A 144,179-nucleotide genomic window follows, 5' to 3' on the forward strand; every position below is an offset into this window, starting at 1 on the left:
GGGATCTACGAAAAGGTAAGTGTAGATCTGGATGTTGGTCGTTCGGATGATGGGATTTATCTTGATTCTGATCCTCTACCACATAAAAGCCTTATACTGAAGCTAGAGAACCAAGAACTGGAGGAAATCCTATGCAGATGGGTAAGGAATTGGCTAAATGACAGAAAAAAAAAGAGTCGTCATAAATGGTACGTTGTCCAAATGGGATATAAACAGCAGTGGAGACCACAGGTGTCTGTACCAGGAACAGTGGGGACCGCGGGGATCTGTACTGGGAGCAGTGGGGACCGCGGGGATCTATACTGGGAGCAGTGAGAAATGCAGGTATCTGTTCTGGGAGCAGCGGGGAACGCAACGATCTGTACCGGGAGAAGCGGGGGTCGCAGGGATCTGTACTGGGAGCAGTGAGGACCGCAGGGATCTGTACTGGGAGCAGTGGGGACCGCAGGGATCTGTACTGGGAGCAGTGGGGACCGCAGGGATCTGTACTGGGAGCAGTGGGGACCGCAGGGATCTGTACTGGGAGCAGTGGGGACCGCAGGGATCTGTACTGGGAGCAGTGGGGACCGCAGGGATCTGTACTGGGAGCAGTGGGGACCGCAGGGATCTGTACTGGGAGCAGTGGGGACCGCAGGGATCTGTACTGGGAGCAGTGGGGACCACAGGGATCTGTACTGGGAGCAGTGGGGACCACAGGGATCTGTACCAGGAACAGTGGGGACCGCGGGGATCTGTACCAGGAACAGTGGGGACCGCGGGGATCTGTACTGGGAGCAGTGGGGACCACAGGGATCTGTACCGGGAGCAGTGGAGACCACAGGTATCTGTACCGGGAACAGTGGGGACCGCAGGGATCTGTACTGGGAGCAGTGGGGACCGCAGGGATCTGTACTGGGAGCAGTGGAGACCACAGGTATCTGTACCAGGAACAGTGGGGACCGCGGGGATCTGTACTGGGAGCAGTGGGGACCGCGGGGATCTATACTGGGAGCAGTGAGAAATGCAGGTATCTGTTCTGGGAGCAGCGGGGAACGCAACGATCTGTACCGGGAGAAGCGGGGGTCGCAGGGATTTGTACTGGAAGCAGTGGGGACCGCAGGGATCTGTACTGGGAGCAGTGGGGACCACAGGGATCTGTACTGGGAGCAGTGGGGACCGCAGGGATCTGTACTGGGAGCAGTGGGGACCGCAGGGATCTGTACTGGGAGCAGCGGGGAACGCAACGATCTGTACCGGGAGAAGCGGGGACCGCAGGGATCTGTACTGGGAGCAGTGGGGACCGCAGGGATCTGTACTGGGAGCAGTGGGGACCGCAGGGATCTATACTGGGAGCAGTGGGGACCGCAGGGATCTGTTCTGGGAGCAGCGGGGAACGCAACGATCTGTACCGGGAGAAGCGGGGGTCGCAGGGATCTGTACTGGGAGCAGTGAGGACCGCAGGAATCTGTACTGGGAGCAGTGGAGACCACAGGGATCTGTACTGGGAGCAGTGGGGACCGCAGGGATCTGTACTGGGAGCAGTGAGGACCGCAGGAATCTGTACTGGGAGCAGTGGAGACCACAGGGATCTGTACTGGGAGCAGTGGAGACCGCAGGGATCTGTACTGGGAGCAGTGAGGAACGCTGATATCTGTACCGGGAGCAGTGGGGACCGCAGGAATCTGTACTGGGAGCAGTGGGGACCGCAGGGATCTGTACTGGGAGCAGCGGGGAACGCAACGATCTGTACCGGGAGAAGCGGGGACCGCAGGGATCTGTACTGGGAGCAGTGGGGACCACAGGGATCTGTACTGGGAGCAGTGGGGACCGCAGGGATCTATACTGGGAGCAGTGGGGACCGCAGGGATCTGTTCTGGGAGCAGCGGGGAACGCAACGATCTGTACCGGGAGAAGCGGGGGTCGCAGGGATCTGTACTGGGAGCAGTGAGGACCGCAGGAATCTGTACTGGGAGCAGTGGGGACCGCAGGAATCTGTACTGGGAGCAGTGGGGACCGCAGGGATCTGTACCGGGAGCAGTGGGGACCGCAGGGATCTGTACTGGGAGCAGTGGGGACCGCAGGGATCTGTACTGGGAGCAGTGAGGACCGCAGGAATCTGTACTGGGAGCAGTGGGGACCGCAGGGATCTGTACTGGGAGCAGTGGGGACCGCAGGGATCTATACTGGGAGCAGTGGGGACCGCAGGGATCTGTTCTGGGAGCAGCGGGGAACGCAACGATCTGTACCGGGAGAAGCGGGGGTCGCAGGGATCTGTACTGGGAGCAGTGAGGACCGCAGGAATCTGTACTGGGAGCAGTGGGGACCGCAGGAATCTGTACTGGGAGCAGTGGGGACCGCAGGGATCTGTACCGGGAGCAGTGGGGACCGCAGGGATCTGTACTGGGAGCAGTGGGGACCGCAGGGATCTGTACTGGGAGCAGTGAGGACCGCAGGAATCTGTACTGGGAGCAGTGGGGACCGCAGGGATCTGTACTGGGAGCAGTGGGGACCGCAGGGATCTGTACTGGGAGCAGTGAGGACCGCAGGAATCTGTACTGGGAGCAGTGGGGACCGCAGGGATCTGTACTGGGAGCAGTGGGGACCGCAGGAATCTGTACTGGGAGCAGTGGGGACCGCAGGAATCTGTACCGGGAGCAGTGGGGACCGCAGGAATCTGTACCGGGAGCAGTGGGGACCGCAGGGATCTGTACTGGGAGCAGTGGGGACCGCAGGGATCTGTACCGGGAGCAGTGGGGACCGCAGGAATCTGTACTGGGAGCAGTGGGGACCGCAGGAATCTCTACTGGGAGCAGTAAGAAATGCAGGTATCTGTATTGGTAGCAGTGGGGAACGCAACGATCCGTACTGGGAGAAGCGGGGGCCGCAGGGATCTGCACTGGGAGCAGTGAGGACCGCAGGAATCTGTACTGGGAGCAGTGAGGAACGCTGATATCTGTACTGGGAGAAGCGGGGAACGCAAGGATCTGTACCGGGAGCAGCCAGGGTCGCAGGGATCTGTACCAGGAGCAGCTGTGAGTGTGGGGGTCTTTACCGGGAGCAGTGGAGATCTGTACCGTGAGCAGCAGGGATCTTTACTGGAAGCAGCGGGGACTGCGGGGATCTGTACCGGGAGCAGTGGAGACCATGGGGTTTTGTACCAGGAGCAGTGGGGACCTGTATCGGGAGCAGCGGGGACCATGGGGATTTGTATCGGGAGCAGCGGGGACCTCAGGATCTGTACTGGGATCTGTGCCGGGAGCAGCAAGGGCCACAGGAAACTGTACTGGTAGCAGAGTGGGCCATGGGGATCTGTAGAGGGGGCTGCAGGCATCTGTACCCTGAGCAACCGGGATCTGTACTGGGAGCAGAGTGGGTCGCAGGGATTTGTACCAGGAGCAACGGGGATCTATACCAGGAGCAGCAGGGACCACAGGAATCTGTACCGGGAGCAGTGGAGCTCTGTATCAGGAGCAGCAGGGATCTGTACGGAGATCAGGGGGGACCGCAGGACCTGTACTAGGAGAAGTGGGGACCATGGTTATCTGTACCGAGAGCAGCAGGGATCTATACCGGGAGCAGCAGCGATCTGTACCAGGAGCAGAAGGGACCACGGGGATATGTACCAGGAGCAGCGGGGAACTGTACCGAGAGCAGCGGGGATCTGTACCGGGAGCAGTGGGACCACGGAGATCTGTACCAGGAGCAGCGGGGATCTGTACCAGGAGCAGTGGGGATCTGTATTGGGAGCAGCGAGGATAGAAGGGATGTCTACTGGGAGCACTGGGGACCACAAGGTCTTCTTTCTTCCAAGGACCATACTAAGGACTAGGGAGCACTCATTACTGGTGGAAGAAAAGCAATTTCGGCAGCTGAACAGGAAAGGGCTCTTTACAGTTAGAGCAGTCAGACTGTAGCATGCCGACCACAGGAGGTAGTAATGGCCGACACTAGACCAGCTCTTATACAAGAGGTCAGATGATTCCTCGATATACAGAACATTGTGGGTTATAGTTAAATCAGGGACATAATGTACAGTGGGTACGGAAAGTATTCAGACCCCTTTTACATTTTTTACTCTTTGTTTCATTGCAGCCATTTGGCAAATTCAAATTTTTTCTCATTAATGTACACTCTGCACCCCATCTTGACTGAAAAAAACAAATGTAGAAAATTTTTGCAAATTTATTAAAAAAGAAAAACTGAAATATCACATGGTCATAATTCTTCAGCCCCTTTGCTCAGTATTGAGGAGAAGCCCCCTTTGAGCTAGTACGGCCATGAGTCTTCTTGGGAATGATACAAGAAGTTTTTCTGCCCTGGATTTGGGGATCCTCGGCCATTCTTCCTTGCAGATCCTCTCCAGTTCCGTCAGGGTAGATGGTGATCGTTGGTGGACACCATTTTCAGGTCTCCACAGATGCTCCATTGGGTTTAGGTCAGGGCTCTGGCTGGGCCGGTCAGGAATGGTCACAGAGTTGTCCTGAAGCCGCTCCTTTGTTATTTTAGCTGTGTCCTTAGGATCATTGTCTTGTTGGTAGGTGAACCTTCGGCCAAGTCTGAGGGCCAAGGCACTCTGGAAGAGGTTTTCATCCAGGATATCTCTGTACTTGGCCACATTCATGTTTCCTTCAATGACAATCAGTCGTCCTGTCCCTGCAGCTGAAAAACACCCCCATAGCATAATGCTGCCACCACCATGCTTCACTGTTGGGATTGTATTGGGGTGGTGATGAGCAGTGCCTGGTTTTCTCCACACATACCACTTAGAATTATCAACAATAAGGTCTATCTTCATCTCATCAGACCAGAAAATCTTATTTCTCATAGTCTGGGGGTCCTTCATGTGTATTTTAGTAAACTCTATGCGGGCTTTCATATGTCTTGCACTGCGGAGAGGCTTCTGTCGGGCCACTCTGTCATAAAGGCCCGACTGGTGGAGGCTGCAGTGATAGGTGACTTTGTGGAACTTTCTCCCATCTTCCTTTTGCATCTCTGGAGCTCAGCCACAGTGATCTTGGGGTTCTTCTTCACCTCTCTCACCAAGGCTCTTTTCCCACAATTGCTCAGTTTGGCTGGACGGCCAGGTCTAGGAAGACTTCTGGTGTTCCCAAACTTCTTCCATTTAAGGATTATGGAGGCCACTGTGCTCTTAGGATCCTTGAGTACTGCAGAAATTTTGTTGTAACCTTGGCTAGAACTTTTTTGAATTTACCAAATGGCTGCAATGAAACAAAGAGTGAAAAATTTAAAGGGGTCTAAACCTCACTCATACAATTGGACCTTGAACGACTGTCTGCTCTCCTACCCTGACATCGCTCTAAAATTAAAGGGTCACCTCAAAGAGTATATTTCTTTAAATCTTCAATCAGCTTCTTCTCCAATTTCGTTGTGGGAAGGTCATAAGGCAGTGTTGAGAGGCCTCTGTATTCAAGTGTCCTCCCGCAGGAAAAAAAGAGAGATGTGCAAAGGTGGCTGAATTGGAGGACAGGGTATCAGTGCTTGAGACTCAATTGAAGAATTCGCCTTCCCCTGATATATACAAAGACCTCACTCACGCTCGAACTGAACTTGACCTCTGTCTATCTGAAAATGCTGACCGACCCATACGCTGGTCCCAACAATGGTTTTATGCCCTTAATAATAAAAACAATTTTAATTTAGCACGACAGTTAAAATGCCTACCCCAACCCCGCCCCCCAGTAAGATTACATACGCCTTCAGGAATCACGTCCAACCCGCTAAAGATTACTCAATTGTTTCAACAGAAATTAAAACAATTATATAGCGCCACTTCAGCTGTTGATTCAAAGGAGCTATAAGCTTTTTTAGACTCCGTCCCACTCCCGGCTCTCGGTCCAAGTTAGGTTGGTTCAGCGATTCAATCAATTTCCTCTAACGACATAGAGTTAGCTATCCAGCAATTGAAAGTCAATAAAAAGCCTGGCCCGGACAGTTTTACAGCCTTATATTACAAAAAATATGCCCCACTCCTGATACCCCATCTTTCCTATTACTTTAACTCCTTGAGAGACGGTAATAAACCTGGAGAGGCATCATTGATAGCAGCTGTGTCTATGATACCAAAGCCTAACTCTGATCAGTTAGCATGGTCCAATTATAGACCAATATCCCTAATTAACATAGACCTTAAAATATTAGCCAAGATTCTATCTCAACGCCTAAACTCGGGTCTGGGAACCTTAATACAAATACATAGAGACCAGGTGGGTTTCGTTCCCAAAAGACAAGCATCAGATAATATAAGAAGGGTCTCTCACCTGTTGCACCATTGCAGACAGCGTAATATACCAAGCATGTTATTGTCGCTTGACATAAAAAAGCCTTTGACTCTATTTCTTGGTCTTATCTGTTTGCGGTCTTGCGGAAATGGGGTCTCCCTACTTATTTTCTCACATTAATTCAGGCCCTCTATAGCTCCCCTTCAGCATATGTACGATACAATGGCTCCTCAAGCTTCCCTATTCATAGAGGCACTCGCCAAGGCTGCCCCTTATCACCCATATTATTTCTTTTAGCATTTGAGCCTTTGGCGATACACCTTCGTCTCAATCTATCCATCCAGGGAGTTACCATAGCATCAGTTCCCCATAAACTTTTCTTTGCTGACGATATGCTGCTCCTCCTAACATCTCCTCGATCATCCCTCCCAGCCCTACTTCAAACTCTTAACAACTTTGAACACATTTCAGGTTTACAAATTAATCCCTCTAAATCCTATGCTATGAATATAACTCTCCCTCCCTCCACTATCACATTACTAAAACAAGATTTCCCGTTTCAGTGGACCTCCAATCATTTGGACTACTTAGGAGTGAAACTTACTTCAGAGTACAGTTCATTATACGCAGCTAATTATCCTCATATGCTCCGTAAAATTCGATTAATACTCCAGTCATGAGGCAAACTTCATCTTTCCTGGCTCGGCAGAGTGCGCGCATTAAAGATGACTATTCTCCCTAAACTACTTTACCTATTTCGGGTCCTGCCAGTCTCGGTCCCCACACAATACCTTAAAGTAGTCCAGCGAGCGATTAATTCCTTTGTTTGGAAGGGCGGTCTCCCTAGGGTTAATGGAGCCACTCTTTACCGTCATCGTCACACTTAATATCACCATTTCTACCCTTGGCCCCCCCGTGGGGTAATACCCAGTTCCCCCCGGGCGTGGATTCCCTTAGGGACTTCCGACTATGAGTGGCAGCGGGAATAACGAGAGTTCATCATCTCTTCTACGTGGATGGGATTATCCCATTCTCTGCTTTGAGTGAAAAACACCATCTCCCACCGAGAGAAATATTTCGATACTTGCAACTTAAAAATTTTGTTCAATCTTTACTAAGAAACTCTGCCCCCCCTTATTCCTTCACCCCCTTTGAACAGAGATGCCGCCAAAACCCACATTCTCAAGGTATCATATCTCTTCTCTATTCACACATTAACTCACCAACCCACAGGCGGTGCCTGGGCTACACCTCTCGCTGGGAGTCTGATATTGGTTCAACCCTGACGGACTCGGAATTGACCCAGATTTGGTCTTCCTCCACTGGAGGTATGCTAAACACCCTCATGTTAGAAACTAATTATAAAGTGCTAACTAGATGGTACCTGACCCCAGCCAGGGTAGCAAAGGCAGTCGCCAACTACTCCCCAAACTGTTTTTTAGGATGTAACTCTATAGGAGATATGCTTCATATCTGGTGGCTATGCCCAACAGTTCGAAGGTTTTGGACAAGAGTATACTTCTTGATTCTCTGAATAACGAATATCAATCTTAGGAAAAACCCCTGGGAAGCTCTACTAAATAAGCGTATCCCCAATATTCCCAGATATTCCCGAGCCCTTATCACATTTATATTTTTAGCAGCTAAACAATAGCCTTGGCTTGGAAAAAAAAAACAAACTTGGACCTATCGGGAGTTAAATCTCGTCTATCATGGTACATGGTAAACAAAAAACTATCAGCTATACTCACCGACAAAGTAGATAGATTTGAACTTATTTGGCTCCCTTGGGCAGACTATGCAAGCCATACCCCCTTCGCTATACCGGTATCTCGATTATCTAACCTTAGTCCTCAGGCTTCTGATTAAACTACCCAACTGGGAATGGATTTATTATCTCTTCTCGGTTCTCCCCTCCCTTCCCCCTCCCCTAACCCTCGTCCCCCATTTTGATTTTGTTGCTGTATTTGTCCTTTGTTTTGACTCGTGTTAAGTTTATTGCTAGTTTATCGGAACATAAATGAAGGACAGTTACCACTTCTGTATGGTGTAATGCACTATAGTATAATATCAATGTTCCTTCTTTTCCTGTACCATATTTGCAAACTTCAATAAAAATTCATTGTTTAAAAAAAAAAAGAAAAAAATTTAAAGGGGTCTGAATACTTTCCGTACCCACTCTATAATTGGTGGAGAAAGGTTGAACTTGATGGACCGGGGTACAACTTATGTAACTATGTGTGTTACGTGCTGCCCATGTGGAGGAGCCCCCTGGGCCGGGGCTTTGTGGTAACTTTTCACTTCCCGCAGGTTTGGTGTGGCATTCAGCTATTACGGCATCCGTTTTCACATCAACGGATTCAACCTCAGTCCGTTTCTCACACATTTCATATTTGGCGCCATAGAGATACCAACGAAGGTCGGCGTATGCCTCCTGCTCAACTGATCGGGCGCAAGTGCTGCCAAGGAGGGTCCCTGATAATCACTGTTACCTGCATAGGACTCACGTGCACCATGCTTCAAGGTAGCCAACCACAACGCGTACCCTGACAAATCTCAGTGCACTCACCGGTGTCCCTCCATATGCCTCCACATGTCTCCTGTAACCCCACCGCTGTCACCCCGTATACCCCTGCAGTCTCCTGTATTCTCTCAGCTGTCACCCCGTATACCCTCACACGTCTCCTGTAGCCTCACCGCTGTCACCCCTTATACCCCCATACGTCTCCTGTAACCTCACCGCTGTCCCCATATACCCCAACATGTCTCCTGTAACCTCACCGCTGTCCCCGTATACCCCCACACGTCTCCTGTATCCTCTCAGCTGTCACACCATATACCCTCACGTCTCCTGTAGCCTCACCGCTGTCACGCCGTATACCCCCCCGCGTCTCCTGTAACCTCACCGCTGTCACACCATATTCTCCCATGTCTCCTGTAACCCCCACACCTCTCTGTTAACCCCTGCTGTTGTTGCTCCCAGGTCCTTGGTACTGTCACGCTGTGACTGTCCTGGTGTGACACGACCTGGTGGGTGGTCGGTCACAAAATGACGAAACACACAAGGGTACGCCGGGGACACTTTAACAACGGTGGGCCCTGTCGGTAGGGAACGGGGAATGGGCACCTCCTGAACTCATCTGAGGATGTGCCCTGATCTTGCTACCGTCCCTATACGGGTTCTTTCAACCCGTCGCCGACCAGGATACCTAGTCCCTCACTTGCCCTGCTCTAATCCCTATATAAGGAACTGGCAGGTGAGAGCACTGGTCCCACCGCTGCACTAATACAACACTGGGAAAGTTACAAACAACAAAGGGACAAAGAAACAATAACACCACACTTAGCTTTCTCTGCTGCAATGCACCGCAGAGTAAGGCACCAGGAATAAGTATTCAGCTGTAGAACAACAGCACTCAGCAAGCTCCTATTCCGGCAAGGTTGGTATCCAAAGGACCTGTATAACCAACAGTCAGCTGATGCACCAGGTGACCTTTTAAAGGAAGGTGGGATTGGTCACCACCCACAACAGCAGAACAAGCTGCAATGCAATTACACCAGCGGCCACCGGGGAAAAACTGCATTAACCCCCGATGATGTGAAAGGAAAAAACGGTTTTAATCTGAAAGAAACCAGATCTTCCACAGATCCAAACATGGATCGTGACAGTTACTCCCTAGTAGCCATCATGGGGAAAGGTTTCTCAGAAGCGGCATTTAATACAGCTTTCCTCTTTGCAGCAGAGCTGTATCCAACCGTCCTCAGGTGCGTGATTACCATGTCTCGATTACGGGGCTGTGGAGTCTCAGTTCTCTGGCGTCAGAAAATTGTCAGCGGCTTTGTGGTAATGGCACAACATGCGATGAACATGGCTGCCACCTGATTGTCTCCATTTCGCTGCTATTCCAGAATCAGTTCACACCGCATTACCAGCGGCAACCATATCCATGTTGGGGTGCTGTGGAAACAGCCGTTTCCTAATCAGTTACTTCCCTTTTACGTGCTTCTTCCAGTATAACACACTGTACTGCGAACCGCCATTAGCAGGGGCTCTTGTGGGGGTTGTGTATTGTCTTGTAGATCGTCCGCCATTAACACTTTTTCTCTGATACCGCAGGCAGACGGGCCTGGGCTCCTGCTTCTTCATGACCCGACTGGGCAGTTCGGTGGCCCCTCAGGTCATCTTGCTGGAAGATTTCTGGGCACCACTGCCCCCATTGATGTGTACATACTCCATGTCCCTGATGTCTGGAGCGCCCGTTTTTTTTTACTGAGACATGTAATATCCAACTACAAGAGACCATCCAGGAGGTGGAGGTGACTCGGTAGCAAATCCACTGGGTCCACCAACAGTGGGAGGCAGCAGCCCTGTCTGGACCTTGTAGACCACTAACAAATTACAGCTGCACTCTGAGACGCCGTAATATGGAAACATGGAATATATAACACTGGAACGGCATTACTGCTGGTGAGACTTAGGGCATAAATTGACCAATTCATGTGAGCCCAACAGTCACAACAAGGCGCACCTCTTTGTTGGGACCCTAACCCTAACATGAAGCCTCTGTACAATTATATGGACAGGTGGGATCAAGCTCTATTTAAAACCGTAATAAGATGCTGGGTGGGGCGCTCGGTCAGAAGGCGTATGGCAGTTGTAAATAGAGCTTGATCCTTCATGTCCATATAATTGCTTTTAGAAAGGGAGAGGCATGATGTAAGGTTTAGGGTCCCAACAAAGAGGTCGCCTTGTGGTGGCTGTTGGGCTCATGTGAATTGGCCAATTTATGCCCTAAGTACCTTCATTTTTTCACTTGTTTTCTACAGCAGTAATGCCGTTCCAAGTTCCAATGTCATATATTCTGTGTTTCCATATTATAGTGTCTGAGTGTAGCTGTAATTTAATTAGTTACATATGGAGAAGGCGCTCTCAGCTTGCACCTGTTCACATTTGTCTGTTTGGAAGTGACAGTCAATCTTTTGATATGGACGTTATAGATGTCACACAGGGTGCTCGGCTCTGGATCCCCCTCTGAGCCAGGCTCTCTTGCCATAAAAGTCAGTGGGTGATTCCTTTGTCCGCCATATTTTCTCATCGCCTCTTCAGGACTTTTTTTACAGGACACAGATTTTTAGGCTACGGCCCATTCAGGCCGTCGTTGTTTCCATATAGTAACATAGTTAGTAAGGCCGAAAAAAGACATTTGTCCATCCAGTTCAGCCTATATTCCATCATAATAAATCCCCAGATCTACGTCCTTCTACAGAACCTAATTGTATGATACAATATTGTTCTGCTCCAGGAAGACATCCAGGCCTCTCTTGAACCCCTCGACTGAGTTCGCCATCACCACCTCCTCAGGCAAGCAATTCCAGATTCTCACTGCCCTAACAGTAAAGAATCCTCTTCTGTGTGTAATGATGGGACGACTGGAGGAGCCATATCCACTCTGTACAGGGATCTGTTGCACACTTTTCTATTGGGGTTTCCAATAATGGCAAGAGCTAAATGGGAAAGGGATTTGGGCCCAATAGATAACGAGACTTGGGAGTCGGTGTTGGAATGGATCCCAAGACTGTCGCTGAGTGAACCGTATAGGCTGTCACAGCTCTATGTGATACACAGGGTTTATAGGTCTCCGATGGTGCTATATAAGGCAGGATTGCGTAATGACTCTGAATGTCCGAGGTGTAAGTCTACGGATGCAGACATTTTCCATATGATGTGGACATGTCCGAGGTTGGCTGCCTTCTGGGTGGTAGTTTTGAGTCGTATGGAAGGTGCGTATGGATGCACGGTGCCAAGGGATCCAGTTGTCTGCTTGTTGGGATGCGTGGATGAGATTGGAGTGGATAAACACCTAAAGATAGCTATAGCCAGATTGTTGTACATGGCTAGGAAGGTAATAGCTCGAAACTGGATTAGGGAAGAGCCGCCGTCAAGAGGAGAATTCGTCCAGTATGTGAAACAGGGCCTGACACTAGAAAAAGGGATTTATAAGAAGAAAGGGAAAACTGAAACGTTCAGTAAAATGTGGTCTCCATGGATTGCTATGGGATAGTAATGTGAAGTGTGGCTTATACGAGTGGTTGAGGGATTAGATACTCTATTGTTTTAATGATCGTAGTAATTAACAAGATGAGCTGCTTTGTGGGGTGGGGGTGGGGGGCTTTGGGATCGAGGGGGGGGGAAATACTCTATATTGAAAATGTAAATGTAACATGTTAATTGCCTTGTTATTCTTAATAAAAATTTATTTGAATTAAAAAAAAAAGAATCCTCTTCTATGTTGGTGGAAAAACCTTCTCTCCTCCAGACGCAAAGAATGCCCCCTTGTGCCCGTCACCTTCCTTGGTATAAACAGATCCTCAGCGAGATATTTGTATTGTCCCCTTAATATACTTATACATGGTTATTAGATCGCCCCTCAGTCGTCTTTTTTCTAGACTAAATAATCCTAATTTCGCTAATCTATCTGGGTATTGTAGTTCTCCCATCCCCTTTATTAATTTTGTTGCCCTCCTTTGTACTCTCTCTAGTTCCATTATATCCTTCCTGAGCACCGGTGCCCAAAACTGGACACAGTACTCCATGTGCGGTCTAACTAGGGATTTGTACAGAGGCAGTATAATGCTCTCATCATGTGTATCCAGACCTCTTTTAATGCACCCCATGATCCTGTTTGCCTTGGCAGCTGCTGCCTGGCACTGGCTGCTCCAGGTAAGTTTATCATTAACTAGGATCCCCAAGTCCTTCTCCCTGTCAGATTTACCCAGTGGTTTCCCGTTCAGTGTGTAATGGTGACATTGATTCCCTCTTCCCATGTGTATAACCTTACATTTATCATTGTTAAACCTCATCTGCCACCTTTCAGCCCAAGTTTCCAACTTATCCAGATCCATCTGTAGCAGAATACTATCTTCTCTTGTATTAACTGCTTTACATAGTTTTGTATCATCTGCAAATATCGATATTTTACTGTGTAAACCTTCTACCAGATCATTAATGAATATGTTGAAGAGAACAGGTCCCAATACTGACCCCTGCGGTACCCCACTGGTCACAGCGACCCAGTTAGAGACTATACCATTTATAACCACCCTCTGCTTTCTATCACTAAGCCAGTTACTAACCCATTTACACACATTTTCCCCCAGACCAAGCATTCTCCTTTTGTGTACCAACCTCTTGTGCGGCACGGTATCAAACGCTTTGGAAAAATCGAGATATACCACGTCCAATGACTCACCGTGGTCCAGCCTATAGCTTACCTCTTCATAAAAACTGATTAGATTGGTTTGACAGGAGCGATTTCTCATAAACCCATGCTGATATGGAGTTAAACAGTTATTCTCATTGAGATAATCCAGAATAACATCCCTCAGAAACCCTTCAAATATTTTACCAACAATAGAGGTTAGACTTACTGGCCTATAATTTCCAGGTTCACTTTTAGAGCCCTTTTTGAATATTGGCACCACATTTGCTATGCGCCAGTCCTGCGGAACAGACCCTGTCGCTATAGAGTCACTAAAAATAAGAAATAATGGTTTATCTATTACATTACTTAGTTCTCTTAGTACTCGTGGGTGTATGCCATCCGGACCCGGAGATTTATCTATTTTAATCTTATTTAGCCGGTTTCGCACCTCTTCTTGGGTTAGATTGGTGACCCTTAATATAGGGTTTTCATTGTTTCTTGGGATTTCACCTAGCATTTCATTTTCCACCGTGAATACCGTGGAGAAGAAGGTGTTTAATATGTTAGCTTTTTCCTCGTCATCTACAACCATTCTTTCCTACACGTTCACTTATGATTCTTTCACTATTGATATAGTGGAAGAACAGTTTGCGATTAGTTTTACTCTTAGCAATGTGCTTCTCTGTTTCCTTTAATTAGTTTTTTAGATAAAGTATTTTTCTCCCTATAGTTTTTTAGAGCTTCAATGGTGCCATCCTGCTTTAGTAGTGCAAATGCTTTCTTTTTACTGTTAATTGCCTGTCTTACTTCTTTGTTTAGCCACATTGGGTTTTTCCTATTTCTAGTCCTTTTATTCCCACAAGGTATAAACCGCTTACACTGCCTATTTAGGATGTTCTTAAACATTTCCCATTTATTATCTGTATTCTTATTCCTGAGGATATTGTCCCAGTCTACCAGATTAAGGGCATCTCTATGATACCATGTTCTGACTGGCTGCCCATAACAACCAATCTCAGCTCAACTCTCTTATCAGCAGTGTTGTTTTATAAATAAAAGCTGATCTCTGATTGGTTGTTATGGGCAACAAAGACACCATCTGATGCTCATAGTCAGCCATTACTACCTCCAAGGCTCGGACTGTCCATAGTGTGACTGCTGTAACCGTAAAGAACCCTTACCTACACCAACATCTACTCCACAGGTAATGGATGCCCCTGGTCTTTTACACAATCCTTGGAGGGAATAAGTCCTTTGCCAGATCTGTACTGACTGCACATGGATGATCACAGCGGAGGGTTCTCTTCTTCACCTTGAACAAGCCTCTATCTCATAAAACCAGACACCTCCCATCACACATAATAGTCAACACTTCTGTACCACTGGCTCTCTCGCATCCTCTACCCAATAGCAGCTGCTGCAAATGTAACATGGTCCATCTCGAGTTCTGCAATCCGTAGTCAATGCTGGGGGCCATCTGGCCACTCCTGATTATGTTCTGCATGTGACCACAATGTTCCATTTTCTTCATGTGTCCAGTCTGTGGGATTGGGGAGAAGATGGAAGTCTTTTCTTTCAAAGAAAAACATCTGGCCCAGCGATGTCTGCCAGAAGTATGTGGAAAATGAGTTGGGTGTGATGAGACCAAGGGGTAGCTTTTGATCATATGTAGAAAAAAAATCCAGCGATTAAGAGCAAAATTAGAATTACACTTCACATTTATTAGAAGTATTAAAAGAACTTCATAATATTGAGCATGTCTACACTACTAAAACAGAGGATCCTTTCTGGTCATAGCTCCAAAAGGTACAGTCAACACTTAAAACATCTAGCAGGTAACCATTCCCACAGTGAGACATGGTGGAAGCAGCACTGTGCTCTGGGGCTGGGGCTTTAGTCAAGGGTGATGGAATTATGAACAGCCAAGTTATCAGTCAATTTTGTAACAAAACCTTCAGTCTTCTGCTAAAATGCTGAAGATGAATTTCACTTTACAGATCATTGTGGTTTCTATTGCTCCTGGTACAGATCATGGTGGTCTCAACTGCTACCAGTACAGATCATTGTGGTCTCCACTGATCCATGTAGAGATCTGTGGGGTCATCTCTGCTCCCTATACAGATTGTGGTGATCCACCTGAAGGGAAGACTCAGGTCCCTTGCTGTGGGCCGGAACTGACTTCTCTTCATTTGAAACCCCTATCTAAATGGTAAGCAGACGTGTGTGTCGTGCTGTGGGATTGGTTCTGTACTCACTTGTCGTTCAGGAGTCCTTGTTACTTCCCCATCCTTCGGACCGGATACAGCTGCACATATATTAGGATGCATTTCATACAGTTCAGTTGCAGCATACAGAATGAAAGAGTCCCCTATGGTTGGTGTTCCCTTTGCCCAGCACGCTATCAGTTCTTGCCTCCATTCTGCCTGAACTACCCCATCTCAATAGCTCCTGTTGGTACCAGCCAGGGACTACATACAGTATCCGGCACTACAGCTTCTCTGAGGCCCACATCTTGCCCTCTCTCCATGACCCAACCAGCCTCTTCACTCAGGGAAGACAGAGCCATAGTATCCGATGCTTCTTCTGGGCCCTAGGCCCAAGACATCCCCGTGATCTGCGTAAAACTTCAGATGTGTCTAGATACTGTTTGGAGACTTGACACTAACAGAACCCTTCGCCACTTATGTATCCACTGACCCTGAACCTCCCACTCACTGTCGCTGTCTGAGACTTCCTCCAATAAGGAAGGTTCACATTGTGTTAACAGCAGCCGATTCAACACATGCGTTAACGGGCTGCTGAAAACGCAAGTGCCGATATGTCTTCGCGCTAGTGCAGATAGAGCTAGCAGATGCTCTATCTGTACTAGCAGTGACGGACCGGAAACGCTGCAGCCCGCGTCCCAGGGTCCGTCAGTCAATGACAGCACATCGCTAGTGCACGCCCATTGCGGATGTCACGGTGGCTGCGACCCTGTCCGTGGCCCTGGGCGCTCACTTAAAAGGAGGAACATTTTTAAAGGGAATTTGGTAATAAAGTCTATTCGTGACGCCACCTGTGGTTCTAGGTCAGAGTAGACCGACGCTGCTTAAAGGGGTCCTCTGGGGTGATGTTGTTGCAGCAAGATGGTGACGCTTCCCACAGGTGAATCTGGGTCCCCAGGGCTCCCAAGGTGTATGGGCAAGGATAGAGTGTGCAGGCAAATAAGTGGAGGACTCAAAGTTGTAAAGTCTTTACCTGGTTTACTGTGTCATGATTCCAATGGCAGGGAATCACAAAAGGACAAGCACCAACGAGCTCTAGGGTGATGGAACCTGAGCTGACCGCGACCCTAAACCTGAACACACAAATAACAATAGCCGGGGAACGTGCCTACGTTGATCCTAGACATCTCGCACCAGCCGAAGATCTAACTTCCCCTATTAGAAGAAACACAGACCTCTCTTGCCTCCAGAGAAATACCCCACAGAAATAGCAGCCCCCCACATATAATGACGGTGAAATGAGAGGAAGGCACATACATAGTATGAAAACAGATTCAGCAAAATGAGGCCCGCTAAAACTAGATAGCAGAGGATACAAAAGTAAACTGCGCGGTCAGCAAAAAACCCTTAAAAAAACCATCCTGTAATTACTTGAACTCATGTTCCAACTCATGGAACATGAGGAGCAATTACAGCCCACTAAAGCAACCAGCAGCAAAGAGACAATTATATGCAAGCTGGACAAGACAAAAATAAAGCAAAACGTGGAACAAGAAAATCAAAACTTAGCTTGTCCTGAAGATTACTGAAGCCAGAAGCTGAGGTAACAAAACACTCTGATAACCTTGATAGCCGGTGGGGAAATGACAAGAAAGCCCGGTTAAATAGGAAACTCCCAAATCCTAATAGAACAGGTGGACACCAGAGACAGCAGAACACAAATCCCCCAGTACCATCAGTAACCACCAGAGGGAGCCCAAAAACAGAACTCACAACAGTACCCCCCCCTTGAGGAGGGGTCACCGAACCCTCACGAGAACCACCAGGGCGACCAGGATGAGCCCTATGAAAAGCGCAGACCAAATCATCAGCATGAACATCAGAGGCAACCACCCAAGAATTATCCTCCTGACCATAACCCTTCCACTTGACCAAATATTGGAGTTTCCGTCTGGAAACACGAGAATCCAAGATCTTCTCCACAACATACTCCAATTCTCCCTCCACCAGCACCGGAGCAGGAGGCTCAAGCGAAGGAACAACAGGTACCTCATACCTCCGCAACAACGACCGATGGAACACATTATGAATAGCAAACGATGCCGGGAGATCCAAACGAAACGACACAGGGTTAAGAATTTCCAAGATCCTATAAGGACCGATGAACCGAGGCTTGAACTTAGGAGAAGAGACCTTCATAGGAACAAAACGAGAAGACAACCACACCAAGTCCCCAACACGAAGTCGAGGACCCACGCGGCGACGGCGATTAGCAAACTGCTGAGCCTTCTCCTGGGACAACTTCAAATTGTCCACCACATGACTCCAAATCCGATGCAACCCATCCACCACCATGTCCACTCCAGGATAATCAGAAGGCTCCACCTGACCAGAGGAAAAACGAGGATGAAACCCCGAATTACAAAAGAAAGGAGAAACCAAGGTAGCAGAACTAGCCCGATTATTAAGGGCAAACTCGGCCAGCGGCAAAAAGGTAACCCAGTCATCCTGATCAGCAGAAACAAAACACCTCAAATAAGTTTCCAAGGTCTGATTAGTTCGCTCCGTCTGGCCATTCGTCTGAGGATGGAATGCAGACGAAAAGGACAAATCAATGCCCATCTTAGCACAGAACGTCCGCCAAAATCTAGACACAAACTGGGATCCCCTGTCAGAAACGATGTTCTCCGGAATCCCATGCAAACGAACCACGTTCTGGAAAAACAGAGGGACCAACTCAGAGGAGGAAGGCAACTTAGGCAAGGGTACAAGATGAACCATTTTAGAAAAGCGGTCACACACAACCCAGATGACAGACATTTTTTGAGAGACAGGGAGATCCGAAATAAAGTCCATGGAAATGTGCGTCCAAGGCCTCTTCGGGATAGGCAAAGGTGACAACAATCCACTGGCTCGAGAACAGCAAGGCTTAGCCCGAGCACAAACCTCACAAGACTGCACAAAAGAACGCACATCCCTCAACAAGGAAGGCCACCAAAAAGACCTGGCCACCAAGTCTCTAGTACCAAATATTCCAGGATGACCTGCCAACGCAGAAGAATGGACCTCGGAGATGACTCTACTGGTCCAACTATCCGGAACAAACAGTCTCTCAGGCGGACAACGATCAGGTCTACCCGCCTGAAACTCCTGCAAAGCACGTCGCAAGTCTGGGAAGACGGCCGACAAAATCACCCCATCCCTAAGGATACCAGTGGGCTCAGAATTTCCAGGGGAGTCAGGCACAAAACTCCTAGAAAGAGCATCCGCCTTCACATTCTTTGAACCATTCTTCTCCGCTAGATTTCTGAAACTTAACATGGACAAAACAGAATTCATCATCTTTCCCCCATCTCACGCGACCCCCCCAACGAACCTATCCATTTCAGTAAATGGCTGCCCACTCTCCCCAGTCCCACAAGCTCGCTGCCTCGGGGTAATCCTTGACGCTGATCTCTCCTTCAAACCACATATCCAAGTGCTTTCCACTTCCTGCCGACTTCAACTCAAAAATATTTCACAAATCCGTTCATTCCTCAACCATGAATCTGCAAAAACCCTAGTCCATGCCCTCATCATCTCTCGCCTTGACTACTGCAACCTCCTGCTCTGTGGCCTCCCCTCTAACACTCTCGCACCCCTCCAATCTATTCTAAACTCTGCTGCCCGACTAATCCACCTGTTCCCCGGCCTCTCCCCTCTGTCAATCCCTTCACTGGCTCCCCATTGCCCAGAGAATCCACTACAAAAACCTAACCATGACGTACAAAGCCATCCACAACCTGTCTCCTCCATACATCTGTGACCTCTTCTCCCGGTACTTACCTACCCGCAACCTCCGATCCTCACAAGATCTCCTACTCTACTCCCCTCTTATCTCCTCTTCCCACAATCGTATACAAGATTTCTCTCGCGTATCACCCCTACTCTGGAACCCTCTACCACAACACATCAGACTCTCGCCTACCATCGAAACCTTCAAAAAGAACCTGAAGACCCACCTCTTCAGACAAGCCTACAACCTGCAGTTACCACCGATCGACCAAACCGCTGCATGACCATCTCTACCCTCACCTACTGTATTCTCACCCATCCCTTGTAGATTGTGAGCCTTCGCGGGCAGGGTCCTCATTCCTCCTGTACCAGTTATGACTTGTATTGTTTAAGATTATTGTACTTGTTTTCATTATGTATACCCCTCCTCACATGTAAAGCGCCATGGAACAAATGGCGCTATAACAATAAATAATAATAATAATAATAACCTGGCAGGTATGAAACCACAAAATTGAAACGAGAGAAAAACAGTGACCAACGAGCCTGTCTAGGATTCAGACGCCTTGCAGACTCAAGGTAAATCAGATTTTTGTGATCAGTCAAGACCACCACACGATGTCTAGCACCCTCCAGCCAATGACGCCACTCCTCAAATGCCCACTTCATGGCCAAAAGTTCCCGATTACCCACATCATAATTCCGCTCAGCGGGCGAAAATTTTCTAGAAAAGAACGCACATGGCTTCATCACCGAGCAATCGGAGCTTCTCTGTGACAAAACCGCCCCCGCTCCAATCTCGGAAGCATCAACCTCAACTTGGAAAGGAAGCGAAACATCAGGCTGACGCAACACAGGAGCAGAAGAAAACCGGCGTTTAAGTTCCCGAAAGGCCTCCACAGCCGCAGGAGACCAATCAGCAACATCAGCACCCTTCTTAGTCATATCCGTCAAAGGCTTAACAACACTAGAAAAATTAGTTATAAAACGACGATAGAAATTAGCAAAGCCTAAGAACTTCTGCAGACTCTTAAGAGATGCAGGCTGCGTCCAGTCACAAATAGCCCGAACCTTGACGGGATCCATCTCAATAGTAGAAGGGGAAAAAATATACCCCAAGAAAGAAATCTTCTGGACTCCAAAGAGACACTTTGAGCCCATTACAAACAAGGAATTGGCCCGCAGGACCTGAAACACCTTCCTGACCTGCTGAACATGAGACTCCCAGTCATCAGAAAAAAAACAAAATATCATCCAAATACACAATCATAAATTTATCCAGATATTCACGGAAAATATCGTGCATAAAGGACTGGAAGACTGAAGGAGCATTAGAAAGTCCGAAAGGCATCACCAAATACTCAAAATGGCCCTCAGGCGTATTAAATGCGGTTTTCCACTCATCACCTTGCTTTATTCGTATAAGATTATACGCACCCCGAAGATCAATCTTAGTGAACCATTTAGCCCCCTTAATGCGAGCAAACAAATCAGTCAACAAAGGCAAAGGATACTGATATTTTACGGTAATCTTATTCAAAAGACGATAATCTATACAAGGCCTCAAGGACCCATCTTTTTTGGCCACAAAAAAAAAACCTGCTCCCAAAGGGGACGAAGATGGACGGATATGTCCCTTTTCCAAGGACTCCTTAACATAATCCCGCATAGCAGTATGCTCTGGCACTGACAGATTGAACAAACGACCTTTAGGAAATTTACTACCAGGAATTAAATCTATAGCACAATCGCAATCCCTGTGAGGAGGAAGCGAACTGAGCTTAGGCTCCTCAAAAACATCCCGATAATCAGACAAAAATACAGGAACCTCAGAAGGAGTAGATGAAGCGACGGAAATCGGAGGTGCATCATCATGAACCCCCTGACATCCCCAGCTTAACACAGACATTGTTTTCCAGTCAAGGACTGGATTATGAGTTTGTAACCATGGCAGACCAAGTACTAGAACATCATTTAAATTATACAATACCAGGAAGCGAATCACCTCCTGATGAACGGGAGTCATACGCATGGTCACTTGTGTCCAGTACTGAGGTTTATTCATAGCTAAAGGTGTAGAGTCAATTCCCTTCAAAGGAATAGGGACTTCCAGAGGCTCCAGACTAAACCCACAGCGATTGGCAAATGACCAATCCATAAGACTCAGGGCAGCACCTGAATCTACATAGGCATCGACGGAAATGGATGATAATGAGCAAATCAGAGTCACAGACAGAATGAACTTAGACTGTAACGTACTAATGGCAACAGACTTATCAACCTTTTTTGTGCGTTTAGAGCATGCTGATATAACATGAGCTGAATCACCACAATAAAAGCACAACCCATTTTTCCGCCTATAGTTTTGCCGTTCACTTCTAGACTGAACTCTATCACATTGCATTGTCTCAAGTGCCTGTTCAGAAGACACCGCCAAATGGTGCACAGGTTTGCGCTCCCGTAAACGCCGATCAATCTGAATAGCCATAGTCATAGACTCATTCAGACCCGTAGGCGCAGGGAACCCCACCATAACATCTTTAATGGCCTCAGAAAGGCCATCTCTGAACTTTGCAGCCAGGGCGCACTCATTCCACTGAGTAAGCACTGACCATTTCTGACCATTACTGAGTGTGACGGTACCTTTAGATTATAGGTAGTGTTGAGCATTCCAATACTGCAAATATCGGGTATCGGCCGATATTTGTGGTATCGGAATTCCGATACCAAGTTCCGATACTTTCAGTATATCGGATACCAGAATCGGAAGTTCCCATAATTCTAACAGCCAGAATTCAGCCAATGAGGAATGATTAGAAGTGTGGGCACATCTTGTTATGCATGTTAGCCATGTAACTACTGGCATAGTTACATAGTTATTAAGGTTGAAGGAACACTTTAAGTCCATCTAGTTCAACCCATAGCCTAACCTAACATGCCCTAACATGTTGATCCAGAGGAAGGCAAAAAAAAAAACCATGGCTGTGATTGGCTGCTGAAATGATGTCATGATGCCCTATAAAAGTCGCCGCCGCTATTTTGGGTTCACTCTGCTGTGAATTTAGTTAGGGTCAGGACGCTGTGTTCTGAATGAGGGCCAGTTTAGAGATAGCGATTTGCTTCATTGTGCTTTACCAAGGCTACTGTAGCAACCGCTGTGTGGAACCAATTTTTTGCCTTGCCGCGCTGTTCACAGGTGTCTGCACAGTCTCTGTGTGAGAGCAGCTCACTCTGTAGTCTGGTCTGCAGCCACCGCTGGTTGTAGTCAGCTCAGGGTGCGTCACTGCCTCATAACCGTTCCATTGTCCGTTTTTCAATTAGTGCAGGCTGCTGCACATTTGTTCAAATTTATCCTATTAGTGGCTTCCTATCCGTATAGAGCTAGATTGTGGAAAAACACTATAGGATTGCATAGGGGAGCTTGGGCTAAACCTCTATGCCTTTAATGTCTCCTCCACCTCCCCCAATACATCCTACATTATTCTTAGTTGTTTTCCTTCATGTAGAATTAACCTACAAGGAAAGAAAGGTATTTTTTTGAATATCGGCCGATACAATCCGATACCGATACTTATGGATATCGGAAGGTATCGCTCAACACTATTTATTGGCCATTTTTTGGGTGACAGATTCCCTTTAAAGCCAGGGAAGCTCCTCTGAATTCAGGTCCCCCTTCTGACCTGGATTCAGAATGTGTTGAATGTGGGTGCGTTACCTGATAAAGGGAATCCTCCTTGCCTCCAAGTATGACACCACCCTCCCCGAAAGGAAGGCTACATCACTGTAACAAATGGTTACCTGGGGTGTTACATATACATTCCATTGGCTCTCCTATGGACAGCCCTCCCCAATCCCCAGAGACAGCCTTGTGGTAAGTATAGATTCTTGCGCTCTCCTGTGTTTCCAGTACAAATTCTTATGGTCTTCTGTGCTCCCCGAACAGAACCTAGCTGTTCCCAATGTTCTCGGTACAGATCCTCACATTCCCCAATGTTCTCGGTACAGATCCTCACATTCCCCAATGCTCTCGGTACAGATCTTCAAATTCCCCAATGTTCTTCTCGGTGCAGATCCTCACATTCCCCAATGTTCTCGGTACAGATCCTCACATTCCCCACTGCTCTCCGTACAGATCTTCACATTCCCCAATGTTCTCGGTACAGATCCTCACATTCCCCAATGCTCTCGGTACAGATCCTCACATTCCCCAATGTTCTCGGTACAGATCCTCACATTCCCCACTGCTCTCGGTACAGATCCTCACATTCCCCAATGTTCGCGGTACAGATCCTCACATTCCCCACTACTCTCCGTACAGATCCTCACATTCCCCAATGTTCGCGGTACAGATCCTCACATTCCCCAATGCTCTCCGTACAGATCCTCACATTCCCCAAAGTTCTTGGTACAGATCCTCACATTCCCCACTGCTCTCCGTACAGATCCTCACATTCCCCAAAGTTCTCGGTACAGATCCTCACATTCCCCACTACTCTCCGTACAGATCCTCACATTCCCGACAGCTCTCCGTACAGATCTTCACATTCCCCAAAGTTCTCGGTACAGATCCTCACATTCCCCACTGCTCTCCGTACAGATCCTCACATTCCCCAATGTTCTCCGTACAGATCCTCACATTCCCCAATGCTCTCCGTACAGATCCTCACATTCCCCAAAGTTCTCGGTACAGATCCTCACATTCCCCAAAGTTCTCGGTACAGATCCTCACATTCCCCAATGCTCTCCGTACAGATCCTCACATTCCCCACTGCTCTCTGTACAGATCCTCACATTCCCCAATGTTCTCAGTACAGATCCTCACATTCCCCAATGCTCTCCGTACAGATCCTCACATTCCCCACTGCTCTCCGTACAGATCCTCACATTCCCCAATGTTCTCGGTACAGATCCTCACATTCCCCAAAGCTCTCCGTACAGATCCTCACATTCCCCAATGTTCTCCGTACAGATCCTCACATTCCCCACTGCTCTCGGTACAGATCCTCACATTCCCCAATGCTCTCTGTACAGATCCTTTTGTTCTCTGCTGGCTTCATATAGTGTTAGCTTATGACAGGTTGTCTATATCAGTGTTATGCCACATTCACACATCAATGTATCATGGCCCGAGATGCACATACTGTGTGCAGGTCTCTTAACCTGAACCTGACAGCCTTATATACTATATGCCTATGAAGCTGTCAACTTTGGGTCAAGAAATCTGCCTCGAGTCAGTGCAACTCGGTTTGTAGCTGAACCATCGTGACTCTGGGCAGGCAGGGTAGGTCATTAATCTCCTCTCAATTTTGCAGTTAGTTTTCTGTCACTTTATGGCTGCTGGAAACTTTGTGTTGTTTACAATTTTTCTACTCTTGCAGGGATGTGATTGTCCAAAGGGAGACTTGAGACTATATCTCTATTCTTCGGAATGGTCAAGCCCAACCAAATCAAGAGTCCATGCCAAACCCTGCGGATGAACCTGTGCTTATTCAAGAACACATCCCTCTACCTCACTGATGCCCTCCACAGTGTGCGGCTCATTGCATAGCGTGAACCCAAAAAAAAGTCTGACATGAAATGTCTATTGTCTTTACAAACCACTGTGAAATCCCACCATCACTTCCTCCTGGGACCCCACAAAATATTGCCACTGGTGATGGACCTTAGTCATTGACAATAATGCCCTGGTACCAGCTGCTATAGTCCTGTACAGTACATGAAGACTGTGTGGGCTCAGTCACCTGTTCTACTGCCATACATACTGCGTCCTGAGGAGCTTGTACAGCAGAACAGAGGGTGTAAAATGCTATATACTGGTCCACTGTGTGAATGAGCCATAATACACATCCTGTGATCCACACATGTCCACACTGCGTCTTGATGTCCCTTCCATGTCTGGGGAACATTGGCTGGAAACACATCTCCTCTGTCCTGACTCCAGATTGGTGAGATCAAACCAGTGAGCACCATGACTCATGTCCTTGTTCTGCTTGAAGACCCAATAATATGGGAATTTCACAGTATAATTTGTGGTTCCTGTCATGTCCAGAGTCTGCTGAGCAGATACGTAATCTTAGACAAGTACAGGAATGCAGACAAATCCCAAATAGAAAGATGCAGAAATAAACAAAAACACAAAAAAAGAAAGAAAAGATGCCGGGTTTTATAGCTGTCTGGGTTCCAAAAAAGAGCAGCTGATGTAGATAATGTCGGTGCTGAGGAGATGATGTAGATAATGTCGGTGCTGAGGAGATGATGTAGATAATGTCGGTGCTGATGAGATGATGTAAATAATGTCGATGCGGAGGAGATGATGTAGATAATGTCGGTGCTGAGGAACTGATGTAGATAATGTCGGTGCTGAGGAGATGATGTAGATAATGTCGGTGCTGAGGAGATGATGTAGATAATGTCGGTGCTGAGGAGATGATGTAGATAATGTCGGTGCTGAGGAGATGATGTAGATAATGTCGGTGCTGAGGAGATGATGTAGATAATGTCGGTGCTGAGGAGCTGATGTAGATAATGTCGGTGCTGAGGAGATGATGTAGATAATGTCGGTGCTGAGGAGATGATGTAGATAATGTCGGTGCTGAGGAAATGATGTAGATAATGTCGGTGCTGAGGAGATGATGTAGATAATGTCGGTGCTGAGGAAATGATGTAGATAATGTCGGTGCTGATGAGATGATGTAAATAATGTCGATGCGGAGGAGATGATGTAGATAATGTCGGTGCTGAGGAGATGATGTAGATAATGTCGGTGCTGATGAGATGATGTAAATAATGTCGATGCTGAGGAGATGATGTAGATAATGTCGGTGCTGAGGAGCTGATGTAGATAATGTCGGTGCTGAGGAAACCAGGGATTCAAGCTTCAGGAGGCTAATTTGCATATTCCAGGTGCCTTCTGGGAGAAGCGAAGTCTCCCTAAGCTAGAAGATCGTTGGGTACAGCCGGGACCAGCTGCTTCGAAAGCATCACCAAACCAGGGATTCAAGCTTCAGGAGGCTAATTTGCATATTCCAGGTGCCTTCTGGGAGAAGCGAAGTCTCCCTAAGCTAGAAGATCGTTGGGTACAGCCGGGACCAGCTGCTTCGAAAGCATCACCAAACCAGGGATTCAAGCTTCAGGAGGCTAATTTGCATATTCCAGGTGCCTTCTGGGAGAAGCGAAGTCTCCCTAAGCTAGAAGATCGTTGGGTACAGCCGGGACCAGCTGCTTCGAAAGCATCACCAAACCAGGGATTCAAGCTTCAGGAGGCTAATTTGCATATTTTTGCCTGTAGGACATTATTGCAAGAGAGCTTGGCTGAGTAGATTACACAAGAAGGAAAACACACAGCAAGTCAGCAGGATCTAGGAGCAACATGGCAGATGTGACAACCTACATGGTGAGCTGCAGCATGTGCTACATGTTCACAGATCGACCAGAAGAAGAATCCAATTTCACCTGTCAGAAGTGTAGACTAGTGGCCCTTTTAGAAGAAAAGGTGCGGGGTCTGGAAGAAAGAATAGCAACTTTGAAACTCATCAAAGAGAATGAAGACTTTCTAGACAGAACAGAAGCATCTCTACTGGTCACAGAAGGTGAAAAAAGTGTCAGAGAACCTCCAAAAGCAGATGAGTGGAAGCATGTGACCAAAAGAAGCAAGAAGACCATGGAGAAATCACCAACCACACAACTGAAGAACCGATATCAAATCTTTGTAGAGGATGAAGATGGCACACCTAAGAATGAAGCAATACCAGCAAGCAAAAAAGAAAAGGGCACACAGCAACAAGTGACAGCAAAAAGTACAGCCAAGAAGCAACGAAGAGTGGTGGTGGTGGGAGACTCACTACTGAGAGGCACAGAAGCAGCCATCTGCAGACCGGACATAACTGCAAGAGAAGTATGCTGCCTTCCAGGTGCGATGATCAAGGATGTGACCGATAGGATACCAAAGCTCTTCAGCTCCAAGGACGTCCACCCATTTCTTCTGATACATGTTGGCACCAATGACACGGCAAGGAAGGACCTACCGACAATCTGCAAGGACTTTGAAGAGTTGGGGAAGAAAGTAAAGGAACTGGATGCACAGGTAGTTTTTTCTTCTATCCTTCCAGTAGACGGGCATGGCACCAGGAGATGGAACAGGATCCTTGATGCAAACAACTGGCTAAGACGATGGTGCAGACAACAAGGATTCGGATTCCTGGACCACGGTGTGAATTACTGGTATGATGGACTCCTCGCCAGAGACGGACTACACCTCAACAAACCTGGGAAACACACATTCGCCAGAAGACTCGCTACACTCATCAGGAGGGCGTTAAACTAGAAGAAGAGGGGACGGGAAGAAAAACATTAGACTCGAACAAAGATGACCCAGGAAAACATACTCTGAAGGGAGGTAAGAACATTTCTAAAACAATCCACAGTGAGGAGATTGGAACAAAACAAAATCCTCTAAACTGCATGCTCGCAAACGCCAGAAGCCTGACAAACAAGATGGAAGAACTAGAAGCAGAAATATCTACAGGTAACTTTGACATAGTGGGAATAACCGAGACATGGTTAGATGAAAGCTATGACTGGGCAGTCAACTTACAGGGTTACAGTCTGTTTAGAAAGGATCGTAAAAATCGGAGAGGAGGAGGGGTTTGTCTCTATGTAAAGTCTTGTCTAAAGTCCACTTTAAGGGAGGATATTAGCGAAGGGAATGAGGATGTCGAGTCCATATGGGTTGAAATTCATGGAGGGAAAAATGGTAACAAAATTCTCATTGGGGTCTGTTACAAACCCCCAAATATAACAGAAAGCATGGAAAGTCTACTTCTAAAGCAGATAGATGAAGCTGCAACCCATAATGAGGTCCTGGTTATGGGGGACTTTAACTACCCGGATATTAACTGGGAAACAGAAACCTGTGAAACCCATAAAGGCAACAGGTTTCTGCTAATAACCAAGAAAAATTATCTTTCACAATTGGTGCAGAATCCAACCAGAGGAGCAGCACTTTTAGACCTAATACTATCTAATAGACCTGACAGAATAAGAAATCTGCAGGTGGTCGGGCATTTAGGAAATAGCGACCACAATATTGTACAGTGTCACCTGTCTTTCACTAGGGGGACTTGTCAGGGAGTCACAAAAACATTGAACTTTAGGAAGGCAAAGTTTGAACAGCTTAGAGATGCCCTTAATCTGGTAGACTGGGACAATATCCTCAGAAATAAGAATACAGATAATAAATGGGAAATGTTTAAGAACATCCTAAATAGGCAGTGTAAGCGGTTTATACCTTGTGGGAATAAAAGGACTAGAAATAGGAAAAACCCAATGTGGCTAAACAAAGAAGTAAGACAGGCAATTAACAGTAAAAAGAAAGCATTTGCACTACTAAAGCAGGATGGCACCATTGAAGCTCTAAAAAACTATAGGGAGAAAAATACTTTATCTAAAAAACTAATTAAAGCTGCCAAAAAGGAAACAGAGAAGCACATTGCTAAGGAGAGTAAAACTAATCCCAAACTGTTCTTCAACTATATCAATAGTAAAAGAATAAAAACTGAAAATGTAGGCCCCTTAAAAAATAGTGAGGAAAGAATGGTTGTAGATGACGAGGAAAAAGCTAACATATTAAACACCTTCTTCTCCACGGTATTCACGGTGGAAAATGAAATGCTAGGTGAAATCCCAAGAAACAATGAAAACCCTATATTAAGGGTCACCAATCTAACCCAAGAAGAGGTGCGAAACCGGCTAAATAAGATTAAAATAGATAAATCTCCGGGTCCGGATGGCATACACCCACGAGTACTAAGAGAACTAAGTAATGTAATAGATAAACCATTATTTCTTATTTTTAGTGACTCTATAGCGACAGGGTCTGTTCCGCAGGACTGGCGCATAGCAAATGTGGTGCCAATATTCAAAAAGGGCTCTAAAAGTGAACCTGGAAATTATAGGCCAGTAAGTCTAACCTCTATTGTTGGTAAAATATTTGAAGGGTTTCTGAGGGATGTTATTCTGGATTATCTCAATGAGAATAACTGTTTAACTCCATATCAGCATGGGTTTATGAGAAATCGCTCCTGTCAAACCAATCTAATCAGTTTTTATGAAGAGGTAAGCTATAGGCTGGACCACGGTGAGTCATTGGACGTGGTATATCTCGATTTTTCCAAAGCGTTTGATACCGTGCCGCACAAGAGGTTGGTACACAAAATGAGAATGCTTGGTCTGGGGGAACATGTGTGTAAATGGGTTAGTAACTGGCTTAGTGATAGAAAGCAGAGGGTGGTTATAAATGGTATAGTCTCTAACTGGGTCGCTGTGACCAGTGGGGTACCGCAGGGGTCAGTATTGGGACCTGTTCTCTTCAACATATTCATTAATGATCTGGTAAAAGGTTTACACAGTAAAATATCGATATTTGCAGATGATACAAAACTATGTAAAGCAGTTAATACAAGAGAAGATAGTATTCTGCTACAGATGGATCTGGATAAGTTGGAAACTTGGGCTGAAAGGTGGCAGATGAGGTTTAACAATGATAAATGTAAGGTTATACACATGGGAAGAGGGAATCAATATCACCATTACACACTGAACGGGAAACCACTGGGTAAATCTGACAGGGAGAAGGACTTGGGGATCCTAGTTAATGATAAACTTACCTGGAGCAGCCAGTGCCAGGCAGCAGCTGCCAAGGCAAACAGGATCATGGGGTGCATTAAAAGAGGTCTGGATACACATGATGAGAGCATTATACTGCCTCTGTACAAATCCCTAGTTAGACCGCACATGGAGTACTGTGTCCAGTTTTGGGCACCGGTGCTCAGGAAGGATATAATGGAACTAGAGAGAGTACAAAGGAGGGCAACAAAATTAATAAAGGGGATGGGAGAACTACAATACCCAGATAGATTAGCGAAATTAGGATTATTTAGTCTAGAAAAAAGACGACTGAGGGGCGATCTAATAACCATGTATAAGTATATAAGGGGACAATACAAATATCTCGCTGAGGATCTGTTTATACCAAGGAAGGTGACGGGCACAAGGGGGCATTCTTTGCGTCTGGAGGAGAGAAGGTTTTTCCACCAACATAGAAGAGGATTCTTTACTGTTAGGGCAGTGAGAATCTGGAATTGCTTGCCTGAGGAGGTGGTGATGGCGAACTCAGTCGAGGGGTTCAAGAGAGGCCTGGATGTCTTCCTGGAGCAGAACAATATTGTATCATACAATTATTAGGTTCTGTAGAAGGACGTAGATCTGGGTATTTATTATGATGGAATATAGGCTGAACTGGATGGACAAATGTCTTTTTTCGGCCTTACTAACTATGAAATGATGTAGATAATGTCAGTGCTGAGGAGATGATGTAGATAATGTCGGCGCTGAAGAGATGATGTAGATAATGTCGGTGCTGAGGAAATGATGTAGATAATGTCGGTGCTGAGGAGATGATGTAGATAATGTCGGTGCTGAGGAGATGATGTAGATAATGTCGGTGCTGAGGAAATGATGTAGATAATGTCGGTGCTGAGGAGATGATGTAGATAATGTCGGTGCTGAGGAGATGATGTAGATAATGTCGGTGCTGAGGAGATGATGTAAATAATGTCGGTGCTGAGGAAATTATGTAGATAATGTCGGTGCTGAGGAGATGATGTAGATAATGTCGGTGCTGAGGAAATGATGTAGATAATGTCGATGCTGAGGAGATGATGTAGATAATGTCGATGCTGAGGAAATGATGTAGATAATGTCGGTGCTGAGGAGATGATGTAGATAATGTCGGCGCTGAAGAGATGATGTAGATAATGTCGGTGCTGAGGAAATGATGTAGATAATGTCGGTGCTGAGGAAATGATGTAGATAATGTCGGTGCTGAGGAAATGATGTAGATAATGTCGATGCTGAGGAGATGATGTAGATAATGTCGGTGCTGAGGAAATGATGTAGATAATGTCGGTGCTGAGGAGATGATGTAAATAATGTCGGTGCTGAGGAGATGATGTAGATAATGTCGGTGCTGAGGAGATGATGTAGATAATGTCGGTGCTGAGGAGATGATGTAGATAATGTCGGTGCTGAGGAAATGATGTAGATAATGTCGGTGCTGAAGAAATGATGTAGATAATGTCGGCGCTGAGGAAATGATGTAGATAATGTCGGTGCTGAGGAGATGATGTAGATAATTCCGTGCTGAGGAGATGATGTAGATAATGTCGGTGCTGAGGAGATGATGTAGAGAATGTCGGTTCTGAAGAAATGATGTAGATAATGTCGGCGCTGAGGAAATGATGTAGATAATGTCGATGCTGAGGAGATGATGTAGATAATTCCGTGCTGAGGAGATGATGTAGATAATGTCGGTGCTGAGGAAATGATGTAGATAATGTCGGTGCTGAGGAAATGATGTAGATAATGTCGGTGCTGAAGAAATGATGTAGATAATGTCGGCGCTGAGGAAATGATGTAGATAATGTCGATGCTGAGGAGATGATGTAGATAATTCCGTGCTGAGGAGATGATGTAGATAATGTCGGTGCTGAGGAGATGATGTAGATAATGTCGGTTCTGAAGAAATGATGTAGATAATGTCGATGCTGAGGAGATGATGTAGATAATGTCGGTGCTGAGGAGATGATGTAGATAATGTCGGTGCTGAGGAAATGATGTAGATAATGTCGGTGCTGAGGAAATGATGTAGATAATGTCGGTGCTGAAGAAATGATGTAGATAATGTCGGCGCTGAGGAAATGATGTAGATAATGTCGATGCTGAGGAGATGATGTAGATAATTCCGTGCTGAGGAGATGATGTAGATAATGTCGGTTCTGAAGAAATGATGTAGATAATGTCGATGCTGAGGAGATGATGTAGATAATTCCGTGCTGAGGAGATGATGTAGATAATGTCGGTTCTGAAGAAATGATGTAGATAATGTCGATGCTGAGGAGATGATGTAGATAATTCCGTGCTGAGGAGATGATGTAGATAATGTCAGTGCTGACAGAGGTGTATCTAGGGTTTTTGGCACCCGGGGCAAGAATTCATTTTGGCGCCCCCCCACCAAGGACATATGTGATTTGCACACTTAGTCATGTACCGATGAGCTTCTCTCCCTAATGCTCTCAATGATCAGTGAAAAACTGAGAGAAGCAGAAGAGAAGCTCGTTGTCACAGGATCACATGTATGAAAGTCGCATATGAGTGAAGTGTCCATGTGATGACTACTGGAACCTGAAGAGCTGAATCCTGACATCACAGCTACTGAATTCTCACAACTAATGCACTGCACACTTTTAGGATTGTCCCTTGCCTGTGGACAGTCGTGTCAGCACAAGCATGCGATTTCTATACGTCTGACCACATTCCGACTAGACGTGCCCGGCCTCGCTCAGTTCATTTTCATTTAGTGGGGCCACACAAGTCTAGTCAGCACATGACCACATGTATGTAAATCGCCGGCACGAGAGAATCCTGACAGTGTGCAGGGTGCACTGTGAGAACTCAGAAGTCTGCAGTCACAAAGAATAACTGCAGACTCATCACAAACATGGACATCCCCTTTAATGCTCCTAACATAAATAAAGAGTTAGTCAGTATCATGAATAACATTTACATCCATGTACCTTATAGATGACTTCATCTGTGGAGTCGTTCTCCTTTTCTTCATCTTGTCCAGACCCCATGATGCGTTTTCTCATCCACAGCCATCCCTGCAGACTTCCATCTTCTCCGCTCTTTTACAGAAAATCTCCACATGATGCCCTTAAAGATACACGTGTCATTATAATGCTCCTGAATAAAAAAAATGCCCCTCACTATATTGTCTGCACAAAATATGACCCCCACACTGTCCCTCTTATAGTACATGCTCTTCACACTGACCTCTCCTTTCCATACCGGCCCCCTCTTCACACTGTCCTCTCATACTGTGTCCCCCCTATAGGTCCCAGTATTTATACTGTACTCTATCATCACACTCCCCCTCCTTGGTATACTGTCCCCTCCTGGCTGTGCCCTTACACTGTCCCCTCATGCTACGAACCCACTACTCAGTTTCTATTCTGTGCCCACTCACATTTGTCCCCCATATTGTCTCCTCACACTATTCCCCTCCCTCCTCATACTGTCTCCTCTCCATCCCCCTGTTCACCATACTGTCTCCTCATATATTTACCCCCTCACTTTTTATATTACCTGCTCACCTAACTCCCCATACTGTGTCTGCACACATCACATCACCCTCACTCTCCGTACTCTATGCACATACATTTTTCACATCGCTCCTAATACTGTGTCCTCATTCTCCCATATTGTTTCCTCATACATGCCCCCCATTCCCTCATACTGTTTCCTCATACATGCCTCCAATTCCCCCATACTGTTTCCTCAAACATGCCCCCAATTCCCCCATACATGCCCCCAAATTCCCCCATACTGTTTCCTCAAACATGCCCCCAATTCCCCCATACTGTTTCCTCATACATGTCCCCCATTCCCCAATACTGTTTCCTCGTGCATGCCCTCATTCCCCAATACTGTGTTCTCATACATGCCCCCCAATTCCCCCATATTGTTTCCTCATACATGCCCTCATTCCCCAATACTGTTTCCTCATACATGCCCCCAATTCCCCAATATTGTTTCCTCATAGATGCCCCCCATTCCCCTGTACTGTTTCCTCATATATGCCCCCATCTCCCCTTTTGCTCTTCATTTTGTGTTCTCAAATCTCCCCCACACATTAAATTCCCGATCCCCAAATTCTCCCCACACATAATAAACCCCCCTATCCCTGCTCAAATTGTCCACACACATATTATTGTCCTCTACCCCATCCCATCATTGCTCTCTTCACCACCTCCATCATTGCCTTCTCTGTCACACCCATCATTGCCCATTGCACCACCTCCAGCATTTCCTCCCCCAATCCCATCATTGCCCTTTCCACCACATCCATCATTTCCTCCTCCCCCACATCCCCATCCTTGCCCATTCAATCACTTCCATCATTTCCTCCTCCCCCATCATCCCCATCCTTGCCCATTCCACCACTTCCATCATTTCCTCCTCCCCCACCATCCCCATCCTTGCCCATTCCACCACTTCCATCATTTCCTCCTCCACCACCATCCCCATCACTGCTCTCTCCCCATCAGCCCCATTTTTGCCCTCTCCTCCCCCACCATCCCCATCGTTGCCCTCTCCCCGTCAGCCCCATCATTGCCCTCTCCTCCCCCACCATCCCCATCATTGCCCTCTCCCCATCAGCCCCATCATTGCCCTCTCCTCCCCCATCCCCATCATAGCCCTCTCCCCGTCATCCCCATTATTGCCCTCTCCTCCCCCTACAAACACACACCATTTACTTCTCTGCACATTCCCCTGCAGCATGCCACACACACACGCACACACACACACAACCCTCTCACCTCTCCTCACGCTCTGCCGCATCATCTCCATCGCCTTCCTCTGACACAGCCGGCCACTGAATGATGACGTCATCCAGCGACGCGCCTGTGTGAGAGGAAGTGCGGGCAGGAAGCAGGAAGACACATCACTGCAGCTCCGCTGCTATTTTCTCTTGTAGGCAGCGGAGCTACAGGGATTTCTCCCTGCCCGCCGCAGCCACCCTGCATGGCCTCCCCCCTCCATCTCCACACATGTTGGGAGCCGGCGCTCTGCAGCTTCTCTGTTCCGGCTGTCAGCTTGACAGTCGGCACAGAGAACAGCTGACTCCCAGACAGGGGGCAGCAGAATGCAGCCGCCGGGGGAGACACTGCGGGCCGCCACATTAGGTGGCCTGACTACGCCCCCCTGCCGGCTGCGCCCGGAGCACATGCCCCAGCTGCCCCCTCCCCTTAGATACGAGTACCCCACTGCCCTGACGGGGCGCTCCAACTTCGCGTCACGAACAGGATGGACTGATCCTGAAAATCAGGTCATGTGTGCCTAAGGCTGGTTTCACATTTGCATTTAAAAACGCAGCATTTTAAACGCAAACGCATTTGGTGAAAAAACGCGTTTAAACGCTGCGTTTTTTAGACGCAAGCGTTTTTGCATGTTTTAATACAAACGTGGCGTTTTGACGCGTTTACATGCGTTTTTTCCTGCGTTTGCATTTTTGAAACACATGATGAGAAGTGTGTGACAGCTGCCAATCATCAAAATCAACAAGAAAACCCACTATAAACAGATATAGCTAGGGTTCGGGTTAGGGTTAGGATCCCTAGTAACCCTAGGGATCCTAACCCTAACCCAAACCCTAACCCTATCCCTAATCCTAACCCAAACCCAAACGCTAAGGGATCCTAACCCTAACCCTAACCCTAACCCAAACCCAAACGCTAAGGGATCCTAACCCTAACCCAAACCCAAATGCTAAGGGATCCTAACCCTAATCCTAACCCTAAACCTAACACTAACCCAAACGCTAAGGGATCCTAACCCTAATCCTAACCCAAACGCTAAGGGATCCTAACTCTAATCCTAACCCTAACCCAAACGCTAAGGGATCCTAACCCTAATCCTAACCCTAACCCAAACGCTAAGGGATCCTAACTCTAATCCTAACCCTAACCCAAACGCTAAGGGATCCTAACTCTAATCCTAACCCTAACCCAAACGCTAAGGGATCCTAACCCTAATCCTAACACTAACCCTAACCCAAACCCAAACGCTAAGGGATCCTAACCCTAACCCAAACCCAAACGCTAAGGGATCCTAACCCTAACCCAAACGCTAAGGGATCCTAACCCTAATCCTAACCCTAACGGTTAGGGTTAGGATCCCTTAGCGTTTGGGTTAGGATCCCTTAGCGTTTGGGTTAGGGTTAGGATCCCTTAGCGTTTGGGTTAGGATTAGGGTTAGGATCCCTTAGCGTTTGGGTTAGGGTTAGGATTAGGGTTAGGGTTAGGATCCCTTAGCGTTTGGGTTTGGGTTAGGGTTAGGGTTGGGGGTTAGCTTATCAGTGTGTTTTCTTGTGTTTTTCTATAAAAACGCATGCAAACGCATGTGCTTAAAAACGCATGCGTTTCCATAGACATCAATACGTTTTTTTGCCTTTAAAAAACGCATGCTTTTTTTGCGTTTTTTACCGCAAAAACGCAAAAAAAAAACGCAAATGTGAAACCAGCCTAAGACTGTGCCAGAACTGTGCCTGAACCATACTTTATTGTGAGACTGTATCGCAAAAGACCACAAAAATTGCCGCCAAAACTGCCGCCATTACAGCGCCATGAGGAGTGCCGGAGAAGAAGGGCGTGCCATTATGAGAGGAGACTACCAAAGCGGCGTGAACAGTGCTGACCGCCCCCTACGAATGCTATTACACAATGAGGACCTGCCCATCTGCCAAAGAGGTCCGCCTCCTGATTTGCAATGGCGGGAACAAGTTGGAGAAGAAGCCCGGCCCCCCCAAGAAATGGAGGAGCAGCGTGCGTGTGTGGCCACAGATCCGGAGGAAGAGATGGCGACCAGCGGGTACCTGAACAACGGCGAAGTGACCCGGGACCGTCCCAAGCCACCGGAGGAGGACCCGAACTCACCGCTGCTGGAGGATCCGGACTTCCTGGAGCCGCGGGTGGAGGCGCTGAGCCACCAGCTCCTGGACACAGAGCTGACCGCAGTGAAGCAATGAAAGTCGGCCCTGTGCAGGAAGATCGCACTGGAACAGTCCAGGCAGCAGCTGACTCCAGCATCCTAATCAGCGGAGCAGACCGGCATCGATGGAACCACATCAGACGCAGGTACAGAAAACGACCCTGCCCTGCTGACCGTTCGCGCTCCAGCGACCGCTCTTCCCCAATCACTAACCTCGCTCCAGCGACAGCGCCTGCCCCAGATGAAGGCCCTGCTCCAGCGACTATTACCACCGACGACGAGACGCTGACAGGCCCGCTCCCAACACCCATAGGCACACCGCTGAAGTGAGCCCTGAGGAGGTAGTTTTCCAATGGGATAACCCGAGAGCAGAACCAATCGGGTCCCCTGGGGAGGCCCAACCAGAAGGGTCCCATATTGAAGCCCTCACCTGGGAGGAATATAACCAATGTCTGGTGTTAAAATGGGAAGAAGGAAACGGGAGTGAGGCCCAACGCAAAGCGCAGACCCATAACACACAGCGAGGTAACAAAAGCCCAACAAGATGGGGTATAGTAGTGGCATTCTACCCTAAAAGGGGTTGGGGTTTCATTCAGGAATCCGGGCCACCGACGAAGGTCTATGTCACCCGTAGTGATGTGGAATCTCATCTCCGGAAGGGACATCCTGAACGGGATCTATACCGAGGGGATCATGTGACCTACACCCGTCACCAGGATGAAAAAGGCTGGTGCGCTCGGAACATTAAGAAATGCGTACCCACCACAGTGCCACCTAGTGTCAAAGTTGATACCCCCACTATCCCTCCAGTTACAGAGCCTGCAACTCCTCAAACCAACACTTCTACTACTGTGTACATAATCACCACCACTGAGACAACTGCTGTGGTTAATGCAATAGCTGACATACGTACTCAAGCCACACAAACTGATAGCAGCTAATCACTTGACCATACATGAGAGGCAAACCCATGATGTTGATTATAGCATAAGATGATGATCTGGATACAAATCTTTCCAGGCCAGGACGTGTTCGATACTGACTGGTACCTTGGCTACTGCTATAACAGAACAAAACAAATCTGAAAAATGACTGTAAATAGTTACATGTTCATCTTTTCCTGCAAGTTTGAAATGACTGTTACCGTTTCAAGTTTATTGAACCTGACCAGGGTTTCAACTTAAAGGGGTCCCACGTTACAAGGGATCCTATGTGTTGCACAAGTTGCTCGTTGCCTTCCATTCAAAGACACTGGAGTCATGCACAGTGAATGGCTCAAACACTTTCAACTGTAAATAGTTTGCACCTTCTTAAGGGTGCTTTCTACTGGTTTTACATATGAGTTCTTAATGGGACTGTTCCCATGTTGCCTTAAAGTTCAGACTTGTTTTCCAGAGACCTGAAGAAAAACCCATTTGGCGCGGCAGGATTCCAGGTCTGGATACACGCCTTGTAGCCTGCCCAAACCAACATTGGCGGTTAATGACGGGTCCCTCACATCGTTTCTGCTGTTATAATGTTATTGATTGACTTGAGTATTATTTGCACTACCTCATTGAAAGACTTGAATATTGTTTAGACCCTTAAAGGGAATGTTGAGTTGTTGCACTTTGCCAGATAGACCTGTATGTTGCAAGATGGAAAGTTAATATATTAAAGAGTTAATATAGTAAATAGTAATAAAATTGAGATTTAGATTTAGACATAGTAGGAAAATGCTTAATAATGCACTTTTGAATAAACTGAGAAGATATTGTGAGCCTGTGGGGGTTGATAGACAGTTCTGCACTTGAATAAAGATTAAATGATTGTTTTGCACTTTGAAATCCTAAGATAGTATACCCGTAGTGGGTAATTGTATTTCATAGTTAGTTCATAGTCATATTGTTTTATTAAATTTCTCTATTCACAAAAGTATGCGTACAATGTAAATAGTTCATGTAACGTTCAAGTGTCCTCACCTCCCATAAAGGGAAGCTCTAGTTATATAATATTAATTAGTTTTATAAGTTTTACAGCATTTTAAAAATTGTATGTCTTTTTGCTAACATGTATTGTTGTTCTTCTTTTCCCAGTCCAGGAGTACTGGATTTAACAGGGGGGACTGTGGTGTCCCAGGATCCTGGTCATCACAGTGGTATTACTTTCCTCCCGGGGAGAGTGATGCTACGTTTGGAGGCAAGGAAGGATAACTGCGTCCAAGTATCACAAACATGCAACACATTCATACTCCAGGCCACCAGGGGGAGCTTTTGATCCTATTTACTAGGTGACTATATATATATATATATATATATATATATAACTGGTAGTCTGTAGGGAAAGTTAGTTAGTTCCAGACATCAGTCTGAGGACAGAGGGTCCACGGAGCTGTGCATACCCTCAGAGCTGCAGCTCCCAGAAAGAGACATCTTGAAGGCAGAACTGTATTGCAGCAAGCGTGAAGGAAGGCAAAGAAAAGGAGAGGATACCAGAAGGGGACCAGCCCCGAACAGGCTGCCTCCTTCTGAGGCTCAGAACACCGGCAGCCGGAACACCGAGGTAGTAAGGACCTCACTTCAGAGAGTGGCAGGACAGCTAATTGCAGGTTACTTGTCAGCACCTACACCCAGAAGGCACAGTGACACCCCACAGAATCGGGTTATCTAAGAGATCCTATAAACAGGCTCAAGTCACCAGTCATATGGGTTTTGTCCTATCCTATACGGGGGACAGAGAGAGAAAGAGAGACACCACATCTGTGAGACCCTTATTTGAAGCTTATGCAGTAAGGAACTACACCACTACAGCGCAAGGGAAGGCTATTGATTTCCACTTGGACAAGGGGACCTCCGAACCGGCCGGACTCTGCCTACCCTTTGGTCTGGTGCCCTGGACTGTGGATGCTGAAGTCTTCTTCAGTAAAGGTAAAGAGACTGCAACCTTGTGCCCTTGTTCTTCACTGTGCCATTCACCATTCACAATCTACACATTGGGAAGCCCTGGGGATACACTTCACCTGTGGGAAGGTATACCATCTAGCTGCCATAACATCACCCCAGCGGACCCCTTAAAGCAACGTCGAACACCTTGACTGAGTACCACAGGTGGCATCATGAACATAAACTTTATCCCTTTAAAGAACTTTCCCTATTATACGGACGTCCCAGGGCCACGGACTGGGTCAGCCACCGTGATATCCCCCCATGAACCGCCCTGACGGGGCGCTCCACTGATATAGATTATGTCGGAGGTGATGTAGATGATGTCGGTGTTAAGGAGATGATGTAGATGGTGTTGGTGAGAAGGAGCTGATGTAGGCGGTTTCAGTGCTAAGGAGCAGATGTAGGCGGTGTCAGCGCCGAGAAGGTCATGTAGATACTGTCGGTACGGAGGAGCTTATATACGTGATGTCACAGCTGATGTAGATAATGTCAATGCTCAGAAGCTGATGCAGCAGGTGTCGGTGCTGAGGAGATGATGTAGATAGTATCAATGCTGAGGAGATGATGTAGATGGTATCAATGCTGAGGAGCTGATGTAGATGGTATCAATGCTGAGGAGCTGATGTAGATGGTATCAATGCTGAGGAGCTGATGTAGATGGTATCAGTGATGAGGAGCTGATGTAGATGGTATCAGTGATGAGGAGCTGATGTAGATTGTATCAATGCTGAGGAGCTGATGTACATGGTATCAGTGATGAGGAGCTGATGTAGATGGTATCAATGCTGAGGAGCTGATGTAGATGGTATCAATGCTGAGGAGCTGATGTAGATGGTATCAATGCTGAGGAGCTGATGTAGATGGTATCAATGCTGAGGAGCTGATGTAGATGGTATCAGTGATGAGGAGCTGATGTAGATGGTATCAGTGATGAGGAGCTGATGTAGATGGTATCAGTGATGAGGAGCTGATGTAGATGGTATCAATGCTGAGGAGCTGATGTAGATGGTATCAATGCTGAGGAGCTGATGTAGATGGTATCAATGCTGAGGAGCTGATGTAGATGGTATCAATGCTGAGGAGCTGATGTAGATGGTATCAGTGATGAGGAGCTGATGTAGATTGTATCAATGCTGAGGAGCTGATGTACATGGTATCAGTGATGAGGAGCTGATGTAGATGGTATCAATGCTGAGGAGCTGATGTACATGGTATCAGTGATGAGGAGCTGATGTAGATGGTATCAATGCTGAGGAGCTGATGTAGATGGTATCAATGCTGAGGAGCTGATGTAGATGGTATCAATGCTGAGGAGCTGATGTAGATGGTATCAATGCTGAGGAGCTGATGTAGATGGTATCAGTGATGAGGAGCTGATGTAGATGGTATCAATGCTGAGGAGCTGATGTAGATGGTATCAGTGATGAGGAGCTGATGTAGATGGTATCAATGCTGAGGAGCTGATGTAGATGGTATCAGTGATGAGGAGCTGATGTAGATTGTATCAATGCTGAGGAGCTGATGTACATGGTATCAGTGATGAGGAGCTGATGTAGATGGTATCAGTGATGAGGAGCTGATGTACATGGTATCAGTGATGAGGAGCTGATGTAGATGGTATCAATGCTGAGGAGCTGATGTACATGGTATCAGTGATGAGGAGCTGATGTAGATGGTATCAATGCTGAGGAGCTGATGTAGATGGTATCAGTGATGAGGAGCTGATGTAGATGGTATCAGTGATGAGGAGCTGATGTAGATGGTATCAGTGATGAGGAGCTGATGTAGATGGTATCAGTGATGAGGAGCTGATGTAGATGGTATCAATGCTGAGGAGCTGATGTAGATGGTATCAATGCTGAGGAGCTGATGTAGAAGGGATCAGTGATGAGGAGCTGATGTAGATGGTATCAGTGATGAGGAGCTGATGTAGATGGTATCAATGCTGAGGAGCTGATGTAGATGGTATCAATGCTGAGGAGCTGATGTAGATGGTATCAATGCTGAGGAGCTGATGTAGAAGGGATCAGTGATGAGGAGCTGATGTAGATGGTATCAGTGATGAGGAGCTGATGTAGATGGTATCAGTGATGAGGAGCTGATGTAGATGGTATCAGTGATGAGGAGCTGATGTAGATGGTATCAATGCTGAGGAGCTGATGTAGATGGTATCAATGCTGAGGAGCTGATGTAGATGGTATCAGTGATGAGGAGCTGATGTAGATAATGTCGGTGCTGAGGAGCTGATGAAGCTGCTGCCAGTGATAATCTACTGTATATTGTGCAGGTGATATTGAGTGCTGGGAAACAGATGCGCAGCTAATGTAAGCTCATCAATACCATGTCCACCTACATCAGCACCAACGCCACTTAGGATAGTTTCACACTAGCGTTTTACTGAGCTGCGGACTTCCTCCATGAAGCCCCGCCCATGGCCACACCTCCGACGCTCAGCTCCGCCTATGTCCGCATGCGGCCTGCGCACCTATCTTTAACATTAGGTACACAGGTTGTGTGGATGTATGCGGATGCCTCCGCATGCGTCGTTAAAATTTCTTTTGGCTACTTTCACATTAGCATTTTTTTTGGATCCATCGCAATCCGTCATTTTGGGCAAAAAACGGATCCTGCAAATGTGCCCACAGGATCTGTTTTTTGCCCATAGACTTGAATTGCCGACGGATCGCGACATATGGCCATACATCGCATCCGTTGTGCACTGGATCCGTCGTGTTTTGGTGGACTGTCGGCACAAAAAATAGTTCAAGGGAATGTTTTTTCGGACGTCGGATCCGCCATTTTGTACCACACATGCGTGGAGGAAACTCCGCCCCCTCCTCCCCGGATTTTAGAATGGGCAGCGGATGCGTTGAAAAACTGACACAATTTCATAACGTCCATCGGTACGTTGAATGCAGAGGGATCCGCATACATCCACACAACCTGCGTACCTAATGTTAAAGATAGGTACGCAGACTGCATGCGGACGTAGATGGAGCTGAGCGGTGGAGGTGCGGCTGTGAGTGGCGCATCACGGAGGAAGTCCGCAGCCCTCCGCAGCTCAGCAAAACGCTAGTGTCAAACTAGCCTACATCAGCTCATTCTCACCGACGCTGCCTACATCAGCTCCTCGGCACCGACTCTGCCTACATCAGCTCCTCGGCACCGACTCTGCCTACATCAGCTCCTCGGCACCGACTCTGCCTACATCAGCTCCTCGGCACCGACTCTGCCAACATCAGCTTCTTAAAAATATATTACATTGATAGCCTCAGCACTAGCTCTACTTATTTCAGCTTTGCAGTACTGAGGGATTTATGGACTGAGGGATTGGGGGACAGTTAATGGGATGGATGGCCTTGTCGGGTCGAAACCTCATAGAAACATTGTTAGAGCCTTTATCCTGTGGCCTGAGGTTCTCTGGGATCATCTGGCTGATGGGATATGCTATAAACCTTCAATCACCGTAAACAATTATGTACAGTGCTTAAAGTGTGAGCGTGAATCCTGTCAAATGATTGTGTGTGCGGAGAGCCCAAGGCCAGTGTTTTGTAATGATGTGTGGTAGGAATGTTCTACGTGTCCCGTGACTTGGCTCCTCTGCTCTTATGGGTAAGAGGCTTATAGCACCAGGAATGTCAATCTGGGAAGGAACATGTTTTTAGCAGAGGATGGATCTGGAGAGGTAAAGAAGAGCAGGTCTTGGCTTTACACCACTGAGCCAATAAAGACCTGATCTAGGACCCTTGCTGATAAAGTTTCCTCATGGATTTCCTGCCTCTGTCCCCAAGGTCCATGTCTCCTCCAGTAACACTGAGCTTTGATGATTTGCTCCATGAGGCCGGTGGGTTTGGAAGATTCCAGGTCCTCACATTATTGATCTTGTGCATTTCCCGGATCATCCTTCCCCTCCATTTCCTCCAGCACATCTTCATCTCAGCCGTGCCACCCCATCACTGCACCGTCCCCGACCACAGGAACTCAGGAAACCTTAGCCAGGAAGACCTTCTGCTCCTTAACATCCCTCAAGAAGATGATGGCTCCTTCAGTTCCTGTCAGATGTTCTCCAAGCCCCAGCTGCATCTGAACACGTCCCAGGACATGATGGCGAATGGGTCCTGGCTGCAGAGCTGTGATCAGGGCTGGGAGTACGAGCGCTCTACATTCTCCTCGACCACCGTCACACAGGTAGCTGCATGGGGCTGGGAGTGGCCCTCAGGGTCCTGGGAAAATGGGCCACAAATGCTTTTAGAAAGGCTGAGACAGAATTGGAGACAGTTCCCATGGCAGTGAGGTGGCAGCCAGGTCAGTGCAGGCTGCAACTTTCTTGAAGAGATGAGTTTTCAAGTTCTGTCAGAAGGTTCCAATTGTTGCATATTTTTGTGCGGCACAGAATTCCAGAGGACAGGGGACAATTGGGAGAAGTCTTGGAGACGATTCGGTGAGGAACGTAAGAGTGTGGAGGAGAGCGGGAGGTCCTGGGAGGACCGGAGATTGTGTATGGGAAGATATCGGCAGATTAGTTCGGAGATATATAGAGGAGACAGATTATGGACAGATTTGTAAATCAGCATTAGTAGTATGAACTGAATATAATGGGGGATTGGGAGCCAATGACAGGATTTGCAGAGGGGAGGATAGGAGGAATAGCGAGGAGACAGGTGGATTAGACGTGCAGAAGTGTTAAGGATGGACTGGAGAGTTGAGCGAGTGTTAGCAGGGAGGCCACAGAGGAGGATATCGCAATTGTCCAGGCGGGCGATGATGAGGGCATCTGTTAACAGTTTAGTAGATTCAAGTTTGAGGAAAGGATGGATTCCGAAAATGTTTTTGAGTTGGAGATGGACAGGAGGTGGCGAGAGCTTGGATGTTTGGTATGAAGAACAGAGTCAATGGTCACTACGAGGCAGCAGACGTCCGATAGAGGGGAAAGTGTGATCATGGGCGGACATACCGCCTGTTCAACCCCCAGAGGGGGCCCCCGACGGGCATACAAAGCAATGAGGTGAATGACAGCCGGTGGCAGTATTATTGCTAACAGGAGAAGCAGGGGGGCCCGCTCTGCTGCACGCATGTGATATGACAGTTGAACGAGCCCCCCTCCTCACCTGCTAGCATATATTATGCTGCTGTCCAGCCGGCTGTCACTGCTGCGGTCTGCGGTGAGGTGACAGGTAGCAGACGCTGGACCAGGAAGAGAGGAGGGAGCGGGAGGGCCTCTCAGTCACAGTGAGTCACTGGAGCTTGCTCAGGACCTGTGATGTCACAGGAGGGGAGGAGTCAGGAGTCACATGATCAGGGGCCTCCGTGTATTGCAGGACTCTGCTGTGCTGTCATGGTGCTAAACGGTAAGCTTAAGAGTGGGGTCGGAGTTGTTTATAGTGTGGATGTAGCAGAGCCGTGTGTGTATGAGGTGTTCAGAGCGGAGCTGTGTGTGTATGAGGTGTACGGAGCGGAGCCGTGTGTGTATGAGGTGTACGGAGCTGAGCCATGTGTGTGTATGAGGTGTACGGAGCGGAGCCGTGTGTGTATGAGGTGTACGGAGCTGAGCCGTGTGTGTGTATGAGGTGTACGGAGCTGAGCCGTGTGTGTATGAGGTGTACGGAGCTATGTGTGTGTATGAGGTGTATGGAGCGGAGCCGTGTGTGTATGAGGTGTGCGGAGCGGAACCGTGTGTTTGTATGAGGTGTACGGAGCTGAGCCATGTGTGTATATGAGGTGTACGGAGCTGAGCCGTGTGTGTATATGAGGTGTACGGAGCTGAGCCGTGTGTGTGTGTATGAGGTGTACGGAGCTGAGCCGTGTGTGTGTATGAGGTGTACGGAGCAGAGCTGTGTGTGTGTATGAGGTGTACAGAGCAGAGCTGTGTGTGTGTATGAGGTGTACAGAGCGGAGCCGTGTGTGTGTATGAGGTGTACGGAGCTGAGCCGTGTGTGTATGAGGTGTACGGAGCTGAGCCGTGTGTGTGTGTATGAGGTGTACAGAGCGGAGCCGTGTGTGTGTATGAGGTGTACAGAGCGGAGCCGTGTGTGTGTATGAGGTGTATGGAGCTGAGCCGTGTGTGTGTGTATGAGGTGTACAGAGCAGAGCCGTGTGTGTGTATGAGGTGTACAGAGCGGAGCCGTGCGTGTGTATGAGGTGTACGGAGCTGAGCCGTGTGTGTGTGTGTATGAGATGTACGGAGCTGAGCCGTGTGTGTGTATGAGGTGTACGGAGCTGAGCCGTGTGTGTGTATGAGGTGTACGGAGCTGAGCCGTGTGTGTGTATGAGGTGTACGGAGCTGAGCCGTGTGTGTGTATGAGGTGTACGGAGCTGAGCCGTATGTGTGTATGAGGTGTATGGAGCCGAGCCTTGTGTGTCTGTATGAGGTGTACAGAGCGGAGCCGCATGTGTAGGAGTAACTATGTGTGGCCATTATACTGTGCGCAGTATCATGTGTGGCCATCATACAGTATGTAGCATCATGTGTGGCCATTATACAGTATGGAGCACTGTGTGGCCATTATACAGTATGGAGCACTGTGTGGCCATTATACAGTATGGAGCACTGTGTGGTCATTATACAGTATGGAGCATCATGTGTGGCCATTATACAGCATGGAGCATCATGTGTGTTCATTATACAGTATGGAGCATCATGTGTGGCCATTATACAGTATGGAGCATCATGTGTGTTCATTATACAGTATGGAGCATCATGTGTGTTCATTATACAGTATGGAGCATCATGTGTGGCCATTATACAGTATGGAGCATCATGTGTGTTCATTATACAGTATGGAGCATCATGTGTGACCATTATACAGTATGGAGCATCATGTGTGTTCATTATACAGTATGGAGCATCATGTGTGTTCATTATACAGTATGGAGCATCATGTGTGGCCATTATACAGTATGGAGCATCATGTGCGGCCATTATACAGTATGGAGCATCATGTGCAGTCATTATACAGTATTGAGCATCATGTGCGGCCATTATACAATATGGAGCATCATGTGTGGCCATTATACAGTATGGAGCATCATGTGGGGCCATTATACAGTATGGAGCATCATGTGGGGCCATAATACAGTATGGAGCACTGTGTGGCCATTATACAGTATGGAGCATCATGTGTGGTCATTATACAGTATGGAGCATCATGTGTGGCTATTATACAGTATGGAGCATCATGTGTGGCCAATATACAGTATGGAGCATCATGTGTGGCCATTATACAGTATGGAGCATCATGTGGGGCCATTGTACAGTATGGAGCATCATGTGTGGCCATTATACAGTATGGAGCATCATGTGTGTTCATTATACAGTATGGAGCATCATGTGTGGCCATTATACAGTATGGAGCATCATGTGTGTTCATTATACAGTATGGAGCATCATGTGTGGCCATTATACAGTATGGAGCATCATGTGTGTTCATTATACAGTATGGAGCATCATGTGTGGCCATTATACAGTATGGAGCATCATGTGTGTTCATTATACAGTATGGAGCATCATGTGTGTTCATTATACAGTATGGAGCATCGTGTGCGGCCATTATACAGTATGGAGCATCATGTGCGGCCATTATACAGTATGGAGCATCATGTGCGGCCATTATACAGTATGGAGCATCATGTGTGGCCATTATACAGTATGGAGCATCATGTGGGGCCATAATACAGTATGGAGCACTGTGTGGCCATTATACAGTATGGAGCATCATGTGTGGTCATTATACAGTATGGAGCATCATGTGTGGCCAATATACAGTATGGAGCATCATGTGTGGCCATTATACAGTATGGAGCATCATGTGTGGCCATTATACAGTATGGAGCATCATGTGTGGCCATTATACAGTATGGAGCATCATGTGGGGCCATTATACAGTATGGAGCATCATGTGGGGCCATTATACAGTATGGAGCATCATGTGTGGCCAATATACAGTATGGAGCATCATGTGTGGCCATTATACAGTATGGAGCATCATGTGGGGCCATTATACAGTATGGAGCATCATGTGTAGCCTAGGCCAAACTATACCCGGGGGTGTAAAATAGCCTAGACCAAACTATACCCGGGGGTGTAAAACAGCCTAGGCCAAACTATACCTAGCGTGTAAAATAGCCTAGACCAAACTATACCCGGGGGTGTAAAATAGCCTAGGCCAAACTCTATCCCACCAGAGTTCCCAGGGGCTGACCCCAGACTCACGTTTCCCGTAAGCTTTTTCAATGGGGAATCACAGAGAAGTGCGGCAGATTCTAGATCTTTGTGGAAGTTTCATTTTTACTGACTGATGTTTTTCTGCTTTGAGTAATAAAATTCAATGTGTTTATAACGTTAAGATGTCAGTTATCAGCTCACATCACCCGACAAAGCGGAAACCCAAGAAAATGCTGAAAAAATAAGTAACTCTTGTGTATATCACTCATCACTGCTGATATCAAGGGGGTATAATCATAATCTGGCATGATGGGGTGTAATCTGTCATAAGGGGGTGTAATCTGGCATAAGGGGGTGTAATCTGGCATGATGAGGTGTAATCTGTCATAAAGGGGTGTAATCTGGCATAAGGGGGTGTAATCTGTCATAAGGGGTGTAATCTGGCATAAGGGGGTGTAATCTGGCATGATGAGGTGTAATCTGTCATAAAGGGGTGTAATCTGGCATGATGGGGTGTAATCTGTCATAAGGGGGTGTAAACTGGCATGATGAGGTGTAATCTGTCATAAGGGGGTGTAATCTGGCATGATGAGGTGTAATCTGTCATAAGGGGGTGTAATCTGTCATAAGGGGTGTAATCTGGCATGATGGGGTGTAATCTGTCATAAGGGGGTGTAATCTGTCATAAGGGGGTGTAATCTGGCATGATGAGGTGTAATCTGGCATGATGAGGTGTAATCTGTCATAAGGGGGTGTAATCTGTCATAAGGGGGTGTAATCTGGCATAAGGGGATGTAATCTGTCATAAGGGGATGTAATCTGTCATAAGGGGGTGTAATCTGTCATAAGGGGGTGTAATCTGTCATAAGGGGTGTAATCTGTCATAAGGGGGTGTAATCTGGCATGATGGGGTGTAATCTGTCATAAGGGGGTGTAATCTGTCATAAGGGGGTGTAATCTGGCATGATGGGGTGTAATCTGTCATAAGGGGGTGTAATCTGTCATAAGGGGGTGTAATCTGGCATGATGAGGTGTAATCTGGCATGGTGAGGTGTAATCTGTCATAAGGGGGTGTAATCTGTCATAAGGGGGTGTAATCTGGCATAAGGGGATGTAATCTGTCATAAGGGGGTGTAATCTGGCATGATGGGGTGTAATCTGTCATAAGGGGGTGTAATCTGTCATAAGGGGGTGTAATCTGGCATGATGAGGTGTAATCTGGCATGGTGAGGTGTAATCTGTCATAAGGGGATGTAATCTGTCATAAGGGGGTGTAATCTGGCATAAGGGGGTGTAATCTGGCATGATGGGGTGTAATCTGTCATAAGGGGGTGTGATCTGGCATGATGGGGTATGAAGTGACCTAGGCGGCATTAACCCCTGGTGTACTATGGCCTGTTACCGGTCTGAGGTTTGTGGAGAGACCGGCAGAGGACGGATCCTACACACATCATTGAGAGTTTCGGTAATGACTTCATTCTCAGTAATTATGAACCCGTTCTCTGTTACACAGTGGGATCTGGTGTGTGAGAAGAAAGGCTTAGGTCGGATCCTGACCTCCTTCTTTTTCATAGGAGTGACCCTGGGAACAGTGACCTTTGGTTACCTGTCTGACAGGTAAGTGGATGCAGATCCGCCATACACATCCATCACAATCCACAGAGTGCAGCCTGCACAACATCTGCAGGGCAAGATCCCTGGTGTCCTGCAGCGCTGAAAGGGTTGATCATAATTATCCTGGAAGTCTGGGGAATGAAAGGGCTTCATATTCCAGGTTCATGATTACATCCCTGGTGGGCTGGGGCAGCGAACAGGTTCATGATTATACCAGATCTGTAGAAAAAAGACATGGATCGCACATCCAAAAAATCATAGTCTGATCTAATGCCGCTTGGCATAGAGCGCATCGCACCGGCACAGCGGACGTTACACCGGCACAGCGGACGTTACATCGGCACAGCGGACGTTACACCGGCACAGCGGACGTTACACCGGCACAGCAGACGTTACATCAGCACAGCGGACGTTACATCGGCACAGCGGACGTTACACCGGCACAGCAGACATCACACCGGCACAGCGGACGTTACATCGGCACAGCGGACGTTACACCGGCACAGCAGGCGTTACACCGGCACAGCAGGCGTTACACCGGCACAGCGGACGTTACACCGGCACAGGAGACATCACACCGGCATAGCGGACGTCACACCGCCACAGCGCGAGTCATACCGGCACAGCGGACGTTATACAGGCACAGAGGACGTTACACCGGCACAGAGGACGTTACACCGGCACAGAGGACGTTACACCGGCACAGCAAACGTCACACCGGCACAGCGGACGTCACACCGGCACAGCGGACGTTATACCGGCACAGCGGACGTCACACTGGCACAGCGGACGTCACACCGACACAGCGCGAGTCATACCGGCACAGCGGACGTTACACCGGCACAGAGGACGTTACACTGGCACAGCGGACGTTACACCGACACAGCGCGAGTCATACCGGCACAGCGGACGTCACACCGGCACAGCGGACGTTATACCGGCACAGCGGACGTCACACTGGCACAGCGGACGTCACACCGACACAGCGCGAGTCATACCGGCACAGCGGACGTTACACCGGCACAGAGGACGTTACACCGGCACAGCGGACGTCACACCGACACAGCGCGAGTCATACCGGCACAGCGGACGTCACACCGGCACAGCGGACGTCACACCGGCACAGCGGACGTTACACCGGCACAGCGGACGTCACACCGTCACAGCGGACATCACACCGTCACAGCGGACATCACACCGTCACAGCGGACGTCACACAGGCACAGCGGACGTCACACCGGCACAGCGCGAGTCATACCGGCACAGTGGACGTCACACTGGCACAGCGGATGTCACACCGACACAGCGCGAGTCATACCGGCACAGCAGACATCACACCGGCACAGCGGACATCACACCGGCAGAGCGGACATCATACCGGCACAGTGCGAGTCACACCGGCACAGCGGACGTCACACCGGCACAGTGCGAGTCATACCGGCACAGCGGACGTCACACTGGCACAGCGGACGTCACACCGGCCCAGTGCGAGTCATACTGGCACAGCGGACGTCACACCGGCACAGCGGACGTCACACTGGCACAGCACGAGTCATACCGGCACAGCGGACGTCACACTGGCACAGCAGATGTCACACCGGCACAGCGCGAGTCATACCGGTACAGCAGACATCACACCGGCACAGCGGACATCACACCGGCAGAGCGGACGTCATACCGGCACAGTGCGAGTCACACCATCACAGCGGACGTCACACCGGCACAGTGCGAGTCATACCGGCACAGCGGACGTCACACTGGCACAGCGGACGTCACACCGGCCCAGTGCGAGTCGCACTGGCACAGCGGACGTCACACCGGCACAGCGGACGTCACACCGGCACAGCGGACGTCACACCGGCACAGCGGACGTCACACCGGCACAGCGGACGTCATACCGGCACAGCGGACATCACACCGTCACAGCGGACATCACACCGTCACAGCGGACGTCACACCGGCACAGCGGACGTCACACTGGCCCAGTGCGAGTCATACCGGCACAGCGGACGTCACACTGGCACAGCGGACGTCACACCGGCACAGCGGACGTCACACTGGCACAGCGGATGTCACACCGGCACAGCGCGAGTCACACTGGCACAGCGCGAGTCACACTGGCACAGTGCGAGTCATACCGTCATAGCGGACGTCACACTGGCACAGCGGATGTCACACCGGCACAGCGCGAGTCACACTGGCACAGCGCAAGTCACACTGGCCCAGTGCGAGTCATACCGTCATAGTGGACGTCACACTGGCACAGCGGACGTCACACCGGCACAGCGGACGTCACACCGGCCCAGTGCGAGTGATACCGGCACAGCGGACGTCACACCGGCACAGCAGACTTTACAGCGGCACAGCGGACTTTACAGCAGCACAGCGGACATTACAGTGGCACAGCGGACGTCACACCGGCACAGCGGACATCACACCGGCACAGCACGAGTCATACCGGCACAACGGACATCACACCAGCACAGCGAGAGTCATACCGGCACAGCGGACGTCACGCCGGCACAGCGAACGTCACTCCGGCCCAGTGCGAGTCACACCGGCACAGCGGACGTCACACCGGCACAGCGGATGTCACACCGGCACAGCGGACGTCACACCGGCACAGCGGACGTCACACCGGCACAGCGGACGTCATACCGGCACAGCGGACATCACACCGTCACAGCGGACATCACACCGTCACAGCGGACGTGACACCGGCACAGCGGACGTCACACTGGCCCAGTGCGAGTCATACCATCACAGCGGACGTCACACTGGCACAGCGGACGTCACACCGGCACAGCGGACGTCACACTGGCCCAGTGCGAGTGATACCGGCACAGCGGACGTCACACCGGCACAGCGGACGTTACAGTGGCACAGCGGACATTACAGCGGCACAGCGGACGTCACACCGGCACAGCGGACATCACACCGACACAGCGAGAGTCATATCGGCACAGCGGACGTCACACCGGCACAGCGCGAGTCATACCGGCACAGCGGACATCACACCAGCACAGCGAGAGTCATATCGGCACAGCGGACGTCACACCGGCACAGCGCGAGTCATACCGGCACAGTGGACGTCACTCCGGCACAGCGGACGTTACAGCGGCACAGCGGACGTCACACCGACACAGCGGACGTCACACCGGCACAGCGGACGTTACAGCGGCACAGCGGACGTCACACCGACACAGCACGAGTCATACCGGCACAGCGGACATCACACCAGCACAGCGAGAGTCATACCGGCACAGCACCGGAGCTGTGTGATGAGGTTTTCTTGGGCAGTAAAGAGATTAATGATTACAAAGGTCTACAATTTTTTTTTTTTTCAGGAGCCTAGTTTTTTAATGGATTTCGGGTATTTTACTGAATTCAAAAACCCCATTATTTTTCTGATTTGGTTCTAGTTTTTGAGATACCGTATTTTTTGGACAATAAGACGCACTGAACCAAAAAATGCCCCCAAATATACAGCTCTGGCAAAAATCATGAGACCACTGCACAGTTGTATAAAAATCCGCTTCTGGTCTGACAGCCATTCCATTGCAGTGTCAGGTGAATTCCCACCAGAGTTCGCCTCATTCTACTTAATGTGCTTCTCATTAGGTGATCACCTGAACCAAATCTTATTTAATGAAGGAAAGTATAAAAACCCCGCTGTGGTGTTCACAATCCTCCTGCAATAGGACAAGCTGGATGGCAAAATAAGTGCTAGTAATATCCCAAAAGTAATAGGAATGAAAAAATAACTGTTAACCATGCCAAAGGAGTTGAAAAGAAAAGTCTTGAGTGAGGAAAGAAGGGCTCAATCATGGCTTTACTAGCAGAGGGACACAGTGAGCGTCATGTTGCCTCCATACTTAAAATTTCTAACACGGCAGTCCATTACAACAAGGTCAAGCAGCAGACATTGGGGACAACAAAGCTACAGACCGTCAGAGGGTGAAAACGACTCTCCACTGACCGGGATGACTGTCATCTTATTCGAATGTCACTCAGCAACCTCAGGATGACATCAAGTGACCTACAAAAGGAATGGCAAATGGCAGCTGGGTGAAGTGCATGGCAAGAACAGTTCGTAACAGGCTCCTAGAGGCAGGACTCAAGTCATCTAAAGCTAGAAAAAAGCCTTTCATCAATGAAAAGCAAAGGAGAGCCAGGCTGAAGACTGCCAAAGACCATAAGGATTGGACCATAAAGGACTGGAGTAAGGTAATCTTTGATGAGTCTAATTTTCAGCTTTGCCCAACACCTGGTCGTCTAATGGTTAGACGGAGACCTGAAGATGCGTACAAGCCACAGTGTCTTTCACCCACTGTGAAATTTGGTGGAGGATCGGTGATGATCTGGAGATACTTCAGCAAGGCTGGAATTGGGCAGGTTGTTCTTTGCGAAGGACGTATGAATCAAGCCGCATGCAAGGTTATCCTGGAAAAACAGTTGATTCCTTCTGCTCAGGCAATGTTCCCCAACTCTGAGGACTGGTTTTTCCAGCAGGACAATGCACCATGCCACACAGCTAGGTCAATCAAGGTGTGGATGAATGACCACCACATCACATCCCTGTCATGGCCGCCCAATCTCCAGACCTGAACCCCACTGAAAACCTCTGGAATGTAATCAAGATGGAAGATGGATAGTCACAAGCCATCAAACAAAGAAGAATGGCTGACATTATTGATGATAATGTGTGCAAAACTGTAAAGCGCTGCGGAATATGTTAGCGCTATATAAAAATAAAGATTATTATTATTATTATTATTGTACCAGGAGTGGCATAAGGTCACCCAGGAGCCGTGTGAGAGACTGGAGGAAAGCTGCCAAGACGCAGGAAAGCTGGGATTAACAATCATGGTTATTCCACAAAATATTGATTTCTGAACTCTTCCTGAGGTAAAACATTAGTATTGTTGTTTCTAAATGATTATGAACTTGTTTGTTTTTTTGCATTAATTGAGATCTGCAAGTAATGCATTTTTTTGTTATTTTGACCATTTTTCCTTTTCAGAAAAAAAAAACTAAATTTATTGCTTGGAACTTCGGAGACATGTTGTCAGTAGGGTTGAGCGACTTTTGTTTTTATAGGATCGGGTCGGATTTCACGAAACCCGACTTTTTCAAAAGTCGGGTCGAGTGAAATCGGCCGATCCTATAGAAAAGTCGGGGTCGGGGTCGGCTGAAACACGAAACCCAATGCAGTGCATTGGGTTTCTAATGGTTTCCAGGGCCTGAAGGAGAGGAAACTCTCCTTCAGGCCCTGCGATCCATATTAATGTGTAAAATAAAGAATAAAAATAAAAAATATTGCTATACTCACCCTTGGACGCGCCCTGGTTGTAATACCTAAGGTTGGATACCTAACAGGTATATACTCACCCTCGGACACGCCCTGGTTCTAACCCGCAGCCTTCCTTCCTAGAATCAGCGCTTGAAGGACCTTTCAACGACATCGCAGCTTGTGATTGGTCGCATGACGCCCATGTGACCGCTCACGCGACCAATCACAAGCCGCGACGTCATCGAAAGGTCCTTCAGGCGCTCGTTCTTAGGAAGGAAGGCTCCCGGTTACAACCAGGGCGCGTCCGAGGGTGAGTATAGCAATATTTTTTATTATTATTCTTTATTTTACACTTAAATCTGAATTCCGATACCGATTCCCGATATCTTAAACATTTCGGGAATCGGTATCGGAATTCCGATACCAGATTCAGAAGATCGCCGACCTCATGGCCGACCCCACACAGGGTCGGGTCGGGTTTCATGAAACCCGACTTTGCCAAAAGTCGGCGACTTCTGAATCTGGCCTACCCGTTTCGCTCAACCCTAGTTGTCAGTAGTTTATAGTATAAAAGAACAATTTGCATTTTACTCAAAAATATAAAGAGGAAAATCAGACAAACTGAACATTGTGCAGTGGTCTCTTCATTTTTGCCAGAACTGTAGGGGAGAAAAATAGGAAAAAAAAGAAAGATTTTTTTAATGTGAAAATAGGAGTCCATCTTATAGTCCGAATTTAGCTTACTGGGAGGCGGCGGCGGTGGAGCAGGGTCACCACTACAGGAAGCTGCCGGCAGCATGAGTGGGGGATGGTGCTGGAAGCCAGTTGCGGCAGGAGTGGGGAGATGCTGTAGGAATCCGGCGATGACAGGTATAGGGCGATGCTGCTGGAAGCTGGCGGCAGCAGGAATGGGGAGATGCTGCAGGAAGCAGGCGGCGGCAGGTGTGGGGCGATGCTGCAGGAAGCCATCAGCGGCAGGAGTGGGGAGATGCTGATGGAAGCCTTCGGTGGCAGGAGTGGGGAGATGCTGCAGGAAGCCGGCAGCGGCAGGAGTGGGGCGATGCTGCGGGAAGCTGGCGGCGGCAGGAGTGGGGCGATGCTACACGAAGCTGGCAACAGCAGGAGTGGGGCGATGCTGCTGGAAGCTGGTGGCGGCAGTATTGGTGCGATGCTGCTGGATGCCAGCAGCGGCAGGATTGGGACGATGCTGCTGGAAGCTGGCAGCGGCAGGAGTGAGGCAATGCTGCAGGAAGCCAACGGCAGGAGTGGTGCGATGCTGCAGGAAGCCAACGGCAGGAGTGGTGCGATGCTGCAGGAAGCCAACGGCAGGAGTGGTGCGATGCTGGTGGCGGCAGGAGTGGGGTGATGATGCTGGAAGACAGCAACGACAGGAGTGGTGCGATGATGCTGGAAGCCGGTGGCAGCAGGAGTGGGGCGATGCTGCAGGAAGCTGGCAGTGGCAGGAGTGGGGCGATGCTGTGGGAAGTCGGCAGCAGGAGTGGGGCAATGCTGCAGGAATTAGGCTGTGGCAGGAGTTGGGTGATGCTGCTGGAAGCCGGTGGCGGCAGGAGTCGGGCGATGCTGCGGCCCCTAGGCTGGGAAGAAGGGGCATCCTGGCGGTGAGAGGCAGGTGCCATTGAGCTCCCGGCGGTGAGCTTCAGGAAAATGTCAGCGGTGCAAGGCAGAAGCTGAGTCCCCACTCTAAATCTGCGCATTCACTGACACCGTTGACATTTTCCTGAAGCCCACCACCAAGAGATCAATCCTGCCTCACACTGCCAGGACACTCCCTCCTCCCAGCTCTGGGCCCACCGCATCACTCTACTCCTGCTGCCGGCTTCCTGCAGTGGCAAGCTTGCCTCTTGTGAACCCCCCACCGCAGATTTGAAATATAAGGCCGGGGTCACACTTGAGAGTGCAATGTGAGAAACTCGCACGAGTCTCTCGCATCAATGCCCGGGACTGCCGCCGGCACTCAGGACCAGAGTGTGCTGCTGCATGTACAGTTAGGTCCATATATATTTGGACAGAGACTACATTTTTCTAATATTGGTTATAGACATTACCATAATGAATTTTAAACAAAATAATTCAGATACAGTTAGTTCAGACTTTCAGCTTTCATTTGAGGTATCCACATTAAAATTGGATGAAGGGTTTAGGAGTTTCAGCTCCTTATCATGTGCCACCCTGTTTTTAAAGGGACCAAAAGTAATTGGACAGATTCAATGGCCAAGTCAGTCACCTGATCTCAGCCCAATTGAGCAGCATTTCACTTGTTAAAGACTAAACTTCAGACAGAAAGGCCACAAACAAACAGCAACTGAAAACCACCGCAGTGAAGGCCTGGCCGAGCATCAAAAAGGAGGAAACACAGTGTCTGGTGATGTCCATGAGTTCAAGACTTCAGGCAGTCATTGCCAACAAAGGGTTTTCAACCAAGTACTAAAAATGAACATTTTATTTAAAATTATTGAATCTGTCCAATTACTTTTGGTCCCTTTAAAAACAGGGTGGCACATGTTAAGGAGCTGAAACTCCTAAACCCTTCATCCAATTTTAATGTGGATAACCTCAAATGAAAGCTGAAAGTCTGAACTTCAACTGCATCTGAATTGTTTTGTTTAAAATTCATTGTGGTAATGTCTATAACCAAAATTAGAAAAATGTCTCTGTCCAAATATATATGGACCTAACTGTATTTCTATGCAGCCGCACGCTATGGTCCCGAGTGCCGGCGGCAGTCCTGGGTATTGATGTGTGAGTTTCTCGCATTGCACTCGCAAGTGTGACCCCGGACTAAGACACATCTCCACTTTCCTCCAAATGTTTTGAGGGAAAAAGTGCATCTTATAGTCCAAAAAATGTAGTAATTCTTCCATGAAAATAATGCCGTCCCAAAGTGACCTGTGTGACCACAGATGCCATTGCTTTTGGTGTGTGATAATGACATTTCCCATATAATTATTTTGTATTCACTTTGTAGCTTATAATGAGAGAACAGACAGAATTCTACTGGAATTAATTACTTATTAAATATCTCAGAAAATAGAGACGATCCGGCAAAACCTAAGTGATCTAATTCATATCTCTGGTGGTCGAGGGCAGAGAAGTTAAGAACATCTCTAAAACTCCTAATAGACAGACTGGACGTCCCTGCCTTCATGTCTGTAATTTGGGGGTCCAGCTCCCCCACTCTATAGTTGTACTGACAGTTCCCCCTAGACACCAAATCCCCACAGATACATGACTACTCACTATCTGGGTAAGGACTGTTCATGTTGAGTGGCCTCCGCTTATTTTCCCTCTTCTGCTGTCTTTAGGTTTGGCCGCAGAGCGATGCTGTTCCTTTCCCTGGTGCTGTCTCTGGTGTTCGGGGGTCTCTCTGCGGGATCGGTCTCCTACCCAATGTTTGTCATCAGCCTGATGTTATCTGGATTCTCTGTCTCTGGACTTACCATTACTGTCGTGGCCCTGAGTAAGATAAATTTACTACATCGAATAGACCCATGGGTGAGGGGGCACTCCACTCCACCAACAATCGACCAGACCCAGTAGTGAGGAGGCACTCCTCTCCACTAACTATTTACCAGACCCATGGATGAGGGGGAAATCCACTCTACTAACCATCTACCAGACCCGCGGTGTGGGGGGCACTCCTCTCCCTCAATCACCTACCAGACCGAAGGGTGAGAGAGCACTCCACTCCACTAACCTTCGACCAGACTCAGGAGTGATAAGGCACTCCACTAACCATCGAGCAGACCCACGGTTGAGGGGGAACTCCACTACACTAACCATCGACCAGATCCAGGGGTGAGGGGGCACTACTTTCCCCCAAACATCAACCAGACCGATGGGTGATGGGACACTCCACTCCACTAACTATTGACCAGACCGAGGGATGAAAGGGAACTCCACTTCACAATCCATCGATCAGACCCAGGGGTGAGGCGTACTTCCACTCCACTAACCATTGACCAGACCCAGGGGTGGGGGGCACTCCCCCCACCACTCCACTAACCATTGACCATACACAATGGTGACCAGACCCAAGAGACAGGGGGTTTTCCTCTCCCCAACCATGGATCAGACCCCAAGGCGAAGGCGCACTCCTCTCCTCAACCATTGACCATACCCAGAGGTGAGGAGGAATGCCACTAACCATTGACCAGACCCAGGGGTGATGGGGCACTCCTCTCCACTAATCATTAACCAGACTCAGGGGTGAGGAGGCACTCAACTCCACTAACCATTGACCAGACCCAGGTGTGAAAGCATTCCCGTTCCCCAACCATCAACCAGACCAAAGGGTGAGGGGCAATTCCCCTCACCCAACAGTTGACCAGACTCAGGGATGATGAAGCACTCTGCACCCCCAACCATCAACCAGATCCAAGGGCCAGAGGGCACTCTTCCCCCCGCCAACCATAGACCAGACCCAGGTGTGAGGGGGCACTCCACCGCACTATCTACCAGACCCAGGGAAGAGGGGAATTCCTCTCTCCCAATCATCAACCAGATCCAGGGGTGAGGGGGCATTCCCCTCCCCTCCCCTAACCATCAACCAGAGCACTGGGGGAGGGGGCACTCCACTAACCATCAACCAGACCCAGAGATGAGGGGGCATTCCTCTTACCCAACTATTAACCAGACCCAGAGGTGATGAGGCACTCTGCTCCCTCAACCATTGACCAGACTCAGGGGTGAGGGTAAGGCCTCTCCTTCAACCATACACCAAAGCCAAGGGTGAGGGGGTACTCCTCTCCCTAACCGCCGACCGACCCAGGGGTGAGGCGGAACTCCACTCCACTAACCATAAAGCAGACCCAGGTGTGGAGGGCACTTCTCCCCTCCAACCCTCATCCAGACCCAGGGGTAGGCAGAACTCCACTCCAATAAACATTTGACTACATTCAGGGGTGAAGGGGGCACTCCACTCCTCTAACCATTGACCGGAGAGAGGTGTGAGGAGGCACTCTGCTCCCCAAACCATGGACCAGACCCAAGAAACAGGAAGCATTCCTCTCCCACAACCATGGACGAGACCCAAGGGTGAGGCACACTCATCTCCCCCACCCATACCCAGAGGTGAGGGGGAATGCCACTATCCATTGACCAGACCCAGAGGTCAGGGGGCAGTCTCTCCCCCAAACATTCGACCATACCCAAGGGTTAGGGTTAGGTGTGAGAGCATTCTCATCTTGCAATCATCAACCAGACCCATGGGTGAGAGGAATTTCCCTCCCCAACAATTGACCAGACCCAAGGGCGAGAGGGCACTCCTCCCCCCAACCATCGACCAGACCAGGGGTGAGGGGGCACCCCACTGCACTAACCATCTACCAGACCCAGAAATGAGGGGGCATTCCTCTCGCCCAACCATTAACCAGACCCAGGGGTGATGAGGCATTCCTCTTCCCCAACCACCGACCAGACATTGGGGTGGGGGCACTCCACTGCACTAACCATCTACCAGACCCAGAGATGAGGGGGCATTCCTCTCCCCCAACCATTGATCAGACCCAGAGATGAGGGGGCATTCCTCTCGCCCAACCATTAACGAGACCCAGGGGTGATGAGGCATTCCTCTTCCCCAACCACTGTCCAGACCTCGGGGTGGGAGCACTCCACTGCACTAACCATCGACCAGACCCAGGGGTGAGAGGGCAGTCTGCTCCTCCAACCGTAGGAGGCAGGGGCTGCGACAGTGAACAAGCCATCTGCCCCTGGTGACATCTCATTCGAGTTTCCAAGCATGCACTGGGGGCAATTAGAGAGAGCAGAGAGGGGGCATTAGGAAGATTTTATCAGAGATATATCAGAAAAGAGATTAGATTATGACATTAAAGGGACCCTGTTACCATAAAAAAAAGATATTAACCTGCAGATATGGGGATAATCTGCAGGTTAATATAGTTACTAACCTGCCTGGCGCCGACACTTATGCAAAGGCGGTGTACAGAAATTGAACTTTATTCCCCCCGCAGTGTTCACGTTTGAGTCATTGTGGCGCCATGGGTTCAGTCATTACTCTGAATATAGAGAACGGTGAGTGAAACCGAAATGCAGCTAGGTGGAATAGTGACGCCATTAACCTGCAAATTAACCCCATATCTGCAGGTTAATAGCGCTTTTTCTGGTGACAGGTTCCCTATAAATAGACAGAGATTTAGGATTAAATCAGCGTAAATTTCAGACCCCCGTTTAATTACCACAGGCCCAGCACAACTACGATCGCACCTACTGGAACGCTACATATGCCTATTACTCCATTCAGAGAAACAACTATGTTCCTTACGCCCTGACCACTCCACAGAGAAGATCTGCCCCAGGACCAGGATCATGCAGGGTAAAAAGGCAATGCCTCAGTGTGGTTTCCTGTTCCTGAGGGTATTTATCTGATCTGGAGAAATTTCCACAGGGATGGAGTAGGCATGCCATGAGAATCATGGGGCATCTCTGTCCTGACATTGCTTTCCGGCTGTAGCCTGAAATTGATGGGAAGGAGGCTAATCCTCTGCTTCTGGGTTTGGGAGTTGGGACCGGATGTGACGTGGCACGTCCGTAATTTCACGTATAATGTCCGAATCAGAGATGTAGACCGGATCTGATGCGCTGGTGCATGCACTCGTAATCACCCGGCAGCATCCAGGTTCAGATGGTGGTACTGGATTTTACATACTGACGTTCATCGGGATACCTGGGGTGATCCAACCTACAATTGGAGGAACGCTCACTCTGCTGCTTTTAAAATGGATGTGGCTGGCTGTGTAAGGGGGTAAAGAAACTGTTCCATGCTCTGCCCCCTCCCCTTAAAGTAGAGTAGTACATTTGATTGCAGTGTTTGTCACTCGGCTATGTCTTGTGTTTGTAAGAAAAGATAGAGTAAGTGTAGTACCCCGAATTGGACCCAAGATGGGACATAATCGTGTACATAGTTATTTAGAAGGAGCTAGCCGTAGTTAAGGGGAGAAGACTTCCTGTTGTTAGTGAGAAGGGTCCCAGGTGCCCGTGAAGAGCAGATAGCTCCACAACGTTAAACCTGAGTACCCAGCCATCCGGAGTCGGATGGACAGATGTGCAGCTGAAGCAGCCTTGTGTCAGCAGTGTGAAGCAGAAGTGAAAGAAAAGGTCCTAAACAGTACAGGGACGCAGGTTGCTCATCATGTGGCAGATCGTCGCATGGGCTGATGTCCTCAGGTCCTGTAAGAAACCGAGATTTCCCAGGGGACCCTGAAACCGAATTGTTGTGGGTGAATTTGGCCAAAGGAATCAAATCAGTTATCATGATGGGAGGTGGATAAAACTCATAAATACTGATCCATGGACTGATTGATTCTCTCCGTCTACCCATTACCTTTAGAGGTGATAAGCTGAGAACACGAGGGGATTTTCAAGTTGTTGCAGAGACTCCTCCAGAACCTGGGAACAAATTGTGCACTACAGAGACTGCACAATCTGAGAAATCGTGGAACGGCAAAAACACTTGAGTCAACTGTGGAGCAGATGGAAGTCTTAATAATAATGGAACAAAGCAAGACATCCTGGAGAAGCAGTCACTACAACCCAAGTGGTTGTGAACGCTTGAGTCTCCGGAAGATCTGAAAAAAGTCATTAGAGATCTCAGCCAAGGGCTCAAGTGGTATAGGGAGAGGCTGATGAGGGCAGAGAGGCGCTTGACGTGAAGGTCTGAACTGCGCACAGAGGACAAGATGCTACAGATTCTTTCACATCTTGTCTTCATTGGAGCCTTCAGTGGAAATTAAAAAATAGTACAGCGGGACATTTAATTCTTATGTAACCAGAGAGGAGAATGGTCCCAAGATAAGATTTTCCAGAGGAGTGCCTTTGAGACCAGATACAGATCTTTAGGTAGAGAATCGCAAGGTGACAATATGGTAGCGCGGATACCGTTAAGCTCAATTACATGCGAGGGTGAAGGCATCAAAGGGATCAAAGGGTCCGGATAGGCCGTTAGCCCTGTGGTTCCTCTCAAAAGGATGATATATGAGAATGATGTCATACAACTGAGCAAGTTCAGAGAAGAGCAACCAGAATGGTGACCGGTCTGCAAACCATGTCCTATGAGGAGCAGTTACAGTAATTGGGAATGTTTAGCTTGCAAAAAAGAAGATTGCGAGGAGACTTAATAGCTGTCAACAAATATCTCAAGGGCTGTCACAGTGTAGAAGGATCATCTCTATTCTCATTTGCACAAGGACAGACTAGAAGCAATGGGATGAAACTCAATGGGAGGAGACACAGATTAGATATTAGAAAAAACTTTTTGACAGTTCGGGTGATCAATGAGAGGAACAGGCGGCCACGAGAGGTGGCGAGTTCTCCTTCCATGGAAGTCTTCACACAGAGGCTGGACAGACACCTGTCTGGGATGATTTAGTGAATCCTGCTTTGAGCAGGGGGTTGGACCAGATGACCCAGGAGGTCCCTTCCAACTCTACCATTCTATGATTCTATGATTCTACTACGAAAAGAGAGATCATCGAGATTGGCAGGAATTCAGCCTATGGTCTGACTAAGGATATTCCAGAGTTTTGTGACTAGTATAGATTTCAGCAGGAGCTTAGCTTCTTTAAGTTGTTGTCGCCATTCCTAAAGTTCTAATTTAATGGCTAAGTGCATATGGTCACTGTGGAGACAAGAGGGTCTGTGGGTTCTCTTGTCCTCTGGCCTGGCTGTCTTTAGAAAGACCGCATGGCTCATCCCTCTGAACGCCCACTCTCCTTCCGCATGTGCAGGAAACTACTGAAACAACACAGGGTGAGAGTAAAACAGTGTGGCAATACTTTATTGGACCTCCAACAATAACATATAGAATAGTCCCAGCAAATACACAAGATGGTGCAAATGACAGAGTCTCACACTTCTGCTGGCTCACCAGAATTAGAACATCTGCAAATTCAGGACTTCCAGGGCCAACTACCCCAACCACTAGCACCCCGCTTTTTGCGGGCACCCACAGAGAGGAAGTAGCGGCAATCTTAGGAAGCTGACAGAGTAGATTGATCTATGTGGCTAGGTGACCTAATTGTCCCAACCTGGTTTCTCCAAATGTCTTTGAGTGTTCAGTGATGGTCAATGCAGCAGATCTGTAATCCTCTAGTTGGTTCCATGGTTCCCTGGCTGCTGTTCTGCAGAGGCAGATCCCCTTTTTATACATCACAGCTTTTATTTACGCCTGTTTCTACAGGATTTGGGGAAGGTGGGAGGAGGTAATCCTTCATTGTTTGAGTGTTCAATTAACCTGTATATTTTGTCTTTCAAGGTTTTGCAGAATAATCAGCCAGCTGCAGGGCTGGTACAATGGGTAATGAGCATAATGAACATATTAATGAACATATTAACAAACATCAATTATTCAATTAACCTGCGTCTTTGTCCTCCAAGTTTATTTAGAGGAATAAAAATTGTAGGGGCTGATATAATACAAAATCAGCAGGCCTTCAACAAATCAACAAGTCAATATACAACAAGAGTCAACATGTAGGCTCATATGAACAATCAAAAATAACAACATAAACAGACCTCACACACTATATATTTACTCCCAGTACATCCTACAAGAACATTAAAGACCAAAACCTAAATGAAAAATCTCATAATAATGGTATCATGCGGAATAATATCCACAGAAAAATATGTCCCAAAGATTAATAAAAAAAAACAGGGAGAGAGAAGTACTAAGTAATATCAAACATATTAAACTTATTAGACATAAACGTAAATATAAATTACAGAGCGATTGGCTAAGATATAGGGTCACTGACCAATGATGTTTTCTGATATGTTGACTACACATTGTACCAGGCCATGCAGGTTGTTGACTTGCAAACATTGAAGGATAAAAATAAACAAACAATGCGAGTTCACCTCACCACGTCTCTCAGTTGTGAGCTATACAGTGGGGCAAAAAAGTATTTAGTCAGTCAGCAATAGTGCAAGTTCCACCACTTAAAAAGATGAGAGGCGTCTGTAATTTACATCATAGGTAGACCTCAACTATGGGAGACAAACTGAGAAAAAAAAATCCAGAAAATCACATTGTCTGTTTTTTTAATCATTTTATTTGCATATTATGGTGGAAAATAAGTATTTGGTCAGAAACAAAATTTCATCTCAATACTTTGTAATATATCCTTTGTTGGCAATGACAGAGGTCAAACGTTTTCTGTAAGTCTTCACAAGGTTGCCACACACTGTTGTTGGTATGTTGGCCCATTCCTCCATGCAGATCTCCTCTAGAGCAGTGATGTTTTTGGCTTTTCGCTTGGCAACACGGACTTTCAACTCCCTCCAAAGGTTTTCTATAGGGTTGAGATCTGGAGACTGGCTAGGCCACTCCAGGACCTTGAAATGCTTCTTACGAAGCCACTCCTTCGTTGCCCTGGCGGTGTGCTTTGGATCATTGTCATGTTGAAAGACCCAGCCACGTTTCATCTTCAATGCCCTTGCTGATGGAAGGAGGTTTGCACTCAAAATCTCACGATGCATGGCCCCATTCATTCTTTTATGTACCCGGATCAGTCGTCCTGGACCCTTTGCAGAGAAACAGCCCCAAAGCATGATGTTTCCACCACCATGCTTTACAGTAGGTATGGTGTTTGATGGATGCAACTCAGTATTCTTTTTCCTCCAAACACGACAAGTTGTGTTTCTACCAAACAGTTCCAGTTTGGTTTCATCAGACCATAGGACATTCTCCCAAAACTCCTCTGGATCATCCAAATGCTCTCTAGCAAACTTCAGACGGGCCCGGACATGTACTGGCTTAAGCAGTGGGACACGTCTGGCACTGCAGGATCTGAGTCCATGGTGGCGCAGTGTGTTACTTATGGTAGGCCTTGTTACATTGGTCCCAGCTCTCTGCAGTTCATTCACTAGGTCCCCCCGCGTGGTTCTGGGATTTTTGCTCACCGTTCTTGTGATCATTCTGACCCCACGGGGTGGGATTTTGCGTGGAGCCCCAGATCGAGGGAGATTATCAGTGGTCTTGTATGTCTTCCATTTTCTAATTATTGCTCCCACTGTTGATTTCTTCACTCCAAGCTGGTTGGCTATTGCAGATTCAGTCTTCCCAGCCTGGTGCAGGGCTACAATTTTGTTTCTGGTGTCCTTTGACAGCTCTTTGGTCTTCACCATAGTGGAGTTTGGAGTCAGACTGTTTGAGGGTGTGCACAGGTGTCTTTTTATACTGATAACAAGTGTAAACAGGTGCCATTACTACAGGTAATGAGTGGAGGAAAGAGGAGACTCTTAAAGAAGAAGTTACAGGTCTGTGAGAGCCAGAAATCTTGATTGTTTGTTTCTGACCAAATACTTATTTTCCACCATAATATGCAAATAAAATGATAAAAAAACAGACAATGTGATTTTCTGGATTTTTTTTTCTCAGTTTGTCTCCCATAGTTGAGGTCTACCTATGATGTAAATTACAGACGCCTCTCATCTTTTTAAGTGGTGGAACTTGCACTATTGCTGACTGACTAAATACTTTTTTGCCCCACTGTATAAGGAGACGTTTTCTTCTGTTCTAAGAGACTCAACAAGATGCCAGCTTAAGAGACCATGGTTCCTGCTGAAAGAATACAGATCTGCTCCATTGACCATCGCTGAACCATGGATATGTTTGGGGTAGTCGGGATTTGGACCCACCGGTCACCTGAGCCCTGTGGATAAATAAGTTATCTCTTACAACAGTTATCTAGATATTACATTATTTTGGAAATATCACTACAAGGAGAATTGTTATTTCTCCTTACAGAAAACCCACGGACAGCATTTCCATATAAAGGGCAAATTCATGTCACCCCCCAAGTAATAAATAATATTCCAATCAGAAAACTAATCAAAACAAAAAGTAACTGTTTATCACAGGAAAATGATAACCTGCAGTCCAACAGAGTGGTAGATAGATTAAAGCATAGAGGCCATAGGTATCGCACCAGTAAAAGAGCATCAACCATGCTGAATAATATAGATGGAAAAAAACTTATACTGGAACATAATAAGGACAATAAAAATGGAACATTCATAACGTTCTCAACCCAATACAGCCCACAGTACTTAATAATAAATATCTTGCAAAAACTTACCAATATTAAATGAAGACAAGCTTGTGGAGGTCCTAAAAAAATCGGAAGTTAGATTAGTGGCAAAAAGGGGCACCCCATAAGAGAGGTGATAAAAAAAAATCCCGAATAGGGAATCGCACTGGATTTTTAAACTTCAAATCAGAGTCCCTTTCGCCATGAACACCAGGCAAGATCTCATTTTACAATATAATTAATTCATGTCATTTTTTTGTTTCTATGCCTGTCATTATTGTATTTCTTTGTGACTTTATCTATTCCTACGATGGGTCTCATATATCCCGCAGTGTTCCTACCTAACTGGGTTAAATCCCAGGTGGACACCAATTAACTACTCCACACACTTGTGTTTAGTGGGAGCGGGATAGAAGAGTGCTCTTCGTCTTTTTGAAACATATTATGATTAAGGCTTTTAGCTGAAACGCGTAGGTTGTTTGCCATGCAGATCCTTTGGTGGCCAGTGTGTTAATTTTTAATATTGCATCAGTAATTGTGAACTATTAATTTTATACCTGATTCCGTCATCGCTGGAGGAAAATCTCTTATCTTGTTGCATTTGTGCTTATAGTAAGGGGCGGCCAAGACAGGATCAATGATGAGGGTGGTCTTTAATGCTGAAAAGGCATCCTCGCACGCAGTCGTCCAAGTCACACTCCTAAGCATGTTCTTGCAGGTCAGGTCGGTTAGGGACTTTAGCAAGATGCAACTGTGATGGGAGTCGTGGTGAAGTCCAGATTTCGTGGCGATTGAATGGCCTGTATTCGGGTGACGGCTCCCACAAAATATCACTAACTCCCCAATGTCGTTTTCAAGGAGGATATCTGTGGGAAGTCTTCCTAAAACTCCATTGCACCACAAAATTTCCCAATAACCATATCCAAATGCACAGAAGCTCGCTGTATACTGTATATTTACGACTACCCACCACCAGGACAATGGGAATTCCCGTGCCCTTGTGAATTGCCTTGGGTTGAACCACATGGGGGTCAGTGATAGTCAGGAAGGCCCCCATGTCTCTAAATCCTAACATTGTGTATCCATCAATTAAGACATCCTGCAGGTGGAGTTGCCATTGCTCTTGGTAGCATGGGAATAATGGCAGGAGGCCATACATCCCAGAAAGGGTATCTATGGTGCAGGGGTCAGTGGTCCATGCCGGTGTGGGTGGTGGTAACTCTTCCTCAGGTGGGATGAAGTGCACAAGGTGCAGTGGACGAGATGGAGGTGCGTGGGGCTCCCTCTGAATCCTTGAGGGACAGCTGGATTACAAATGCCCAGGTTGCCCACACCAAAAACATCTCTCTGCGACTCCCCCAGGTCATGTTTGGAACTGTTGGGGCCCGGGATTGTGAGGCGTGATTGTCATCGGCCTGTGGCTGGGAGGAGGGGCAGATATAATCTGAGGGGGCCGGGCCTGCGGGAATAGGTTGTGCTTTGTTGTCTAGAAGCCTCCTCCATTGCGGTCGGATAGTAAGGGCCTCATCAGCCAGGGCTGCAGCTTTGTCCACGATGTGCGCTCCTAGACCTGTTCCCGTATTTCTGACCGGCACTTGGCAATAAATTGTTTTGTAAGGAACGTCTGTATAACATCTTCCACAGCAAAGGCGTTTTGTGCTTCCAGCTATCTCCGACAAGCCTCGGACATCTTTTGGGCATACATCCTAAATGATCACTCTGTGGTGCATGGGAGGTCTCGGAACTGAGACCTATATGAGTCTGGGGTGATAGCATGGTAATCCAGGATAGTCCGCTTTACAATGTTATAATCCCGGTTCTGCTGTGAGTCAGTGGATCGCCCCCACAGGGCCGTGGGGTACTCGGTACCGGGTCCTTCAGTTCAGGGGGGGATGTGTCACGGTGGCTGACCCGGTCTGTGGCCCTTGTTACATCCATGTTAAAGGGGAAATGTTCGTGACGCCACCTGTGGTATTCGGTCAGGGTGACCGACACTGCTTGAAGGGGTCCGCTGGGGTGATGTTATGGCAGCTAGATGGTATACCTTCCCACAGGTGAAATATGTCCCCTGGGCTTCCCGGTGTGTAGATGGTGGATGGTGAGAGGCGCAGAGAAGAACAAGGACACAAGGTTGCAGTCTCTTTACCTTTACTGAAGGCTTCAGCATCCACAGTCCAGAGCATAGATCACAGGGCAGGCAGAGTCCGGCCAGTTTGGAGACAAACCCAGAGTCCCCTTTATCCAGGTAGAAATCAGTAGCCTCTAGCGCCGTGGTGTTGTAGTACCTTACTGCTAACCTCTCATAAGGTCCTCACAGATGTTGTAGATGTTATTGATGTTATGTCTCTCTCTGTCCCCCAGATGGATAGGACAAACCCGTATGACCAGTGGCTTGAGGCGTTTTACAGGGACTCTATCATGCCCCAGCCTCTAAGCGGTGCCACCTTGCCTCCTGGGTTTAGGGCGGGCAGGTAAAGTGAAATTAACTGTCCTGCCGGTCTCTGGAGCAAGGCATAAAAGGACTGTTGCTCCCTCGGTGTTGTGGCTACCGAGATCCTGCGCCTCAGAAGGAGGCAGCCTGTGTAAGGCAGAACTCCTCCTAGTATCCACTCCTTTTGTTATAACTTCTTCACCCTCTCTACAATACAATTCTCTTTCAGTGTCCCTTCTTAGAAACTGCCGCACTTAGGGCAGGCACAGCCCTGTGTCCTTCTGTCTCGACCTCTGACAGGCTCCCACCCGTTATGAACTGGTGGTTTAGGAACAACATGGGATGAGCTCTGAAGGAGGTGGTACCTGTACTGACCGCAGTCCCTAAGCTCAACACAACACTAGAAGTAGCCGTGGGATGCTCCTGTTACTCCCTAGGCACCTCGTCACAGCCTGAGAACTAACTACCCCTAAAGATAGAAACAGGAAAACTATCTTGCCTCAGAGAAAATCCCCAAAGGATAGATAGCCCCCCACAAGTAATGACTGTGAGTGGAGAGGGAAAAGACATACGTAGAATGAAACCAGGATGTAGCACAGGAGGCCAGTCTAGCTAGATAGATAGGACAGGACGGAATACTGTGCGGTCAGTATTAAAAACTACAAAAATCCACACAGAGTTTACAAAAATCTCCACACCTGACTAAAGGTGTGGAGGGTAAATCTGCTTCCCAGAGCTTCCAGCTTAACTGAAATTAATCCATACTGACAAGCTGGACAAAACATAGAATGCACAGAACGAATAAGTCCACAACATGTGGACAGAAAAGAGCAAAGAAAGGACTTCTCTTTGCTGAACTGGTCAGGATATCAGGGAAATCCAAGAGAGATGTGAATCCAACCAGGAACCATTGACAAGTGGCACTGGCTGAAGGGAAGAGCCAGGCATAAATAGCCGAGCAGAAAGACAATCAGTGGAAGCAGCTGCAGACTGCTAAATCCAAGGAGCAGCCATTCCACTTAAAACCACCGGAGGGAGCCCAAGAGCAGAACTCACAAAAGTGCCACTTACACCCACCGGAGGGAGCCCAAGAGCGGAATTCGCAACAGTACCCCCCCCCTTGAGGAGGGGTCACCGAACCCTCACCAGTGCCCCCAAGCCGATCAGGACGAGCCAAGTGAAAAGCACAAACCAAATCGACGGCATGGACATCGGAGGCAACAACCCAAGAATTATCCTCCTGGCCATAACCCTTCCACTTGACAAGATACTGAAGCCTCCACCTTGAAAAACGAGAATCCAAAATGTTCTCAACCTCATATTCCAACTCTCCCTCAACCAACACCGGGGCAGGAGGATCAACCGAGGGAGCAACGGGCACCACATATCTCCGCAACAAAGATCTATGGAAAACATTATGAATGGCAAAAGAGGCTGGAAGAGCCAAACGAAAAGACACCGGATTGATAATTTCAGAAATCTTATAAGGACCAATAAACCGAGGCTTAAACATAGGGGAAGAAACCTTCATAGGAACATGACGGGAAGACAACCAAACCAAATCCCCCACACGAAGCCGGGGACCAACACACCGACGGCGGTTACCAAAACGTTGAGCCTTTTCCTGAGACAACGTCAAATTGTCCACCACATGAGTCCAAATCTGCTGCAGCCTGTCCACCACAGAATCCACACCAGGACAATCAGAAGGCTCAACCTGCCCCGAAGAAAAACGAGGATGAAAACCAAAATTACAAAAGAAAGGTGAAACCAAAGTAGCCAAACTAGCCCTATTATTAAGGGCAAACTCGGCCAAGGGCAAGAAAGCCACCCAATCATCCTGATCAGCAGACACAAAGCATCTCAAATAGGTTTCCAAGGTCTGATTAGTTCGCTCAGTTTGGCCATTAGTCTGAGGATGAAACGCCGAAGAAAAAGACAAATCAATGCCCATCCTAGCACAAAAGGCCCGCCAAAACCTAGAGACAAACTGAGAACCTCTGTCAGACACAATATTCTCCGGAATGCCATGCAAACGAACCACATGCTGAAAAAACAATGGAACCAAATCTGAGGAGGAAGGCAACTTAGGCAAAGGTACCAGATGGACCATTTTAGAGAACCGGTCACAAACAACCCAGATAACAGACATCTTCTGGGAAACAGGAAGATCCGAAATAAAATCCATGGAAATATGCGTCCAGGGCCTCTCAGGGACCGGCAAAGGCAAAAGCAACCCACTAGCGCGGGAACAGCAAGGCTTGGCCCGGGCGCAAGTCCCACAGGACTGCACAAAAGCACGCACATTCCGCGACAAAGAAGGCCACCAAAAGGACCTAGCAACCAAATATCTGGTACCAAAAATCCCAGGATGACCAGCCAACACTGATCAATGAACCTCAGAAATCACCTTACTTGTCCATCTATCAGGAACAAACAGCTTCCCCACTGGACAGCGGTCAGGTTTATCAGCCTGAAATTCCCGAAGCACCCGCCGCAAATCAGGGGAGATGGCAGAAAGAATCACCCCTTCCTTAAGAATGCCAACCAGCTCAAGGACTCCAGGAGAATCAGGCAAAAAACTCCTAGAGAGGGCATCAGCGTTAACATTCTTAGATCCCGGAAGATACGAGACCACAAAATCAAAACGGGAGAAAAACAGGGACCATCGAGCCTGTCTAGGATTCAGCCGCTTGGCTGACTCGAGGTAAATCAGATTCTTATGATCAGTCAAGACCACAACGCGGTGCTTAGCTCCCTCAAGCCAATGTCGCCACTCCTCAAACGCCCACTTCATAGCCAACAACTCCCGATTGCCGACATCATAATTGCGTTCCGCAGGCAAAAACTTTCTGGAAAAAAAAGCACACGGTTTCATCAAAGAACCATCAGAATCCCTCTGAGACAAAACGGCCCCTGCCCCAATCTCAGAAGCGACAACCTCAACCTGAAAAGGAAGAGAAACATCCGGCTGACGCAACACAGGGGCAGAAGTAAATCGGCGTTTAAGCTCCTGAAAGGCCTCAACAGCCACAGAGGACCAATTCGTCACATCAGCGCCTTTCTTCATCAAATCAGTAAGGGGCTTAACCACACTGGAAAAGTTGGCAATGAAACGGCGATAGAAATTAGCAAAGCCCAAAAATTTTTGAAGGCTCTTCACAGATGTGGGTTGAATCCAGTCATGAATAGCTTGAACAGGATCCATTTCCATAGACGAGGGAGAAAAAATAAAACCCAAAAAAGAGACCTTCTTAAATCCGAATAGGCACTTAGACCCCTTCACAAATAAAGCATTATCACAAAGGATCTGGAACACCATCCTGACCTGCTTCACATGAGACTCCCAATCATCGGAGAAAATCAAAATATCATCCAAATATACAACCATGAATTTATCAAGATAATTGCGGAAAATATCATGCATGAAAGACTGGAACACAGATGGAGCATTAGAGAGCCCAAATGGCATCACGAGGTATTCAAAATGGCCTTCGGGCGTATTAAATGCCGTTTTCCATTCGTCACCCTGTTTAATACGAACAAGATTATATGCCCCTCGGAGGTCAATCTTAGTAAACCAACTAGCCCCCTTAATCTGAGCAAACAAATCAGAAAGCAAAGGCAAGGGGTATTGGAATTTGACCGTGATCTTATTAAGAAGACGATAATCTATACAGGGTCTCAAGGAGCCATCCTTCTTAGCAACAAAAAAGAAACCCGCTCCCAATGGTGACGAAGACGGCCGAATATGCCCCTTCTCCAAAGATTCCTTAACATAACTCCGCATGGCGGCATGCTCTGGCACAGACAGATTGAAAAGTCGGCCCTTAGGGAACTTGCAACCAGGAATCAAGTTAATAGCACAATCACAGTCCCTATGTGGAGGAAGGGAACTGGACTTGGGCTCATCAAACACATCCTGGAAATCCGACAAAAACTCAGGGACCTCAGAAGAGGGGGAAGAGGAAATTGACATCAAAGGAACGTCACTATGTACCCCCTGACAACCCCAACTAGTCACAGACATAGTTTCCCAATCCAGCACCGGATTATGTTCCTGTAACCATGGAAAACCCAGTACAACAACATCATGCAGGTTATGCAACACCAGAAAACGGCAATCTTCCTGATGTGCAGGAGCCATGTACATGGTCATCTGCATCCAGTACTGAGGTTTATCCTTGGCCAATGGTGGAGCATCAATGCCCCTCAAAGGAATAGGGCTCTGCAAAGGCTGCAAGGAAAAACCACAGCGCCTGGCGAATTCTAAGTCCATTAAGTTCAGGGCAGCGCCTGAATCCACAAATGCCATGACAGAAAAGGACGACAATGAGCAAATCAGGGTCACAGATAAAAGAAATTTAGGCTGTATAGTACTAATGGTAACAGACCTAGCGACCCTCCTAGTATGCTTAGGGCAATCAGAAATAACATGAGCAGAATCACCACAGTAAAAACACAGCCTATTCTGACGTCTGAATTCCTGCCGTTCTGTTCTAGTCAAAATCCTATCACATTGCATAGGCTCAGGACTCTGCTCAGAGGACACTGCAGGTGTAGGGAAGCCCACCATGACAACTTTAAGGGCTTCAGAAAGACCTTTTCTGAAAATAGCAGCCAGAGCATCCTCATTCCTTTTAGTGAGCACAGACCATTTCCTAAATTTCTGGCAGTATAATTCTGCCGCTTCCTGACCTTGACACAGGGCTAACAGTGTTTTTTCTGCATGATCCACAGAATTAGGTTCGTCATACAACAATCCGAGCGCTTGAAAAAATGCGTCTACATTCAGCAATGTCGGATCCCCTGATTCAAGGGAGAATGCCCAGTCCTGAGGGTCACCACGCAGCAAGGATATGATGATTTTAACTTGCTGAATGGGATCACCAGAAGAACGGGGTTTCAAAGCAAAAAACAATTTGTAGTTATTTTTAAAGTTCAAAAACTTGGATCTGTCCCCAAAAAACAAAATCAGGAGTAGGAATTTTAGGCTCCAAAGCCGGAGTCTGGACAACATAATCTTGGATACTCTGTACTCTTGCAGTAAGTTGATCCACACGAGAAAACAAACCCTGAACATCCATGCCAGAGCATAAATCCTGAACCACCCAGAGATCAAGAGGAAAAAAAAAGACAAAACAGAGCACAGAAAAAAAAATGGCTCAGAATTTTTTTTCCCTTCTTTTGAGATGCATTTAATTCATTTTTGGCCACTTGTACTGTTATGAACTGGTGGTTTAGGAGCAATATGGGACGAGCTCTGAAGGAGGTGGTACCTGTACTGACCGCAGTCCCTAAGCTCAACACAACACTAGAAGTAGCCGTGGGATGCTCCTGCCACTCCCTAGGCACCTCGTCACAGCCTGAGAACTAACTACCCCTAAAGATAGAAACAGGAAAACTATTTTGCCTCAGAGAAAATCCCCAAAGGATAGATAGCCCCCCACAAGTAATGACTGAGTGGAGAGGGAAAAGACATACGTAGAATGAAACCAGGATGTGGCACAGGAGGCCAGTCTAGCTAGATAGATAGGACAGGACGGAATACTGTGTGGTCAGTATTAAAAACTACAAAAATCCACACAGAGTTTACAAAAATCTCCACACCTGACTAAAGGTGTGGAGGGTAAATCTGCCTCCCAGAGCTTCCAGCAAGACAGAATCTTTGCTGAACTGGTCAGGATATCAGGGAAATCCAAGAGAGATGTGAATCCAACCAGGAACCATTGACAAGTGGCACTGGCTGAAGGGAAGAGCCAGGCATAAATAGCCGAGCAGAAAGACAATCAGTGGAAGCAGCTGCAGACTGCTAAATCCAAGGAGCAGCCATTCCACTTAAAACCACCGGAGGGAGCCCAAGAGCGGAATTCACAACACCCACCCCTGTCAGGGACCAACTACCTGAGCGAAGCTCATCCAGCAACTGCCTAACTTCCTCTCCAGGCAACCAGTTTTACCTAAGTGTGAAGAGTGCCCTAATAAATAGGAGCATAGCTCCCCCTGGTGGCCTGGAGTGCGAAATGTGTTGCATGTTTGTGATACCTGGATTCGGTTGTCCTTCTTTGCCTCCAAACGTAATATCTCTCCCCTTAGAGGAGAATGATATTACTGCAACGACCAGGACCCTGGGGCACTGCATCAATGGTTCGGTAAGCCTCCGCCAAGCTTCCATTCAGGAGTCCCACTAATAACCGCATCCAGCTAGAGTGGGGCACCTCCATCAAAGTACACCGCTGCTCAAAGTCCTTGAAGAACCCCTCCACATCTCCGGAAGCCTCATCAAATGGCTTAAAGTCTGTCCGGGTGATCCGTACAGGCTCCTGGATTGTGGGGTTTACACTCCACATTGCTTCTTGGCTCATCTGATCTTGGCGAGCATCCTCCTCCTTATTCTCCTGAGAGATGCCTGGGCCCAGAACCACCTTCTCTTTTTCGTACTGTGCCAACCATTGCCTTTTTGGGGTGGGGATCTCCGTCTCCAGCGTTAGTCCTTTAGACATCTGGGAGGAGGTGGCCAGGCTAACACCCAGCAGTAGAACAATTAAGGCCTCTTTAGTCAGTCTCTAGTATTTCAGGCCCAGGTCTCTGCCTTTCTCGTACAGATTGGAAACAGCCCAGTTTCTGTATTCACTCTGTGGGTGGTTCTCCATTAGGTTATTATTATTTATTATTATAATTAGGTTACACTCTGTTGATCCCAGCGCTGCCACCAGTTGTCACGGGGTCCTACTCCGGTATCGGGTAAAGGTTCCCAACAACCTTTATTACATGCAAACCAAAAGTTCCATAAAACAATCCACCTCACAGAAGATAAAACAGTCCAGGAACACAGACCCAGTCCAGTAAATGCCGCGCGAGATTGGGAGATGAGTCACAATCCTCACACAGTATTGTCCAGGGTAATCAGGGTTTCTCCGAGTCTCTCGGGGGTGCTGGCCTTAACATCAGGATCTAACATGCTGGTCTCCATGTCCTCCTCAGGCCCCCTCCTTATACCCAGGGGTAGGCAGACAGGTTCAATGGTTTTCAGGCCCCTCAGACCTGGCAGACTGCAGCATTTGGAGAGCAGAGGGGTTATGAATGGAAAGTCTGAGAAGTCAGCAGGGGGTCATCAAGAGGCATGGGCACATTGAGGCTGCAGATGGCAACCGAGCTAATTCAATTATCGCACCTTTTGTAAGGTAATGAAGACTCCAGACCAGATGGGGAATACACAGAATGATCCAGAGCAACAAAACAAGTCTCCTAAAATCAGTACATATAGGAGCACAGGCAGAACGACGCCCCACTCCCGATCATTCACACCATCACTCTATCCTGTGGGGTTCACAAACAACGATCCGGCCGCAGCCGTAAGGGACAGAGAGCAACGAGGGAGGAAACATCTACAATATTAAAATCAATTCTGGGTAATATCTGAAAATGACTGTGAAACAGAGCAAACGTCGAGTCCCAGAATCTCCCCAACCTCCCTGTGCGGATGTCACCTGCCGAAGGGTCTTCATCAATGACTTCTTGTCCCCTGAGAACATTTTTATTGTATCTTCTAGATTTTGATCTGCTGAACAGGAATATGTGCAACAAACGTCTGTAGCGCGTAAGGTTTTTAACCCCTTCATGACCAGAGCTGTTTTGGTTTTCGTTTTTCGCTCCCCTTCTTTCCAAGGCCATAACTTTTTTTATTTTTCCTTATATATGGTCGTGTGAGGCTTATTTTTTTGCGGGACGAGCTGATGTTTTTAATTATACCACTATTGTGCAGATACGTTATTTTGATCGCCCGTTATTGTATTTTAATGCAATATCGCGGTGACCAAAAAACCGTAATTCTGGCGTTTTGATTTTTTTTAACGCTACGCTGTTTAGCCTTCGGGTTAATTCTTTTTTTTATTGACAGATCGGGCGATTCTGAATGCGGCAATACCAAATATGAGTAGGTTTGATGTTTTTATTGCTTTATTTTGATTGGGGCAAAAGAGAGGTGATTTGAACTTTTATTTTTTTTAATTTTTTTATATTTTTAAACACTTTTTTTTTTTACTTTTGGTATGCATCAATAGTCTCCATGGGAGGCTAGAAGCCGCCATAGCGCTATCACCTCTGCTACATAGGAGCGATGCTCAGATCGCCTCTATGCAGCAGAATTACTGACTTGCTGTGAGCGCCGACCACTGGGTGGCGCTAATAGCAATCTGCCATCAACAACCATAGATATCTTCAGGAGACCTCTGGTTGTGATGGCAACGCAGCGATGACCCTGATCACATGACGGGGGTCATCACTGTGCATATTTCCAGAAGTGCAGTTAAATGCTGCTGTCAGAGCGGGCGGATCGTGATTCTGACATGTCGCGGCTTTGAGGTGGGCTCACCGGCGGAACACACCTCAAAGTGGTTGATACTGCCAGCTGACGTACTTTTCCGTCCAATGGCAGGAAGGGGTTAAGAAACCACAGTTTATAGTCTACATTCTGACCTCCGAGACTCTACATACATGTGCACCGAGGTCAGGAGCAGAAGCCAATGTTCAAAAGTTCACTGTGTTAGGGTAAGTTCACACTCTGCATTTTTGCTGCGTTTTTTTTCTACCTCAAAACCTGATCATCTTGGCAGGAAAGAAGCTGCACCAAAAATGCAGGTTTAGGTGTGTTTTTTGTGGCGTTTTTTTCTCTTTGAGCGTGCCAATAAACAGAGAAAAAAAACAACTTCCTGTAGGTAGAATAGATAGATAGGATAGATAGAATGATAGAATAGATAGAATGATAGAATAGATAGAATGATAGGATAGAATAGATAGACTAGATATATTACCTGCGGTATCCTCTTCCCCGGAATTTTCCCACGGTGCAGAGGTTTCCTCCGGTCAGGCAGTGATGGAGCGCAGACTCGGTGACGTCACCGCTGGTTACTGACCCTGCGCCCACTGCGTCTCATCCATTCCCCAGTCGCTTACAGCCGGGAGCAGTCGCATTAGCAGCGGTCGCATTAGCAGCGGTCACATTAGCAGCGGTCACATTAGTAGCAGTCGCATTAGCAGCGGTCGCAGTAGCAGCGGTCACATTAGCAGCGGTCACATTAGCAGCGGTCACATTAGCAGCGGTCGCATTAGTAGCGGTCGCATTAGCAGCGGTCGCATTAGCAGCGGTCACATTAGCAGCGGTCACATTAGCAGCGGTCGCATTAGCAGCGGTCGCATTAGCAACGGTCGCATTAGCAGCGGTCGCATTAGCAGCAGTTGCATTAGCAGCGGTCGCATTAGCAACGGTCGCATTAGTAGCAGTCGCATTAGTAGCAGTCGCATTAGCAGCGGTCGCATTAGCAACGGTCGCATTAGCAGCGGTCGCATTAGCAGCGGTCGCATTAGCAGCGGTCGTATTAGCAGCGGTCCCATTAGCAGCGGTCACATTAGCAGCGGTCACATTAGCAGCGGTCACATTAGCAGCAGTCGCATTAGCAGCGGTCGCATTAGCAGCGGTCACATTAGCAGCGGTCACATTAGCAGCGGTCGCATTAGCAGCGGTCACATTAGCAGCGGTCACATTAGTAGCAGTCGCATTAGCAGCGGTCACATTAGCAGCGGTCACATTAGCAGCGGTCACATTAGCAGCGGTCACATTAGTAGCAGTCGCATTAGCAGCGGTCGCATTAGCAGCGGTCGCATTAGCAGCGGTCGCATTAGCAGCGGTCACATTAGCAGCGTTAGCAACGGTCGCATTAGCAGCGGTCGCATTAGCAGCGGTCACATTCGGTCGCATTAGCAGCGGTCGCATTAGCAGCGGTCACATTCGGTCGCATTAGCAGCGGTCGCATTAGCAGCGGTCGCATTCGGTCTCATTAGTAGCAGTCGCATTAGCAGCGGTCGCATTAGCAGCGGTCGCATTAGCAGCGGTCGCATTAGCAGCGGTCGCATTAGCAGCAGTCGCATTAGCAGCAGTCGCATTAGTAGCGGTCGCATTAGTAGCAGTCGCATTAGCAGCAGTCGCATTAGCAGCGGTCGCATTAGCAGCGGTCGCATTAGCAGCGGTCACATTCGGTCGCATTAGCAGCGGTCGCATTAGCAGCGGTCACATTCGGTCGCATTAGCAGCGGTCGCATTAGCAGCGGTCGCATTCGGTCTCATTAGCAGCGGTCACATTAGCAGCGGTCACATTAGCAGCGGTCACATTAGCAGCAGTCGCATTAGCAGCGGTCACATTAGCAGCGGTCACATTAGCAGCGGTCACATTAGCAGCAGTCACATTAGCAGCGGTCACATTAGCAGCGGTCACATTAGCAGCGGTCACATTAGCAGCGGTCGCATTAGTAGCAGTTGCATTAGCAGCGGTCGCATTAGCAGCGGTCGCATTAGCAGCGGTCGCATTAGCAGCGTTAGCAGCGGTCGCATTAGCAGCGGTCACATTAGTAGCAGTCGCATTAGCAGCGGTCACATTAGTAGCGGTCACATTAGCAGCGGTCACATTAGCAGCGGTCGCATTAGTAGCAGTTGCATTAGCAGCGGTCGCATTAGCAGCGGTCGCATTAGCAGCGGTCGCATTAGCAGCGGTCGCATTAGCAGCGTTAGCAGCGGTCGCATTAGCAGCGGTCGCATTAGCAGCGGTCGCATTAGCAGCGGTCGCATTCGGTCTCATTAGCAGCGGTCGCATTAGCAGCGGTCGCATTAGCAGCGGTCGCATTAGCAGCGGTCGCATTAGCAGCGGTCGCATTAGCAGCGGTCGCATTAGCAGCAGTCGCATTAGCAGCGGTCGCATTAGCAGCGGTCGCATTAGCAGCGGTCGCATTAGCAGCAGTCGCATTAGCAGCAGTCGCACTAGCAGCAGTCGCATTAGCAGCGGTCACATTAGCAGCGGTCACATTAGCAGCGGTCGCATTAGTAGCGGTCACATTAGCAGCGGTCACATTAGCAGCGGTCGCATTAGCAGCGGTCACATTAGCAGCGGTCACATTAGCAGCGGTCACATTAGTAGCAGTCGCATTAGCAGCGGTCACATTAGCAGCGGTCACATTAGCAGCGGTCACATTAGTAGCAGTCGCATTAGCAGCGGTCGCATTAGCAGCGGTCGCATTAGCAGCGGTCGCATTAGCAGCGGTCGCATTAGCAGCAGTCGCATTAGCAGCAGTCGCATTAGTAGCGGTCGCATTAGCAGCAGTCGCATTAGCAGCGGTCGCATTAGCAGCGGTCACATTAGTAGCAGTCGCATTAGCAGCGGTCGCATTAGCAGCGGTCGCATTAGCAGCGGTCGCATTAGCAGCAGTCGCATTAGCAGCGGTCGCATTAGCAGCAGTCACATTAGCAGCGGTCGCATTAGTAGCGGTCGCATTAGCAGCAGTCGCATTAGCAGCGGTCGCATTAGCAGCGGTCGCATTAGCAGCGGTCACATTCGGTCGCATTAGCAGCGGTCGCATTAGCAGCGGTCGCATTCGGTCTCATTAGCAGCGGTCACATTAGCAGCGGTCACATTAGTAGCAGTCGCATTAGCAGCGGTCACATTAGCAGCGGTCACATTAGCAGCAGTCACATTAGCAGCAGTCACATTAGCAGCGGTCGCATTAGTAGCGGTCACATTAGCAGCAGTCACATTAGCAGCGGTCGCATTAGTAGCAGTCGCATTAGTAGCGGTCACATTAGCAGCGGTCACATTAGCAGCGGTCACATTAGTAGCAGTCACATTAGTAGCAGTCACATTAGCAGCAGTCACATTAGTAGCAGTCGCATTAGTAGCGGTCGCATTAGCAGCGGTCACATTAGTAGCAGTCACATTAGCAGCAGTCACATTAGTAGCAGTCACATTAGCAGCGGTCACATTAGTAGCAGTCACATTAGCAGCGGTCACATTAGCAGCGGTCGCATTAGTAGCAGTCGCATTAGTAGCGGTCACATTAGCAGCGGTCACATTAGTAGCAGTCACATTAGCAGCGGTCACATTAGTAGCAGTCACATTAGCAGCAGTCACATTAGCAGCAGTCGCATTAGTAGCAGTCGCATTAGCAGCGGTCGCATTAGTAGCAGTCGCATTAGTAGCGGTCACATTAGCAGCGGTCACATTAGCAGCGGTCGCATTAGTAGCAGTCGCATTAGCAGCGGTCGCATTAGTAGCGGTCGCATTAGCAGCGGTCCCATTAGCAGCGGTCGCATTAGCAGCGGTCGCATTAGCAGCGGTCGCATTAGCAGCGGTCGCATTAGTAGCGGTCGCATTAGCAGCGGTCACATTAGCAGCGGTCGCATTAGCAGCGGTCGCATTAGTAGCGGTCACATTAGCAGCGGTCGCATTAGCAGCGGTCGCATTAGCAGCGGTCGCATTAGCAGCGGTCGCATTAGCAGCGGTCGCATTAGCAGCGGTCGCATTAGCAGCGGTCGCATTAGCAGCGGTCGCATTAGTAGCGGTCACATTAGCAGCGGTCGCATTAGCAGCGGTCGCATTAGCAGCGGTCGCATTAGCAGCGGTCGCATTAGCAGCGGTCGCATTAGCAGCGGTCGCATTAGCAGCGGTCGCATTAGCAGCGGTCACATTAGTAGCGCTCCTGGTTGTAAGCTTCTATCTCCCCCAGATTCTGTGTGGGACACTCGTTATATCGGACTGCAATGGATCAGGGACTATACTGCACTTTTGCTTTTTTCTTTTATTTTTATTACAGAAGATCGAGGGCTTCGCTTTGGAATGGCAGAACAATAAAAAGATGGTCAAAGCTGTGTGGTGTTTTATTTCATTAAGATACTTTTTTTCTGCATGTGTGTGTGTGTTTATTTAACCCTTAATCTATAGGATTAGTAATGGATAGGTATCTTATTGAAGCCTCCATTACTAAGCCGGCTTACAATAGCAAGGTGACATTAACCCCTTATTACCCCACTTGCCAGAATTGGTGCATCTAATAGAGGTACCTTTTCTGGGCAGCGGTGGGCTGCTGGTTTAGGCTGGGGGGCCAATATTAATGGTCCCCTACCAGCCTGAGAATAGCAGCCCCTACCTGTGAGCTTTAGCAAGGCTGGTTGCCAAAAATGGGGGGGACCCCACACCGTTTTTTTAAATTAATTATTTATTTAAATAATTTTTTTTTAAAAAGCGAGAGGACCCTTCTTGATAACCAACATTGCTGAAGCTGACAGCTGAGGGTTGCAGCCCCCAGCTGTGAGGTTTTTTTCTGGCTGGTTATCAAAAATATGGGGGAACCCACACCGTTTTTTTTTAAATTATTTATTTATAGCGCAGGAGCGGCAGATGAAAGCTCCCATCCGCCGCTCCTGCTCTCGCTGTAATTAGCGGCTGTAGGTGTCAGATGATGGGAGCAGTAGTCCCATCATCTGACACCAGTGACCGGAGGTGAAGTATAAGCCTCTGACCACAACTGATCACTCCTGCTGTCTTCTGACAGTGTGACAGCCGTGGCTCTCTGACCAGTGGGGGTGATTTCCCCGCCGATCAGAAGCAGTGTTTGCCGCGCTGTCATGCATATGACTGTGACAAACAGGCTGTATGGACACATTGTGCAGCCTGTGTTGTAGCTGTGTGCGTTCTGACTCAATGTCAGACGTGCCAGATCACCAGTGAGGCCAAATAAGGAGGTTACACCAGATATTTACAAGTGCGCTTGGAGAAAAAGGACTCCGCACACAGATTGTGAGCAAAGTCACTTTATCTGATGTAATGGAGCAAGAGGCAGAATTTTATACCATTTACAACAAATGTAACTCATCCCACTGTTACCCCGGGTCATGCTAACCTTTATTTCCCCCGTTACCCCGGGTCATACTGACCTTTATTTCCCCCGTTACCTCGGGTCATGCTAACCTTTATTTCCCCCGTTACCCCGGGTCATGCTAACCTTTATTTCCCCCGTTACCCCGGGTCATGCTAACCTTTATTTCCCCCGTTACCCCGGGTCATGCTAACCTTTATTTCCCCCGTTACCCCGGGTCATGCTGACCTTTATTTCCCCCGTTACCCCGGGTCATGCTAACCTTTATTTCCCCCGTTACCCCGGGTCATGCTGACCTTTATTTCCCCCGTTACCTCGGGTCATGCTAACCTTTATTTCCCCCGTTACCCCGGGTCATGCTAACCTTTATTTCCCCCGTTACCCCGGGTCATGCTAACCTTTATTTCCCCCGTTACCCCGGGTCATGCTAACCTTTATTTCCCCCGTTACCCCGGGTCATGCTAACCTTTATTTCCCCCGTTACCCCGGGTCATGCTAACCTTTATTTCCCCCGTTACCCCGGGTCATGCTAACCTTTATTTCCCCCGTTACCCCGGGTCATGCTAACCTTTATTTCCCCCGTTACCCCGGGTCATGCTAACCTTTATTTCCCCCGTTACCCCGGGTCATGCTAACCTTTATTTCCCCCGTTACCCCGGGTCATGCTAACCTTTATTTCCCCCGTTACCCCGGGTCATGCTAACCTTTATTTCCCCCGTTACCCCGGGTCATGCTAACCTTTATTTCCCCCGTTACCCCGGGTCATGCTAACCTTTATTTCCCCCGTTACCCCGGGTCATGCTAACCTTTATTTCCCCCGTTACCCCGGGTCATGCTAACCTTTATTTCCCCCGTTACCCCGGGTCATGCTAACCTTTATTTCCCCCGTTACCTCGGGTCATGCTGACCTTTATTTCCCCCGTTACCCCGGGTCATGCTAACCTTTATTTCCCCCGTTACCCCGGGTCATGCTAACCTTTATTTCCCCCGTTACCCCGGGTCATGCTAACCTTTATTTCCCCCGTTACCCCGGGTCATGCTAACCTTTATTTCCCCCGTTACCCCGGGTCATGCTAACCTTTATTTCCCCCGTTACCTCGGGTCATGCTGACCTTTATTTCCCCCGTTACCCCGGGTCATGCTAACCTTTATTTCCCCCGTTACCCCGGGTCATGCTAACCTTTATTTCCCCTGTTACCCCGGGTCATGCTGACCTTTATTTCCCCCGTTACCCCGGGTCATGCTAACCTTTATTTCCCCCGTTACCCCGGGTCATGCTAACCTTTATTTCCCCCGTTACCCCGGGTCATGCTAACCTTTATTTCCCCCGTTACCCCGGGTCATGCTAACCTTTATTTCCCCCGTTACCCCGGGTCATGCTGACCTTTATTTCCCCCGTTACCCCGGGTCATGCTAACCTTTATTTCCCCCGTTACCCCGGGTCATGCTAACCTTTATTTCCCCCGTTACCCCGGGTCATGCTAACCTTTATTTCCCCTGTTACCCCGGGTCATGCTGACCTTTATTTCCCCCGTTACCCCGGGTCATGCTAACCTTTATTTCCCCCGTTACCCCGGGTCATGCTAACCTTTATTTCCCCCGTTACCCCGGGTCATGCTAACCTTTATTTCCCCCGTTACCCCGGGTCATGCTGACCTTTATTTCCCCCGTTACCCCGGGTCATGCTAACCTTTATTTCCCCCGTTACCCCGGGTCATGCTAACCTTTATTTCCCCCGTTACCCCGGGTCATACTGACCTTTATTTCCCCCGTTACCTCGGGTCATGCTAACCTTTATTTCCCCCGTTACCCCGGGTCATGCTAACCTTTATTTCCCCCGTTACCCCGGGTCATGCTAACCTTTATTTCCCCCGTTACCCCGGGTCATGCTAACCTTTATTTCCCCCGTTACCCCGGGTCATGCTAACCTTTATTTCCCCCGTTACCCCGGGTCATGCTAACCTTTATTTCCCCCGTTACCCCGGGTCATGCTGACCTTTATTTCCCCCGTTACCCCGGGTCATGCTAACCTTTATTTCCCCTGTTACCCCGGGTCATGCTAACCTTTATTTCCCCCGTTACCCCGGGTCATGCTAACCTTTATTTCCCCCGTTACCCCGGGTCATGCTAACCTTTATTTCCCCCGTTACCCCGGGTCATGCTAACCTTTATTTCCCCCGTTACCCCGGGTCATGCTAACCTTTATTTCCCCCGTTACCCCGGGTCATACTGACCTTTATTTCCCCCGTTACCTCGGGTCATGCTAACCTTTATTTCCCCCGTTACCCCGGGTCATGCTAACCTTTATTTCCCCCGTTACCCCGGGTCATGCTAACCTTTATTTCCCCCGTTACCCCGGGTCATGCTAACCTTTATTTCCCCCGTTACCCCGGGTCATGCTAACCTTTATTTCCCCCGTTACCCCGGGTCATGCTAACCTTTATTTCCCCCGTTACCCCGGGTCATGCTGACCTTTATTTCCCCCGTTACCCCGGGTCATGCTAACCTTTATTTCCCCCGTTACCCCGGGTCATGCTAACCTTTATTTCCCCCGTTACCCCGGGTCATGCTGACCTTTATTTCCCCCGCACCCAGAACATGTTGTGGCTGACTATTAAAAACATACATGATAAGAAGTATAGTGTCCTTGAAGAGGAGACCATCAGACTACTGCATCAACAGATTCTAGAAATTCTAGCAATTAAAGGCAAAAGGCACTTAAAGGCAAACTATTAACCCTTCTATATCAATTTCCCCCTTTTGTAAATGGTATAACCTCTGCCACAGGGTCAGCTGATGTCCACAAAGGAGCTGCTGTCTCATGGGTCTAGTACCCATAAGGGGCTTTCTACCTGCTTCGCCCACCCACCCTCAGTGTGGACACTCACCTCCCCCGTCAGCAGTGGTTATCCGGGGTCTATGATACACTATGGATGACACAGCCTTAGATTCCTTTCTTAAACATACACTCTTCAATAACTTATGTAATGCATATATTAGCGCTTTTTCAGCTACATAAAGCAATAAACAAAAGAAAACAATAAAAATTGCATGCAAGTCTGTAAAATATCAAAAATAATCCATCCCGCTAGGCCGCTGAGCCAATTGGCTGGATTTAAAAAAGAGTCTCTATATTGTATGAGTCTCATTAAGAACCTTAAGGAACCTAGAAAATCTGAGTCCAAGTCTCACTGTGCATGCAGTGTGGTGTTAATACCTTCCTTGGCTCCAGGGGTAAAGCTGAGTACAGCATAGTCCTTGCAGATACTGGGCTGTGTGCACAGATCCAACAGTCCAACAGTTTTTGTCCTTCCGCGTCTTTTATAAGAAAAGCAAGATGTTGGATAAGTTTGTTGTCCTTGTCAACATTTAAAAGTGTATCCAGTGTCTCTGTAAGGTGCAAACATCCTACCACAGCCAGCACGGTGATTAGGAGAACCGTCATTCTGCTGGTGAAAAGATCTTTTTTCAGTGACTGGCATGGATCCAGGTGGGCTTTCCCTCAAGTTTCACTGAGGTGAATGTGGTCAGCTGAACTTTAAACCGGGCCGTCAAACCGTGGATCTAGGCTCCTTCTCACGTGTCTGTGTATGACCACCAATCACCTGGATTCAGCTGATGTACGTCTGTGTATGACCACCAATCACCTGGATTCAGCTGATGTACGTCTGTGTATGTCCACCAATCACCTGGATTCAGCTGATGTACGTCTGTGTATGACCACCAATCACCTGGATTCAGCTGATGTACGTCTGTGTATGACCACCAATCACCTGGATTCAGCTGATGCACGTCTGTGTATGACCACCAATCACCTGGATTCAGCTGATGCACGTCTGTGTATGACCACCAATCACCTGGATTCAGCTGATGCACGTCTGTGTATGACCACCAATCACCTGGATTCAGCTGATGCACGTCTGTGTATGACCACCAATCACCTGGATTCAGCTGATGCACGTCTGTGTATGACCACCAATCACCTGGATTCAGCTGATGCACGTCTGTGTATGACCACCAATCACCTGGATTCAGCTGATGCACGTCTGTGTATGACCACCAATCACCTGGATTCAGCTGATGCACGTCTGTGTATGACCACCAATCACCTGGATTCAGCTGATGCACGTCTGTGTATGACCACCAATCACCTGGATTCAGCTGATGCACGTCTGTGTATGACCACCAATCACCTGGATTCAGCTGATGCACGTCTGTGTATGACCACCAATCACCTGGATTCAGCTGATGTACGTCTGTGTATGACCACCAATCACCTGGATTCAGCTGATGTACGTCTGTGTGTGACCACCAATCACCTGGATTCAGCTGATGTACATCTGTGTGTGACCACCAATCACCTGGATTCAGCTGATGTACGTCTGTGTATGTCCACCAATCACCTGGATTCAGCTGATGTACGTCTGTGTATGACCACCAATCACCTGGATTCAGCTGATGTACGTCTGTGTATGACCACCAATCACCTGGATTCAGCTGATGTACGTCTGTGTATGACCACCAATCACCTGGATTCAGCTGATGTACGTCTGTGTATGACCACCAATCACCTGGATTCAGCTGATGTACGTCTGTGTATGACCACCCAATCACCTGGATTCAGCTGATGTACTTCTGCACTGGCATTAGGATCTGGAATGGATGAGAACACATGTTTATGCACCACATTGTCTTTTCTGCAAGGCCTGGACATGGGCGGTCATAGCACCGTGTTGTATTTGTAGCACCTGTGGGAAGTACAGATCAGACTTTGGTGCACTACCAAACAGGACTTCAAAAGGAGACAAGCCTGTCCTTCTATTTGGAGTGTGTCTGACTGAAAAGAGTGCAAGAGACAAGCACTCTACCCAGTTCTTTCCTGTGTCTGCTATGGCCTTTGAATTTTCAGTTTGTGTCCCGTTTAGTCTCTCCACTTTCCCACTACTTTGTGGTCTATATGGTGTATGAAATAAGGTTGAGCGAAACGGATCGGACATTTTCAAAAGTCGCCGACTTTCTGCAAAATCGGGTTTCGTGAAACCCGACCCGATCCTAGTGTGGGATCGGCCATGAGGTCGGCGATCTTCGCGCCAAAGTCGCGTTTCGTATGACGCTTTCAGCGCCATTTCTCATCCAATGAAGGAGGACGCAGAGTGTGGGCAGCGTAATGACATAGGTCTCGGTCCCCACCATCACCATTACCATGACAGTGATTGGCTTGCTTTCTGCTGCGTCACAGGGGCTATAAAGGGGCGTTCCCGCCGACCGCCATCTTACTTCTGCCAATCTTAGCATAGGGAGAGGTTGCTGCAGCTTCATCAGAAGAAGGGATATAGTTAGGGAGGGAAGATTAACCCCGAAACTGCTTGTGCTGTAGCGATTTCCACTGTCCAACACCACCTTTTCTTTGCAGGGACAGTGGAGTTTATATTTTTGTGCATCAGCTCTATAGCTTATTAGGCTACCCTATAAGGCTCCCTGATAGCCGCATTGCTGTGTCTACGCCGCTGTGCAAACCAACTGCTTTTTTAAAAGCAAAAATCCTGTTGCTCCTTTCTGCACAGTTCTCTTGTTTATTTGTCCACACTTTTGTGTGCAGCAGTCCTTTTTATTGCTGCCATACTTGTCCTGAGATCATTGTAGGGACATTGAAATTGTACTACAGCCCTTGTATTTTTTTATATATCTTCCAGCCACGTTCTGCCACTTACATTGTGTAGTGTAATACACTGGGCCTGAGTTTTGTTGCAGTCTCCCCCAAATAAAAGGGAGATTTAAATTGGCACTAAGTGGATCTACGTCACAGTTCTGTTAGTTTGCCATATATCTTCCAGCCATGTTCTTCCACTTACATTGTGTAGTGTAAAACACAGCCTGAGTTTTGTTGCAGTCTCCCCCCCCCCCCCCCCCCCAAAAAAAGGGAGATTTAAATTCTCCACAAGTTTATATACACCTTCTACCTTGTTTCACAGTACCATATAATGGTTGTTATTTTGGTTAGATTTTTCAAAAAATGAGGAAGTCTGGTGGAAGAGCCCGTGGGCGGTGGTTGCCAGCTGGTACTGATGGTGGTGGTGGTGGTGCATCTGGTAGGAAAAGCAAAATAGCACCAAGGGCTCGAGATGTTGAGCCAGTGTCATTATCTGGCTACACAAGGCCTCGAAGGCTCCCTTATCTGGGAGTAGGAAAACCGCTTTTAAAGCCGGAGCAGCAGGAAAAAGTTTTGGCTTTCCTTGCTGACTCAGCCTCTAGCTCTTTCGCCTCCTCTTCAGAAGGTTCGAAATCTAAAAGCAGCGAGTCGACAGTGGATGCTCCTGGTCAGGAACAAGACGTTTCCTTGTGTCCTTCACCCAAACCAAAAGTGAAGGATGCGTCAGGCGACACTACAGGTTACTCCATGGAGCTCTTTACACATACCGTGCCTGGGTTAGAGAGGGAAATTGTTAAAAGCCCATTACAAGATGAATCGGACATGGAGTGCACAGATGCACAGCCACAGCTAGATTATTATGCTGTTCCATTGACTCAGATCACTACATTGCCCTCGCAGTGTACTGAGCCAGAATCTGACCCTGATGAGACTATGGTGCCCCATCACGAACGCTATAGCACCTTACACGGTGACACAGAGGAAGGTGCACATGACATTGAAGAGGAGGTGATAGATGACCCAGTTGTTGACCCAGATTGGCAGCCATTGGGGGAAGAGGGTGCCGCTGGCAGTAGCTCTGAAGCGGAGGAGGATGATCCGCAGCAGCCATCTACATCGCAACAGCTTTCATCTGGCAGGCCCGTATCTGGCCAAAAATGTTTGTCAAATCCAAAAACAGCTTGAGGACACCGTGGCCATCCGGTGAAAGTAGCACAGCGTGCAATGCCTGAAAAGGTAATCCATAGTAGGAAGAGTGCAGTGTGGGCATTTTTTAACCAAGATCCGAATGATCAGTGCAAAGTTATATGTAAGAAATGCTCAAAGACCTTTAGCAGAGGGAAGAATCTCCAAAGTTTAAATATAACGTGCATGCTTAGACATTTAACCAGCATGCACTTACAAGCCTGGACTAACTACCAAATGTCCAGTACCGTTGCTGCACCTGCTCAGAATGAAGGTAGTCAGCAACGCTGCATTGCTTCCCTCACTGTAAGCCCACCGGTTAGGACACCACCAGCAGCAAATGTGGAGGTATCGTCGCAAGGCCAAAGCAGTCAGGGAATCACAAGGTTCTTGGTAGGAAACACTGTAGGTAGGTCAACATGAAGAATACCATCACCAACCCTCTCTCAGTCTGCCATGTCCACCACCCCCAGCGCTAGTTCTACCATATGCAGCTCTCCAGACCAGCTCACCCTACAAGAGACTCTCGCTAGGAAAAGAAAGTACTCATCCTGTCATCCGCGTACACAGGGTTTGAACGCCCACATTGCTAGACTAATCTCGTTAGAGATGATGCCCTACCGTTTGGTTGAAAGCGAAGCTTTCAAAGCCCTGATGGCCTACGCAGTACCATGCTATGACCTACCCAGTCGACACTTCTTTGCGAGAAAAGTCATCCCAGCCCTCCACCAGCATGTCAAAGACCGCATTGTCCATGCACTGAGGCAATCAGTCAGTAGAAAGGTGCACCTCACAACAGATGCATGGACCAGTAGGCATGGCCAGGGACGTTACGTGTCCATCAAGGCGCACTGGGTTAATGTGTTGGATGCAGGGTCCACAGGGGACAGCCATAGTGGGACAGTTCTACCTAGCCCACGGTCTAGGAAACAGTTGGCTGTAGGCGTTCGCCACCCCTCCTCCTCCTCCAGAAGTGAAAGCTCTTCCACAGACCGCAGTCGCACGACCACTCCATCTGCAGCTGCCAGTGTTGCACACGAGGTGTCCCATTATCAAACAGCTAGTGGTAAGCGTCAGCAGACTGTGTTACAAATGAAGTGTTTGGGCGACAACAGACACACCGCGGAAGTACTGGCCGAGTACTAACAGCAACAAACTCAGTCATGGCTGGGCAGTGTACATCTTGAGGCAGGCAAGGTAGTCAGTGATAACTGAAGGAATTTTATGGCTGCCATAGCCCTTTCAGAACTGAAACACATTCCTTGCCTGGCTCACACCTTGAACCTGGTGGTGCAGTGCTTCCTCAAGAATCACCCGGAGTTACCAGCCCTGCTCCTAAAGGTGTGAAGACTTTGCTCATGGATCGCCCCCACGTAAGGGAAATGAGGTACTCGGTACCGGGTCCTTCAGTTCCCTCAGCTGGGATGTCACGGTGGCCCGACCCGGACCGTGGACCTATGAGGGGCGCCCAAATAAAAGGGTAGAGTTTATAGAATAACGGTAGTGTTCGTGACGCCACCTGTGGTATTCGGTCAGGGTGACCGACGCTGCTTAGGGGTCCGCTGTGGTGATGGAATGGCAGCTAGATGGTATACCTTCCCACAGGTGAAGTATATCCCCAGGGCTTCCCAGAAGTGTAGATGTTGATGGTGGATGATGTAAAGCGCAGCAAATAACGAGGACACAATGGGTGCAGTCTCTTTACCTTTACTGAAGGCTTCAGCATCCACAGTCCAGAGTGCCGGATAACAGGGTAGGCAGAGTCCGGCCAGTCTGATGGCAATTCCAGAGTCCCCTTATCCAGGTGGAAATCAGTAGCCTTCCCCTTGCGCACAGTAATGTACTGGGTCATTACTTGCATTAGCTACCATAAGGTCCTCACTCTTGTTACTTCTCTCTCTCTGTCCCCCAGATAGGACATAACCTGTATGACGGTGGTGGCCTGAGGCTATTTTATAGGGACCCTAGCGTCGCCCCTCCTCCGCGATGCCACCTTGTCTGCTTAGGTTCTTAGGATGGACAGCCAACTTGGAATCGACTGCCCTGCCAGTCTCTGTAGCAAAGCGTAGAGTCTATTACTCCCTCGGTGTTCCGGCCACCAGATCTACGCTCAGTGGGAGGCAGCCTGCTTCTAGCTGGTCTCCCACTGGTGTTTTACTCCTGTTGCTATGATTTCTGTGCTCACTCACTACGGCACACTTCCTTTCTTGTCCTTTCTTAGGAGGCCACTGCATGGGTTGCAGGCGCAGCTCCGTGTCCTTCTTTCCCTTTCCTGGGCCGAGCCCAGTCTGCTCCTCTCCTCCTACTCCTCCAAACTCCTACTTCGACTCTCTTATCTTCCTAACCAACCCCCAGTTTTACCCAAGTGTGAGGAGTGGCCTAATAGATAGAACCTTTTGCTCCCCCTGGTGGCCGGCGTGTGAAGTGTGTGTGGCTGTGATACCTGGCAGGGTGAACTCCTTTGGTGCCATCAGACGTAACATCGGTCCCCCTGGTGGAAGAACGACATTACTGCAACGACCAGGACTCTGAGGCGCTGCACTCGCACATCCACCGGTTGCCCGTACACACCAGCCGTATGCAGAACCATCAGCAATTGCTGAATCTCCCCCAGCACCTAATAATTGACGTTGCAACAAGGTGGAACTCCACACTGCACATGCTTCAGAGGCTGTGCGAACAGAGGCGTGCTGTCATTTATTTGTGGGAGGATACACATACACGGGCAGGCAGTTGGATGGCAGACATGGAGTTGTCTGGTGTGCAGTGGTCGAAGCTGCAAGACCTCTGTCAAGTCCTTCAGTGTTTTGAGGAATGCACACGGCTGGTAAGTGCAGACGACGCCATCATAAGCATAAGCATCCCACTAATGCATCTGCTGATGCAAAGTTTGACGCACATAAAGGAGCTGGCGTCTGCAGCCGAGGAGGAGAGAAGCCTTGATGACAGTCAGCCATTGTCTGCTCAGGGAACTCTTCTGGACGAGGTGGCGGACGAAGAGGAGGAGGAGGAGGATGATGAGGGCGAATATTTATGGGAGGAGGATGCTTCTCAGGGGGCAATAGAAATTGATGGCGTTGCAAGGTCAGGTACAGGGTTTTTGCAGGACACAACTGATGTTGATTTGCAAGAAAGTGCTCCTAAACCCAGCACAAGCAGTGAATTGACACCTGGAACATTGGCCCACATGGCAGAGTATGCCTTGCGTATCCTAAAAAGGGACCCCCGCATTCTAAAAATGATGACCGATGACGATTACTGGTTGGCCTGCCTCCTTGATTCTCTCTATAAAGGCAAATTACAAAATATCATGCCACATGGGAACCTTGAGCAAATATTGGCTACCAAAACAAGCAACTCTTGTAGACCGTTTGGTTCAGGCATTCCCAGCACACAGCGGCGCTGATGGTTCTCACACGAGCTGCAGGGCAGAGGTGTTAGAGGTGCACAAATCAGAAGTGGCGTTGGACAGAGGGGTTTTATGACCAGGTTGTGGAGTGATTTTGCAATGACCGCAGACAGGACAGGGACTGCTGCACCGATTCAAAGTGACAGGAGATATCATTTGTCCAGTATGGTTACTAACTATTTTTCCGCCCTTATCGATGTTCTCCCTCACAGGTCATTCCCCTTCGATTACTGGGCATCTAAAATAGACACCTGGCCTGAATTGGCAGAATATGCATTACAGGAGCTCGCTTTCCCTGCTGCTAATGTGCTATCAGAAAGAGTATTCAGTGCTGCTGGTTCAATACTGACCAAAAAAAGGACTCGTCTGGCTCCCCGAAATGTTGATGATCTAACCTTCATTAAAATGAACCAATCATGGATTTCAAATCATTTTGCCCCACCTTTCCCTGCTGACACGTAGCTTGCCTTAAAAATGTCTTGCTTTTGGCCTCCTCTTACTGACTGCTCTAATTCCTCCATTTGCAGCTGCTGAATGTCCACCATAGGCCATTTTTATACCTCCCTAAATGGGCTGACTCCCCCCACAGGGCCGTGGACACCACTTGGCGCAAGCACCCGTGCGAGTGCAGTTTGCCTGGACAGGTGGGTGTGCCCACTTTTGGGCAATGGCACTGGCACAGGGTCCCTCATAGTACAATGAAGTGTCTCTGATGGTGGTGGTGCACACCCAACGTCAGACACACCGTTGTAATATGAGGGGCCCTGTGCCAGTACCGCCGCTCATGAGAGAGTGTTCCCCCCCAGCTCGAACTGTGCTCTACCACTTGCAAAACTTACCTCTCCCTGCCCCACCACTGTGTAGTCTGTGCTGTTAAATCCTTCAATGGCACTGCCAATACAAATTTGTTGAAATGATAGATGATAGTAAAAATATACAGGGGCCCTGGCCTTTATTTAGACCAGTTAATACTTTGCGCCTACTACCACTGTTTGCTACTCAGCAGAGGAGCCCACCCCAATACCTAGCTATGCCACCAGTTTATTTATGAACATTTTTTTGGCTGACATTTAGCCCACTTTATTATTTTGGCCTACTAACTGTGTCAGCCACTCCTTTACAGTTGTCCTCTGCTGAACAAAGCAATGCCGCCTGTGTACTCCTCTTACCAATTTTGAACTGCATTTAGCCTACTTACTTACTTGGGCCTAGTAACTGTGTGAGCCTCTCATTACAGTTGTCCTCCTCTGCTGGACAAAGCTATGCCGCCTGTGTACTCCTGTTACCAATTTTGAACTGCATTTAGCCTTTTTTATTTTGGGCCTACTAACTGTGTCTGCGCCACTCATTACAGTTGTCCTCCACTGAACAAAGCTATGCTGCCTGTTTAGAGCTGTTACCAATTTTAAACTGCATTTAGCCTACTTACTGTACTTACTAGGGCCTAGTAACTGTGTGAGCCTCTCATTACAGTGGTCCTCCTCCGCTGAACAAAGCAATGGCGCCTGTGTACTCCTCTTACCAATTTTGAACTGCATTTAGCCTACTTACTTACTTGGGCCTAGTAACTGTGTCAGCCTCTCATTACAGTTGTCCTCCTCCGCTGGACAAAGCAATGCATCCTGGTTAGTCCTGGTAGTAGTAATTTTGAACTGCATTTAGCCCACTTTATTCTTTGGGCCTATATCTGTGTTTCCTCCTCATCCTGCCCATTGCCCAGCCACTGCTAGATGAGTCTGTTGGTACATTGACCCAGAACGCTACATTCCCCTTGCCCTCTACACAGCCAGAATCTGACCCTGCTGAAAGTCAGGTTCCCCTTCCCGCATACCATACCACCTTACATGGGGACAAAGAGGAAGGTGCAGATGAAAGTGCAGGTTCCTTCATCAGGTGGGGAGTGGGGCATACTCGTTGGCGACGTCACTGGCACAGGGCCCCTCATAGTTCGCAAAAGTGTCTCTGGCAGTGGGAGGCGCCGCCCGCCGTCAAACACACCGCCGTACCATAAGGGGCCCTGTGCCAGTGCCAACTAGTGGGCCCCCCCTGCTTGTTCAGGATCACAGCACTTGCAAAGTTGAAATACTTACCTCTCCCTGCTCCACCGCCGTGACGTATTCCACGTTTCCTGGGCCCACGAAAATCTTGAGCCAGCCCTACCCCCCCACAACTTTAGCCAAATTACCCCCTGTTTCGTGGGAGCTCTGGTTCCACTATGGTTTAAATGTTGCTTTTTTCCTTTCAGGCCAGCAGGGGTTAATGTCAGTTTTTACCCCCACCCCACTGGCAACTGCAGAGTTGCTAGGTCAGCTGATGTGGTGGTGACCACACCCATCATCCTTTAAATGGTCACCTGATGCATCAGCTGAGTGTTGTGACAGAGTTTCTCTATGGAGACCAGCTGTGCAGTTGCAGCTCTCTGTGTCAGGGCTGTATCAGCTACTTCTGGAGTTCTGGAGGTCAGCTGATGTAGTGGTGACCACACCCACCATCCTTTAAATGGTCACCTGATGCATCAGCTGAGTGTTGTGACAGAGTTTCTCTATGGAGACCAGCTGTGCAGTTGCAGCTCTCTGTGTCAGGGCTGTATCAGCTACTTCTGGAGTTTGGAGTCCTGTTTCTGTGTCCTCTGCACGTGGAGCTTGGCACCAGAGTCTAGAAGCTAAGAGTTGTGTTTTTACTTTGTCTGTCTCGTGCTTGTCACCACCCCCTGCATTGTACAATCTGCAGTGGTGAGGCTAGCGCCCTTGCCAGCCAGTGCACTAGCCAGGGCAGAGTGAGGTGACAGCAAGGGATGAGGTTCGTGACAGCGGTGGGAAAAGGACCCGCTCAGGGCGTTAGGGGAATGCAGGGACAGGCTCAGGTTGGAGCTAAGCAGGTGTCCCATCCATCATTCCCTATCGGTAGCTCCTTCCTTTCCCCATTTCGATCCCGCTGTGTGTGTGTGTGTGTGTCGTTCCGTCCACTGACCGACCCCCTGGTGGGATCATGACAATAGATGTGTAGATCTAGACCTGATGGATGTGGGGAAAATGATGTTCCTTCCATGTATTGACTTGTCTCACTCCCAGGTTTGGAGTGGGTGGACACACAGCACCGCACCGTGGCCGGAGTCATTACCAGCCTCTGCTGGAGTATAGGAAGCGCTCTCCTGGCACTGATCGCCTATCTAATCCGAGACTGGCGCTGGTTGGTGGTATCAATCACAGCCCCCAGTGTCCTGGGCATAGTCAGCATCTGGTAAGGACCTCCTGAAGATCTAACGCAGCCTTATATCACCAAGTCCACAGCCTCTGCTCCTCAAGATGTCAAGATTGTGAAATTCTCTAGAGACATTTCCAGTCTCAACATCTTTCCTATGTTTTGACTTTTCCTCTCTCCTGGTTTTTCTTCTTTGTACTCTTCTTTCCTCTTTACCCTCTTTTTTACTCTCTGCTCTTCACTCTCCTCCTTCCATTGCATACTTCCCCTTTTTCCTCCACTTTCTTACTGTAATATCTTTGGTTTTGCTCCGCTTTCCTCTTCGTCTCGATCTCCTTTTCCCTGTCCTCTCCCCTTTTTTCCTGATTGTTCCTTATTTCCTTCTCTTCCCCTCTTTTTTAATTCCTATAACTTTTCTCTCATCATTTCCTTCTTTCTAATTTGTTTTTCCTTTTCTTTCCTTTTTGCTTTTCGTCTCACCCCTTTCCTTTTTTCCTTCTCTCTTTACTTTTTTCCTTTTCTTCGCTTCCCATCTCCTCTAACATTTTCACTTCTCTTCTCATTTCACACCTTCCCCACTCATATTTCCTCCCTTCTCTCATCTCTTCCTCCCTTTCCTCTTTCATCTCCTGTCCTCATCATCCCATCTTTTATTTCTTCCCTTCTCATCTCTTATTTCCTCCCTTTGTTCTCTAATTTTTTCTCTTCCTTTATTTCCTCTCACTTCCTACCTTCCTTTTCCCTCTCTTCATCTTTCCTCCATCCATTCCTCTCTTCTCTCACTTCTTCCTCTCTCTGCTCTCTCATCAGGTGGCTTTCTGAATCGCCTCGCTGGTTGCTGACGAAGGGTTTTATTGAGAGAGCGGAGAAGGAGCTGGAGCGATGTGCTGCCATGAATGGCCGGAAGCTGGACTGGACCAGTAAGCAGAGGGAGGTGAGAGTCTGCCGATAACTTGATCAATGGTTTGGTGTCAGGAATCTACTGGATAATTCTCATAAACTCGTTAGATCTAGTGGTTTTTCAGAGGAGACCTTACAACCACTTTGTATTATTACACCAATATGTCTAAAATGAAAACACTAAAACAAATATACAAACTAATTAACTTCTTGAATGTATATCTATGGTTAAAGAGGCACTAAAGATCAAGGCATACGTGACTGGTATTATTCTATGGAGAGGTCTAGAGATCGGGGCATACGTGACTGGTATTATTTTATGGGGAGCACTAGAGATCGGGGCATACGTGACTGGTATTATTCTATGGAGAGCACTAAAGATCGGGGTATACGTGACTGGTATTATTCTATGGAGAGCACTAAAGATCGGGGTATACGTGACTGGTATTATTCTATGGGGAGCACTAGAGATCGGGGCATACATGACTGGTATTATTTTATGGGGAGCACTAGAGATCGGTCATATGTGACTGGTATTATTCTATGGGGAGCACTAGAGATCGGGGCATACGTGACTGGTATTATTCTATGGGGAGCACTAAAGATCGGGGTATACGTGACTGGTATTATTCTATGGAGAGCACTAAAGATCGGGGCATACGTGACTGGTATTATTCTATGGGGAGCACTAGAGATCGGGGTATACGTGACTGGTATTATTTTATGGGGAGCACTAGAGATCGGTCATATGTGACTGGTATTATTCTATGGGGAGCACTAAAGATCGGGGTATACGTGACTGGTATTATTCTATGGAGAGCACTAGAGATCGGGGCATACGTGACTGGTATTATTCTATGGGGAGCACTAGAGATCGGGGCATACGTGACTGGTATTATTTTATGGGGAGCACTAGAGATCGGTCATATGTGACTGGTATTATTCTATGGGGAGCACTAGAGATCGGGGCATACGTGACTGATATTATTCTATGGGGAGCACTAAAGATCGGGGTATACGTGACTGGTATTATTCTATGGAGAGCGCTAAAGATCGGGGTATACGTGACTGGTATTATTCTATGGGGAGCACTAGAGATCGGGGCATACGTGACTGATATTATTCTATGGAGAGGTCTAGAGATCGGTCATATGTGACTGGTATTATACTATGGGGAGCACTAGAGATCGGGGCATACGTGACTGGTATTATTCTATGGAGAGGTCTAGAGATCGGTCATATGTGACTAGTATTATTCTATGGGGAGCACTAGAGATCGGGGCATACGTGACTGGTATTATTCTATGGGGAGCACTAAAGATCGGGGTATACGTGACTGGTATTATTCTATGGGGAGCACTAAAGATCGGGGTATACGTGACTGGTATTATTCTATGGGGAGCACTAGAGATCGGGGCATACGTGACTGATATTATTCTATGGGGAGCACTAGAGATTGGTCATACGTGACTGGTATTATTTTATGGGGAGCACTAGAGATCGGTCATATATGACTGGTATTATTCTATGGGGAGCACTAGAGATCGGGGCATACGTGACTGATATTATTCTATGGAGAGGTCTAGAGATCGGGGCATATGTGACTGGTATTATTCTATTGGGAGCACTAGAGATCAGGGAATACGTGACTGATATTATTCTATGGGGAGCACTAGAGATCGGGGCATACGTGACTGATATTATTCTATGGAGAGGTCTAGAGATCGGGGCATACGTGACTGGTATTATTCTATGGGGAGCACTAGAGATCGGTCTTATGTGATTGGTATTATTCTATGGGGAGCACTAGAGATCGGGGTATACGTGACTGGTATTATTCTATGGAGAGGTCTAGAGATCGGGGCATACGTGGCTGGTATTATTCTATGGAGAGGTCTAGAGATCGGGGCATACGTGACTGATATTATTCTATGGGGAGCACTAGAGATCGGGGTATACGTGACTGGTATTATTCTATGGAGAGGTCTAGAGATCGGTCATACGTGACTGGTATTATTCTATGGAGAGGTCTAGAGATCGGGGCATACGTGACTGGTACTATTCTATGGGGAGCACTAGAGATTGGGGCATACGTGACTGGTGTTATTCTATGGGGAGCACTAGAGATCGGTCATACGTGACTGGTGTTATTCTATGGGGAGCACTAGAGATCGGTCATACGTGACTGGTATTATTCTATGGGGAGCACTAGAGATCGGGGTATACATGACTGGTATTATTCAATGGGGAGCACTAGAGATCGGGGCATACGTGACTGGTATTATTCTATGGGGAGCACTAGAGATCGGGGCATATGTGACTAGTATTATTCTATGGGGAGCACTAGAGATCGGGGTATACATGACTGGTATTATTCTATCGGGAGCACTAGAGATCGGTCATACGTGACTGGTATTATTCTATGGAGAGGTCTAGAGATCGGGGCATACGTGACTGTTATTATTCTATGGAGAGGTCTAGAGATCGGGGTATACCTGACTGGTATTATTCTATGGGGAGCACTAGAGATCGGGGCATACGTGACTGGTGTTATTCTATGGGGAGCACTAGAGATCGGGGCATATGTGACTGGTATTATTCTATGCGGAGCACTAGAGATCGGGGTATACCTGACTGGTATTATTCTATGGGGAGCACTAGATATCGGGTATACGTGACTGGTATTATTCTATGGGGAGCACTAGAGATTGGGGTATACGTGACTGGTATTATTCTATGGGGAGCACTAGAGATCGGGGCATACGTGACTGATATTATTCTATGGAGAGGTCTAGAGATAAGGGCATACGTGACTGGTATTATTCTATGGGGAGCACTAGAGATCGGTCATACATGATTGGTATTATTCTATGGAGAGGTCTAGAGATCGGGGCATATATGACTTGTATTATTCTATGGGGAGGACTAGAGATCGGGGTATACGTGACGTATTATTCTATGGAGAGTTCTAGAGATCGGGGTATACGTGACTGGCATTATTCTATGGGGACACTAGAGATCGGGGCATACGTGACTGGCATTATTCTATGGGGACACTAGGGATCGGGGCATACGTGACTGGTGTTATATGGGGACACTATAGATCAGGGTATATGTGACTGGTGTTAAATGGGGACACTAGATCAGGGTATATGTGACTGGTATTATATGGGAACACTATAGATCAGGGTATATGTGACTGGTACTATATGAGGACACTATAGATCGGGGTATATGTGACTGGTATTATATGGGGCACTATAGATCAGGGTATATGTGACTGGTATAATATGGGGACACTACAGATCAGGATATATGCAGCTGGTATTAGATGGGGACACTATAGATCAGGATACATGTGACTTATTATATGAGGACACTATAGATCAGGGTGTATGACTGTATTATCTGGGGACACTATAGATCAGCGTGTATGTGACTGGTACTATATGGGGACACTATAGATCAGAATATATGTCACTGGTATTATATGAGGACACTATAGATCGGGGTACATGTAACTGGTATTATATGGGCACTATAGATCAGGGTTCATGTGACTGGTATTTTATGGGGGCACTCCTATTGGGGTATGTCACGATTCACACCGTGACCGTCACCCCTACGTCACGGATCGGAGTGACTTTAGGCCAACAGACGGCTATCACATGTGCAGGGGGGCTTATCTTAGTTATCCCTCCACTGCTACATTGTGATGAAAAACCACACACAAGGCTATTGACCTCTTAGTTTACAGCAGGGGCCTTTTTTAGGTATCCCACTGCTCTGCAATATACCACGAACTGCAGGGATTTATGTATATCCCGCTTTCCAGTTCCGCTTGAAAACTTGCAGCTCTCTGGCGCCCCTTCACCCTCAGGTCAGACTAGGTACTGCACCTAGGGTAATTAGTCACCAGAAAGGCTGCCTGCTATGTACTGGCTATTGGGCACGCTGCAGCGAGGCGATATAACTACTCCCGCTCAGGCAGGAACAATAATTATCAATGCCGCAGTCGCTACAACGACACCCAAAGGCACAGCACACGGTATGCTGCCACCAATTTCGATTAAACGGGTCCGAAGCTAACCCAAAACAGTAGCGTAATTCCCTTCAGAAGACTTAAGGTACATTTTAGAACAGGAGAACGAATCTAGTATTTTAAATATTTTACTCCATTAAAGATTAAGGCAGTGTTTATAAAAAGGTATAAAAGATGTTACAATATGAGACAATTGGAAATATGTACAAATGTAATGATAAAATAACAGGGGTTAAATAAGAAATCAACACTTACATGTGTTCAGATCATGGCAGGCCGAACCAGGCTAGTGGGCGGAGCTCCAAAATGTCCCAATGCATCAGGACTAGCAGTGAGGGCTCCTCTGGTAAGACTCAGACAGACTCTCCCAAGGCTGGGTAAAGTGGAGTCACTTAAATAACCACAGCCTCTTGACATCACTAACAGGGCTGGTTTCCTCAGACCCTCCTATCTCTTCAGTCTTACTAAATTTCACACAAGTTTGTCTAATGCCTGTATCTCCGCTACAGAACATGTCAGAATCATAACACACCCAGCATTCATCTTGTATTAACATTTGCTCTCTATAGATACTAAATTCGGGCTAGTGGGACACACAGTTCCAGAGAAATCCATACTTTTTTACCTGTTGGATTTAGAGGCTAGCGCTTCCAGTGGTTGATAGATGAGCCGATGGACTTTAGCAATATGTACTTATTATTTTCCTAGCCCAAATTGTTGGCCCAGAATCTTACAAGATTAAGACAAAGAGCCTCATGTCTTAAAAGGGAGATCAGACCAGTTTCAGCTGGTACAACTGTCTATGCATCTATACTGATCGTAAAAATTCCTTTGGGAGGGGCATGAGGGGTTTGGGAGCTGCACATACACATCTCACAACAGGAACGCAGACCAAAAGGGGTTTTTTAGCCCACAGCATGGGCTAGCAAGAAGCAATAAAAGCTATTCTACACCCATTGAAAAGAAAAGCTAAACTCTGAAGTAAAGGGGGGTCAACGCCCACCCTATAGGTGCTGGTAATGAGAGACTAAAACTTATATTATACATTATCCTTACAGAGTAGTATTAGTTCATGGAGCATTATCATGTGACTGGTTATTAAACATGATGGTCGCTGTATGTGGACGCAGTGTTGAAGCCGGAATGATTGCAGTTCAATAGCTTGGACTGTAGGGGCACTCTCACCTTTGTTGCCAGTCTTCTTTTAACCTGATGAAGTTTTCCATCTGACAGAATATTCAGAGACTGGCGGAGTCATTAGGATCATCCTCCACCGACTACTCCTACATCGATCTGTTCCGGACGCCGAAGCTGCGCAGGATCTCCATATGTGCAGGCCTGGTGTGGTGAGTAGAGCGCCCCTCTCTGCCACTTATCCTGCTCTTTGGCTTTGTTATAACTGCACTCAAACTGCATTTGACTAATGCTTCATGCCTGGAGCAGAGCAAGGGTTAATTATGTAGTCGGGCTTCTCTGGGTTGCTCCATCCGGACTTCATGACACTAAGGCGCGGAGCACACGGTCCTTTTGGAGGAGGATTTTGAAGCAGATCCGCTCTGAAATTCACATGCTCCATCCTACAAATGCCATCCACTTTTTCAGTGGGAATCTACTGTGCGACATGTCACTCCAAACCTGACACTGACAGGTCAAAAAGCAGAAAAATACTGGAAAAAAACCCTGCAGGGAAAAACTAACTTCCCACCAGAATTTCTGCCTCCAAAAGCTCCATGTGAAGCCAGCCTGAGTGTACTTGGAGTGACATCCGGACGGAGCCCTGGCTCATTGCTGTCTCTGGATGGTGACCTCCATGCTGATCTTTCCCATAGGTTCGGAGTGGCCTTCTCCTACTACGGGATCAGTCTGGACATCTCTGGCTTTGGACTCAATCTCTTCCTCACCCACTTCTTGTACTCCCTGGTGGAGGTGCCCGCCAAGCTGAGCATCTACCATCTGCTGAACTACCTGGGACGTCGCAGGACACAAGTCCTAACCCTGGTCATGACTGGAGCATGTATTGGAGCCAACGTGGTCATCCCCAGCGGTAAGAATCCCAACCCTCAATGTAGGCACACTGCAGGCAAACATATTAGCACTGCCACAATAGACAGTAAGCAGGAAAGCGGCAGAAAGTGTGATGGGCCCAGCGATAACTGAAGGACATTGCTCTGCCTGCCATTTACCTTTTTTGTTCCACAGCTCTGGGGCCACTGAGAACAACTGTAGCCATTATTGGGAAGGGCTTCTCCGAGGCGTCATTTACCGCCATCATCCTGTACACTGCTGAGCTGTACCCTACAGTGATCAGGCAAGTACCCGAGGTAGTCCTCATGCTGTCCAATGGAGGTCTACAACAGGCAGGAGAATGAGGGGTGGAGGATCCACTAGTGGTGGTGGGTGTCAGGCACAAGAATGTGACAGCAGGGCAGGATCATCATAGACTCCTTGAATGTTAGAGGTGGATGGGACCTCTGGGGCCATCGTGTCCAATCCCTTGCTCAGTGCAGGAGTCACTAAATCATCTCAGACAGATGTCTGTCCAGCCTCTGTGTGAAGACTTCCATTGAAGGAGAACTCACCACCTCTCGTGGCCGCCTGTTCCACTCATTGACACCCTCACTGTCACCCCTCTAACATCTAATCTGTATCTTCTCCCTCTCAGTTTAATTTCATTGCTTCTTGTGTTCCCATGTGCAAATTAAAATAATGATGATCCCTCTACACGGTGACGGCCCTTCAGATATTTGTAGACAGCTATTCATTCTCCTCTTAGTCTTCTTTTTTGCAGCTAAACATTCCCAGATCCTTTAACTGTTCCTCGTAGGACATAGTTTGCAGTCCGCTCACCATCCTGGTAGCTCTATGCTTCTCTTAATACATCCTAGAACTGTGTTTGCCTATTTTGCTGCTGCATCACACAGTTCACTCATGCGCAGTCTGATCTACAATTGTGCTCAAAAGTTTACATACCGGGCAGAATTTATTCTTTCTTGGCCTTTTTTTCAGCGTATATGAATGATAACACCAAAACTTTTTCTCCACTCATGGTTAGTGGTTGGGTGAAGCCATTTATTGTCAAACTACTGTGTTTTCTCTTTTTAAATCATAATGACAACCCAAAACATCCAACTGATACCATGTGTTGCCCCCTCTAACATCAATGACAGCTTGAAGTCTTTTGTGGACATTGTGGATGAGGTTCTTTATTTTCTCAGATAGTAAAGCTGCCCACTGTTCTTGGCAAAAAGCCTCCAGTCCCTGTAAATTCCTGGGCTGTCTACCGTAGCATGAACTGCGCGCTTGAGATCTCCCCAGAGTGGCTCAATGATATTGAGGTCAGGAGACTGAGATGGCCACTCCAGAACCTTCACCTTGTTCTGCTGTAGCCAATGACAGGTTCGCTTGGACTTGTATTTTGGATCCTTGTTATGTTGGAACATCCAAGTACGTCCCATGCACAGCTTCTGGGCTGATGAGTGCAAATTTGCCTTCAGTATTTGCTGATAACATGCTGCATTCATCTTTCTTTCAACATTGATCAAGTTTCCTGAGCCTTTGTAGCTCACACATCCCCAAAACATCAGCGATCCACCTCCATGCTTTACAGTAGGAATGGTGTTCCTTTCATCATAGGCCTTGCTGACATCTCTGTTATGATGCGGTGGTCTAGGAGCAACATGGAACGAGCTCTGAGGGAAGTGGTAACTGTACTGACCGCAGACCCTAAGCTCAACACAACACTAGAAGCAGCCGTGGAATGCTCCCAACTCTCCCTAGGCATCTCGTCACAGCCTAAGAGCTAACTACCCCTGAAGACAGAAGCAGGAAAACTATCTTGCCTCAGAGAAAATCCCCAAAGGATAGATTAGTGTTATGATTAGGTAATTCAGAACCACAATGGACCTTGAAGTTCAGAGCACACAAAGTGACCTGACAATAACCAAAAGACATAGGACGAGCTCTGAGACGTGGGAACTCTGCTGACCGCAATCCCTAATCCTATCCAACCACACTAGAGGCAGCCGTGGATTGCGCCTAACGCTCCCTATGCAACTCGGCACAGCCTGAGAAACTAGCTAGGCCTAAGATAGAAAAATAAGCCTACCTTGCCTCAGAGAAATACCCCAAAGGAAAAGGCAGCCCCCCACATATAATGACTGTGAGTAGAGATGAAAATACAAACGCAGAGATGAAATAGATTTAGCAAAGTGAGGCCCAACTTACTGAACAGACCGAAGATAGGAAAGATAACTTTGCGGTCAACACAAAACCCTACAAACAACCACGCAAAGGGGCAAAAAGACCCTCCGCACTGACTAACGGTACGGAGGTGCTCCCTCTGCGTCCCAGAGCTTCCAGCAAGCAAGAAAAACCAATTAAGCAAGCTGGACAGAAAAAATAGCAAACAAAAATAACACAAGCAAAACTTAGCTTATGCAGAGCAGACAGGCCACAGGAACGATCCAGGAGGAAGCAAGACCAATACTAGAACATTGACTGGAGGCCAGGAGCAAAGCACTAGGTGGAGGTAAATAGAGCAGCACCTAAAGACTTCACCCCACACCTGAGGAAGGAAACTCAGAAGCCGCAGTACCACTTGTGACCACAGGATGGAGCTCTGCCACAGAATTCACAACAGTACCCCCCCCCTTGAGGAGGGGTCACCGAACCCTCACCAGAGCCCCCAGGCCGACCAGGATGAGCCATATGAAAGGCACGAACAAGATCGGCAGCATGGACATCAGATGCAAAGACCCAGGAATTATCTTCCTGACCATAACCCTTTCACTTAACCAGATACTGGAGTTTCCGTCTCGAAACACAAGAATCCAAAATCTTCTCCACAATATACTCCAACTCCCCCTCCACCAAAACCGGGGCAGGAGGATCAACAGATGGAACCATAGGTGCCACGTATCTCCGCAACAATGACCTATGGAATACGTTATGGATGGAAAAAGAATCTGGAAGGGTCAAACGAAAAGACACAGGATTAAGAACCTCAGAAATCCTATACGGACCAATGAAACGAGGCTTAAACTTAGGAGAGGAAACCTTCATAGGAATATGACGAGATGACAACCAAACCAAATCCCCAACACGAAGTCGGGGACCCACACAGCGTCTACGATTAGCGAAACGTTGAGCCTTCTCCTGGGACAAGGTCAAATTGTCCACTACATGAGTCCAAATCTGCTGTAACCTGTCCACCACAGTATCCACACCAGGACAGTCCGAAGACTCAACCTGCCCTGAAGTGAAACGAGGATGGAACCCAGAGTTGCAGAAAAACGGCGAAACCAAGGTAGCCGAGCTGGCCCGATTATTAAGGGCGAACTCAGCAAAAGGCAAGAAGGACACCCAATCATCCTGATCAGCAGAAACAAAGCATCTCAGATATGTTTCCAAGGTCTGATTGGTTCGTTCGGTCTGGCCATTAGTCTGAGGATGGAAAGTCGAGGAAAAAGACAAATCAATGCCCATCCTAGCACAAAAAGCTTGCCAAAACCTCGAAACAAACTGGGAACCTCTGTCAGAAACGATGTTCTCCGGAATGCCATATAAACGAACCACATGCTGGAAGAACAATGGCACCAAATCAGAGGAGGAAGGTAATTTAGACAGGCACGAGAACAGCAGGGCTTAGCCCGAGCACAAATCCCACAGGACTGCACAAAAGAACGCACATCCCGCGACAGAGACGGCCACCAAAAGGATCTAGCCACTAAATCTCTGGTACCAAAGATTCCAGGATGACCAGCCAACACCGAACAATGAACCTCAGAGATAACTTTATTCATCCACCTATCAGGGACAAACAGTTTCTTCGCTGGGCAACGATCAGGTTTATTAGCCTGAAATTTTTGCAGCACCCGCCGCAAATCAGGGGAGATGACAGACAAAATTACTCCCTCTTTGAGAATACCCGCCGGCTCAGACAAACCCGGAGAGTCGGGCACAAAACTCCTAGACAGGGCATCCGCCTTCACATTTTTAGAGCCCGGAAGGTACGAAACCACAAAGTCAAAACGGGAGAAAAACAGCGACCAACGAGCCTGTCTAGGATTCAACCGTTTGGCAGACTCGAGATAAGTCAAGTTCTTGTGATCAGTCAAGACCACCACGCGATGCTTAGCTCCTTCAAGCCAATGACGCCACTCCTCGAATGCCCACTTCATGGCCAGCAACTCTCGATTGCCAACATCATAATTTCGCTCAGCAGGCGAAAACTTCCTGGAAAAGAAGGCGCATGGTTTCATCACCGAGCAATCAGAACTTCTCTGCGACAAAACAGCCCCCGCTCCAATTTCAGAGGCATCAACCTCGACCTGGAACGGAAGCGAAACATCTGGTTGACACAACACAGGGGCAGAAGAAAAACAACGCTTTAACTCTTTAAAAGCTTCCACAGCAGCAGAAGACCAATTGACCACATCAGCACCCTTCTTGGTCAAATCGGTCAATGGTTTAGCAATACTAGAAAAATTACAGATGAAGCGACGATAAAAATTAGCAAAGCCCAGGAACTTTTGCAGACTCTTCAGAGATGTCGGCTGAGTCCAATCATAGATGGCCTGGACCTTAACAGGGTCCATCTCGATAGTAGAAGGGGAAAAAATGAACCCCAAAAATGAAACCTTCTGAACACCAAAGAGACACTTTGATCCCTTCACAAACAAAGAATTAGCACGCAGGACCTGGAACACCATTCTGACCTGCTTCACATGAGACTCCCAATCATCCGAGAAGACCAAAATATCATCCAAGTATACAATCAGGAATTTGTCCAGGTACTCTCGGAAGATGTCATGCATAAAAGACTGAAACACCGATGGAGCATTGGCAAGTCCGAAAGGCATAACTAGGTACTCAAAATGACCCTCGGGCGTATTAAATGCAGTTTTCCATTCATCGCCCCGCTTAATACGCACAAGATTATACGCACCACGAAGATCTATCTTGGTGAACCAACTAGCCCCCTTGATCCGAGCAAACAAATCAGATAGCAGCGGCAAGGGGTACTGAAATTTGACCGTGATTTTATTTAGAAGGCGGTAATCTATACAACGTCTCAGCGAACCATCCTTCTTGGCCACAAAAAAGAACCCCGCTCCCAATGGCGACGATGACGGGCGAATATGACCCTTCTCCAAGGATTCCTTTACATAACTCCGCATAGGAGCGTGCTCAGGTACAGATAAATTAAACAGTCAACCTTTAGGAAACTTACTACCAGGAATCAAATCGATAGCACAATCACAATCCCTATGCGGAGGTAGGGCATTGGACTTGGGCTCATCAAATACATCCCGGTAATCAGACAAGAACTCTGGGACCTCAGAAGGGGTGGATGACGAAATAGACAGAAATGGGACATCACCATGTACCCCCTGACAACCCCAGCTGGACACAGACATTGATTTCCAATCTAATACTGGGTTATGGACTTGTAGCCATGGCAACCCCAACACGACCACATCATGCAGATTATGCAACACCAGAAAGCGAATATCCTCCTGATGTGCAGGAGCCATGCACATGGTCAGCTGGGTCCAGTACTGAGGCTTATTCTTGGCCAAAGGCGTAGCATCAATTCCTCTCAATGGAATAGGACACTGCAAGGGCTCCAAGAAAAACCCACAACGCCTAACATACTCCAAGTCCATCAAATTCAGGGCAGCGCCTGAATCCACAAATGCCATGACAGAATAAGATGACAAAGAGCAGATCAAGGTAACGGACAAAAGAAATTTTGACTGTACCATACCAATGGTGGCAGACCTAGCGAACCGCTTAGTCTTCTTAGGACAATCAGAGATAGCATGAGTGGAATCACCCTACAGTAGAAACACAGCCCATTCAAACGTCTGTGTTCTTGCCGTTCAACTCTGGTCAAAGTCCTATCGCACTGCATAGGCTCAGGTTTATGCTCAGATAATACCGCCAAATGGTGCACAGATTTACGCTCACGCAAGCGTCGACCGATCTGAATGGCCAAAGACATAGACTCATTCAGACCTGCTGGCATGTGAAATCCCACCATGACATCCTTAAGGGCTTCAGAGAGACCCTTTCTGAAAATAGCTGCCAGCGCACCTTCATTCCATTAAGTGAGCACGGACCACTTTCTAAATTTCTGACAATAAATCTCTATCTCATCCTGACCCTGACACAGAGCCAACAAATTTTTCTCTGCCTGATCCACCGAATTAGGTTCATCGTACAGCAATCCGAGCGCCAGGAAAAACGCATCAATATTACATAATGCAGGATCTCCTGGCGCAAGGGAAAATGCCCAGTCTTGAGGGTCGCCACGTAATAAAGAAATAATGATCCTAACTTGTTGAACTGGGTCACCAGAGGAGCGAGGTTTCAAAGCCAGAAACAGTTTACAATTATTTTTGAAACTCAGAAATTTTGCTCTATCTCCAGAAAACAAATCAGGAATAGGAATTCTTGGTTCTAACATAGAATTCTGAACCACAAAGTCTTGAATATTTTGTACTCTTGCAGTGAGATGATCCACACATGAAGACAGACCTTTAATGTCCATCACTACACCTGTGTCCTGAACCACCCAAATGTCTAGGGGAAAAAAAAGGCAAAACACAGTGCAAAGAAAAAAAAATGGTCTCAGAACTTATTTTTTCCCTCTATTGAGAAGCATTAGTACTTTGGGCCTCCAGTACTGTTATGATTAGGTAATTCAGAACCACAATGGACCTTGAAGTTCAGAGCACACAAAGTGACCTGACAATAACCAAAAGACATAGGACGAGCTCTGAGACGTGGGAACTCTGCTGACCGCAATCCCTAATCCTATCCAACCACACTAGAGGCAGCCGTGGATTGCGCCTAACGCTCCCTATGCAACTCGGCACAGCCTGAGAAACTAGCTAGGCCTAAGATAGAAAAATAAGCCTACCTTGCCTCAGAGAAATACCCCAAAGGAAAAGGCAGCCCCCCACATATAATGACTGTGAGTAGAGATGAAAATACAAACGCAGAGATGAAATAGATTTAGCAAAGTGAGGCCCAACTTACTGAACAGACCGAAGATAGGAAAGATAACTTTGCGGTCAACACAAAACCCTACAAACAACCACGCAGAGGGGCAAAAAGACCCTCCACACCGACTAACGGTACGGAGGTGCTCCCTCTGCGTCCCAGAGCTTCCAGCAAGCAAGAAAAAACAATTAAGCAAGCTGGACAGAAAAAATAGCAAACAAAAATAACACAAGCAAAACTTAGCTTATGCAGAGCAGACAGGCCACAGGAACGATCCAGGAGGAAGCAAGACCAATACTAGAACATTGACTGGAGGCCAGGAGCAAAGCACTAGGTGGAGTTAAATAGAGCAGCACCTAACGACTTCACCCCACACCTGAGGAAGGAAACTCAGAAGCCGCAGTACCACTTGTGACCACAGGAGGGAGCTCTGCCACAGAATTCACAACAGATTAGCCCCCCACAAATAATGACTGTGAGTGGAGAGGAAAAAGACATACACAGAATGAAACCAGGATGAGCACAGGAGGCCAGTCTAGCTTGATAGATAGGACAGGATGGAACACTGTGCGGTCAGTATAAAACACTACAAAAATCCACGCAGAGTAAACAAAAAATCTCCACACCTGACTAAAGGTGTGGAGGGTCACTCTGCTTCCCAGAGCTTCCAGCAAGACAGAAAATAATTCAAACTGAAAATGCTGGACAAACAAAGAAAGCACAGAATGGATAAGTCCACAAACTATGGACAGAAAAAGTAAGCAAAAACTTAGCTTTGCTGAACTGGTCAGGATAACAGGGAACTCCAAAGAGATGTGAATCCAACCAGGAACCATTTACAAGCGGCACTAGCTGAAGGAACAGCCAGGCTTAAATAGGCGAGAGAGGAGACGATAAGTGGAGGCAGCTGACAACAGCTAACTCCAAGGAGCAGCCATACCACTTGAAACCACAAGAGGGAGCCCAAGAGCAGAACTCACAAAAGTGCCACTTACAACCACCGGAGGGAGCCCAGGAGCAGAATTCACAACACATCTCTCCAAATGTACAGTTTATGTTTGTGGCTAAAAAGTTCAATTTTGGTCCAAATTACCTTGTTCCAGAAGTTTTGAGTCTTGTCCCTGTGCTGTTTTGCGTATTGTAGGCGAGATACTTTGTGGCATTTGCGCAGTAATGGCTTTCTTCTGGTGACTCGACCATGCAGCCCATTTATCTTCAAGTGTCTCCTTATTGTGCATCATGAAGCAGCCACACCGCTAGTTTTCAGAGAGTCCAGTATTTCAGCTGATGTTATTTGTGGGTTTTTCTTTGCATCCCGAACAATTTTCCTGGCAGTTGTGGATGACATCGTTGTTGATCTACCTGACCGTGGTTTTGTTTTTACAGAGCCCCTGATTTTCCCTTTGTTAATCACAGTGTGAACGCTGCTGACTGGCATTATCAATTCCTTGGATATCTTTTTGTTTCCCTTTCCTGTTTTATACAGTTCAACTACCTTTTCCCGTAGATCCGTTGCCAATTCTTTTGCTTTTGCCGGATGAAAGATGCAAGAGTCTGTCTGGATTCCAGAAACGCACTCAGCTTTTATGCACACACTGATTACAGGCAAACAGGTGAGGAAGCTACCTTTAGTAGCCATTCACACCCATTTTGCACTTCTGTGCATGTTATCAGGCCAAAATCACCAGGGTGTGTGAACTTTAGATCAGGGTCATTTGGATGTTTTGGGTTGTCATCATGATTTAACCCCTTAAGGACCAGAGGTATTTCCATTTTTGAATTTCAATTTTTTGCTCCCCTTTTCCCTACGGCCATAACTTTTTTATTTTTTCCGTCAATATGGCCATGTGAGGGCTTGTTTTTGTGGGACGAGTTGAACTTTTGAATGGCGTCATTGATTATACCATATAATGTACTGGAAAATGGGAAAAATATTCCGAATGCGGTGAAAGTGCAAAAAAAGTGCAATTCCACAATTGTTTTGGGGATTTTTTTTTACCATGTTCACTAAATGCAAAACCTGACCTGCCATTATGATTCTCTTCTCCAGGTCATTACGAATTCATAGACACCAAACATGTCTAGGTTCTTTTTCATTTAAAGAAGTTGTCAACTACTATACCTTTTTTTTTCATAAATCTTGCTATTATGTGCCACTGAAACATCCACTGTGTTTATTTTAGCAATATTACCTTTTATCATGGTGTAGCAGCACATCCTCAGTGCTGAATCCAGCTCTCATGGGGTTAATCGACAACTTCCTTTCTCCTGACTTATTGTGCGCTATGCTACAAGTTCCATGATGCATTGCACTGACCTCTAAGCCCGAACCTACCACACCCCCTCCAAAACACACCCAAACCCCTCCCTCTATCTTCAGAAAGATTTGTGATGTCATTTCTGTCCAACCTCCTCTTCTACATTTGTCCAACCCACACTCCATTACACACAGATAAACAGATAGATAATAAATAGATAGATAGATAGATAGATATGGGATGGATCGATAGATGCATACAGAGATATATCAATATATCTATATCTATTTCCAGAGATACGTCCATATCCATGTTTCTAAAACCCTTCACCCCTGGAGCTATTTTCGTTTTCGTTTTTTGCTCCCCTTCTTTCCAGAGCCATAATGTTTCCATCAATATGGCCATGTGAGGGCTTACTTTTTGCGGGATGAGTTGTACTTTTGAACGATACCATTGGTTTTACCATGTCGTGTAACAGTAAACGGTAAAAAAATTTAAAGTGTGATGAAATTGCAAAAAAAGTGTAATCCCACACTTGTTTTTTTATTTGGCTTTTTTGTTAGGTTCATTAAATTCTAAAACTGAGCTGCCGTTATGATTCTCCAGGTCATTACGAGTTCATAGACACCAAACATGTCTAGGTTATTTTTTATTTAAGCAGTGAAAAAATTTTCCAAACTTTGCTAAAAATAAATAAATAAATAATTGCGCCATTTTCCGATACCCGTAGCGTTTCCATTTTTCATGATCTGGAGTCGGGTGACGGCTTAGTTTTTGAGAGCCAAGCTGACGTTTTTAATGATACCACTTTTGTGCAGATACGTTGTTTTGATCGCCCGTTATTGCATTTTAATGCAGTGTCGCGGTGACCAAAAAAAACATAATTTGGGCTTTTGATTTTTTTCTCTCGCTACGCTGTTTAGCGATCAGGTTAATTCTTTTTTTTATTGAAAACAGCTTAAATGTTGTGGCTTTGAAGTGGGCTCACCGCTGGAATTTTGGCTTCCAGTACCACCTGTATGCGGACGACACTCAGATCTACCTCTCTGGCCCAGATGTCACCTCTCTGCTGTCCAGAATCCCGAAGTGTATGTCAGCCATATCTTCCTTCTTCACCTCTCGCTTCCTAAAACTCAATGTAGACAAAACCGAACTCATCATCTTTCCCCCATCTTGCGTATCTCCCCTACCTGATCTATCTATTATGGTAAACGGCATCACACTCTCTCCTGCACCTGAAATCCGCTGCCTCGGGGTAACTCTCGACTCTGCCCTGTCCTTCAAACCGCACGTCCAAACTCTTGCCACCTCCTGTCGCCTCCAACTCAAAAATATTGCCAGAATCCGTCCCTTCCTCAGCCCACAATCTACCAAAACTCTTGTGCATGCCCTCATCATCTCCCGCCTCGATTATTGCAACACCCTCTCTCCTCTCTACTCCCCTGTTTCTCCCCCCCGCAAATCCCTCCACTGGCTCCCAATTCCCCAACGAATCCAGTTCAAACTACTAACATTGATCTACAAAGCCATCCACAACCGGTCCCCTCCCTATATCTCTGAACTAATCTCCCAATATCTTCCCTCATGCAATCTTCGATCCTCCCAAGACCTCCTTCTCTCCTCCACACTTTTTCGTTCCTCACACAACCGCCTCCAAGATGTATCCCGAATATCCCCCATCCTCTGGAATTCCACGCCTCAACAGTCCGATTATCCACCATCCTCTGATCCTTCAGACTGAGCCTGAGAACCCATCTCTTCAAGAAAGCCTACAGCCTGCAATAACCATTCTGCCGTCTCACCACCACCCGAGCTGCCGCCTCACCACCACCAGAGCTGCCGCACCCCTGACCTTCCGTCTCTTCCCCATTATCCCGTAGAACGTAGAATTGGCTAATTTGAAGCAAGTGTAGCTTGTTTGAAGGCAGTGAAGTCATCTGGCAGGCGTGTTTTCTTCCAAAGCCGCTCCGTGACCCTGGATGCTTGTCAAAGTTTTTTGGTGAGATTGTTATGCCAGGGTTGCCTATTGATTTGTCACACTTTGCCATGCATGAGAGGGGTGACTGTTCCGGGATCTTCTCCTCCATCGGGTCTCCTTTCCCCTCCACCTCTCCCCCTTCCTCTTCTGTTTCCCCTCCTTTCTTTCTTTCTCTACCCCCTTGCCTCCTTTCCACTCACCTCTACAGTTCCTGTATTCTTGTGAAAACAATTTTACTTGAGTTTCCATTGATTCCTCTAGATTTACTACTTCTAGCTATGTTTTCGCTCCTCCTTTACTGAGGACCGTTCCTGAAATTCTATTTACAATAACAAATTGTATTGTGGTACCGTGTTAGCCAGAAAAATCGATGTGAATATTTTTCTGCCCAATGATGACAGAAGTATTCTAGGAGTGATACCTTTATTGGCTAACCAGAAAATATTATGTTTGCAAGCTTTCAGAGCACAAAGGCTCCTTCTTCAGGCAGAATTACCAGGGTAATCTCGCCTGAAGAAGGAGCCTTTGTGCTCTGAAATCTTGCAAACATATTATTTTTCTGGTTAGCCAATAAAGGTATCACTCCTAGAATACTTCTGTCATCATTGGGCAGAAAAATATTCACATTGAAATTCTATTTAGAATGTCTAATTCAACGTAACCCCATATATTGTTGGACTCATAATGTTGTCCTCATATCTGTTTCAATGTCTTTGAAATTTCTATTGTTTTTCATTTCCTGTTCAATTGTGATTCTTTTTCTTTAATAAAAAGAAAGTTGAAAGAAAGAGAGGGGTGACTGAGTCTATAGCTGATGTTAGAGTGGAGTTATAGAAAGCGGTGGCGCTGTCCGTGTCATGGAGTGAAGATATGGAGGACAGGGATACAAGAGAGTCTGAGAGCCTGTGAATGTCTAGGTGTGCTAGGTTTCTGAGAGGATGTGGTAGTAGCTGGACATGGAGGGCGGGTGAGGAGGACAAGGATGAGAAGGTGAGTAGATGGTGGTCAGAAATGGGGAAGGGAGATGTGAGATTAGATAAGGAACAGAGACGAGTGAAGACGAGGTCTAGTGTATGTCCGTCTGTGTGGGTGGCTGAGATATACTATATCTACCTCAGTTCCCTGATCCACTCAGTCATTGATTCCATCATAGAAGGAAATTAGATTAGTCTGGCTTGACTTGTTTGCTACAAACCCATGCAGGCTCTGGTTAATTACTTTATTCCTATACAAGTACTTACATACATGCTGTTTAATAATTTGTTCACAGATCTTTCCTGGTATAGAAGTAAGGCACACGGGGCTGTAATTTCTTGGCTCTGTCTTCTTTCCTTTTTTGAAGATAGGGACATTTGCCCTTCTCCAATCTAGTGGAACTTATCCTGTTCTCCCTGATTTTTCAAAGATTCTGGTTAGTGGTTCTGCAAATTCCTCTGCTAACTCTTTCAGTGCCCTAGGATGTAATTAATCTGAACCAGGAGATATAAATTCATGTAAATTAGCTGAGTGTTCCCTCACCATATCTCTGTTTATGGATAGTGTGGATTCTTTTATTCCTTTGATGGCTCCGTGAAGATCAATTGATGTTACAATTGCTTTCTTAAAGAACACAGATGCAAAATAGGAATTTAAAAGTTCGGCCTTCTCATCAGTTTTGACCACTTCATCCTTTTCATCCTGTAAAAGTCATATAGCATCTTTGACTTTTCTTTGGCTTTTGATATACCCCCAAATCTGCTTTTAGTCTCCCTTGCAAGCCGCACTTCAATACTGGCTTTAGCTCTTCTAACAATTGTCCTGCAGATAGCATTATATTCTTCTTTAGATATGCCCCCTCTTTCCATTTTTCCCTTAAGTACTGTGTTCATCCGCCCTGGTCTCTTTAAATGCTTTGAATTCTGAATGTGATAGCTGGGGCTGTCATGCCCAATAATGTGACCACCAGCACTGTAGCTATGAAAATGTGAGGAGGGTTGTCAGACAGGAGAATGCAGAGAATAGACAAAGTGAGAAATGGAGGTATTGGGCAGACCGTGAGGAGGGTATTGCAGTTGTCAGGGATGAGAACATGAGGAGGGAGTTTCAAGCTGCACATAAGAGATGGTGGGGTCAGGCAGGAGAATGTGGAATTGTAGGCAGTCAGGCAGAAGAAGGTGAGTGGTGGGAAGGACAGAGAACGTGGGAGAATGGAGATGAGAGTCCATCAGGAGAGGAAATCCGGAGAAACTCGGGTAAACTAAAATTTATTTTGGTGCCCCTCTCTGGCATTGAGCAGCCTTCTGTGGTAATGAATTGGGCCTTGGGCCTTACAGACAATTCTGCCATCTCTGTAGAAAGACCATGGCCGCCCCCAGATGGCTCCATATTACAGGGATAGCTCCGCCATCAGTGGTGGTCTTCTGAGAATCACTCTAGGATTGGTGTCCTCATCTGTTCCTTCTCTCCCCTGCAGACAGAATGGCATTGGTTACACATCATTTTTGGGGAGAATTGGGACGTCGCTTGCTCCACTGATGAAACTGCTAGATGACTTCTGGGCGCCTCTGTCTAAGGTGATATTCTGCAGCATGGCGGTAATCTGTGGGCTAATGGCCACACTCCTCCCTGAGACCCTCAACGTCCCTCTGCCTGAAATCATCAATGATGTGGAACAGCAGGTCTGTGCCCAGAACAACGAAACACAGACGAAAAGAGATCCTCCGAATCTAGACATCACATCACCGCAGAGGACCCCCAATCTCACGGTGCTCACCACTAACGCCATGACAGAATTGGACGGACACATGTGATTTGGACTTTTGGGATGGGGTGAAACTCTGGTGCAGCTCTTCTGTTAGGAAGCGATGGAGGAGGTATATATGGTGGTGTAGATAAAGGGGGAAGGGGACAGAAGCAGCGGTCACATCCAGGCTATTGGGACTCCCCCCTGAGAGATGTGACTCCCCTGAAAGCGCAGTAATTTGCCCCAATCACTTCTTACCAATTAGACAAAATGAGGTTAAAGGGTGTTGTCCATCTTTGGGGACTTTTTTATCTTTCTTAAATGCACACAACTGGGGCGAAAAATCATTTTTGCAATTGGGTTTCATTATAAATGTTTCAGCATTTGCCTCCTGTGTCACAGTCTATTGGCTGCTGTAGGAGGAGGTAACAGTCTCCTCATTTATCAGACATGTCGGGATGTGATTTGTGGCAGTAACTATTATGCAGACATGATGGGTTCTCATCCTCACAGAGTGCACTGGTGGAGGAACCGTGGAGGAGCATGTGACCAAACCCGTCCTTGTGAGGTTTTCTATTTTTTCTATTGGAGGAGGCAAATGAGCGGAGCAGGCGGCTGAGCGCTCAGTTATTTTACAGGGCAGGTGGCCGAGTGCTCAGACTTTCCGCCGGGGAGGCAGCTCGGCCCTCAGACTTTCCGGCGGGGAGGCGGCCCCGCGCTCAGACATTTTTTGGGACAGGCGATCAGGTGTTCAGACATTCCGCAGGGCATGCGATTGGGTGCTCAGACATTCTGCAGGGTAGGCGGCCAGGCGCTCAGACATTCCGTGGAACAAATGGCGGGGCGATCAGATATTCCGCAGGGCAGGAGGCCAAATGCTCAAATTTTCTGCGGGGCACATGGCCAGGCACTCGGACATTCTGCGAGGGTACAGGAGGAAAAGCTCAGACATTACATGGTGTGCACGGCCAGGCGATTAGACATTCCGCGGGGTACTTGGAGGGGAAGCTCAGACATTAGAAGGGGCACACACAAACAATACGGGGGGGTACACTGCCAGACGCTCCAAAATTACATGGGGTACATGGTCAGACGCTCAGACATTACCTGGGGTACACGGCCAACCACTCAGACATTACATGGGGTACTTGGAGGGGAAGCTCAGACATTAGAAGGGGCACACACAAACATTACGTGGGGTACACGGCTAGGCGCTCAGACATTACTTGGGGTACACGGCCAGGTGCTCAGATATTATGTGGGGTACACGGTCAGGCGCTCAAACATTACGTGAGGTACACTGTCAGACAATCCAACATTATGTGGGGTACACTGTCAGACGCTGACATTACATGGGCTACACAGCCATGCGCTCGGACATTACGTGGGGTACACGGCCAGGTGCTCTGACATTACGTGTTGTACACCGCCAGGTGCTCCGACATTATGTGGGGTACATGGCCAGGTGCTCAGACATGACACAGGGTAAATACAAAAGTCTGTACACAAGTACAGTATATCAACTCTGCCGTTTACACACAGATACGTGAAAGCCTTCGCGTGTGCGACACCTGATATGTGACGTCCCCCGTGTGTGCGACACCTGATATGTGATGGCCTCTATGTGTGCAACACCCGGAAATCAAGAAGAGAGGGGTCCCTACGCCCTTTTTTTAGATGATTTAAATTTTAAAAAATTACACGCGATTCTTTCCCTTCCCCCCCAATTTTTGAAAGCCAGCCTTGCTAAAGCAGACTGCTGGGGCTGGTATTTTCATGCTGGTAAGGGGCCATGGATATTGCCCCCCCAGGATAAGAATAGCAGCCCGCAGCCCCCCAAAAGAAGCACATCTATTAGATGCGCCAATCCTGGCACTTTGCCCTCCTCTTCCCACTCGCCCTGTAGCGGTGACAAGTGGGGTTCATGTCACCTTTCTATTTTCAGGTGACATCAAGTCCACAGATTAGCAATGGAAAAGCGTCTATAAGACCCCTGTCTATTACTAACCCCATAGTCATTTTGTCAATAAAAAATACCCAAAACAAAGTCCTTTATTTTAAATAAAAATGCACACCAGTTTACAAATGTATTTAAAAACAACAAACACAGTTATACTCACCTAACACCCATTCCACCGAAGCCCTTATCTTTGATAATTGCTAAGATGCGACGTCCATTCTGAAAACCATGGGAGAATGAGCTGCTCTGAGCACAGCGTCAGTGACCGGCAGTGACGTCATCAAGGTTACCGCAGGCCACTGAGGCTGCGTTACCAGCTCATTTCAATGTGAGCGGGGACAATGAACACCTCAGTGTGATCGTCACTAGCAACATGCGAAAAAGTCTCACAGTGCAGAGGTGAGCTTAGTGAGTTCACTGCAGTTCACCATAAGATGTCACGATTATCACAGGCCGGGAACGTCACATAGAACAATCTGCTGTGACTTTTGTGTTGAACAGCTCTCTGCTGCCCCCTATAGTCCGGACAATTACACGATTGGCCGATGATTAGCGGAGGAGGCCGCAGGCTGTCACCACTAATAGGCCAGTTATCGGGAAACTGTGTGCGCATGGGATATAAACTAGTGATGGGCGAGCACTAAAATGCTCGGAGGCTCGTTGCTCGGGTCGAGCAGGTTGGAATACTCGGGCACACGGCCAGAACAACGAGCCCAATGTAAGTCTATGGGAGACCCGAGTATTTTTACCGCGATCCCCCGGGGTCCTTTTAAGGTCTAAAAACGTCTGAAAATCATGGAAACACTGCTCAAATGACACAGGAACCTCATGGGGATAGTCCCTGGAAGCATTCCTGGCTCCTAGTTCACAGCTTTAATCATTTTTTTCCGAGATTCACGCCATTTTTCCCGGTGCCACAAAAAACACATGAAAACGAAATCAAAACAGGTTTTGCTTGGAAATATGATAAAGTACATCCTTTGCAGGTTAATGACTTGCCTGTAAGGCCAAATATTTAACCCCAGACCGAAAATGTCTTCCCCCTTGGGCTTAGTTCAGACGCTGCGTTTTTGAAGCGTTTTTCAACTATAACATTGCTTTTAACCACTACAAATGCATTCACTGGGAATTGTCATTGTAACATGTAACCCCCCTAGCTGGCCATGTGGTGTGTGACACATAAGCAGACACATCTTGTTTCATTTACGAAGGAGGGACTCTTAAAGTCACAGCCTATTTTTACTGCTGCATCAGGCGGCATTAATCTTCTTAAAGGGCCATTATCAAACAGTGGGTCTCCTAAGCTGTTGTAGCCAATGCTGTGAGTGGGTGGGCTGCCAAGAATTACGACGCACCACAATACCCCTGTCATAAGATGTCCAGGGGGGACTCCTGGAAAAGTGTTGGATTGAATGCAAAGCCAGCCCTGCTATCAATTCATATGCACCCCCTTACGCCTTGGAACCCACATACTGTATGGGCCCATGAAAATCCACTTCACAATATGCATTTTGTGCTCCATACCCCTTTGTTTTATACATTGGCAGGAAGGCGAACCCTGCTGCATACACTCCCTGACATAAGTTATGTCGCTTATCCATGTTATGTAAATAAAAGCTTATAACCTGACATTAAATTCATCCATTGGTTCTATAAATTATTCTTTTTAAAGCTGAATCCCTCCGAAATGTGGTTTAGGTTAAGAAAATAAATTGGCATCAATGTAAAAATATTGATCAGTTAATGGACACAGAATGGTCAGATTTTGGCAAGACAAAAGTTTTGTCGCCTGGTCATATAATGCACCCAATCCTAGTTTACATCCTCACCTGTGCTCAGTAAATGATTGGTTAGTGTGTGTGTATAAAAAGAAACCCAGCACCCCAGACCTTCATTTGAACTGCAACTTGAGCTCTGACAACATGCCAAAAATCCACCCTGCGACCAAAGCCTGGATTATCTAGAGGCTGAAGACCAGATCCAGTGCAGAGGTGGCTGGCACCTTTAATGGGTCTCAGCGTCAAGTACCAAGAATTAAAAGATTTGAAGAGACTGGAGATGTGTTTGACAATCCCAGGTCTGGCCGACCCCGCAAGACAAGTGCTCAGGAGGAACGTTTGTTGGTTACAAAATCCAAAGCAAGACCTTCTTCCACTGCAGCAGAGTTCCAACAGGCCTGGTCACCTCAAGTCCCTGTGTCAACTAGAACAGTTTGTAGGATTCTGTCTTGAAATGGCCTCCATGGTCGAATCAGTGCCCAGAAGCCAGCACTAAACAAAAGGCAAATAAAAAACCGTGTGGCATTTGCAAAGTCCCACAGCCTGCTAAACAGATGGATGCTGGAAAAGTGGCAGAAGGTGGATTTCTCTGATGAATCTTCAGTAGAATTACACCACAGCCGCCGCAAATACTGCAGGAGACCTACTGGAGCCCGTATGGATCCGAAAAACAGTTACATTTGGTGGTGTATGGGGGTGTGCGAAACACTTGCAAAGTGGAAGGTAATATCAATAGCCTAAAATATCAGGAAGTATTAGCTACCTCTTATATTCTAATTCATAAAAGGGGTCAAATTCTGCAGCAGGATGGTGCTCCATCTCATACATCCATCACTACAACAAAGTTCCTCCAGGCAAAAAAGATCAAGGTGCTCAAGGACTGGCCAGCCCAGTCACCAGACATGAACATCATTGAGGATGTTTGGGGTAAGATGAAAGAGGAAGCTTGGAAGACAAAACCAAAGAATCTAGATGAACTCCGCGAGGCATGGAAGACTGCATTCTGTGCTATTCCTGATGATTTCATTAATAAATTGTATGAATCCTCATTAAACCGCATGGATGCAGTCCTTCAAGCTCATGGAAGTCACACAAAATATAAAATATGACTCTAATAGCACCACAACTTCATTCACCAATGTTATGCAACATATATTTGTATTTTAAGTTAATTATTTGTTTGAATACCACATTACTTTCTGTGGGCGACAAAACTTTTGTCTTGCCAAAATCTGACCATTCTGTGTCCATTAACTGATCAATATTTCTGCATTGATGCCAATTTATTTTCTTAACCTAAACCATATTTTGGAGGGTTTCAGCTTTCCAAAGAGTAATTTATACAGCCAATGGATGAATTAAACGTCAGGTTATAAGCTTTTATTCACATAACATGGATAAGCGACATAACTTCTGTCATGGAGTGTAGTCAGTCATATGCACCCCATTAGGCCTTGGAACCCACATACTGGATGGACCCCTGAAAATCCACTTCACAATATATATTTTGTGCTCCATACTCCTTTGTTTTATACATTGGCAGGAAGGCCAGCCCTGCTGCATAGTCATATGCACCCCATTAGGACCCCCATCTTGGAACCCACATAATGGATGGACCCAGGAAAATTCACTCTTATTTTTTTAATGGTATGATGGTTCCCTCTTTGAACAATTATTTACAGGAGAATTTGGCAATCTTATTTGACGTGTTTTTAACACTAAGGTTCAGATACGGCTTTAAAAAAGGCAAATACTTGCAATACAAGGCAATTTTATTTCAAACTACAAAATTCAAGGAATAGTATGATTGAATAGTGTGAGTGTGTACACTATTGTAGGTGTTAACATACACAGGTTAATAATTACATATAAGGATTAAATATAGTGATTATATGTACAGGTCCTTCTCAAAAAATTAGCATATAGTGTTAAATTTCATTATTTACCATAATGTAATGATTACAATTAAACTTTCATATATTATAGATTCATTATCCACCAACTGAAATTTGTCAGGTCTTTTATTGTTTTAATACTGATGATTTTGGCATACAACTCCTGATAACCCAAAAAACCTGTCTCAATAAATTAGCATATTTCACCCATCCAATCAAATAAAAGTGTTTTTTAATAACAAACAAAAAAACCATCAAATAATAATGTTCAGTTATGCACTCAATACTTGGTCGGGAATCCTTTGGCAGAAATGACTGCTTCAATGCGGCGTGGCATGGAGGCAATCAGCCTGTGACACTGCTGAGATGTTATGGAGGCCCAGGATGCTTCAATAGCGGCCTTAAGCTCATCCAGAGTGTTGGGTCTTGCGTCTCTCAACTTTCTCTTCACAATATCCCACAGATTCTCTATGGGGTTCAGGTCAGGAGAGTTGGCAGGCCAATTGAGCACAGTAATACCATGGTCAGTAAACCATTTACCAGTGGTTTTGGCACTGTGAGCAGGTGCCAGGTCGTGCTGAAAAATGAAATCTTCATCTCCATAAAGCATTTCAGCCGATGGAAGCATGAAGTGCTCCAAAATCTCCTGATAGCTAGCTGCATTGACCCTGCCCTTGATGAAACACAGTGGACCAACACCAGCAGCTGACATGGCACCCCACACCATCACTGACTGTGGGTACTTGACACTGGACTTCAGGCATTTTGGCATTTCCTTCTCCCCAGTCTTCCTCCAGACTCTGGCACCTTGATTTCCGAATGACATGCAAAATTTGCTTTCATCAGAAAAAAAGTACTTGGGACCACTTAGCAACAGTCCAGTGCTGCTTCTCTGTAGCCCAGGTCAGGCGCCTCTGCCGCTGTTTATGGTTCAAAAGTGGCTTTACCTGGGGAATGCGGCACCTGTAGCCCATTTCCTGCACACGCCTGTGCACGGTGGCTCTGGATGTTTCCACACCAGACTCAGTCCACTGCTTCCTCAGGTTCCCCAAGGTCTGGAATCGGTCCTTCTCCACAATCTTCCTCAGGGTCCGGTCTCCTCTTCTCGTTGTACAGCGTTTTCTGCCACATTGTTTCCTTCCAACAGACTTACCATTGAGGTGCCTTGATACAGCACTCTGGGAACAGCCTATTTGTTGAGAAATTTCTTTCTGGGTCTTACCCTCTTGCTTGAGGGTGTCAATGATGGCCTTCTTGACATCTGTCAGGTTGCTAGTCTTACCCATGATGGGGGTTTTGAGTAATGAACCAGGCAGGGAGTTTATAAAAGCCTCAGGTATCTTTTGCATGTGTTTAGAGTAAATTAGTTGATTCAGAAGATTAGGGTAATAGGTCGTTTAGAGAACCTTTTCTTGATATGCTAATTTATTGAGACAGGTTTTTTGGGTTATCAGGAGTTGTATGCCAAAATCATCAGTATTTAAACAATAAAAGACCTGACAAATTTCAGTTGGTGGATAATGAATCTATAATATATGAAAGTTTAATTGTAATCATTACATTATGGTAAATAATGAAATTTAACACTATATGCTAATTTTTTGAGAAGGACCTGTATATATGAAGATATACTACATACAGTATACTTAGATCATCACCAAGAGGCTTTTAAACATCATCCGTCTGGAATACCGGAGAAAAGACACCAAGACAGAGAACCCCTGGGAGATTACCTACACTGCATGGGCGTCCCCAATTATGCAGGTATCAGCACACCGTGCATGTACATGTACCCCAATTTTGGCATCTGTCTTAGTGATGTTTCTCTGGTCTTATATAGTGATGTACACTATGTAGTAACTCTAGTTTCACCCAGACCTTCAAGTGGCCACTTTTCAATGTTGGATGAAACTGAGATATCATGGAGTCATCAGATGAGGGGCCATAAACCACTAGAAAATAAAAGCCACAAGGATTTAGATCAAACCACCATCGGTAAACCTTAATGTTTTACAATGACAAACAGCAAACATACAGAGGCTTAGAACTGTGAAGTGAATAAACAAACATTTATCAAGATTGTGTCACTATGAGCATTTTCTGTCACATCTGTAAATGTTTTACAAGAAATGCAGCTGTCATTGTCTGAATCCATTGGGATACAGTATTTCAATCTTGTTTACAAATCGCCATTTGTATGTTCTCCATTTGTACATTTGAGGGAGACAAAGTTAAGGCTCTCAAGGAGAGAAACTAATATAGTGGACAAAGCTATATTTTTAATATAGGCAAAGTAACAACATTGCTTTATCAAATTTATATGACGTGTACTGTGTCCAATGTGAGCAACCAGGCAACACAAAAAGGAGCTTTTCAAGTGAGCTCTTTAAGGTACACAAATGTTATGAAGTGTTTGGCAACAAGGATGTGGTTTCACCAATGTGGGGTACCTTTTTGTAAAAATAGACTAGTGCCATCACAGCCCCCCTTTACCAAACTTCACCGGCCTATAACAGTACAGAGCACGTTCACCCTGGTGATCTAGTGGCAGTTAAACAAGAGACATTGCAGGAGACAGAGTTAAGAAATAGGTCCAATGGAATGCCATGCCCAATTCCCCAATGTGGGGTCCTTTTTGGACTGATTAAAATAGTGCCATCACAGCCCCCTAGCCCAAAATGCACCGTGCAGACCACGTTCACCCTGGTGATCTACTGGCAGGTACAGGACAGATTGCAGGAGACCGAGTTAAGAAGTAGGCCCAAAGTAATGTCATGCCCAATTCCCCAATGTGTTGTCCTTTTTGGACTTATAAATATAGTGCCAACACAGCCCCCTTGCCCAACATACACAGTACAGAACACGTTCACCCTGTGATCTAGTGGCAGTTAAACAAGAGACATTGCAGGAGACAGAGTTAAGAAATAGGCCCAATGTAGTGTTGTGTGTCTCTGAGATTTGTAATGCAGTGCATGGTCTGCCAAACAATTCCCCAATGGGGTTACCTTTTTTAAAAATAGACTGGTGCCATCGCAGGCCCCTTGCCAAAACTTCAACGGCCTATAACAGTACAGAGCACGTTAACCCTGGTCATCTAGTGGCAGGTAAAGGACACATTGCAGGAGACAGAGTGAAGAAGTAGGCCCAATGTAGGGGTGTGGGTCTCTGAGACTTGTAATGGAGTGCCTGGCCTGATATTTGCTTATAGGTGGTTAATTTGTAATAAATTGTTTATGTGGATCCTAGACACCCTTTCCAAAAATGTGACTTTCTGTAGCAGCAGGGAACACGTGAACCCTGGTGTTATAGTGGTGGAATATGAGGAGACATTGCTGAAGGCCTCATTAAAACCTAGGCCCAATGTAAAGGATTGTGTCTCCTACACTTGTAATGCCCATACACTAAGTGCATGGGCTGGCAAACATTTCTCCATGGGGGTGGCAATTTTTCTGAAAAAAAAAAAAAAAAATATGGGCATCATAAACACCTTGCAAAACTGTAAAGTGGTTTCCTGCACAGTTGCTGCTGGGAAGGTGCAGGTTTGTAGTAAAATATGGCGGACGAATCATTAGATGAAGTGATCAGGAAAAGGGGCATGGTGATGACAGGAATGGGAACGTACATGATTAACCCCTTCATGACCCAGCCTATTTTGACCTTAATGACCTGGCCGTTTTTTGCAATTCTGACCAGTGTCCCTTTATGAGGTAATAACTCAGGAACGCTTCAACGGATCCTAGCGGTTCTGAGATTGTTTTTTCGTGACATATTGGGCTTCATGTTAGTGGTAAATTTAGGTCAATAAATTCTGCTTTTATTTGTGATAAAAACGGAAATTTGGCGAAAATTTTGAAAATTTCGCAATTTTCACATTTTGAATTTTTATTCTGTTAAACCAGAGAGTTATGTGACACAAAATAGTTAATAAATAACATTTCCCACATGTCTACTTTACACCAGCACAATTTTGGAAACAAAATTTTTTTTTGCTAGGAAGTTATAAGAGTTAAAATTTGACCAGCGATTTCTCATTTTTACAACGAAATTTACAAAACCATTTTTTTTAGGGACCACCTCACATTTGAAGTCAGTTTGAGGGGTCTATATGGCTGAAAATACCCAAAAGTGACACCATTCTAAAAAATGCACCCCTCAAGGTGCTCAAAACCACATTCAAGAAGTTTTTTAACCCTTCAGGTGCTTCACAGCAGCAGAAGCAACATGGAAGGAAAAAATGAACATTTAACTTTTTAGTCACAAAAATTATCTTTTAGCAACATTTTTTTTATTTTCCCAATGGTACAAGGAGAAACTGAACCACGAAAGTTGTTGTCCAATTTGTCCTGAGTACGCTGATACCTCATATGTGGGGGTAAACCACTGTTTGGGCGCACGGCAGGGCTTGGAAGGGAAGGAGCGCCATTTGACTTTTTGAATGAAAAATTGGCTCCACTCTTTAGCGGACACCATGTCACGTTTGGAGAGCCCCCGTGTGCCTAAAAATTGGAGCTCCCCCACACGTGACCCCATTTTGGAAACTAGACGCCCCAAGGAACTTATCTAGATGCATAGTGAGAACTTTGAACCCCCGGGGGCTTCACAAATTGATCCGTAAAAATGAAAAAGTACTTTTTTTTCACAAAAAAATTCTTTTAGCCTCAATTTTTTTCATTTTCACATGGGTAACAGGATAAAATGGATCCTAAAATGTGTTTGGCAATTTCTCCTGAGTACACCGATACCTCACATGTGGGGGTAAACCACTGTTTGGGCACATGGTAAGGTTCGGAAGGGAAGGAGCGCCATTTGACTTTTTGAATGGAAAATTATCTCCATCGTTAGCGGACACCATGTCGTGTTTGGAGAGCCCCCGTGTGCCTAAACATTGGAGCTCCCCCACAAGTGACCCCATTTTGGAAACTAGACCCCCCAAGGAACTTATCTAGATGCATATTGAGCACTTTAAACCCTCAGGTGCTTCACAAATTGATCTGTAAAAATGAAAAAGTACTTTTTTTTTCACAAAAAAATTCTTTTCGCCTCAGTTTTTCATTTTCACATGGGCAATAGGATAAAATGAATCCTAAAATTTGTTGGGCAATTTCTCCCGAGTACGCCGATACCTCACATGTGGGGGTAAACCACTGTTTGGGCACATGGTAAGGTTCGGAAGGGAAGGAGCGCCATTTGACTTTTTGAATGGAAAATTATCTCCATCGTTAGCGGACACCATGTCGTGTTTGGAGAGCCCCCGTGTGCCTAAACATTGGAGCTCCCCCACAAATGACCCCATTTTGGAAACTAGACCCCCCAAGGAACTTATCTAGATGCATATTGAGCACTTTAAACCCTCAGGTGCTTCACAAATTGATCTGTAAAAATGAAAAAGTACTTTTTTTTTCACAAAAAAATTCTTTTCGCCTCAGTTTTTCATTTTCACATGGGCAATAGGATAAAATGAATCCTAAAATTTGTTGGGCAATTTCTCCCGAGTACGCCGATACCTCATATGTGGGGGTAAACCACTGTTTGGGCACACGGCAGGGCTCGGAAGGGAAGGCGCGCCATTTGACTTTTTGAATGGAAAATTAGCTCCAATTGTTAGCGGACACCATGTCGCGTTTAGAGAGCTCCTGTGTGCCTATGCATTGGAGCTCCCCCACAAGTGACCCCATTTTGGAAACTAGACCCCCCAAGGAACTTATCTAGATGCATATTGAGCACTTTAAACCCCCAGGTGCTTCACAGAAGTTTATAATGCAGAGCCATGAAAATAAAAAATAATTTTTCTTTCCTCAAAAATGATTTTTAGCCTGGAATTTCCTATTTTGCCAAGGGTAATAGGAGAAATTGGACCGCAAATGTTGTTGTCCAGTTTGTCCTGAGTACGCTGATACCCCATATGTGGGGGTAAACCACTGTTTGGGCGCACGGCAGGGCTCGGAAGGGAAGGCACGCCAATTGGCTTTTTAAATGGAAAATTAGCTCCAATCATTAGCGGACACCATGTCACGTTTGGAGAGCCCCTGTGTGCCTAAACATTGGAGATCCCCCACATATGACCCCATTTTGGAAACTAGACCCCCAAAGGAACTAATCTAGATGTGTGGTGAGGACTTTGAACTTCCAAGTGCTTCACAGAAGTTTATAACGCAGAGCCATGAAAATAAAATAAAAATTTTATTTTCTCTAAAATGATTTTTTAGCCTGCAATTTATTATTTTCCCAAGGGTAAAAGGAGAAATTTGACCCCAAAAGTTGTTGTACAGTTTCTCCTGAGTACGCTGATACCCCATATGTGGGGGTAAACCACAGTTTGGGCACATGTCGGGGCTCGGAAGTCAAGTAGTGACATTTTGAAATGCAGACTTTGATGGAATGCTCTGCGGGCGTTACGTTGCGTTTGCAGAGCCCCTGATGTGGCTAAACAGTAGAAACCCCCCACAAGTGACCCCATTTTAGAAACTAGACCCCGAAAGGAACTTATCTAGATATGTGGTGAGCACTTTGAACCCCCAAGTGCTTCACAGACGTTTACAACGCAGAGCCGTGAAAATAAAAAATCATTTTTCTTTCCTCAAAAATGATGTTTTAGCAAGCAATTTTTTATTTTCTCAAGGGTAACAGGAGAAATTGGACCCCAGTAATTGTTGCCCAGTTTGTCCTGAGTACGCTGATACCCCATATGTGGGGGTAAACCACTGTTTGGGCACATGTCGGGGCTCGGAAGTCAAGTAGTGACGTTTTGAAATGCAGACTTTGATGGAATGGTCTGCGGGCGTCACGTTGCGTTTGCAGAGCCCCTGGTGTGCCTAAACAGTAGAAACCCCCCACAAGTGCCCCCATTTTGGAAACTAGACCCCCCAAGGAACTTATCTAGATATGTGGTGAGCACTTTGAACCCCCAAGTGCTTCACAGACGTTTACAACGCAGAGCCGTGAAAATAAAAAATCATTTTACTTTCCTCAAAAATGATGTTTTAGCAAGCAATTTTTTATTTTCTCAAGGGTAACAGGAGAAATTGGACCCCAGTAATTGTTGCCCAGTTTGTCCTGAGTACACTGATACCCCATATGTGGGGGTAAACCACTGTTTGGGCACACGTCGGGGCTCGGAAGGGAAGGAGCACCATTTGACTTTTTGAATAAAAGATTGGCTGGAATCAATGGTGGCGCCATGTTGCGTTTGGAGACCCCCTGATGTGCCTAAACAGTGGAAACCCCTCAATTCTAACCGCAACACACCCCTAACCACAACCCTAACCCCAACACACCCCTAACCCTAACCACAACCCTAATTCCAACCCAACCCTAACCCTAAGGCTATGTACCCACGTTGCGGATTCGTGTGAGATTTTTCCGCACCATTTTTGAAAAATCCGCGGGTAAAAGGCACTGCGTTTTACCTGCGGATTTACTGCGGATTTCACCTGCGGATTCCTATTGAGGAATAGGTGTAAAACGCTGCGGAATCCGCACAAAGAATTGACATGCTGCGGAAAATACAACGCAGCGTTTCCGTGCGGTATTTTCCGCACCATGGGCACAGCGGATTTGGTTTTCCATAGGTTTACATGGTACTGTAAACCTGATGGAACACTGCTGCGAATCCGCAGCGGCCAATCCGCTGCAGATCCGCAGCCAAATCCGCACCGTGTGCACATAGCCTAATTCTAAAGGTATGTGCACACGCTTCGGAAAACGCTGCGGATCCGCAGCAGTTTCCCATGAGTTTACAGTTCAATGTAAACCTATGGGAAACAAAAATCGCTGTACACATGCTGCGGAAAAACTGCACGGAAACGCAGCGGTTTACATTCCGCAGCATGTCACTTCTTTCTGCGGATTCCACAGCGGTTTTACAACTGCTCCAATAGAAAATCGCAGTTGTAAAACCGCAGTGAAATGCGCAGAAAAACCGCGGTAAATCTGCCATAAATCCGCAGCGGTTTAGCACTGCGGATTTATCAAATCCGCTGCGGAAAAATCCGCAGAGGACCAGAATACGTGTGCACATACCGAAACCCTAACCCTAACCCTACCCCTAACCCTACCCCTAACCCTACCCCTAACCCTAACCCTACCCCTAACCCTACCCCTAACCCTAACCCTACCCCTACCCCTAACCCTACCCCTAACCCTAACCCTAACCCTAACCCTAACCCTAGTTCTAACTCCAACCTTAGTGAAAAAAAAAAAAATTCTTTATTTTATTATTGTCCCTATCTATGGGGGACAAATGGGGGGGGTCATTTACTGTTTTTTTATTTTGACCACTGTGATAGATTATATCACAGTGATCAAAATTCACATTGGAACGAATCTGCCGGCCGGCAGATTCGGCGGGCGCACTGCGCATGCGCCCGCCATTTTGGAACATGGCGGCGCTCGGGGAAGAAGACGGACGGGACCCCGCCAGGATCGGTAAGTATAAGGGGGGGAGATCAGGGCACAGGGGGGGGGGGGGAGATCAGGGCACGGGGGGGCGTCGGAGCACGGGGGGGGAGGGATCGGAGCATGGGGGAGAGTGATCGGTGTGCGGGCGGGTGGATCGGTGTGCAGGGGGGGTGGATCGGTGTGCAGGGGGGGTGGTTCGGAGCACGGGGGGGGGATCGGAGTGCGGGGGGGTTTGATTGGAGCGCGGGGGGTGTGACTGGAGCACGGGGGGAGCGGGCAGGAGGACGGGGGAGCGGAGCACAGGACGGAGGGGAGCGGGCCACAGATCGGAGGGCTGGGGGGGCGATCGGTGGGGTGGGGTGGGTGCACATTAGTATTTCCAGCCATGGCCGATGATATTGCAGCATCGGCCATGGCTGGATTGTAATATTTCACCATTTTTTTAGGTGAAATATTACAAATCGCTCTGATTGGCAGTTTCACTTTCAACAGCCAATCAGAGCGATCGTAGCCACGAGGGGGTGAAGCCACCCCCCCTGGGCTAAACTACCACTCCCCCTGTCCCTGCAGATCGGGTGAAATGGGAGTTAACCCTTTCACCCGATCTGCAGGGACGCGATCTTTCTGTGACACAGCATATGCGTCACAGGTCGGATTGGCACCGACTTTCATGACGCATACGCTGTGTCACAGGTCGGGAAGGGGTTAATAACAGAAGGCTATGGGAGGTATGAGATCCAGGATACAGCCTACAATGATTAGTCGTTTAGCCACCACCAATTACCAGAATGTGTTTCATGCTCGTCAGAAGATCGGTGTAACAGATGCGCGTGTTTGACTTGGCCTAAAAAATGCCGGTGAAAAATATGTGGGCAAATAAAAAGACGCACGTGTCCGTCTAAAGGGCAAAGTGCAACATGTTCCTGAGATGCTGAATTAGAGAAAGCAGATCAGTGTTGGAGGAAAACCAAAGAAACTGATGGATGCTTGTGAAAAACTAAGTTTAAAGAGGAGTGCACGAGGAGGGGGACAAGGCGGGTCATCTCCTTTCTAGAATATTGGCGGCACAGAGACTCCACACATACAGTTGCTTTGAAGTGAAAGGATGGGTCGGAGCATACTGGTTGCGGGGCAATTTTAGAGGTGATGACGGAGTATTATTCAGATCTTTCTAAATTGCGGGTACAACCAACGATGGAGGAAGTGGATGGTTTTCTGGCAGAGGTTCAGCTTCCTAGACTTTGTACGGTTGATCAGGGACTTTTTGAAGAGCCGTTTAATTTGGAGGAGCTTGACGCCGCACTGGCCTCTTTGCCTAATGATAAAGCCACAGGGGTGGATGGTATCCCAGGGGAGGTGTAAATAAAACGTAAAGACTAGGTATTGCTTCCCGCTTTGTTGGAGGTATATGCTGCTGGTCTGGTGGAGGGTGAGTTGTCGCGGTCCATGCCTGAGGCAATAATTGAAGTGTTGGCAAAACAGGGAAAGGATCCGACGGATGAGGCTTCTTACCGCCTAATCTCATTTTTAACCATAGATATCAAACTCTTGGCCAAAATGTTTGCTAATCATCTTAACTAGGTGATAACGACACTAATAAACTGGGAACAGTCCGGTTTTATGCCCAATATCTCTACCGCATGTAATCTTAGATGATTGTTTCTCAATATGCAGGTAAAGTCAGACAATATGGGTCACTCGAGCGTGAGAAAATATTCAGAAAAATTCCCATGCTTGAGTTCATCTGAGGATATGCCAGCAGGGGGCGCAGCACCGCAAGTCTAGGTAGCTACTTTCCCCTGCTTTCCATTCATTACCCAGGTTTTTACAGGCAGGGGCAGCTGCATTAGCAGGCTCCTGCTTGTAAAATTATTTAACCCCTTCAGATGGATTTACAGCGTGGGACAAGACTGAACAACGGAAGGTATGGGATATTGTTGGTTTTTTATTTTTCCTTTTTTACAGAACGAGGGTCTTCAATTGAATTGAGAGTATAATAAACTATTACAACACCCTGTGTCTTTATTTCATTAAAATACTTTTTTTCCTAATGTGTGTGTGTTTTATTAACCATTTTGTACTATTGGATTAATAATGGATAGGTGTCTTATTGACACCACTCCATTATTAACCTGGCTTAATGTCACCTTACAATAGCAAGGTGACATTAACCCTTCATTACCCCATATCCCACCGCTGCAGGGGAGTGGGAAGAGAGAGGCCAAGTGCCAGAATAGGCGCATCTTCCAGATGTGCCTTTTCTGGGGTGGCTGGGGGCAGATGTTTTTAGCCAGGGGGGGGCAATAACCATGGACCCTCTCCAGGCTATTAATATCTGCCCTCAGTCACTGGCTTTACTACTCTGGCGGAGAAAATTGCGCGGGAGCCCACAACAGTTTTTTCCGCAATTTAACCCTTTATTATAACAGCTAGAGACCCAAAATTTTGCAGATACACTTCTAACATTAGTAGTGTGGAATATGTAAAAAAGAAGGGATATGAGATGGTTTACTGTATGTAATCATGTCTCATATCATGTCGGGTTTGGGAAGGAGATAGCAAAAGCCGGCAATTGAATTACCGGCTTTTCTGCTATCTAGCGCTGTATGAAATATATATATATATATATACATATATATGTCTCACTGACACATATATATATATATATATCCCTATACTATGTGTAGAAATTTATTCTATCTATTCTATTCTAACCTGTCAGTGTGATGTTACTGTACACCGCACTGAATTGCCGGCTTTTCTCTCTAACACCGCTGCGTATTTCTCGCAAATCACACTGTTGGTCCGTGTGTAATCCGCAATTTTCTCGCCCCCATTGACTTTCATTTTTTTGCGCAATATGCTGACAAACGCAGCATGCTGCGATTTTCTACGGCCGTAGAAGATCGTATAATACGGATCAGTAAAATACGGCAGATAGGAGCTGCCCCATAGAGAATCATTGGGCCGTTTTAAATCCGTATTTTCTGCACCTCTCATACGTCCGTAAAGCTCGCTAGTGTGACGCCGGCCTTATAGTGTGGAATGTTGTTATTTGTGGGTGGTAATGGTGGCTATGGGTTTTGGCGAGAGATTTATAATTTGGATACAATTTTTATATGCCTCTCCAAGAGCCAGGATACGGGTAAATGGGCTCTTGTCGGGGGATTTGCCTTTGTGTAGGGTAACGCGGCAGGGGTGACCCTTGTCTCCTCTCGTTTGCAATTGCTGTTGATCCCTTGGCGGTGGCAATACGGAGGAACAGGGACATAAAGAGATTTAGATATGGAAACTATGAAGAAAAGATAGCCGTGTACGCGGACGACGTGTTACTGTTCTTGGAAGATGCGCAGGAGTCTTTGGGGGCTGTTATGAACAGCATTAAAAAATGTGGTGCTCTTTCTGGATTATCTATTAATTGGGATAAGTCTGTGTTGTTGCCCATGGACGCGGCGGCTCCTCTGACACTAGACCCTGGGGTTCCCTTAAAGGGAACCTGTCACCCCGTTTTTGAAAGATGAGCTATAAATAGTGTGAAATAGGGGCAGAGCTGGGCTTTACATTAGTGTCCTTTTGGTGCCTTTATTCCCCCGGGATGCTGCTGAAATACCTTTGTGAAGTGTCCGTTTTGTCCTGTCAGTCAAGTTGGTCAGGTCGAATGGGCGTTGTAAAATAGCGGTTCCTCCCCCACCTCATGCGATTCCCTGCGAAGTTTAGTTCCGCCGTTGGCGTTATGTTTAGCGCTTGCGCAGTGAATTTGCCTCCGGCAATCTGTGGGCAAAGCATAATTGACATCATTGCGCATGCGCGGGCCTTCACTTTAGCCGGGGTGCCCCGGAAGTTGTCATATCGGCAAAGTGTTATTCTGGATGCCGTATCTCATCCCACACTGCGAGCGTAAGGCAGGCGAGCGATCTTGGCACAAAACTTACGCTCGCAGTGTGGGATGAGATACGGCATCCAGAATAACACTTTGCCGATATGACAACTTCCGGGGCACCCCGGCTAAAGTGAAGGCCCGCGCATGCGCAATGATGTCAATTATGCTTTGCCCACAGATTGCCGGAGGCAAATTCACTGCGCAAGCGCTAAACATAACGCCAACGGCGGAACTAAACTTCGCAGGGAATCGCATGAGGTGGGGGAGGAACCGCTATTTTACAACGCCCATTCGACCTGACCAACTTGACTGACAGGACAAAACGGACACTTCACAAAGGTATTTCAGCAGCATCCCAGGGGAATAAAGGCACCAAAAGGACACTAATGTAAAGCCCAGCTCTGCCCCTATTTCACACTATTTATATCTCATCTTTCAAAAACGGGGTGACAGGTTCCCTTTAAGGATGGTACATGAGTTTATATATCTGGGCATCGTGGTTTCGGTCAAAATAGAGGACTATGTGCGGCTCAACCTGACTCCTTTGCTTGCGAAGTTCCAGCAGAAGATTGGGGCCTGGAAGAAGCTATTTCTGTCGGTTGCAGGATGAGTAAATTTGATCACAATGATACATATGCCTCAGCTCCTCTACATATTGCATAATGCTCCAGTGTGGCTGCCTCAGAGTAAATATAATTGGATCAATACTGTATTTAGGGACTTAATTTGGAAGGGTGGACGGGCGCACATTAAATTGGAACATCTGCTCAGGGTGAAGGATGAGGGTTGTCCGGCGGTCCCCAATCCATGGATTTACTATATAGCATCTCAATGTCAGCACATGGTAGGTTGGGGAGAACCGGAACAAAGCTCTTCAGCGGGAATAATCATTGAACACGCGGTAGGGAAGGGCCCATTGTTATCCAGTCTGGAACCAGGCAGATTCAGAATTAACCCCCCAAAATTCCGAGCAGTAGCTATGATGGGGAAAGTCTGGCAGAAAATTAAGTATTGGAGGGGAGTAACGGAATTTTACGAGATATAAGCCGATTTGGTTTGATCCTAGGCTGGCAGAGCTTAAGAGATTGCGCGGGTTCGGTCAGTGGAGGCGCATTGGCATTTGGTTTGTGTCTCAGTTTCTTGATGGGGATGTTATTAAAACATTTGAGACACTTAGGACTGAGTTTCCTTTGTCCCAGAAGATGTTCGTTCAATATTTGCAGTTGAGACGCCCTAAATTGTCAAAAGGAGGGGTCGCTCGTGAATCTGCAGTCAGATAACCTGTTGAATCTTATTGGGCCTCGGAGGAGTACGAGGGGGTTCATTACCTTGATGTACAGGGGTCTGATGGATACCTTATTGAAACATCCATTAAGGCTAAATGAAAAATGGGTGGCGTATGTGGGCCCCTTGTCGGAGTTCTAGTGGGAGTCTATACTTCAATACATCCCCAGGGCGTCCTTGAGTGAGGCTAGGAGGGTGTCGGATTATACCTGGTGTACAGGACCACGGCATGGATGAGGAGGGCAGGACTGAGAGGTGACTTAAAATGCCCAAGGTGCGGTGAGGATGATGCAGATTTGATACCTATGATGTGGTCGTGCGCTCGCCTCCAACCCTTGTGGGTGAAGGTGCTTAACCTGATTCAAGAGGTGACAGGAGTAGATGTGGTGCGTAACCCACTGACCGGCCTTCTGGGTTGTATGGATGATATTGCTATGGATGAATGTGGAAGGTTGATGATTGAAAGATTGTTGTATGCTGCGAGAAAGCTTATTGCAATGCACTGGCTGGATGAAAAACCACCAGGGAAAAAGGAATTTATAAAAAAATATATTTTTATTTTCCTTATGGAAAGGAATATCTACATCAAGAGAGGTCAGAATACAACATTTGAAAATGTGTGGGGCGGATGGATGGATGGATGGATTACCCAGGCGTGGCATCTGCTGAGTTACTGCAGAGTAGAATGGGGGTCGTTTAGTTGCTTCTGGGAGGGACTTTTACATTTACTGTTGGACAATTTTCAAGAGGCGATGTTGTCAGTTGGTTGTGTTGGATAATGGGTATGAGACTGGGGTGAGGGAGGGTTGGTTTTGGGGTAAGGGTCCTGTTTTTGTAAAATGAAAATGTATTAATCGGTTTTGTATTAGTGGTACCTGTCTGGAGAATGTGTCAGACTGTGTTACTGCGTGTCATATGCTCTGATACAAAATTATTTGATTTAAAAAAAAAGAGGAGTGCACCATCCATAACTATAAACACACCCGAGGCACAAGCTTCTTCATCTTCACCCATACATATTACCGATAATATCCAAATGTCACAGTCGAAAATGATTTGTTCTAGTATAACGAACACTGTAAAAGGAATGCCACTAAACGTAGATAACCACGACCCTGGGAAACAACAGATTTCCTCTTTACAAGATATGGACGATGATATGGACGACTTTGAAATGAATTTGCCACATACACACAAAGAAGATGAAGATCACAGCAGCAAAAAAAGGCCGTGAATGTCTGGAAAATCATTTTCTCTTGGGCGAACTTTCCCTCTTACTGAAGTTGTATGGAATGATGCATACACAGCTCTCATGTCTGTTTAGCGTGAGATGGTTGAAAGATGATGTATTCTGTTTTGTCCATGTCCACTTTTTGAAAGCAAGCATAAAAGAAGGATAAAATAGTGGCAAGATGTGTGATTTGGGTCAGTAAGGAGGTAATGTCAGGTACAGATAGGTAGATCTACATGTCATCGGCGTACTGATGATATTGCAAACCGTGCCATTACATCAGCTGTCCCACAACGAAGGTGTAGATGGAGAAGAGTAGGGGTCCAAGAACTGAGCCTTGGGCAACACCGAAAGACCGTGGTCGAGGTGAGGAGGTGGTGTGGGAGAGGGAGACACTGAATGTCCCCGTAACACCCAGGTTGTTTTTTAAAGACTCTGCCGATAACTCCCAGAAGGCCATTTGCACCAACAGCCAGGCCCGCATCAGCAGGGGTAGCAAAACTCCCATCTTAACCATCACAAGCATGATCAGACACATGGCGGAAAAGCACCCGACTTTGTTGGTTGAGCACAAGGCTCCATGATCAGTGCCTGCGGGTGATACCACTCCACTGCTTCTTCCAATGTTGTGCGTGCAAGCCAATCCGCTGTCCATGGTGCATGTAAAGATGCCTCATGCCCTGCATCTGCAGTTGCACACAAACTCAACTAGCACCATCAACAAGCATGGCCACGTCCTTGTCCCAGCGCACCGTTCAGTTGTCCATACCCCAGTCTTTGAAACGCAAGCGGAAATAAGCAGCCAATGCCACAGTACTAAATTCACACATTTCTTGTCTGCCTATGCTCGAACTGTTGTATTTTATGCCCGTGTGAGACCTAAGCTTTCAGCAACCTGATGGTGGTTACATCACAAGGTACTCGTTACCCAGCTGCCACAATTTTTCCCTGTCTGCCATCATGACATTTGACAAGCAAGCACATATCCCACAACATTACCCGGGCCCTCTACAATGCTACAGGGAAAGGGCACCTAAACACGGACACTTGGACAAGTGCATGTGGGCAGGGATGGTACATCTCACTGACGGCACACAGGGTTAGCGTAGAGGAAGCCATGGACCATCATCATGTTGCAGATATAGGGAGACAGGTTGTGGAAGGCTTTGTCTGTCATAGTTAGGGTTTTGAACTGTAGCCTCTGGGCAATTGGAAGGCAGTGAAGAGCCTGGCAGAGAGAAGAGGCTGGGGAATAACAGAGGGACAGTTGGATTACTCGGGCATCAGACTTTAGTATAGATTGGAGTGGTGCAAGAGTGCTAGAGGGGAGGCCAGAGAGTAGAAGGTTGCAATAGTGTAGGCGGGAGATCATGAGGGCATGCACAAACATTTTTGCAGTTTCTTGGAATGTACGGATCATGGAAATGTTTTTGAGTTGTAGTGGCCAAGGGCTTGGATATGTATCTTGAAAGAGAGGGCAGATTCGAGGATCACCCCAAGGCCCCAAACATGCGGGACTATTTGTACCGGTGTGCCGTCCCGACATTACACAGGCACGTGTCCCACAACATTACCAGTGCCCTCCACAATGCTGTTTTTGGGAAAGTCCACCTAACCACAGACACGTGGACAGGTGCTTGTGGTCAGGGACAGTACATCTCACTAACGGCACACTTGGTTAACATAGTGGAAGCCAGGACCCAGTCTGAACTTGGGATGGTGCACGTCCTCCCAACCCCGAGTATTGCTGGCCCTACGTCAATCTGGGTTGCCACCACAGTCGACAGCTCCTGCACCTCCTCCTCCTTCGCATCCTCTTCGGCCTCCATCTCCGATAGTAACACATCAGTCACAAGCTGGAAGCACTGCAGCACTGCCTCAGGCAATGGGCAACAGGCTGTGCTGAAGCTAATATGATTACAATGATGAAGAGTTGTGGACAGCTCTGAAAGAGCAGGCAGATCTGTGGCTGACACCACTGAACCTACAGCCAGGCATGGTCATGTGTGACAATGGCTGGAACCTGGTGGCTGCTCTGTGTTGAGGCGAGCTCAGACATGTGCCATGCCTGGCCCATGGGATTAACCTCATTGTAAAGAATTGTATAAGGGGTGCTCACTGTTAGAAAAAAGGTGCTCTGGAGAAAAAAGAATCAATCTAAAAAACTTTTTTAGATTAACCTCATTGTTCAACGTTTCCTGAAAAGCAGCACGGAGGTGCCAGATCTGCTAGGAAAAGTACGAGGCTCTGCATACCCATTTTAGAAAGTCAGCTACAGCGTCATCCACCCTTGCCGTGATTCTGCAGCGCTTGCAGCTTTTGACTCATAGACTGGTGTGTGATGTCCTCCCCATGCATTGGAACTCTACACTGCATATTTTGGAAAGGATTTGTGAGCAGAAGAGGGCAGTTGTTGACCATCAGCCTCAACAAGGCCATTGATATTCAGTTCGGACTTGACACATAAGATCTCAGGAGTGGACATGGATTTCAGACATACAGTACAGATCAAAAGTTTGGACACACCTTCTCATTTAAAGATTTTTCTGTATTTTCATGACTATGAAAATTGTTCATTCACTCTGAAGGCATCAAAACTATGAATTAACACATGTGGAATTATATACTTAATTTCAGCTGTTTCACACCTTTTTTATGTCTTATATTCTAGGTTCTTCAAAGTAGCCACCTTTTGCTTTGATGACTGCTTTGCACACTCTTGACATTCTCTTGATGAGCTTCAAGAGGTAGTCACCGGGAATGGTCTTCCAACAATATTGAAGGAGTTCCCAGAGATGCTTAGACTTTTGGTCTGTACTGTATGTACCATCCTCCAAAACTTTGAGGAATTCACCAAGATGGTGAGCGGCAATGACACCATAATTAACATCTCCATCCTGCTTCTCTGTGTTCTAATATAAATATTTATACTTATTTATATAGTGTCAACATATTTACAGTTTGAAACACAACAGTCCTAAGTAAAATTGATAACAATAATACAATAATTAAACAGAAATAAAACAACCCTGCTGGTGACTGCTTACAATCTACACGAAGTAACAACGAGAATAATAATTAAACCCCGAAAAAACCATCCTGCTCGTGACAACTTACTATCTACAATGAGGTGGGGGAGATAAAAACTACAGGGGAATGTATTTACAAGGATGTATTTACAATGATATTACTGAGGTTTGTCGAAAGTTGTGGAGGCCGGAGGACAAGGAGGAGGAGGAGAGCATGGTCAGTTGTCCCCTTGGTGATGACACTGTAGTATCGACTGTTAGCAGTCATGCACGCATGGCTGAGTTTATGTTCTGCTGCCTTTCCTGATTCTGATTGGTGACACTTCCAGACCCACGCTACAAGGAGAATTTTATTTTTCTTATTCCAGAGGCAGACAGGTGTAGTACAATGTTGGAGGACCATAGGGCCCTTCTTGCTGAATTATTAAAACTATTCGCATCTGAAGACGCTGGCAGAAGAGGTCACAGTTCGTTGGCCAACCAAGTAGTACAGGTGAGAGAGGCAACTCCAATCCTGCAGAGGCGGTGGAACACTGACAAAGTTCGGGGAGAGTTTTCTCACACCGTCGTATCGCCCTGGCTCTGACTCTCACAAGGAGTGCTTTTTTTTGGAAAATGCTGAGGGAGTACCTTGCTGACCGTACCAACGTCCTCTGTCATTCCTCTGTGCCCTTTAATTATTAATAACAAAGCTGAACACGGAACATGAACTGTCTCTCTACTGCGAACATGCGCTGTACTGGAGGGCATGGAGCGCACGGTGCCTTGCTCTCTGGCGGTCACTGTGAACATGGCTCTTCGCTTTCTGGCAGTAACGCTTTTATTGGCGGTAGCATACGCCTTCGTAATACAGAGACAGAGTACAACACCGCCCAAGCGTTCACACTCTGCTCCTCAGACTTTCTATGTGCGCAGTGACTGCCTCTAGGCAGAAGATGATGATGGTGGTAGTAGTTGGAGCATTTAACACAGTCATGAAGCAGCCATAATAACTTAATAGAGAAGTATTTTTAACGAGATACCACACTGTTCGATATGCAACCTGTATTTGTTAATTTTGTAAATTAATATATTGTGCTGAACTAGGGCAACAGACTTCAAATAAAGCTAACTGTAGGCCTGAATTTTGTAGGCCACAAATACATCAGACGTCTGACAGCGATAACACACTGGCAAATATGTGTCTTTTTTTATTTTGGAAGCTAAATAGCGCTGTATAGAATTAGAGTAGCATACAGCAAAAAAATAAGTACACCGGCCTCCAATGCCCAAACATGAAGCACGCAGATATGAGGCCTTTTTCGGTGAATTTAAAACACCCCAAAAAAAAAGTGGCACAAGGCTAGCACACACAACTATGCTACGTATGCCTGACTGACAAAGTATGATTTTTCAACAGGCCTCAGTCTGACAGAACAGACTGTATATATTTTTTTGGAGGGGTGAATTTTTGGAAAAAAAGAAATTGGTATATAGTAAATAAGAAGCAGCAGCAGCAGCAGGCAGTTATGGAGCTTTGGGAAGGATGCAGTGGGAGCAATGGACGCACATACAGAGCTTGCAGCCCTTGCACTGATGTGGATATGTTACAGGCACCATTTAGTTCTGTTATTAACCATTAGCCTGGCTATATTATAGGATAGGCATTCCCCTGGGACCCCAATACTAGTACCATCTGGGTTGCTTGAATTGCATATATCTCTGTGCCTCTATGTATTCTTTTTCCATGGGATACTGTGTTTTGACATTTGATATTCTATAGATATATATATCTATATCTATAGACTGTGTTACTTTTAAAGCAACTTGAGATAGTCCCGAGTGGATACAACGGATACTTGGTATTAATCTATCGTATCCCCAGTCATTGTGGTCTCTGCCCTAGTTTAGTAGTGAGCCCTATCGGTTTTTCTCTAATATACAGCCTATCTTGTTCTTCCCCTTCATTTAGGGTAATGACGTGTTATTGTATACTAGATGGCAGCCCGATTCTAAAGAATCGGGAGTCTAGAATCCATATATACTTTATTTATTCAAATGTAAGAATAATACAATTAATAAATAATAGTAAGAAAGAACAAAAATAATAGGCAGTATATGGAGAAAACACCAAACAAAAGTTCAAAATTGGTGTGAAAATGTCACTGAACCACTTCACAACTAAATATATATAGTTTTGGTAAATGGTATTATCATTTTTTTGACGAAATTCGGCAGGAGCTTGAAGAGCAACGTCACTGGGCCCGCCTCCACGCAGTAGAAACTTGCTGTGAGGTAAAAATTCAAAAATCACACCAAAATGGTGGGCGGAGTGTGTCACAGTACGGCACGTTTCTGATTGGTCGCTCGCAGCAGGCGGCAACCAATCAGACACTGGACACTGTTGACGTCACTTATCTCCGGACATTAGCTCCGGACATTAGCTCCGGACATTAGCTCCGGACACTAGCTCCGCACATTAGCTCCGGACAAAGCCACGGAAGTTGGCACAAATTGCAGGAAGTAGTATTCTAGGCAATTATATATTAGATGTATTTATAATCTCTAATATTCAGAGTGTATATCTAATATATAATTGCCTAGAATACTACTTCCTGCAATTTGTGCCAACTTCCGTGGCTTTGTCCGGAGCTAATGTCCGGAGATAAGTGACGTCAACAGTGTCCAGTGTCTGATTGGTTGCCGCCTGCTGCGAGCGACCAATCAGAAACGTGCCGTACTGTGAAACACTCCGCCCGCCATTTTGGTGTGATTTTTGAATTTTTACCTCACAGCAAGTTTCTACTGCGTGGAGGCGGGCCCAGTGACGTTGCTCTTCAAGCTCCTGCCGAATTTCGTCAAAAAAATGATAATACCATTTACCAAAACTATATATATTTAGTTGTGAAGTGGTTCAGTGACATTTTCACACCAATTTTGAACTTTTGTTTGGTGTTTTCTCCATATACTGCCTATTATTCACTGACTGTTATACTGAGAGACTGCCGTTTATTAACCTCTTCTTTGCCACATTGGGTATATTGCTCTATTATTTGCCACATAAGGACATTGTCCATTATTGCCCAGCAATTTCTCTGCAATATAAACTGCCTATTTATTAATATCTGCATTCCTGCAAAGAACTATTGCCTATTATTAACTCGCTATTTTCCTACTACCTGACACTGCCTCTTATTAA

The 144,179-nt window shown here is 47.1% G+C and overlaps 1 protein-coding gene and 1 non-coding gene across 2 annotated transcripts; both read left to right on the plus strand.

The window, feature by feature from the left end:
- The first annotated feature begins 30,730 nt into the window (after positions 1 to 30,730).
- LOC138639861 (small nucleolar RNA SNORD78) lies at positions 30,731 to 30,793 on the plus strand. Its single transcript, XR_011313389.1, has one exon. It is a non-coding gene; the product is annotated as a small nucleolar RNA SNORD78 (small nucleolar RNA).
- A 12,759-nt stretch (positions 30,794 to 43,552) lies between these two features.
- Positions 43,553 to 117,754, plus strand: SLC22A7 (solute carrier family 22 member 7). Its single transcript, XM_069768223.1, has 9 exons — positions 43,553 to 44,117; positions 49,604 to 49,707; positions 58,321 to 58,475; positions 96,509 to 96,677; positions 97,449 to 97,572; positions 102,814 to 102,926; positions 103,410 to 103,624; positions 103,780 to 103,892; positions 117,282 to 117,754. Exons 1-9 carry the CDS (start codon positions 43,695 to 43,697, stop codon positions 117,612 to 117,614), a joined length of 1,749 nt encoding a protein of 582 aa, XP_069624324.1. The 5' UTR covers positions 43,553 to 43,694; the 3' UTR covers positions 117,615 to 117,754.
- Positions 117,755 to 144,179: the final 26,425 nt, after the last annotated feature.

Source organism: Ranitomeya imitator, chromosome 5 (genome assembly GCF_032444005.1).
Source record: "Ranitomeya imitator isolate aRanImi1 chromosome 5, aRanImi1.pri, whole genome shotgun sequence".
NCBI classification, from domain to species: Eukaryota; Metazoa; Chordata; class Amphibia; order Anura; family Dendrobatidae; genus Ranitomeya; species Ranitomeya imitator.

What these genes read in the sequence shown, in the direction of transcription:
- SLC22A7 (XM_069768223.1), top strand. Translation starts at nt 43,695, where the DNA reads ATGGATTTCCTGCCTCTGTCCCCAAGGTCCATGTCTCCTCCAGTAACA. An exon ending in CATTACTGTCGTGGCCCTGA is followed by an intron (nt 58,476 to 96,508) that starts GTAAGATAAATT and finishes TCTCACTCCCAG; the next exon opens with GTTTGGAGTGGGTGGACACA. An exon ending in CTGGGCATAGTCAGCATCTG is followed by an intron (nt 96,678 to 97,448) that starts GTAAGGACCTCC and finishes CTCTCTCATCAG; the next exon opens with GTGGCTTTCTGAATCGCCTC.